General features: G+C 40.6%; 3 protein-coding genes and 1 long non-coding RNA gene across 5 annotated transcripts; 3 read left to right on the top strand and 1 right to left on the bottom strand.

Annotated features, from left to right (window-relative positions):
- Positions 1 to 8,840: 8,840 nt before the first annotated feature.
- Positions 8,841 to 9,583, top strand: LOC131219905 (uncharacterized). Its single transcript, XR_009158512.1, has 3 exons — positions 8,841 to 8,973; positions 9,281 to 9,397; positions 9,483 to 9,583. It is a non-coding gene; the product is annotated as an uncharacterized LOC131219905 (long non-coding RNA).
- Positions 9,584 to 11,689: 2,106 nt separating this feature from the next.
- LOC131220837 (nuclear-pore anchor-like) lies at positions 11,690 to 114,417 on the top strand. 2 transcript variants are annotated; one of them, XM_058215687.1, is made up of 5 exons: positions 11,690 to 12,109; positions 12,220 to 12,308; positions 13,221 to 13,275; positions 16,220 to 16,432; positions 114,309 to 114,417. In XM_058215687.1, exons 1-4 carry the CDS (start codon positions 12,044 to 12,046, stop codon positions 16,406 to 16,408), a joined length of 399 nt encoding a protein of 132 aa, XP_058071670.1. In that variant the 5' UTR covers positions 11,690 to 12,043; the 3' UTR covers positions 16,409 to 16,432; positions 114,309 to 114,417. The 2 variants fall into 2 exon arrangements, with proteins under 2 accessions (XP_058071670.1, XP_058071669.1); XM_058215686.1 differs by lacking the exon at positions 114,309 to 114,417 and having other exon boundaries at positions 16,220 to 16,599.
- On the bottom strand, positions 90,388 to 91,299 carry LOC131220835 (thioredoxin-like protein AAED1, chloroplastic). Its single transcript, XM_058215684.1, has one exon. It carries the CDS (start codon positions 91,195 to 91,197, stop codon positions 90,448 to 90,450), a length of 750 nt encoding a protein of 249 aa, XP_058071667.1. The 5' UTR covers positions 91,198 to 91,299; the 3' UTR covers positions 90,388 to 90,447.
- On the top strand, positions 93,619 to 109,633 carry LOC131220836 (uncharacterized). The gene is made up of 5 exons (XM_058215685.1): positions 93,619 to 93,832; positions 93,971 to 94,084; positions 94,189 to 94,254; positions 109,165 to 109,338; positions 109,425 to 109,633. The coding sequence occupies exons 1-5, from the start codon at positions 93,740 to 93,742 to the stop codon at positions 109,587 to 109,589; spliced, it is 612 nt and encodes a 203-aa protein (XP_058071668.1). The 5' UTR covers positions 93,619 to 93,739; the 3' UTR covers positions 109,590 to 109,633.
- Positions 114,418 to 144,179: the final 29,762 nt, after the last annotated feature.

A 144,179-nucleotide genomic window follows, 5' to 3' on the forward strand; every position in this document is an offset into this window, starting at 1 on the left:
AATCAGTGGGATATTGTGATCGTGAAGATATTATTCGCAATCCATGGATTCGAGTTGCGTATCATGTCTCAAGGGCACGAATCCTTGGGCGAGATCTTCGGTCACATCCACGTTCGGATAGTTCCCTAATTGGGCACTCGGAGTAACCACATTTGGCCTTGGCCTCAGCCACATCTAAGCCGAGGCCGAGTGTTAGTCGTCGGAGCTGGTCGCATAGCCTTTACTTTGGCTCATGGCCTCGGCGACATGCCTTGGAATGTAGATTGACCGTTGATCTAAAACGATGGTTACTCACTACTTGGAGTCGGGATGGATCGAGGGAGGACTCGGCCCTACTTCTCATTCATACATTCCTAAGGTCGCCCCTCCCGAGCTCCGAGGTCTGTAACTGGTTTGGCTTGTTGAGTTGGATTTCCTCATAATAGAAGGCCCCTACTCTCTTGGTCCGAGCTCGGACCTAGAGAGTAAATGCTTGGGGAAATGAAACGACGTCCCCATGCTTCTGCTCATGATGGCGATTGGGAGATGGCATGTTAGCATGTATTGATTGTTGTGATAGTTCTTTAATGTTAGTATTTAAGGATCGACCACTTTAGAGGCCAACACCCCCCCCCCCCCCCGAATGGTGCCCTCCTTAATCGTTTTTGTAGATTTATCATTGTATGACGAGCCGACCCCTTTTTTAGGGAATCGGGTTGTTTCTAGGCTTTTTCCCTACATATGAGGGGATCCCTTTGTAGATTTTTATGGGTTTAACGTTCTGATCCCTTCTTTAAGGGATCAGTCCATTAAGTTAGCCTCTGTTTGAGAGGTAACATTTTCTGTTTGTAAATTGCGTGATCCTAGTAGCGTTACCAGTTAGTGGTCCGACCTCTTTTTTACGGGTCAGACGACTGGTAGGACTGTTTTTCCCTTACATTAAGAGAAGTCTTCAATAGTTCGTGTAGCTCGGATTGTAGAAAAAGAGATTTTCTTCCCGATCTGAGGAAGCTCTTCCATAGTAGAATTCATGCTAGAGTACTTTTTTCCCTTTTAGAAAGGGAAGTCACCCTTGTCGAGTAGGTCGGTCAATCGACGCGCTCCTGTCGACAGACCTCTTGAGTCCCCGCGAGTAGTAGACCTTCATGCGTTTAGCATCTCATGGGGGGTTAAGAGCCCCGTATGTCTTCTAGTTAATACGTCCCTCAGTATTTGATGTCGAGGTCGGAGTGACATGTCAAGGCCGAGCTAACCTGTCAAGGCTGAGTAGGCCTGTTGAGGCCAAGCTGAGTTGACCTGTTGAGGCCGAGCTATCATGTCAAGGTGAACTGACATGTCAGGCTGAGGGCTACTCTGCTGAGGTCAAGCTGGCCTGCTGAGGCTGAGCTAAGCTGACATGTTAAGGTCGAGCTAACCTGTCAAGGCTGAGCGAGCCTATTGAGGCCGAGTTAAGCTGACCGAGCGTTGCTACCCGGCCAGTCAAACATTAGATCTCCTTCATTGTCCGAGGCGAGCTCATGTTAAGCAATGCCTTGATCTTCTCGGGATTCACCTTGATGCCTCTCTAGTTGACTTGAAACCCAAGGAACTTTCCTGAACCGACTCCGAAGACACACTTGGCCGAGTTCAGCTTCATATGGTACTCCTGGAGGATCGAAAATGTCGCCCCGAGGTTCGCAAGATGATCGGATGTTCTGACACTCTTGACAAGCATATCGTCGACGTAAACTTCCATTGTTTGACCGATCTACTTAGCGAACATCTGCTTTAACAATTTTTGGTATGTTGCCCCAGCATTCTTCAGGCCAACAGGCATGACCTTGTAACAGTAAAGTCCCTTATTGGTGACGAAGATAGTCTTCTGCCTATCTGGGGATCCATCAGGATCTAATTATACCTGAAATAGGCATCCATGAAGGAGAGTCGCTCATGTCTAGCTGTGCTGTCCACCAGCTGGTCGATCCAAGGCAAGGGGAACTATCCTTAGGACAGGTCTTGTTCAGCTTCGAGTAGTCTATATAAACCCACCACTTCCCGCTTGATTTCTTCACCAGGACCACATTAGCGATCCAGTCTGGATAATGAACTTCTTCGATGAAGTCGATGCTGAGGAGTTTGGAAACTTCATCGGTTATGGCTGTGTATCTTTTGGTATCGAATGCTCTTCTCTTGTATTTCTGTAACGCCCCGAATTTTGAGGGTCGAGCGAAGCTCAACTCTCGAGATCCAACACATCACTTATGAAACAGAGATAATGATGATTAAATGTTATCCATATTAGTGCATTAAACATGAGAAAGATTATACTAAATCAACATATCATACTCTAGAGTTAATATAATTAAGCAAGCGGAAGACTGAGAGATAAATAAAGTATATACGTGTTTCACAACTTCTAGAGTATGAGTATATTATCGAGCTGAATATATATATATATATATATATATATATATATATATATATGTGTGTGTGTGTGTGTGTGTGTGTGTGTGTGTGTGTGTATTGTTTCAAAATAGACAAAATATTAAAATGTAAATGTCCAACTAATCTATGTATCCCTGTAATCCCATCGAAGCAGCACGAGGTCTACATAGACCTGCCAGAGAGTTGAACATAGGAGAACTCTTTCCTCCTCATTTACGAAGTCCAACTCCACTGCATATACACCCTCATCACCTGCATCTATAACAGAGTCTGGTTGGTGTTTTAAAACACCTTCTCAGAGTGGGAGTGAGTGATCAACTCAGTGGTACTATAAGGCAAAGGTTAACATGTTATCAAATCAATCAAGCAGTAATGATAAAGCAATACAATAATCACTTCCTAACTACTCTTGTTAATGAAAGAATGGAGTACAGTAATAATGCATGCCCTCGCACAAAGCTCCCTCAAGCGACTTCATTAACCATTTGCGCATGGCAAACTCCATACACATGCACTTCCTCGCCAAAGCACATGCAATATGGTACATGGTCGGGTTAGCCAAGTACTTAATTAGACTTATTCATACAGCATGTTTGAGAAGCTAAGGTACCTCCTTTTATATCATTTACCTAAACCGAAGGATCCATCTAGAGTCGTCAATCCTAGTTAATTACATACGATAGACAAGTTGTAGGGCATCACCCCTAATGGAAAGCAGTGGAAAGGCAAATTCAAGAGTTATACTCGCAGTCACTATGGGGAGGCTCGTCACCTCAGCGCAGGCCCACAGCTCGAATATAGTGTCTCATACCACCATATTCGGCTCACGAGTTTGGGTTACTCACTGGTCACTATGGGGAGGCTCGTCACCCCAGCGTAGGCCGACAGCTCGACCATGGTGTCCCATACCACTATGCCCGACTCATGAATCTTAGTGGATCGTGGTACCATGGTTGAAGCGAGTTTTTACACTGGTGGGGGTATCTTAAATTCAAACAATAGCGTCCATACATGGTGAATATACAATAGGCCAATCGGTTTGTTAGACAAGTTCGATTGGTACGGACGCATGACGAATTAATCGACATGGAGAGTATAAACACTTCCCGTGGCCTAACCACTGTCGACAATCATCGTACGATCCAAATTCACCGAACGTATCAAATGTGGTGAGACTAATTCCGCCACTCAAACGGGAATCGTTACCGATTGCTTGGACTACGTTGCAGTCCCAATCTTACTCAGATGTAGCATATAGATACATGTGGTAATCATATAAGCATTTAAGGAACAATCCAAATACAACACTCATTTAAGCATTTTATCAAACACATTGAACATGTCGCCAAGCACTTGCATTTTATCCATAAATTTCATAACGGCAAATATGATTATATGAAGGAAACAATACATACGAGCAAGGTAAATAAGAATATTATCTTAATACTCTTAATAGATACAAATCATCAATATTTTCTCATTCAGACAATTTATCAAACACTTAGGCTACACATAAGCAAATACATAGATTAGGCTAGTTACAACAAGTATTCTAGCAATTCCTTCTATAAGGATGTCATCATGCAAATAACAATCATGAATCCTAGCTTAGTAGTCATAACAAGCACAAATCATGTTTGCATATTCATTCATACATTTCCATAAACACATAGGATGCATAATTACAATCATAGTTCATACACGTGTAATATATCGAAATCGACGTGTCTAAGACGATATGACAGCAATCAAGTCAGATATAAATCATTAACTGACATTGAAACCATTGAAAACCATAACCTAAACATTTATAGTCCGCACCTTTCATCGGAATACCCGATTCGAACTCGGTTCCAACACAACGTTCCCGTAAATGGAACAATGACACCTAAACAATGAAATAGGTTAACTATTTCGACGATTACTCTATTTGGATTTCTAAATCAAGATTAGGGTTAGGATTTCTTACCCAAATCGAAGCCGATAACGATCGTGTAACGAGGTGGAAAGGTGATCAGTACGTGGAGTAGTGGGAGAGAATCCCAGCAATGATCTCCCGAAATCGCTCTTCTTTCCTCACTCTTTTCTCTTTCTTTCTCTCTTCGCTCTCCTAGGGTTTGGAGCAAATTCGTATGGAATGGGATTGGGGTGGTTTAAGGGCTTTATATAGGTCTAGAACTGGTGTCAACGGCCCTAGGGCCATGATATACTTAGGTTATATCCAAAGGGAGTCTGTTTTTGACAAACAGGGCCCTTAGGAAGGTCCATTACTCGCGTACGTCATAGGGCAAGCTCTCAGACCATGGATCTAAGCCAGGTTATGATTTTGGTGTGATCGGGTTAGCGGATCGACCGTGGAGGACCAGTATCAGATTAACGGTCGTTGTTACTCGATCGGGGTCACAAGTATACGAATAAGTGCAGAAAAATTTCCCTGATCTATGGGTGAAGTTCGGTTAGAATTTGACGGTTCGAAGTCTTCAATTTCGCCCGTAAGCGAACGACCCAATTTACTTAAGTTTCATTACATTTTCTAAAGATATTCACGTTTCTCACACACTTCACTCAGGGCTCAAGTTGTGCATTTCTTAACACTATTTGAGCTCGATTCCCACGATGGTTGTCAAGCCCAATAAGGTGGACATAAGTCTATAGCTTCGCGGTCATTGGACTTTCGACGTGCGGTCCAGGTCCGATACGGAGTTTCAATGTGCTCCCAAGAGCAACTGGCTTTTGAAATTTCTCTTAGGTTCTCAAGTAGTGCTGAGTTAGCGATATTGATGGCTTCGAGTCTTGCTATTTGTATAAATAGTGGTTGAAGCTAAATTCAGCCATTTATTTAGTTTAATACTTAATTAATTTTCATCTAATTCCTACAGAATACGGTCCTTAGGGATTTCTGCCGAAGGTGTTACTCGAGTCTTCGTATGAATTTTTCTGAGACGTTACAGTTTCACTGGCTCATGATTCGGATTTACGTTCAGTCTGTGAACGATGACATCGGGAGAAATGCCTAGCATATCCTCGTGCGACCGCACGAAGATGTCCCTGTGCTCTTGTAAGAAAGTCAGCATTTGAGATCTCTGCTTGGAATTTAGTGAAGACCCGAGCTGAACAGTTTTGCTAGGGTTAACTTCCTCAAGCGGGACGGTCTCTAAGTCCTCGGGGGGATCTTCCATGGGGTCAAGGTGTTGATGGTGAGGGCTTACTTCACCGATCCTTTTCTCACATCTATCGCATAACATCTCTGAGCTTCACGCTAATCCCCTCAGAGATATTCCACCCCACCTTCGGTGGGGAACTTCATCAACAGATGATATGTGGACACGACCGCCCTCATTGCGTTAAGGGAAGGTCGGCCCAGAATGACATTGTGCACTGACGGCACATTGGCAACAAGAAAGTCCACAAGAAATGTGACTTGATGCTATCCTTCACCAGCTGTCACAGGAAGAGTAATGGCTCCCTCGGAGATCACCCTATCTCGGGCAAAGCCGTTCAGAGGGGTTTTACGGGTCGGAGGTGCAACCTTTCGATCCCCATTTTCTCAAATGCTTTGGAGTAGATGACGTCGCCTGAGCTCCCTGTGTCGACCAGAATGCATTAGACTTTGTGGTTGGCTATGGTCATATTCACCACGAGGGTATCGTCGTATGGATGCTGGATTACACGCTCGTCATCTTTCGTAAAAGTTAGGCTATAGGGGCTGACTCAGAGTTCTTTCCTCGACCTTTCGGCCAAGTGGACGTAATGCTCGTGTTCTAAACTCAGGGAGTGGGCCTTGCGAGCCCTATTCAAGTCGCTTCCACCGGATGAGCCGTCGTAGATCGTGCGGATCTCGGCCGGTTCTTTTGCTAGCTTGCTTGGTTGCTTTTCTTTCCGAGCTGACTTCTCTTCCTTAGTATATCATCACAGATGACCCATACGGATGGAGATCTCAATCTCATCCTTGAGATCCACACAGTCGCTCGTATTGTGACCATGGTCATGATGAAAGAGATAGTACTTGTGCTTATCTCTGTTCTCTGAGTCGGTCTTCATGCAAATTGGCCAGTTCAGGAGTTTTTGGCTTCTGATGTCCAGCAGGATCTGCTCAGGCGATGTATTGAGGGGAGTGTAAGAACAGAACTTACTCTCAGGCTTCTTGCTGGGTCGGCGATCGCGAGTGGCGCGATTGTCAAGCCTCTTGCTAGATGACTGAGGCTCTTCATTCCTTGGTAACTTCTCCTTGGATGACTGCTCAACAACTTGTATATTCCTACGGGAGTTGGAGAATTCTTTTGCATTGGTATATTTCTGAGCCTTGCTGATGAGTTCGGCCAAGGTGGTCAGTGGATTCTTCCCGATCGAGAAAGTGAACTTCTCACTACCAAAAAAAGGGGCAAAGGATTCAAACCACGTTAGCTTTTTGCGACGAATATAAACCTTAGCTAAGTTTGCTACGGTTTTAATCTGTAGATAAAAAGTCAATACACCATTAATATTTAATAGTGTTGTAAGGTGCTCTATGAGGCCTAAAAGAAACTATATTTTCTATCTAAGCCATCTATATATTTTTAAATATTACTTTAGTGGATGAGAAAAAAAATCAGCTAGATCGAAGGCTCAAGTGGACCACACGGTAGGAAACATTGATATTAAATTACAATTGCTTCTTATGGTGTGGTCCACTTGGATCTTCAATATACCTGAAAGTTAGTGTGATAAGCTAAAATAATTTATTAAAATTATGGATCGGAATGGATTAAGGAAATACATCATGATGGGCCCCATGGAGCCCCTGATCGGACCGTCTACGTCCGTCCATCAGAAAATCCCAAATTTGGGCGCGCGCTCAAAACAAAGCCACGCTCAAACACGGGTATTTTGCTCTCTCTCTCTCTCTCTCTCTCTCTCTCTCTCTCTCTCTCTCTCTCTCCGTTCCCTTATCAGAGCATTCCCTAAGCTCATCTTTCCCTGATTCTCTCTCTCCCTTCCGATCTCTGCTCCATCTCTCTCATTCTCCTCCCTCTCTCTCCAATGCATCAGCCGTGAACGCCCTCTTCTCTCTCTCTCTCTCTCTCTCTCTCTCTCTCTCTCTCTCCCTATTGTAGCAGCAGTGAATCTCCTGCTCGAAGAAACACACACCGTGAAGCTCCTCTCCATAGGTTTGATATCTTTTTCTATTTGTATCTCTTTTCCTGTCTTTCAGATTTGAAATGGCATGCTATCTGTTTGTTGAAATGACATTCATGCCAGGAGATATTGAACAAGTTTTTTTTAATATATATATATATATATATATATATTTAATGCACCGTCCCCATCCCATTTACTTTGTGAGCCTTAATTGAGACTTTGAACTGAAGACGCTGGCACTTACAGCAGCAAAGCTAGTTTGTCAGTTCATCAGAGACAAATCGTGTTTGAGTTACTAAACCCAAGGTACCATACAAATTTTCTATGTAATCTTTCTACCGTTGCCTTTTCTAACTCAAAATGTATTTCAAGAACACTGTATTGAACACGTTCTTACAATAATAACAGCCAAATTAGAACTCTTTGAAACAAATCACAGAGCCATGCTCACCAAATGATTAGGAGATTTTGAGATATTCAGCTCCTCTATGCCATATTTCTTGGCTCAAATATATGCGACTAAAAGATGTGGGCAATAAAAGTAAGAATAATATAGGACTTACTCTCAAAGTGGTGAAGGATAGCAACACTGTTCTCAGCCACATCCTGCTCTGCAGCAGCCCGCGCAGAAACAATCTCTAGATCATGTTTTTCATTACTCTCAGTGGCAACCCTGCACCAGAAAGACTATCAGCATCAAATCTAATCCAGTGGTGTGGAGCTCATTGTCTCAACCAATAAATAGCACATAGATCAACATCTAGAAAGATGGTGGTTGTGGTGATGACAACAATGATGCAGATGATGTACATAAAGAAGCACAACCAGAATTAGTTCAACATATTGATGGTCTACATGTTTTTTTTTAGTTATTGTATATGTTGTTTGGTTTGGTTTTTGTAATTTTGAATGAATTTTATACTCTATATTTAAACATATTAGACTCCATTTGGTCGTCACAAACCAAATGGAGCCTAAGCCCCTTTTTAACTCTGCCAATGCAACTCTTTGCATTGCCGGTCCCAAGCCCGGGTAAAGGAGGAGGGAGAATGGGCATCAAGGTGAGTTGTGTACTTTTCATTCATTTTCTGAGAGGGATTTTTAAAATGCTTGATGGTTAATTTTAATAGTTTTCTGGCTTCTTCTACTATCATTTAAGGACTTGAAAGGCCCAACTAACTTGAGATTTTTATATGCAGGCTGATGTATTTTTAGCCCCACAGATCAATGTTCCCACTGCAAGGTTCAATATTGAAATAGTAAAGTTTTTAACTATTTATTTTATCTATGTTTTTTCCTATTATTCAAAAATAATTTGATTATTAATATTTTCTTTTATTTCTTGATCATGTCTTTAATGGATTGTTTGTTTATTCTTAGGTTCTAATTGCAAGTTCTTTCTCAAAGAGTGACTACAAAAAGGTGAAAGAAATTACTTATTCTGTTCTGAAGGTGATTATTCTCCTGTGCTTGTCATTTTATTTTTGAATAGCCTGCAACTTGAGTAAACGATAATCTTGAGTTGTCTTTCATGCGATTTCTGTTAGAGGATTGGATGCGTTTATATACAGCTGTACATACAACTTACATACTAATATAGGTAGAGGTTAAGATATGCTAAGGTTGTTGGAGGATATGAGATATATGTATCCAGTTATGCATACATATCCTATCCTCTAATACTTTCAAGGGTCTGAATTCATTTTATTAAGGTTGTTTGGAAACTGATCTGAACTTCCATGTTTCTCCTTTTCCTCAGACAGGAGCATTTACTGGTGTTTTCTTAGCTATCATACTGGGTACATGGTACAGTTCTATTGCTGAATTATTCACTAAGGATGTTGAAGTGCTAGGAATTGTTAGGTCGGGGTTTCTGGTACGTATGCATGTTTACCTGCAACTTGATTATTTCAGCCCTTGGTTGCAACTTGATTGATGGATTCCCTTGTTATATTTTGCAGTTTGTCAGTGCCACTCAACCCATCAATGCTCTATCTTTTGTTTTTGATGGTCTCCATTGTGGTGTTTCAGACTTCTCGTATTCAGCTTTTTCTTCGCTAAGCTTCAGCCTTAAGATATATTAAATTCACATAATTTTTAGTCTTCATTCATGATATTTGCCCGTGTCTAGAAGATCCTTTAATATTGCCATTTTGACTGAGCAGATGGTGGTTGGGACTATGTCATGTGCATTTTTGGTATATGCTCCTTCTGGTTTTGGTCTTCTAAGAGTATGGTTTGGTTTTACTCTTTTCATGCTCTTGCGTATGGTAGCAGGGTTTGTGAGGTAAGATTATGCAAATTTCTTACATAGACTGGCAGTAGGTTCCATTGTTCAATATTATTTGGGTTCACCATTCTCATGCTGCATTATACCATACATTGAAATTCTATTCCATAAGTCAAGGTAACTGAAAATATGGCTAGTCAAATTTTGTTGGCATTCCTGCTTTAAACATTACATATGTGCATATTGCACTTCCTTCGATTAATTTAATTCATAGTTTCAAATGATGGACAAGAAAATTGGATCGAAATTGCATAAATAGTGTGGAGACATTTATAGTCATGCTTTAAGTTGTACCATATGTTCGTATTTTCGCTTTGTGTTTCTATAGTCATGTGGAATGCCATACTAGTCTCCTTTCATTAATAGAGAAGGAAAAGGCCCAAAAGGTTTAGATTATAGAGAAGGAAAAGGCCTAAAAGGATATAGTTAGAGGTAATAAGAAAAGATAGGGTGATTTATGGTCTAATTGAAGTTATGACTCTAAATATGGGTTTGAATTAATTATGATAAGGCTTTGATGATGATATGCATGTAAGTGGGAATTCGAGTGGAAAGGGCCACTAGGTGCAATGTTCTAATGTTGTGGGGCCCATGATCCCCTCATCCACGTCAGCCACATTTTCCTGCACTCATCTTGACTGCCTTACGGGATCACGATTGGGTGCATGATTTAAGCTGTCCAAATATGCCAATGAAATGGCATCCTGGTAGTTTTTTTTTTTCAACAAGAACCATTTCTAATAAACTGCGGGGTCATCTATTCCAGTAGCATGAAGCCTAGATCTTTTATTCAAACGTGCATGCGCTCGTAATTTTGCAGTCTCATGTAGCCTTTTTTATTTCGTGCAGCTCTGTAACTCTCAGTTCATATGCCATTTTATTTGCATTGTAACTCATGTTGGGCCTAGGAATCTTGTCCAGCAGACTAGGCCCCACCCATTAACACAGTTTCTTCTTTTCCCGTTGGACATCCATCAGTGTTCATATACTCAGTTATAACTGAAACTTGTTAAGACTTCTTGTAGGAGTAGCATATTGAATCCTACTCTCCTTGCATGCGAAATCCAAGCCTTTCATCAGGTATGTCTAGTTCTCAGTTGGGCCATACATGGGCATCAAATCTGGATTGTCAGTTGACTCAGTTTCCATTCTTACCATACATACGTGGCTCATCTCAAAAACAGAACAACCTGATTTTTCTAGCCGTAGCACATACACAGTGGCAACCACCAGATAAATTGGATCTTGCATACATGTAGGGATGGTAGTAATCAGAATCCTACTCACACACTTCTTATTGTAATTGGTGCATTCTTACACATGTTTATTTTTAAATTTCGATGCATTCAATTGTGAAAGGATTTATGACTTTGAAAATGAAAGAGAGAGGCTCATTATGGAGAAGGAAGCAGTCATTCAAGAGCATGCTTCCCTGGAAAATCAATTGGTTTCTTTATAGACACAGATAAACAGCCTCACTGCAGAAGTAGATAACCTTACAAGCAAGGTGCTTAAACTTACAATCTAACCCTTTTTGCTGAACACAAAATGCACGTGTCTTTATTGCCTTTCCTAGTGCAGGTTAGTTCCATAAAGAAGGAATATGATCAAGACCAATCTGAGCTCAATTTGAGCCGTTCAAAGATGAAAGAATGTGACGCTAAGATCAGTGCCATTGTCAAGGAGCAACAGAAGCTTCAACATAAAATTAGTGATGCAAATGCTGAGAGGAAAAAATTGGAATATGAGGTACTTGCAGTGGTTATTTTGTTCCTATTTTATTTAACTTGCTTGATCTATGAAATTGTGGATGTGTTCTTGATAGAAACCCACTCTTTCCCATTCACACAGATTAAGCGAATGGAGATCGAACAGAAAGATTGCTCCTTGAAGGGAGATAAACTACTAGAAAGGCATAGTTAGATTGCAGCTGAGAAACAATTATTTGGAAAAAGTGTGACAGATTATGACTTCTTATCTCATGATCCTCGTAAATCAAGGGAGGAGCTTGAGAAACTTCAAGTTGAACAATCTGGGTGTGTGATTAGATCACCTGTTGTGTTGTTTCATGTGCTTCTTTGTTTTCTTTTCCATGACAATGAAATAGTATGATTCAACACCTAATTGATGTTTGGTTTTGCATTTTTTTTAAAGAAGAAGGTTAATGGACATGCATCTCAGTTAACCTGATTGATTGCTTTCATCCTTGAGAAGAGGGTCAACAAAAAAGTTATGGCAATGTTCGAGAAAGCTGAAGATGAATACAATGACTTATTATCCAAGAAAAACATCATTGAGGTATATTGCTGTATTTCTCAGCCTATAAAGGATCTCATCTTTAAAAAAAATAAAAAATGAATTTGTTTATGTCTGAAGTTGTTTGTTTGCTGTATTCTTCTCTTGCTTAGAATGATAAGTCAAAAATGAAGAAGGTGAATGAAGAGCTTGATGAAAAGAAGAAGAAAATACTAAAAGTTACTTGGGTTAAAGTGAACAAGTGAGTCAACACTTCTTTGCTCTCATGTTCCAGTTCATATTTTGTGCTTTTTAGTTGAAAATCAAGAATGCCATTTACTTTTGTTGGTATATTTCACTGAGCTTGAAGCTTTGAAATGAATTCTTACACAGGTTTATTTTTAAATTTCGATGCATTCAATTGATTGAATGGTCAAGAATATTGTAGCCATTCTACGCAACCTTTTCTTTATAAAACCACATTACAAAATTCTCAAATTCTTTAGGAGATGTTTATACTATTCTAAGTGCTTTTACCCTTATTTGCGGGTGTGACTATTTGCTGTCGACGTGCATGGAATACATCATGTACATGAGATCCACCACTAGGACCTAAAAATTTAGGCCTATTTAAAATGTAGGTTGTCTACAATATGAGGGGATAGTTGAGATGGAAGTCCTGCTATTGCAAGAATGTAAGTTGCATGTGGAGTCCACTGTATTAGTGTTTTTATGGCGTCTTATACAATCATCTAATGCACCAGACCAAGATGAACTGAATTTAGAGTTTTTTAGCATGATTTTACATTGTTTCATATGGTGTGGCCCGCCCAAGTCTTAGATTGGACTGATTTTTAAGATTTAGAATTTAGAGTTTTTATGGTGTGGCCCACCCAAGTTTTGGATTAGACTGATTTTTAAGATCCAGGTGAACATATGGTGACACATCTAATGGATGAGTGGACTAGATGAAATTTCTCCACCATGTGGTGCACGATTAATTGCAAACATGCTCTATTGGTATGACTATGGGCAATTAGAGCAATTGATTCCCTGTAGTTCTATACTGGCTCTCTTATTTGTATCTTTTCTATAATACTTGTGTCTGTATGTTTGTATCTTTAATATCAAACACATTAATACACATTAATATTTGATATTCAATGTGTTTTAGGAACCAGTATCCAAGCAACATCGAGGAATTGGCTTTGTCACATATGAAAACTCAGGTACCATACTTTTGAATTTAGAAGGGTGTTTTAGGACCTAATTTCTGGGGCTATATAATTCAGAAGGGTGTTACAGGGAGCATAGATCCATTGCCAAAATATCAGATCTGAGGTAGCATGATTGTCTTTTTGAGGATTTTGAGAGTCAGACCAAGTAATTCTCACAGTAGAAAACAATCAAGTCCAACCGTTTGATCTGGATCACGACCCCACATCATATAAACTTCTCGTATCAGTTTCTCCTCCATCCTTTATAGGTGGAAACCGCTGTTATAACCATGATGAAGCTGTCTATTTTCTAAACCTATAACCTAAACCTAAACCTAAACTTGAAAACTCAAACGTAAACCCAAACCCAAACCTGATTTCCTAAACCTAAACCTTAACCTATTCTCAATTCCCTAAAGTTATAACCTATAACCTATAACTTAAACCTAAACCTAACCTAAACCCATAACCTTAACCTAATCCTAAAACCTAAACCTAAACTTAAAACTTAAATGTATTCTCAAATCCTTAAACCTAAACCTACAGCTAATCCTAATCTCAACTGCTTAACCTAAACCTAAACTTGAAAACCCAAACCTAAACCCGATCCTGAACCCGAACCCGATTTCCTAAACCTAAACCTTAACCTATTCTCAATTCTCTAAAGCTATAACTTATAACCTATAACCTATAAGCTAAACCTAAACCTTAACCTATAACCTATAACCTATAACCTAAACTTATAACCTGTAACCTAACCTTAACCTAAACCTAAAACCTAAACCTAAACCTATAACCTAAACCTATGAACTAAAACCTAAACCTAAACCTAAAACCTAAATGTATTCTCAAATCCCTAAACCTAAACCTATAACCTTAATCTAAACCTAAACCTATAACCGATAACCTAAACCTAAACCTAAACCTATTCTCAAATCCCTAAACCTAAACCTAAACCTAATCCTATAACCTATAACCTATTACCTATTCTCAAATCCCTAAATCTAAACCTATAACCTTAACCTTAACCTAAACCTAAACCTAAACCCGAACCCGAACTCGAACCCAAATTCCTAAACCTATAACCTATAACCTCAATCTAAACCTATAACCTATAACCTAAACCTAAACCTAAACCTAAACCTATAACCTATAACCTATAACCTACCTATAACCTACACCTAAACCTAAACCTATAACCTTAACCTAAACCGAAACCTATAACCTATAACCTAAACCTAAACCTATTCTTAAATCCCTAAACCTAAACCTAAACCTAAACGTAAACCTATAACCTAAACCTATAACCTAAACCTAAACCTAATCCTATAGCCTACAACCTATAACCTATTCTCAAATCCCTAAACTTAAACCTATAACCTTAACCTTAACCTAAACCTAAACCCGAACTCGAACCTGAACCCGAATTCCTAAACCTATAACCTATAACCTCAATCTAAACTTATAACCTAAACCTATAACCTATAACCTAAACCCAAACCTATAACCTATAACCTATAACCTACACCTAAACCTGTAACCTAAACCTAAACTTATAACCTATAAACTAAACCTATAACCTATAACTTGAACCTAAACCTAAACCTATTCTCAAATCCCTAAACCTAACCCTATAACCTAAACCTGTAACCTATAACCTAAACCTAAACCTAAACCTATAACCTATAACCTATTTTCAAATCCCTAAACCTAAACCTATAACCTTAACCTTAACCTAAACCTAAACCTGAACCCGAATTCCTAAACCTATAACCTATAACCTAAACCTAAACCTATAACTTGATCTATGTATGTATGTATGTATGGATGGATGTATGTATGTATGCATGCATGCATGCATGTATGCATTTTTTTCTCTCCTCTTTTTCTTACTTATGTCTTTCTATCTTACTATGTAATGTTTCTACAAGTATGTTCCAATTTTGATGACGCGCAAGTAAAAAAAAAAATGTTCCAATTTTGTTAGTTATAGTGTAGTGCTGGCATTCCCCACTCTGTTTTACTGATAGAAACCATATATTAGCGTTAGGAACATATGTGACATCTGCACTTATGTGAAAATAGAAAATCAGAAAACCAAAATGCTCTATTAGACATTAATTCCCTGTGTAACTGCACAGTTGTCATCCAAACAACTTTACCATGTTGATGGGCTGTTACTACTTTTGGCAGAAAACCATGAAGTCTAGTAGGAATGGATATCGTCTGTAAATAGTAAGTTTACTTTTTATAGTAAGTCACATATTTTAGTGTGTTTGAGTTGGAGTTTTGAGTTTAAAAGTCCATCCTAAGTTTGAACACAATTTTTAAAAGGATTGTAATTTCATTTTTTTTTTTTACTAATTTTGATTTTGATTTTGATTTTGATTTTGATTCTGAAATTCTGATTCAGCAAACCCCTCAAAATCATTAAAAAGCCTTTTAGAGACCCATTTATGAGTACAAAGAAAAAAAACATATCCTATAAACTTGCATTCACTTCCTCCACTTCACTCCTAAACCAAACCTCATTAACATGCAGTTTTGCCATATCCACCTGAGTATCATCTAGATACACACGCGGGTGATTGTACCTAATGTGTCACATATGTGATATCTGACCTCTCCATATTTTGATATACAATACTCAGGATTTCATATGTAAAACTCAGTCCATTTGAATCCTCAGGTTGGTGACAATAAAAACCATCATTTTACCTTGTCAGCTGTGGATTAATTGAAAAGTAAAATTATCTGATATTCAAAATCAAATGGAAAGTTCAGATCTGATAAACCTAATGTGTCACATATGTGATATCTTCCTATATAAGTGTTTTTTTTTTTAATTTTTTTTTTAATTTTTTGTTTTTGTTTTTTGTTTTTTGTCTTTCTTCCTTTTGAGATGTGTACAAAGGCATGCTTATTTGATTGTGTCTACAAATGTTGTTTTATACAGGCTGACAAGCTAAATAAGTCATTGGAGAATGAAATTCATTTTCTCAAGGGAAGGGTTTTAGAACTTGAAAGTGATCTTGTGTCAAAGTCCACAGAAGTTACATCTGCAGTTTCAGGGAAAGAAGAAGCTCTATCTTCTGCATTTACTGAAATTGACCGTCTGAAGGAAGAAAATTTTGTAAAAACGTGAGCATTATTACATTATATGGAGGGTGTTTACTGTGTTGGAGTGTATTTGTTTCTTGCACATGAGGGCACGCCTTAATTGTAATTCTTATGATAGGTTGAGCAAAGTGAAGTATTGCTTATTTAGAAATGTGAATGTAGGATGCATTGTATAATTTGATTGCTATTTGTAATAAATGCATCATGTTTTTTCCTGATTACATTTTATGTATTATTTCTATCAGCATTAAGCTTTGATGAGTTATCAATCACAGCAGATTCTTGCAATGAAAACAGGCACCATATTACAATTTTTAAAAAAATAGCTACGAATTTTGGCCGTAGCTATTGTTCTGAAAATCGTAGCTATTGCTAACTACAGATTATTGCAACGGATATAATCCGTAGCGATACCTTTAGCATCCCCACCAATTGTGGCGGACGTGCTACGGACCATATCCGTACCAAAAAGCCTTTAGCTACGGTTTTTAGCCGTAGCCTTTGCCCGTTTTTTTTTTAGTGTCTCCTCTTTAAGTCCGTTGAACATGGCTGAGGGTCCCATTTTATCATCATAATCTTCCACTAACAACACCTCCTCGTTGAAGTGGGGAATGTAGTCCTTCAGTGGCTCCTTGTTTCCCTGCTTGAGGGTAAACAGATGGGTAGTCAATTTTCGACTCTTCTTATCAGAGTTGAACTGAGTAAGGAACAATCTGCTGAGCTCTGTGAAGTAGCTGATCGATTTTGGTTTAAGTTGTCGATACCAACTCCGAGTAGATCCGAAGAGGGTTATCAAGAAGGCTCGGCACATCATGACATCTATGGGCGACTGAATCTGCATCTACGAACGATATAACTCCACATGTTCTGAGGGGTCTCCGGATTCAGAGATTGGATCACTGGAGGTGTCCTGAACCTCGACGGCATCACCTCATTCATGATTTCTGAGGTGAAGGGAGGTTCGGTCTCTTCCATCATCGTCTAGACTGCAGTTGGGACAGATGTAGATTGCTGGTTTCTCTGAAACGCCTTAAACTGGTCTCGGAGTTCCTTAAACTGTGCTTCAAGAGGATTTTGATTCTCAGATACTGTCTCTTGGGAGGCACCCGCCACCTCGGATGCTCTACCCTGTCTACTCCTCTCTAGCCGATGGCGGAGGTCGGTGGGGGCCAGAGCTGAAGTGGTAGACACCTAAGATTGTTCGGTGTCCTGAGGGGGTTCTGAGATTCGAGCGGACCGCTCCAAGGGCACTGTATTGTGCACAGAGTCGGGAGCTTGTGCGGACTGCGCTTGGGAGACTCTGGCCTAGGAACTGACTTGTTGTAGTCGTCCCTCGGGTACTGGGGTGGCTTCCACCAAGTTTAGTGGTGGCTGTTGATTCTGTTATGCCTTTATTCGGTTGATTTCGTCCTTTAGTATCTAGACTTCGTTTTGTAGTGCCTTGTATTTCCCTCCCCGACTCCGAATCCGTTGGGACGGCCCTATCGGAGCTGATTCGGTGCGCAGCAGTGAAGAAAATTGGTGCTGCCCGCTAGGTTCGGGTTCCACTACTATCGCTTTTTTCTTTCCTCTCGCCATTTCTGGTAAAACCTTCTAGCTTTTCATTTACGTTTCCCACAGACGGCGCGAAAAAATGTTAATGTCAAAATCTGGATCACCATCTGCTCAATGCGATGAACCTTCGACGAATCTTGGCCTTGCACAAAGGGTGAGTAAAAAAGACCCTGGCTAAGCGGGGGGACCCTCCGATACCTAAGTCAGACTAAGGAATCTGGGTTTAAGTTGAATGTAGAGAGAGGATGTGAGATCTTACGTACCTGTAGCAATGGGGTCTCCTGGTATTTATACTTGTAGGTTGAATGATACACGTCCGTTAATCTTGGCATGATCCGCTCAATCAGTGGGATATTATGATCGTGAAGATATTATCCGTAATCCATGGATTCGAGTTGCGTATCGTGTCTCAAGAGCGCGAATCCTTGGGCGAGATCTTCGGCCACGTCTGCGTTCGGATAGTTCCCTGATTGGGCACTTGAAGTAACCACATTTGGCCTCGGCCTCGGCCACATCTAAGCCGAGGCCGAGGGTTAATCGTCGGAGCTGGTCGCATAGCCTTTACTTCAGCTCATGGCCTCGGTGACATGCCTTGGAATGTAGATTGACTGTTGATCTAAAATGATGGTTACTCACCACTCGGAGTTGGGATGGATCGAGGGAGGACTCGGCCCTACTTCTCATTCATACATTCCCGAGGTCGCCCCTCCCGAGCTCCGAGGTCTGTAACTGGCTTGACTTGTTGAGTTGGATTTCCCTATAACATATATAATGTTGAGTTTTATTCCACAATTCAAGCCTTGCGATTTTAATGTCACCACTTGATATATAAAGAGTTCGTGCTATACTTCGATCATGAGACTTTCTACTTTCTCAATGTTTAAAAAAAGCTTTCTTTTACACCCACACCTACACCATATGGGAACTCGATCCCAAGATCTCAACGTTGAAACATTATCTGTTTACCACTAAACCACGAAGGAAGATTCATGTTCAAAAGAAACTTAATGCAAGGCATGCTAAGTGTAGGATCTTTCAATCCACTTCTCTCCTCCCGAGGTTAGCTGGGGGATTGCTTGTTCTCGATAAAACCGGTTTAGGATCTCTCAGAAATCCCTGTTCTCGATAGTTTTGCGTTTTTCTGTTTTCGGTATTTTCTCTGTCCATTTTGAGTTTTTTTATTTTTATTTTTTTATTCTGTATGTAGCTCTGTCAGGAGGTATATGATAGGTGAGGTCCGTCTCTTTTTGTTGGGACCCACCCAAAGATCTGTATATTTCTGTGGTTAATGAATTGGTGGCAGGAGCCCACTTTCCAAAAAAAAAAAAAAAAAAAGGCATGCTAAGTGTATATCTTACCTATAAAAATACAGCTCCATGATCCATAAAAAATCTAGTGCTATGAATAAAGTTACGGATGTACTTAGTTGAAAATCTTGTTTCTTAGAGACTTTGTCTTTTAATGTGATTGTATTTGATATACTACTACAAAATTCTAAATTTGACTTGACATTTTAGAAAACTAAAGAAAATCGTAAAAATAAACGAATGACAACTTTAACATCATGGAAGGTAGCCTTTTCAAAGGAAACCAACTTTGCCTTTTCAAAGGATTTCTACGACTCCATGTCATCATCAAGCTACACGATGGTGCTTAGGAGGCCATATTGGTTGAGATAAGAGCGTTGTTCTAATTCATGACTGTTACTATTGACCTCAATTGAATTTCGATGTTGAGTTAGTTGTTTAGAAATTACGATGTTGAGCTAAGGGTAGACCATAAAATTATGGAATATACCAACCATTGCCCATATCAACTCATCTAAGGAAAAACATTAGTATTAATTTTGTTCTTAGATTGTCAAAAACCCAATAGTGGTATGATTCTATGTCAATCAATCTTTTAGTGATTTACTCCAATGTTTAGCAAGTGACCATCTATATGATAATGGGATCATGCCTTGACTCAAGCCAAATTCACATATAACAACTAATTTAAGTGCTTATTTACTCAAAAGACTTAATATGAAGTGGTTTCTAAAAGAAATTCAAACCATGTCTTAAACCGGGTACACATCCCTAATCCAGGAAAAGGTAATATGGAAGTCAAAAAGCTTATTGCAATATTCAAGAGGTCTAAGAAAAAGTTTAAGTCAAATTAAGTAATTCAGAAGAAAAAGCTTATTGCTGGTATATTTTATGAAGCTTTGTAAAGAAGAAGAGACAAAATATAGGCGGAAACGGATTGGCTGCTGTACCACACACCAGCTATATAACTGGTGTAGGTACGTGTCGTGCGAAGACGAGCACTGACGCTCCTCGAGCTCCGAGTTGTACGAACGGTTCAAAGGAGATCAAACTTACATGGCCCCACAGTGATGTATTTATTATATCCACACCGTTCATCCATTTTTAGAGATCATTTTAGACCATTATACAAAAAATGAATCATATCCAACGATCAAATGGACCACACCACAAATAACAGCAGCGATAATCTTTCAAAAATTCGCAGGGCCCACCATAACGTTTATTTTCCATCCAATATGTTCATAAGGTCGTAGAGGCTTGGATGAAGAGTAAAAAAAAATAAAATTGTATTGATCCAAAACTTCTGTGACCCCTAAAAGGGTTTCAATGGTAGACGTTCAATCCCTCATTGTTTTTTACAGTGTGGTCCACATGATAGTTAGATCTGTCTTATTTTTCTTCTCAAGCCTTAAGATGAGCTCTCCAAATGGATGGACGGTTTGGATATAACACATACCTCATAATTAGACCCACAGAATTTGCTCCACAATTTCTATTACCCCGTAGATTATTTTTATTTTTATTTTTTGGACAAGTCCCAGCTGAGTTTGGTGTCTGCCTGATTTTTCACAATACATGATCCTAACATGGTCCGGTGCTATTAGTGGATTAAGTGGATGTAAAACGTACATTGGTGGGCTCCATAGAGGTTAGGATCACGGGGTTCATATAACTGGGAGTAACAAAAAGTACTAGTTTCCAGTTCGATCCATGGTCATAGTTGGATGATCGAAACCAATTTGGGTCCATGATTGGGTGTCCCAAACCACCATTTCGACGCTCTAAAAATAGACCAACCAAGCCAACGGTTGTCCCGCCACTTGAATTTGTAGGCCTTTTTTTTATTTATTTATTTTTAATTGCACGCATGGATCTCCTACAACTTTGTATGAGGTGTTACGTGGGAAAGGGGAACGGATTGGCCACTCCCCCTGCCACGAGCCAATGGCTGATGGTCGTCGGTGCTCTGTAGGCCTCACCATGATGTATGTGTTTCATCCATTCCGTCAATCTATTTTTATAGGTCATTTTAGGGAATGATAATAAAAATGAGGTATATCCCAATCTCAAGTGGACCACATTACAGGAAACAGTGTTGAATGATCGTCGACCATTAAAAACTTTTTGGGGCCATAAAAGTTTTGGATCAATCTTATCTTTTTTTTTTTTTCCCTTCATCTAGGTCTCTATGACCTAATCAACAGATTGGATCTCAAATAAGCAGTACAGTGGGCCTTATGAGTATTTTAATGGTGGATATCCAATCACTATTGTTTTCATGTGGTGTGGTCCACCTGAGATTTATATCCCTCTCATTTTTGGCATCGCACCATAAAATGATCTGTGAAAAAAGGATGAACGGCATGGATGAAACACATACATCATGGTGGGGCCCACATGGGAAAGGCCACAGAATCTCTTTTGGACGAGTCTGAAGATTCTCTTTAACGTTTTTCACTCTTTCTTGCTTTAAGAAGTAATTGGTTACTCCGCGTGGACGATGACCAGGACTTAGAAGAATTATTTAGAAACTGTGTGCGATGGAATATATATTATTCAAATTAGACTGTCTAAATAAGGTACGATGTATCATGCAAGAAAAATAAAGTTAGATGTATCATGCACTAAAATTTTGCTCATCAGATCATCTGGCTGTCTGATTGGTGGCCTCACCGTATGAACTTGAAGGTGTTAGGCGTTACGTCCCAGTATGGCCCACATGAGTTTGGGTCACGTGATGGACACAGTCAATTTCAGACAGGCATCGAAGTAGGTCCTGGAGAGCTCAGGTGCTCTAGACGCTTTGTAAATGCTGCCTAAACTAGTATGGTAGAGAATTCAAGTCCCTGAGACACTTTCCTTAGTCAAGGGTTGGGTCTTTAAATAATAAAAAATTAAAATTAAAATTAAAATTAAAAAATTCATCTGTCTCCGACTAGCAATGGCAGCAGAGAAACCACATGGAGTTGGCATGCGTGTACAGATGTACCCTTTTGGTATTAAACTAATGGTATTAAGGAAGAGATATTTGAGTGTATTGTTGGATGTCTTAAATGAATTCAACAACACTATCTGTCGATGCTATCGAGCATTGTTCGATGCCATCGAACGGCTGCTCGATTCCATTGAAGAAATTCGAAAATTTTCCAGTTGGTGGGTACCCATTCGATGACAGCGAGATTAGTCTTAATGCCATCAAAACTTAAGTTCGATGTTATCGAGACCTATCGAAGCGCAATCGAGAAAATCTGATTTTCTATGTTTTGTCTTTGTGCTGTTTTGGTGTTAGTTTAATGCCATCGAAGTGGGTTCAATGCCATCGGCGGTCTGTCGATGCCATCGAAGTCCGATCAAAGGTATCATCTAACGTATACGTAAAGTTACATAGATTTGTATATCTGTGGAATTTGTTTCCGATTTCGATTGTGATTCTTCGTAAGGCTATATATAAGGGTGTAATCGGGATTGGAGTATATCTTAGAGCTTTTCTAATTCATTCTTGGGGTTTCAAGGGTGTAACTTGGGATGATTTGAAGTTTGTTCGAATCGGGTATTCTCTAAACTCTTGTAATTTCTAATTTCATAGCGATTATTTATTGCTTTATATTGTAGTCTTTTTTTTTTTCTCTCTCTCTGAAATGGTTTTTCCACATTAAATTCAGAGTCCTTTTGGTTTTGCATGGTTGATGCGATTGGATCACTTCACTTGATTCATCTCTAAGTGCTTCTGTGGTCCTCCAACAAGTGGTATTAGAGAAAACATTAGGATACAGGTTTGAATCTGAAAGTGAGTATTAATGGCTGCTAATCTTAAGTATAATGTGGAGAAATACTCCGGAAAAAATAATTTTGAATTATGAAAAGTTAAGATGATTGGAATATTAGTCTAATAAGGATTGATATCTGTCACTTTGTGTCGTGGTTTTTTCTCGAAAGGATTTTTTCACGTTAAATTCAGAGTCTTTGTGATTGTGCTTGGTTGTGCGATTAGATTACTTCACTTGATTCATCTTTGAGTATTTCTGCGGTCTCCGAACAGAGTAAGACCTTACAAAATTCTCATTTTTGAGAGTACAAAGTTTTTATGGGCGGAATGTTTTCATTTCTTTCTTTCCTCTAAAAAAAATTCTAATATTAGTTTTTTTCTGTTTTCTAAAATGTGGTATCACATCACCTGTAATTTTGCTGATACAGTTAAAGGGATGTACACTCATTCAGGTGGGTCCTACAAAAAGTCTGGGCCCCACCTATCATATAACACCGCAAAACACCCCGGACAAGATTAATAAGAGAAAAGGAAAAGAAAAACTAAAACCTTGAAAAAATATAAACATCCTCCAATCAGCAAAACCCCAACAGCCTAATAACCTAGTAGAAAATCCATCTGTCAACCGGGCCACACCAATCGGACGGGCTGGAGTACCGATTGAAACAAACAAAGACACCTTGAGGCAAGACTGCCCTGGCTTCTTACGCCAGTATCGGTTTTGATAAAAATGAATTGAATGATAGAAACAGCCACCTGAGTGTTGAATTAGTTTGCTTCGATGAGCACACCTCCATCCGATTGTGTAGGTCTCTAGGGTCATTGTGGTATTTATATTCCATCCAATCCATTGTTCTGACGCGCCTCATTGGGATGAAAGCATTATGCAAAAAACACAATATTATAAAATTCAAGATGCCAAACCATGTGAATTTAGAAGTTTTAGGTATAAATTTATACTTTTTCCTGTGGGGTGGCGCACCTGAGTGTTGAATTTGTTTGATTTTTGGAATCCTCTCCAAGTAATGGGTGTTGCAGCTGATGGACGGGGTGGATCTTCATGCATGTAAATTCATTCCGAAAAATTACGATAAAAAAGAGCTATCTTGTTATGGTGTTGAAGGAATCAATTTATTAGCCAGGCAACATATATGAAGCACGTCTAGGCAATGCCCCATCCATACTTGGGCCAGCCTTTCTATGGTCCAGATGTCAAGCATATATGCCGTGTGTACATGAAAAGCCTGTGAACGTATTTTTCCTTGCTGTGCCCCATCCATAGTTTTGCCCTATCTTTTAATGGTGCAGATGGCCAGGATATCTACTATGTTCAAGGATGCCGCACGTCAATGTCTTTTCCTGGCTATCCCCTATACATCCTGGGGCCCACCAAAATTTTCTATCAGGTTGATGTTTGCTTTCTCCCTTTCATCTTAACTATAATTGCTTTATGAATAAGTTGGATATATATATATAAGGGATTTTGACCGTATTGACATCGTTGTATGGTCAAATTATTGAAAGAGATTCGACTTTCCAAATATTTCGAGGGTAACCTTCTGACAGGTCTTGAGAAGTTTTTTAGACCAAATTGTCACTGTCCTTGTTCAGTAGTTGTATGGTTCGTATTTAATGCTGAAAAAGTGACGTGGACGAAAGCCTTTTTGGATGAGGGCGAGGCCCAACTTGTGGGGCTCACATTGATCAATGTATGTGTATAATCCATATTGCCCATCCTTTTTGCCATGTCATTTTAGGGATAGGGCCCAAATATCAACCTGATATGGAGATCATGTGGGCCACATAATAGAAAATAATTGTGACAGTGGCAACGACTGTTGAAACTTTCAAGGCTCACTGTGATGTTTGTTAGAAGTGGACACTACCCAAGTCAGGACTTTTTGAGCCCACCACGAGCTGATCGACAAGGTGGACAAAATGGATTACCTCGTTGTGGGCCTCGACTTCTATTATTTAAAAATAATCAAGTTATTAATTACATAACCCTAACAACCATGACCCTTATTACATTACAATCATGACCCTTACCACATTACAACCACGACTGTTACCATGTTATATGGGTATGGGTTGTGTTTGTCATGTTATATGGGTCGTGGTTGTAATGTGGTAAGAGTTGAGGTTAACATGGGTCGTGGTGTCATGTTATATGGGTCGTGGTTGTAATGTGGTAAGGGTCGAGGTTGTTGTGTTATATGGGTCGTGGTTGTTATGTTATATAGATCAAGGTTGTCATGTGACATGTGCCACATAATAAGGGTTGAAGTTGTCATGTTATAAGGGTCCTAAGTCCTGTCATAATTCATGTGTCGAATCCAATCCGTCCATTGGATTTAGAATTTAATTTAACATTATGGGTAAAAAAAATGAGTTACATTCAAAAATTTTGTGGCTCCCAAAAGATTTTTAATTTCACTGCTTTCTATGGTGTGGTCCACATGAGCCTTTGATATGCCTCATTTTTGGGCTTATTCCCTAAAATGATCTTTCAAAATGAATGGAACACATGGATAAAATATATACATCACAGTGGGTCCAATAAGACTATCCATCTCTACATATGTCCGGTTACCTACCTCGTCAGACATTAACCCTTGGGAAAAGCTTTTTCCATGTGGTTTATACCACCATAAGCTATGTTGATATTTGTGGAAAGTCCATTCCATCCATTCATTTTGGAAGATAAATTTCAGACATTAAATAAAAAAAAATTAAACAGATTTGAAACTCAGGTGGACTACGCGACTAGAAATAGTTGAAAGGAATTGCCTATCATTTAAACTTTTGCAGGCTCCAATGTAATATTTATATGCAATCCAAACTATTCATAAAGTGGCCCAAATGCTCATAAACTCTTTATCATGAAAATGAACTGAAAGAATAAAAATATTTTCCTGATCCAAAGCTCATGCAGCCCTATGAACGTTTTAACCGTGGGCGTACAATCTCCATTGTTTTCTGTTGTATGGCCCACTTGAGCTTTGGATCTATCTCATTTTGGGGCCCATGTCATAAAATGATTTGACAAAACATGTGAGCGGTATGGATTTCTAACAAACACCATAGTGGGCCTACAATATTTAGCCATCTGAATTCCTCCAGTCACATGCTGGGTTCAATGTAAAAGGATGCTATGGGTAATTTCGTCCCAACTTAAAATTTTTTTTTTTTTAAAAAAAAAAATAGAAAAAAAGAAAAAAAGTTGTCAAGAGGCTACATATGACACTTGTTTAATCCTTCTAATTCTAGGCATTTGGGAACACCACGGTGCTTATTTGGTCAAAATCCCAATATATAAACATCGCGGTGGGCCCCAAAATGATTTCAATGGTGTGCCTTATCATTCCCACTTTTCCTTGCTGTGTGGTCTACCTGAGCCTTGTATTGATCTGAGTTTTAGTCTCACCCTCTAAAATAAGCTGAGCAACTTTCAAAAAAATGATTTTGGGAAATTAAGCAAGTTACACCCACGATATTGGAACCATAAGGATTTTAAAAGGTTTTTGAGAAAGAAATTATATTAACAAAGCTAAGCAAGCCAGAAACCAATTACAAGTAGACAAACACGTTGGGTATAGACCAACAGAGTGTAACAAATGCACCGAGAACCCCTTGACTAAAACAACAACAACAACAACAACAACAACAACACCACCTACAACAAAAGTGAGATATCCGATGCATATTGCTTATTGTAGTGAAACTGGGACGTGCCGACTTCACTGATAGAAGTCAAGATACGGCCCCAATACTGATTCTAAGGCCTAGCGCAAATTTAACAAGTGCAACAGCCACCCACTTTAGCTTGTCGGCCACAACGACTGAGATAGGAACTCGTGAAAGTACAAACGAGAGTAGAAGGAGACCTAACCCAAATAAGAAAGTGGTGAAAATGGCAATAGCATAGATGATCCAGAGAAATTTGTGATAGTGATTGCTACGAAGTCCGATTGAAAGATACTCGCCAATCCCAATGACTGAAACCAGCGTTGTGGCAAAGGCTACTTTGAACATAGCCTTTTGAGCTTTTTTCGTGTCTTCCAATTCTCCAGCTGATGGAGGGAGTATGAATTCGATTGGGAAGGACACATCTATAATGGCACCATCATCTGGGACGTTGATGATATCACTGTCCACCGTTATGGTAGTCATTGTTTTTGTTACAGAGGGTGTAAGAGGGATTGAGAGGAGAGAGTTTCTTATCAAAGAAAACGAGATACCGTCTTACGGGAATGCCAGCATGTTTTTTTTATAGGGGTGGCAACGTGTTGAAATGAAACTGAATAGCAAAGCCTCCCCTGCATGAAAGGAAGAAGTTATTTCCTATGGGGCCCACCGTGATTTACGTGACTTACATCCATACCATCCATCCGTTTTGAGAGATTATTTTATAAAATAATGAAAAAAAACGAGGCAAATCCAATCTCAGATTGACAACAACATAGGAAACAATAGTGATTGAATAACCATCATTAAAAATATGTTGTGGGCCACCGGAATGTTTATTTTCCATCCAACCTGTTGATAAGGTCAAAAAGACGTGGATGAAGGTGCCAAACAAATATCAGTTTGATCCAAAACTTTAGCCACCCACAAGAAGCTTTTAATGATCAATTGCCACCGTTTCCTGTGGTGTGATCCATCTAAGATTTGGATTTTTCTTCATTTTTGGGATCATTACGTACAATGATCTCTAAAAACGGATGGACAACGTGCATGTAAGGAAAATACATCAAGGTGGGCCCTACAGTCAGGGATCCACTGACTTTGGTGGAACCCGGCATCCACTGAAGCCGCGTCCGTTTGAGGTCGTCGGGCACGTGCTTACGTAGGATAGCCGTTGAGTATTCACACTGGCTTAGATTTTCTGAGGATGAGGATGCATGGTGGGGCCAATTGATGAGCGGCTTGGATCTCGAAATAAAACTGGTCCTGCTATGAGTTGGTGACTCGTGACTGCTGACGACGTTCCAAAAAGTAACATGTGATATGCAAGAAGAAAATTTTAAGTTTATAATATAAATATTTTACATAGGGCTTAGGCCCCTTCAAGGAGTATGTGAATTGGGTTATTCAGGGAGGTATGCCATCAGCTCGAATCTATGCCATGAACCACGCACGTGAGCGTGTGCAGAACCGTGGACGTGACATGGTGTGGTGTAATGTGGTGTGATGCGTGTGCGTGTGCGAGTATGTAAGCCTAAAAGTTTATGTTGCTTTTTGAAATTTCAATTTGCAACGGGTATTTATTTTGTATTTCCGAACAGACCCGAAAAATGACAATGTTTCTTCTTCCTAAAAAAACCAACAACCATGTTTGTTGGTAGGGGTGCGTACACACTCATTCGAGGCGATCTTTGAAGTTTATATAATGGATTTCTCTAGTTCTGAATTATATATTTGATTCAATCTTTCGGTTCTCTCTCTCTCTCTCTCTCTCTCTCTCTCTCTCTCTCTCTCTCGCTTCGAATTTTTGCAACGAATTTGGTTCAATTTTTGGGTTAGACATATAGTGACAGTTCGGGTCTTCGTACATCGAGTTCGCCGGTGTGACGACAGAACATTCAAGGGTCTCCTGGAGATTGATTGTCCAGTATTCCCATTACACTACGGACATCGTTCAAAGAAGGATAAATTAATTTCAAACCGAGTGACTTTTGTCATGCTTCGAATCAAATAAGTTTTCTAAATTCCTCATTCAAAATTCTAATTTTTTTTTAAAATTTTTAAATTCTTAATTTTCATAATTACGAATTTACAGATCCAAAAATTCCTACAATCTAGGAATTGATTTACTGATCTGTACATCTATAGCAATGATAAACATAACAGTAAACTGAACCACTGAATTATCTAAAATCAAACCATTTTTTGAGAACTATTTTAAAAGGTGGAAACAGAAACTTACCTTTGTTTTAGATGCATTAAAATTATCATATGTGTTATATGATACTTTCCAATATGAAGCTGATAAAGAATATCTTGTAAGGGATGACATAACTGCAAAAATTATATTCTGAATACCCTTTCTAATGAACTACATGATGTATACGCTATATATGAAAGAGCCAAATATATCTTGTCGGCATTGGCTAAGAAATATGTGTTAGAAGAAGCCAGTGCCAAAAAGCATGTTATTTCCTCATTTTGAACTTCTCTATGTTAAATAATAAACCTGTATCTAATCAGATACTTGAATATCAAAGTTTAGTACATGGGCTTATATCTGAATAATAAAAAATAGATGATCTTTTTCCTCGAAGGTGGTTTAATTAAAAAACTTTCTCCCTCCGGGAAAGAATACAAAAATAAGATGAAACACAAAAAAAAAAAAAGAAATTTTCATTGAAAATATTATTGTACATATCCAAATAGAGGAAGCTAGTCATGCAAGGGATTAAAAAGAAAATGCTAATAACACTGCTTCAAATGCTAATCTGATTGAAACAAAGCTGGAGAATAAGAGGATAAAATGATCCTATTCTCATTGTCGAAAGGCATGTCATCTTATTGATTAATGTCGATACTTAAAAGAGATATGTTTCCATTGTGAAAAAACAAGCTATATATCGTGTTAAACAATGTAGGCTAAAAAAATAAGAAAGGAAAACTGGTAAAAAAGAAAGGAAAATATTTTCATTGTGGCAAACACGGGTATCATATTGGAGAGTGTAGGCTAAGAAGAAGTCTTCTCAATCTCGGGCCAATCTAACTGAATAAAACGAACAAGATAAAATAGTTACGATAGTATCTAAAGTGAACCTTGTCAACACAATGCATTCAGTACTAGACACTGGGGCTACTTGTCACATTTGTAAGGATCGAAGCATGTTTGCATCCTACCAAGTTATAGAGGATGAACAAGTGTTTATGGGAAATGCTCGAACCTCCTAAGTAGTTGGAAAATGAAAAGTGATCTTAAGGCTTACTTTTGGAAAGATCCTTGCACTAAATAATGTTCTACATGTGCCTGACATCAGAAAAAATTTAGTTTTTGGTTCCTTCCTGAATAAAGTTGATGTCAAATTAGTTTTCGATTTAAAGAAGGTTATACTGTCTAAGAATAAGACATTTGTTGGAAAGGATTACTATTGTGATGAACTGTTTGTATTGAATGTAACCTCTATTGATATTAATAAGATGAATGATAGTTCTGCTTACTTGGTTGAGTCACTTGATTTATGGCACAATATATTAGGACATGTAAATGTAGATGTTCTGAAAAGAATGAAGAAACTAGGTCTTATACTTGATTTTCCAAATCAAGAATTAAATACATGTGAAGTGTGTGTAGAATTTAAGTTTCATAAGAAACCATTCAAATTAGTTTTTATAGAATTTGATGTTCTAGAACTGATTCATAGTGATGTTGGTGATTTTAAGAATCACATGTATAAAAATGGAAAAAGATACTACATAACCTTCATAGATAATTTCTTAAGGTATAATACGGTATATACTTACTATGAAATAAAGATGAAGCATTGGAATTCATTATCAAGTATAAGACAGAAGTTGAAAATCAGATAAATAAGAAAATCAAGAAAATTAGAACAGATAGTGGATGTGAATATGAATCATTATATTTTAAGTAATTCTGTGAAAAGAATGACATTATACACGAAACCACTGCGTGCCCCTTATACACTTGAACAAAATGGTATAAAAGAATGGAAAAATAGAATTTTGAAAGAAATTATGAATGCAATGTTGAAAAGTTCTGGTTTACCCTCAAACATATGGGGAGAAGCCATTTTTTTTTTTTGCTTATCACATCATTAATAAAATACATTATAAATTTACAAGCAAGACACCCTATGAACTATGGAAGAAACATTCTGCTAATTATAAATATCTTAAAGTGTAGGGGTGCTTAAGAAAAGTATGGTTACTAAAAACTAATAAAAGAAAATTGGGTCAAAAAACGTTTATATGTTACACAAAAAATAGTGCAGCCTACTGATTCTTAGTTTTGAAAGATAATATCTAAGACCCTAATACTATTATTGAGGCAAGAGATGCAGAATTCTTTGAGAATGTTTTTCTAGTGAAAGTTGCATCTAAATGAATTGAAAATAATAATATTTTAAGTATTGCCTCAAGTAATAAGAATTTAAAAAGAGAAAACGTAAAAGAAATAGAACCAATAGGTAGCGTAAGGGTTATAAAAAAACTAACCTAGGAGATGGATTCTATATTTTTCTCCTTAAGGATGATCCTTTAACCTATACAAAATCTATCAATTCATTTGATGCATCCTTCTAGAAGGAAGTTATATATGATGAATTAGAATCTATTCTGTTTACTAAAACATAAGAATTTGTAGTCTTGCTACTTGGAAATAAGACAATAAGATTTAAATAGATTTTTAGAAAATAGGTAAAACCTGATGGTATCATTGACAAGTTTAAAGCTATATATTAGTGGTTAAGGGTTTTAGACAGAAGGAAGAAATATACTACTTTGATACATATCGGGTGGTTAATTGTCGATCTTCAATGTGTGAAGGATGTCCAATTCATCCAATACGTTATGATTACTTGGATAATAAAAAATAAAAATCACCCATGTCTACAAAACAGCTCATGCACATGCCACTTACCTATCCCAGCATGGTATATAGCTGCAACATCCAAGCCATCCATCAGGTGGGTTTGACCATGTAGACGTTCTTTTTAGAAGATAAGTCCAGTTTATTCGGCAAGTGGGCCATGTATTGAGAAGAAATTTTGTTGTAATTTTAGCGTTTCAAAATAAATAAATAAATATTTTTAAATGATTTGAAAAATTCCCTCTAAAATTTTAAAAAGTAGCAGAGGATTTTTTGCTTGTAGTGCTGTGGGGCTATGCCATAACTCCAATATATGCCATGAACTACACGCATGCGAGCAAGCCAGGTTGGGCCATGGCCGTGGATGTGGCGTAGTGAGGTGAGGTGAGGTGTGGTATGGTGTGGTGTGGCATGTGCGAGTATACTTGTAAGCCTAAAAGTTTTTGTCACTTTTGAAATTTTGATTTTCTATGGTTATTTGTTTTGTATTTTCAAAGGGAGTTGAAAATCGAAAAGGTTTTTCTTCTTTAAAAACCCAGCAAACATGTCTGTTGGTAGGGGTGCATACATACCCATTTAAGGCAACCTTTTAAGTCTATATAATGGACTTCTCTAGTTCTGAATTTAAAAATTAAGTTCAATCTTTCAGCTTTCACTCTGTCACTTTGAATATATGCAACGAATTTAGTTCATTTTCAAGTTAGATATATAGTGACGGTTTAAGTCTTTGTACATCGAGTGTGCTGGTGTGACGAGATAACATTCGAGGGTATCTTAGAGATTGATTGTCTAGTATTTCTGTTGCACTACGGACATTGTCCAAAGGAGGACAAATCAATTTCAAGACGAGTGACTTTCATCACGCCTCAAATAAAATAAGTTTTATAAATTCCTCATTCAAATTTCTAATTTTCTTTTAATATATATATTTTTTAATTATGAATTTCTATAATTACAGATTTACAGATCTAAAAATTCTTACAAATTGAACAGGCAAAAAACTTAGTAAAATTTACTTTTAGTCCTATACAAATGAAGAGGGGACTGACTTTAATCTTAGGAAAGAGAAATTACATAACACTACCACTCTAATGAGTGGATCAGATTTGGTACATATGTGCTAAGTTGGCAGATCTATTGCTTCCTTTTTGGGTAAAGGCCAAAATAATTCGATCAACACAAATTGACTTTATTGTGCATGTGCACGTTGTTGAGATGTGGAGCCACATCTGGGGGCCGCTCGACCAGTCGAGTGCCCTGCTCGACTGTTCGAGTGGCCCACTCGACTAGTCATGGACTGGCTCGACTCAAAGTCTAGCGAGCATAAGGTTTTGGGTTCCGAGGTGCTCGACCGGTTGTGGCCCATGCTCGACCGGTCAAGGGTTTCGCTCAACTGGTCAAGCAGCCATCTCGACCAGTTGAGGTTACGCAGATTCATTTTCGGATCTTGCACGGACTACAGATTTTTAAGTCGATTTTCACAAGGGTGAGAAAGGAAAGTTGCCTAAACTATAAATAGGGTATAATGAGAGTTATTCAAAGGTGTGAGCAAAGGGTTTTCTCTATACTTCCAAGGGAGAGGTAGTATATTTCCTTTTAATCTTTGTTTTTCTTTATAGTGGATGTTTGCATCTGTAGTTTTTTTTACCCTTGTTGGGGTTTTTCCACGTATATCTTGTCTTATAGTTTGTTTGGATTGCTTTGATTTATTTCTAGTTTATATTTCTTCTTGTTTATCGTTTGTGGGTGAGACTAGAGATTGGATCTCGGTTCACTGCGTTGTTAGCGTGTTGCACAACAACTGGTATCAGAGCTATTGGTTTAGTTCTATTGGGAGCGATGACGGAAGAAGGAAATACTAAAATTGAGAAGTTTGATTGTTCAAACTTTACCTTCTAGAAGATGCAGATGGAGGATTATCTATATCAGAATAACCTCTATATTCCTCTAGGAGGAAAAGAGAAGAAACCAGAGAAGATGACAGATGATGAATGATTTTTATTGGATCGGAAAGCTTTAGGAACGATCCGACTCTCTTTGTCTAAGAGCGTCGCATTCAATATATCGAAGTTAAAAACTACAAAAGAATTAATGGAAGCCCTAACCACCATATATGAAAAACCCTCAGTGTCCAACAAGGTTCATCTTATAAAACAACTATTCAACATGAAGATGTCAGATGGTTGGAGCATGGCTGAATATCTAAACGAGTTAATACAGTCACTAGCCAGTTGAAATCCGTTGGCATTGTTTTTTAGGATGAGGTCAGGACGTTATTGATCTTGTCCAGTTTGCCAGACAGTTGGGATGGTTTGGTGATTGCTGTGAGAAATTCTTCAGGGTTGACAAAGCTGAAATTTGATGATGTGGCCAGTCTAATTCTTAGCGAAGAATCTAGAAGAAAGGCATCAGGAGTTTTAGGGGACTCAGGGAATACTCTAAACGTTGAAGGAAGAGGAAGATCGCTGAACAAAGGAGGCAATAAACACGGATGTTCTAAGTCGAGGAAGAAGTCCAAGGGACTGAAAGACAAAGATGGGTGTTGGCATTGCAGGAAGAATGGGCATTTGAAACGTGATTGCAGGGCGCTCAAGAAACAAGAAGGAAGCTCTCAAGGCGGGAAGGATTCAGTGAATCTATCTGAGGAGAGTGACACAGAGGCATTGATATTGTCTTTTGATGCGAGGAATGAGTCTTGTGTTATAGACTCAAGTGCGTCGTTTCATGTCACTTCATGTAAAGAAGTTCTACGTAATTATGTGTCAGGTGACTTCGGGAGAGTCTACCTGGGTGATGATGAGCCGTGCAGTATTATTGGAAAGAGAGACATTCATATAAATCAGAAAGACGGAACGGTTTTGAAATTATAGGATGTCAAACATGTACCGAGTTTAAGACAGAACTTGATCTCAGTGGGGCAGTTGGCCGATACCAATTATGTGACGACATTCACCAGTGATTCCTGCAAGATCACAAAAGGTACCTTGGTGATATCTTGAGACAAGAAGGAAGGTACTTTGTACGTGACTTCAGGATCGTATAGTTCACTCACAGTCGCATCAACTGGAGTGAATGGGCAGTTATGGCATTAGAGGTTGGGACATATGAGTGAGAAGGGGATGAAAGTGCTATTGTCAAAGGGGAAGCTACTAGGGCTGAAGTTTATTGACTTGAAATTCTGTAAGAACTGCGTGTCTGGCAAGTAGAAGAGGGTGAGCTTCAAGAAGACATGACGCGCTCCAAAGACACATCTATTAGAGCTTGTACACACTGATGTGTGGGGACCGACACTGGTATTATCTCTTGGTGGCTCACGTTATTTTGTTTCCTTTATTGATGATGCTAGTAGAAAACTGTGGGTTTATTTCTTAAAACATAAATATGTTGTAATTGATGTATTTAAGAAGTGGAAAGTAATGGTAGAAAATGAGACAGGTAAAACAGTAAAATGTCTCAGATCTGATAATGGGGAAGAGTACTATGATAAGAGATTTGAGGAGTATTGTCCAGCAAATAGAATCAAACATAAAAAAATGATTCCAAGGACACCACAGCAGAATGGTGTGGCTGAGCGCATTAACAGGACTATCCTTGAGCGCGTCAGGAGCATGAGGTTACATGCAGGGTTGCCCAAGACCTTTTAGGAAGATGCTATAAATACTGTCGTATATCTCATCAATAGAAATCCCTTAGCACCATTGGATGGTGGGCTATTAGAAGAAATGTGGACTGGAAAAGAAGTGAACCTTACACATCTTAGAGTGTTCAGTTGCACTTCATATGTTCATATTGACGCAGATCACAGAAATAAGCTGGATGCGAAGTCCAGGAGGTGCACGTTTATAGGCTATGGGCAGCATGATTTTGGCTACAGGTTTTGGGATGCGGAAAACAGAAAAATCATCAGAAGCAAGGACGTAATCTTAAATGAAAAAGTGATGCATAAGGATGGTGTGCAACAAAACAAGGTTGAGGAGAAAGAATTTGTAGAATTGACAGAGTTACCAGACATGGGTGTTACAGTGCTACAGGATGATCATGCACATGAGCATTATAAGACAGAGCCACAAATACCGGTTGTGAGGAGGTCTACTCGGGAGAGAAGACCCATGGTCCGATACTCACCCTCCATACATTACCTACTGCTGACAGATAATGATGAACTAGAGTGTTTTAAAGAGGCATTACAGTCGGATATACGGGTTAAGTGGGAGCAGGCCATAGATGATGAGACAGACTCTCTTGAGTCTAATCGTATATTGGAGCTAGTCACTTTATCCAAGGGTAAGAAACCTCTTCATAATAAGTGGGTTTACAGACTGAAGGAGGAGCACGATGGTTCAAAATGGTACAAGGCTAGATTGGTTGTGAAAGGGTTTCAACAAAAGATAGGTATCGATTTCACTGAAATATTTACACCTGTGGTGAAAATGTCTGCGATTCGCATGGTCTTAAGTACAGTGGCTACAGAGGACTTACATCTAGAGCAGCTAGATGTTAAGATAATATTTCTTCATGGAGACCTTGAAGAAGAGATATATATGCATCAGCCAACAGGATACGTGACACCAGGAAAGGAGAACAAGGTGTGTAGACTGAAGAAAAGTCTATATGGCTTAAAGCAGGCCCCGAGGCAGTAGTACAAGAAGTTCAACAGTTTCATGTCAGGAAACGATTTTAGGAGATGTCATGCAGACCACTGCTGTTATTTGAAGAAGCTTGATATGTCGTACATCATCCTTCTTATGTACGTTGATAATATGCTTGTAGCCGGTTCAAACATGAAGGACAGCTCAGATTTCAAAAGACAACTGTCTAGAGAATTTGCCATGAAGGATTTAGGAGCTGCAAAACAAATCCTAGACATGAGGATAAAGTGTGACAGGGAAAACAAGAAATTGGTTTTGTCACAGGCAGGGTATATAGCTAAGGTACTTGATCGATTCAATATGAGAGGTGTTAAGCCGGTTAGCACTCCATTAGCCAACCACTTCAAGCTTTCTAAGGAGTAAGGTGTAAAAATGCAGGAGGAATGAGATTACATGGCTAAAGTCCCATACGCGTCAGCTATTGGGAGTCTCATATATGCTATGGTGAGCACGATGCCAGACATTGCTCAAGCAGTAGGAGTTGTTAGCAGGTTCATCAACAACTCCGAGAAGGAACATTGGGAAGCTGTGAAGTGAATTCTTAAATACCTAGTAGGTACTAAGGATGTAGGGTTGTACTATGATGGATCGAAAATCAAGCTACAAGGCTATGTGGATTCAGATTTGGCAGTATACATTGACAGAAGAAGAAGCACTATAGGTTATGTCTTCACTCTGGGTAGTGCTGCAGTCACTTGGGTCTTTCAGTTATGGAAGATAGTATCTATCAGTACGATGGAAGCAGAATATGTTCCGGCTACAGAAGCGTATAAGGAGATGGTGTGGATGCAAGGTTTCATGGAAGAGTTAGGTAAGAAGCAAGCAGATAACAAGCTGTACAGTGACAGTCAGATTGTAAAACACTTGGCATAGAATTTAACCTTTCATTTAAGGACCAAGTATATTGCCATCAAATATCACTTCATATTTCATTACTGGAAGATTGATCGATTGCTCTGGAGAAGATTCATACAAGTGAGAATCTTGTGGATATGCTGACCAAGGCGGTCACATGGGAGAAGTTGAAGCTCTGTTAAGCTTTAATTGGTCTTTAGGCTTGAAGACGGGGAGGTGGTGCACTCCGGATGTAGAAGATGAAGGTTTATGGCAATGTCACTAAGTGGGAGATTGTTGAAATATGGAACCACATCTGGGGGCCGCTCGACTAATAGAGTGGCCCACTCAACCAGTCGTGGACTGGCTCGACTCAAAGTTCAGTAAGCAGCAGTTTTTGAGTTTCGAGGTACTCGACCGGTCGTGGCCCATGCTTAACTGATCGAGGGGTCCGCTCGACCGGTTGAGCAGCCTGCTCGACCAGTCGAGGTTACGCAGATTCGTTTCTGGATCTTGTACAGACTGCGGATTTTTTAGTCGGTTTTCGCAAGGGTGTGAAAGGGAAGTTGCCTAAACTATAAATAGAGGTCCCTTGGGCTTTTCTAGGTATAACGAGAGTTATTCTAAGGTGTGGGCAAAGGGTTTTCTCTGTACTTCCAAGGGAGAGGTTAGTATAATGCCTTGTAATCTTCGTTTTTCTTCATAGTGGAAGTTTGCATTCGTGGTTTTTTACCCTTAATGGGGTTTTTCTATGTATATCTTGTCTTGTGATTTGTTTGGATGCTTTAATTAGTTTCTAGTTCATATTTCTTTTTATTTATCGTTTGTGGGTGAGACCGGAGATTGGATCTCGGTTCACTGTGTTGTTGGTGTGTTACGCAACACACGTGTCTCGTGGGTGGTCCAGCCCTAAGTAGTGGGCCCTAACCCTTGGTGGGATAAACAGAAAGAAAGAGGGGCCTTTTGCCATAAACTCTTACAGCACCTTTTGAGAGGGAGAGAGAAAAAAGAAAAAAGAAAAAAGGAAAAAGGCAAAGGTGAGATAAAAGAAGAGAGATGTTTTGTCTTAAAGAAGAAGATAAAGGGCATTCTTCAACTGAAATGCTTATCTTTGAAATTGTGAGGATAAATTCATAATGTCATCAAGTCGTTTTTTCGTGATTTTTTTCCATCCCAAATTAGTATGAAAGTTCCTCTCTTATTTACTTGTATTTTTTTTTAATGAATTTGCCTATCAAAAAGAGGTTATTTATTTTTTAATTTTTTTTAAAATTTTTTATGTTGGAATTTTCTAGCCAATACTAGAAAATACTTGTTTCATTATTATCATAATATGGTGGATTTTGCCGGACTAAGTTCTGTGGATTTTTCCTTTATATTGAAGGATTTTTTCACATAAAAATTTATATCTTTTGGACTATACTTGTTTGATTGTTTGCGTACTTGTGTTAGAAGTGATCATTATCCATTATTTTTTATATTTTTAATTTTATTAATTTACACATAGAAGGGAAAAGTATGTGGTTTCCCAATACCTCTAACCCCATGTAACCCTAAATTTTGTGGGCCGAAATGTCTACGTTCTATCCACTCCATCCCTTTTTTTTTTTTTCCAGCTTGCTAATTTTAGGGCATAAACCTACACATGTGGTGGATTCAAAATTCAAGTGGGCCACACCACATGAATCAATTGGATTGAGATACCAACCATGAAAACCTTCCTAGGGTCCCCTTATATTTATATGCCAACTTGTTCATAAGATTTTTCTCAATTAGATGAAGAAGAAAGACAAATATAAGATCGATCTGTAGTTTATTGCTCGTACAAAAGTTTTCAATGGTGGGCATTCAATCCTCATTGTTTACTAAGTTGTAGTTTGAATTTGTCTTCCCTTTCAATGAAAAGAGAGTTTCGCATCTGTCTCATTTTTTTACAACACATTCTAAAAAGAGCCGTTGCAACTGATGGATGAAGTGGATATAATGTCGGTATCATAGTGAGCCCATGAAGCTTAGGGTCACGGGTACTTATATAACCCAAGGTTAAATGATAGTAGTGTCCAGATTGACATGCTCTCATGGTTAGATGATCCAAACCATTTTAGGTGTCCTAAATCACTATTTTAAGGGCCCCACAGTGGACAACATGTTGGGGAACCTTGGAAGTACACAAAGATGAATTAAGAAAAGTACTCCAATCATGCAATCAAGTTCAAACATAGACAATCCGAAATTTATGTGAAAAAACCCTTGCGAGAAAAATCACAGCACAAAGCGACAATAATGCACTATGAAAGCAAAAAATTACAAGAGATAGAGATTACCTGCTTCGAACAAGCCTCGAATCACCTTTACAAGCCCTTGAAACCATTTTGAACGAATTAGAAAGCTTTAAGACTCTCTGAAAAGGCCTAGCTATATGTCCTGGAAGAAGGGGGGGGGATAGGATTATGCCAAATTGAAACTTTAACAGCAGAATTAAAATGAATAAAGTAAAGATAGCACTTTAAACCAATCACAATATAGAAATGTAAAGTAACCTTCAAATACTAGAACAGAGAGTTTGATACCAATGTTGTTCTAAGGACAACCTTGCACCATAAAAACTAAAGGTTTATGACAGGACAACCTTACTAGAACAATTTGAATATCAAAAACTCAAACTGAAAGGAAATAAAGGAAATAGCAAGAAATGAAATTCTAAACTATTACAACATTCCCCACAATGCTTCAAATGTAAATATTAAAACATTCACATCCACACATACATCCCACAAACTTGAATGATAAAAGAAAGGAATAAATCACACATCCACAAAACACAAAGAGTTATAGTGGTTCACCTGTGTGTTCACCAACTGTTAAACAGCAGCCACACAGCTTGCTACTCCACTCCTAATATCCTCACACAGGGGATATCAGCGTTCACTATGAAAATAGGATTCTCAGGTTCACCTAAAACCTTCACAATTGTGTCTTTCAAATGGGCTTACATAATTCAAAAAACCCCACTTCTGAGTTTTCTGGATCTCTTCAGATAACCAACACAATGAGATTTTTCTGGCTCAATCTCAAAAGAAACAAATACAATAAAAGATTTACACAAATGAAAATACTTGGATTTCTCCTTTTGTAGCAGCCCGATAGAACCAATCGGAGTAGAAATTTGAATGTAGAAGTTCAATGTCCAATACTCACTTTGAAATGGTTCCAAGTTCTAATTGATTTTAAATTAAATCCAATTAGGATTAGATCTATTTGATTTTGATTCCAAGAAGAAAGAACACAACGATTCCTCTTTTTAATTCAGATTGGAATATAGAAACAAAATCAAATCATTAAAGCTAACAAAAGAGAATATTAAATATGCACAAATTAGCTTAGAATTGAATACAAACTTATCTCAGAGTGATGCCTTGAATTAAGTTATCAAACTCTAAAATTTGTGTTCTATTTATAGTTTCAGAAATTGCATTTACGACTGGTCCTGTGGACACTACAACTGGTCGTAGGACCAACATCATTTTAAAATTTTGAGCACAATCGGATCAGACCGTTCCACGACTGGTTGAAGGCAGTCTATGACCGGTCGTGATCCCACCATGACTGGTCATAACCACCCCACGACTGGTCGTGAGGCACCAAATTTAGTTGTTGTAGTTTGAGTCGTAAATCCAGGACTGATCGTAGGACGAGTCAACACTGTTCACACGACCAGTCAAATAGAGTCCAGGACTGGTTGTGGACGAACAAAAAATTTCAAAAAATTGCAACAACCTTAGGACTGGTCATGGAATTTCTTCGACTGATTGAGGCAGTGCTAGGACTAGTCGAATAGGGTTCAGGACTAGTCTTAGAACAGTCCAAATACATGTAAAGTAATTCAATTTGAATTATATATACAAAATGACCTACCCTAAGGTCAATCTAAGGTCAATTATACCTTAAAAGTGAGATATGAACATCGAGACTTCATTTTCCTCATATGATAGTTGACCTTTGAAGATTATGAAGCTTGAGATCTCTATACTTGATGTAGCATTGAACTTGAGATCTTTTAGAGTTTGAATTACACTTTATTTCGAGTTGTACACGAACTTGAGTCTTTGAACAAGATCACTTATTTCGTTGTAGCTTGTACTTGCATTTCTTGAAATGATTTGAAGTAAATCTTTGTTCTTGACTTGAAGTAGTGTGTTTAGAGAGGTGATGCAATGTCTTGAACCCAAATGCAATGTTTTGATCATATATACAAATGAGCTACACTAAATATAGATTACACAAGGCATATATTGATGTTTTGGTATCACAAAATTAGATAACCGAAGGAGCATAAAACCATAGCACTTACAATCTCCCCCTTTGTCAAATTTGTGACAAAACATACTCCACTCAAAATAAGAGAAGCATTACATGCTCAATAAGGAATCATGCACCAGTCATATATAAGAGAACTAGAACCAGTTATAGCCTGGTTAAAGAATTATGCACTACTTGTCATTAACTAGCACATAACATTATGAACTAGGCACAACATAGGCAAAACATCTTCTCACATACTCTGCCTGAGTAGCACACACATATATCCAAAAAAAATTATATGCTACCCACAATCCATATCCATGCCATAAGCAATCAATCCAAATAGCCATAAGCAATCAATCCAAATATTTCTCCCCCTTTTTGGCACAATATGACAAAGGAAGAAAAAATGTAAAAGGATAAGAAACAGGAGTAATAAAGGATTAAGTAGACAAGAGATAAGCAAATAAAAGACCATGTACCATTAACTAGTTTAATCAAAAGTCAGTAAATCAAATAAAGTGCACAAACCAACACAAGTAGACTTAAAGTTATTACAGACCAAAGAGTAAAGCACTTAATCAGATCCTAAAGAAGGTGCAGGAATGGTAGGATCAAGTTGATGAAGGCCCTTGTTTAAGCACCTAAGATACTTGCGCATATATTTAAACTGTAAATCATGAGCCACATTCATATTCTCTACCTTTTCCTCTAGAGCACAAAGACAAGCATCAAAATCAGATGACTCATAGTCAGGATCATTAGCAGAATCAGAATCAATTTAATCAAAAATATCATCCATATTTATATAATCAGGAGGAAGATCACCAGCTTCTTCTTCATTCCCTGCTTCAGCTCCACCACCACCCACATCCACTTGGCTAGGAGCCAATTCCAATTTCATTTTGTTAATATTCGAATTATTATAAATAAGATGATAGATAGGAGCCTCTCCAACAGGCATAGCAACTAGCATGTGAGTGGATAAAACAGTCATAAGATAGGCAAACGGAATATCACTATGACCTGGATGGAGACAAAACTGAATGATAGAATGACATATTAAGGAAGGAAGATAAACTTTAGTACCAGAAATGACAGAATGCAAAACTCAAACCATAAAGGCAGTCAGCTCTGTTTTATTACCAGAACCCGGATACAAATTTGAAATAAAGATTCTGTGGAGAACCCTATATCTGGGTAACTAGTACTTTGAGGGGAGCACATTCCCTTTATGAGTCCATTGCACATCCATATTACATAGATCTCTAGTGAGCATGTGTTTTTCTGATTCTGAGGGTTTCTCAGCTAGAGTATGAATAGGAATACCCTTGTCATTGATAGGTATATCCATAAAGTCAGATATCAGATGAAGATCTACATCAAATGGACCTTCTCTAGTAGCAATCTTAAACAATAAATTCTCAGTCGAAAAATCAGAAATACATGCAAACATAGACTGAGTAATAAATTGGTATGCAGGCCCACCCCAATGTATGATGTTAGCCCATCCTAGAGCTTGAAGAAGAGGTAGGATACCAAAAGGACCAATGTAGTCGAGATCAACAAGACGTTCAACAATGACATTGTGCATATGCAAATCCCACGCATATGAAGGATCATCTTCGGGTGACCGAAGATGGCGCCGAGTGATAGGAGTTGATCTAGAAGATGATGGACCACGGAAAGTTTTCTTTTTTCCTCTAGCATCCATTTGCAATATATGGAGTGGGGTTTTAATAGATCAAAATTTTCAAGATAGAACCCCAAAATTGCAATGAATGACAAAATAAATTACTCCAAGAGTGAAAATGAAGTAATATTGACTAGAATCTACAAGAAAAATGCAAAAGACGCGCTAACCTTGAAGATCTAGGAAGGTGGGTACGACCGGTCAGGCGTTGGCTCGTTGGAGAGGAAATAGAAAATAAGGAAGATGAAGTTTTCTCCAAATTTTAAAAGAGTCAGCGCGCTACACAACTAGTCGTGGGTCATCCTCGACCGGTCGTGCCACGACTGGTCAAGCACGTCTACGACTGGTCATGTACCATTAAAAACATGCATTTCTCATAAAAATTTAAAATTTAAATCAATAAATTATCAAATATATATACACTATGACACAAAAATGCATGGATAATCAATTTAGTATGCACATACTAAGATCAAATTTTAATTTATTAAACCTGCTTTGTCGAGCGGTTTAGTGAAAATATCAGCAAGTTAAGTCTCAGTAGAAATGTATTCCAAAGATATCAGCTTTTCTTCCACTAATTCACAAATGTAATGATACCTAATGTCAATGTGCTTGGTACGTGAATGCTGGATTGAATTTTTTAAAATTTTTATAGCACTGAAATTATCACAATATAATATCATTGATTCCTGTGCAATTCTATAATCGCTTAACATATGTTTCATCCAAACAAGCTGAGTATATGCATTTCCTGCTGCGGTGTATTCAGCCTCAGCAGTTGAGAGCGATATAGAACTTTGCTTCTTGCTAAACCAAGAAACTAAACAATTTCCAATATAAAAACAACCATCACTGGTTGATTTCCTGTCATCAATATTACCAGCCCAATCAACATCTGAGTACCCAGCTAGTTGAACACTAGTATCATATGGATACCAGAGACTCAATTTAGCAGTACTTGCGACATATCGCATAATCCTCTTAACAGCAGTTAGATGTGATTCTTTAGGGTCAGATTGATATATAGCGCAAATACCAACACTAAAAGCAATATCGAGTCTACTTGCAGTTAAATAAAGTAAATTGCCAATCATACTACGATATAATTTAGGATCTACATTTTTACCTGTAGAGTCCTTTAAGAGTCTTAAAGTTGTACTCATAGGAATATCAAAATTCTTACCATTCTCAAATTTGAACTTTTTGATTAAGTTCAGAGCATATTTGGTCTGAGAGATGAAAATACCATCAGGTTGTTGTTTTACTTGTAACCCTAGGAAATAATTTAATTCCCCAACCATGCTCATTTCAAACTTAGATTTCATTAAATCTGCAAACTCAACAGTCATATAGTACAAGTAGATCCTTAAATAATATCATCAACATAGATCTGTACTATTAAGATGTGATTATTAAGTTTCTTAATAAAAAGAGTCTTATCTACACTTCCCATTTGAAAATCATGACTTAGTAAAAACTTAGTCAATTTCTCGTACCATGATCTAGGAGCTTGTTTTAAGCCGTAGAGAGCCTTTTTAAGGCGATAGATATGATCAGTGTTCTTATGATTTTCAAAACCCATTGGTTGTTCAACATATACTTCTTCATGCAGATCACCATTTAAGAAGGCACTCTTCACATCCATTTGATAAATTTTAAATTTTTTAAAGCAAGCAATGGATATAAATAGTCTAATTGACTCAAGACGAGCTACTTGGGCAAATGTTTCATCATAAGCAATACCCTCAATTTGAGTGTACCCTTGTACAACCAGTCTAGCCTTGTTTTGAATTATATTACCAAGTTCATCAGACTTATTTTTGAAAATTCACTTTGTTTCAATAATATGTTTATCTTTAGGTCTAGGAACAAGATACCAAACATCATTTCTCACAAATTGGTTAAGCTCTTCTTGCATCGCAACAATTCAGTTTTCGTTAGTAAGAGCTTCTTTTACGTTTGTCGGTTCAATCTGAGATGTAAAACATACGTAATTACATATATCTTCTAGTTGTCTATGAGTGTGTACACCAATGAAAGGGTTTCTAAGAATCTGAGTGGTTGGATGATCTTTAACAGTCCTCAGTTCAGAGTTAATTTGATTTGATAAAGTATCTGGTTTGTCAATTAAAAGAACTTCATCATTATCTGAACTTGGGGCAGGTGTATTCAAGTGATCGTCTATGACCACATTAATAGATTCTTGAATAACACCGGTCCTTTTGTTCAGTACACGATATATGCGACTATTTAAAGAATATCCTAAAAAGATACCTCCATCACTTTTATTGTCAAACTTTTTCAGATTTTCGCAGTCACGTAAAATATAACACTTGCTGCCAAAAACTCAAAAGTATTTGATAGTAGGCTTCTTATTGAACCATAGTTTATAAGCAGTTTTATTATTTGACTTACTTGTATAAACTCAGTTGATAGTATAACATGCAGTATTTACGGCTTCAGCTCAAAGATTTTTAGGAAGCTTCATACTATTTAACATTACATTAGCCATTTCTTGAAGCACTTTATTTTTTCTTTTAATACCATTTTGTTGTGGTGTTTTGGGTGCAAAGAATTCATACGATATTCCCTGATCGCTACAGAATTTCTCAAAACTAATATTCTCAAATTCAAATCCATGATCACTGCGAATCTTACAGACTTGAAAACATTTTTCCGTTTGAATCCGTTTGAGAACTCTTTTTACTTCATCAAGGGTTTCTGATTTATCCCTTAAGAAAGCTATCTAAGTGAATCTGGTAAAATCATCCACAATTATCAAAATGTATTTTTTGCCACCTCGACTCTCCATCCTGGTAAGTCCCATAAGATCCATATGGAGAAGCTCGAGTGGTCTTGATGTGGCATTGGAGTTCACCTTCTTGTGAGAGCTCCTTAATTGCTTGCCAATCTGGCATTCACCACATATTTTGTTTAATTTTTGTAATTTAGGTAGACCTCTTATTAGTTCTCTTTTGCTCAGTCTATACAAATTACGGTAGTGTATATGTTCAAGACGTTTATGCCATAAATCAGTCTCATCAGTATGGACCATGTAACATGATTGACTAGATGAGCTGGATTCACTAACAATATAGCAGTTTTCAGAAGTTCTGTGACCAGTTAATATTATTGAACCCTTATTATTTAGAATTTCACAACCTGGATTAGAAAATTTTACACTATGATTGTTATCGCATATTTGAGATATGCTTAAAAGATTGTGCTTTAATCCTTCAACGTATAAGACATTTTTAAACAAAGGGAGGTTAGAAAGTTGAACCGTACCTTAGCCAATAATCCTGCAGTTGCTACCATCACCAAATGTGACAAAACTATCAGTCATATCTTTAAGATCGGTGAATAGACCTTTATCACCAGTCATGTGCCTTGAGCATCCACTATCTAAGTAGCACTTTAAATGGATTGAAGCTTTGAAAGCCGTGTAAGCAACCAAACAAGTAGCCTTAGGAACCCATTTCATAACTATTTTGGGTTTGGTCTTCTTATTTTTGTAGTTGTTGTAAGAATGACCCACTGAGTTAGATTTTAAGAGCTCCTTAAGCAAATCAACTATTTTTTCAACTAAAGGGTTTCCGTTCTGATTTTTATAGTTTATATGGTTACTTTTAAGTTTAAAAGATTGAAATGTTTTGGTATTTTTAGAAAACTTTTAATTAGAAATTTTCTCTTTTGAGTTTAAGGACTCTCCTTTTACAAACTCAGGAGAAGTATTCTTATGATTAGGAGGAACATTTTTATCGTAGCCCAAACCAGATCGGTAACCACATTTTCTTGATCCAGACAAAAGTTTTTCTAACCGCCTTGGGCATATCTCCATGTATCCTTTAAACTCAAAAGAGAAGAGACTTCAAGTTTTAGTTTTTCATTTTTCAGATTTTAGATTTTCAATCAGGGAAGTTTTGAAATTTAAATCGCATTTTGATTTTTCAAAACAATTTGAAATATGAGATTTTTCTAAAACAAGTGAATCAAAATTTTCTTTTAAGTTTTGAAAACCTTTCTTTTAGAAGTTTTAGTTTTACGGCAATTTTACAACTTTCCTTGTATAGGGCATTGTAAGCATCTTGAAGATCTTCTTCATTTTCATGATCACTATTCAGATTTTCTTCACTAGAACTTGGCTATAGTCATAAGGGCTTTGACTTCTTTGCCCGACTTGGTTTCAGAATCTTCTGATTCAAAAGAGGCTTCAGTGCCAGAAGATTCATCCCAAGTAGCCAACATTCATTTCTTTTTAGGTTTGTCCTTTTTAGGACACTTGTTTGTTAAATACCCATATTCTTGGCAATTGTAACATTAACTATCTTTTAAAGATTTTCAAGTTTTAGATTTAAATTTAAATCTTTTCTTATCATTTGATTTTTGAAAATCAACCTTCTTTTTACTTTTGAAAATCTTATAAAACTTTTTCTCTAAAAGAGCCATATCATCTTCAGAATTTTCACAATTAGAATTTTCTTGAGAAATACATTTAGAAGATTTAAGGGCAATAGATTTAGGAGCTTTAAAATTTAATTCATAGGTTTGTAAAGACCGAACTAGTTCTTTTACCCTCATATTGTCTGTATCATGAAGTTCCTGGATCGTGGTTACCTTAGAATTGAACTGTTCAGAAAGTGAGCGTAATATCTTTGCACACACTTTACTTTTTAGGATTTTATTGCCAAGACCCCACATAGAGTTCACAATGTCATTTAATCTTGTATAAAAGTCCATGAATATTTCATTTTCCTCCATATGTATTTCCTCAAATTTGCTTGTGAGGAGTTGGACTTTAGATTTCTTGACAATTGATGTTCCTTCGTGTGTCATTTCTAAAATATCTCAAGCGTACTTTGCAGTATCACAGGATATAATTCTTTTGAATTCATCCAGTGATAGTGCACAAGTGATTACATTTAGTGCTTTTGCATTGGCACTACTCTCATTTTTCTGAAGAGTGGTCCAAGAGAAATAAGGTGTTACTCTCATTGATTTTGAACCATCGATTCCAGTCACTTCAGTGGTAGGAGGGGTCCATTTTGTCACTGTGGCTTACCACACACTCTCATCCATGGATTTAAGGAAAATCCTCAACCTGGCTTTCCAATAGGCATAATTGGAGCCATCAAATGGTGGAGGCCTAGTGACTGAATGACTATTAAAATTTGACATTTTATAAATAGCTTATATCGATTAGCTCAAGAATTAAATCCAAACATATAACAATTAAAATGAGTTATTAGGCTCTGATACCACTTGAAAAGGCCTAGCTATACGTCCTAGAGAGGGGGGGGGGGGGGGGGGGGGGGGGTGAATAGGACTATGCCAAATTAAAACTTTAACAGCAGAATTAAAATGAATAAAGTAAAGATAGCACTTTAAACCAATCACAATATGAAAATGTAAAGCAACCTTCAAATACTAGAATAGAGAGGTTAATACCAATGTTGTTCTAAGGACAACCTTGCACCATAAAAACCAAGGGTTTATGGCAAGACAACCTTACTAGAACAATTTGAATATCAAAAACTCAAAATGAAAGAAAATAAAGGAAATAATAAGAAATGAAATTCTAAACTATTACAACATTTCCCACAATGCTTGAAATGTAAATATTATAACATTCACATCCACACATACATCCCACAAACTTGAATGATAAAAGATAGGAAAAATAAATCACACATCCATAAAACACAAAGAGTTATAGTGGTTCGCCTGTGTATTTATCAACTGTTAAACAACAGCCACACAGCTTGCTACTCCACTCCTAATATCCTCACACAGGGGATATCAGCGTTCACTATGAAAATAGGTTTCTCAGGTTCACCTAAAACCTTCACAATTGTGTCTTTCAGATGGGTTTACACAATTCTAAAAACCCCACTTCTGAATTTTCTGGCTCTCCTCAGATAACCAACACAATGAGATTTTTTTGACTCAATCTCAAAAGAAACCAATGCAATAAAAGATTTACACAAATGTAAAATACCTGGATTTCTCCTTTTATAGCAGCCTCGTAGAACCAATCGGAATAAAAATTTGAATGTAGAAGTTCAATGTCCAATACTCACTTTGAAATGGTTCTAAGTTCTAATTGATTTTAAATTAAATCCAATTAGGGCTAGCTCTATTTGATTTTAATTCCAAGAAGAAAGAACACAGCAATTTCTCTTTTCAATTTAGATTAGAATATAGAAACAAAATCAAATCAATAAAGCTAACAAAAGAGAATATTAAATATGCATAAATTAGCTTAAAAATGAACACAAGCTTATCTTAGAGTGATGCCTTGAATTTACTTGAATTGAGTTATCAAACTCTGAAATTCATGTTCTATTTATAGTTTCAGAAATCGCATCTACGACTGGTCCTGTGGACACTACGACTGGTCGTAGAACTAACAACATTTTGAAATTTTGAGCGCGATCGGATCAGACCATTCCACGACTGGTCAAAGGCAGTCTACGACCGGTCGTGATCCCTCCACGACTGGTCGTAACCACCCCACAACTGGTCGTGAGGCACTAGATTTAGTTGTTGTAGTTTGAGTCGTAGATCCAGGACTAATCGTAGGATGAGTTGGCACTGTTCACACGACCGGTCGAACAGAGTCCAGGACTAGTTGTGGATGAACAAAAAATTTTGAAAAATTGCAACAACCTTAGGACTGGTCATGGAATTTCTTGGACTAGTCGAGGCAGTGCTAGGACTAATCGAATAGGATTCAGGACTAGTCTTAGAACAGCCTAAATACGTGCAAAGTAATTCAATTTGAATTATGTATACAAAATGACCTACCCTAAGGTCAATCTAAGGTCAATCATACCTTGAAAGTGAGATATGAACATTGGGACTTCATTTTCTTCATATGATAGTTGACCTTTGAAGATTGTGAAGTTTGAGATCTCTATACTTGATGTAGCAATGAACTTGAGATCTTCTAGAGTTTGAATTACACTTTATTTCGAGTTGTACACGAACTTGAGTCTTTGAACAAGATCACTTATTTCGTTGTACCTTTTACGTGCATTTCTTGAAATGGTTCGAAGTAAATCTTCATTCTTGGCTTGAAGCAGCGTGTTTAGAGAGGTGATGCAATGTCTTGAACCCAAATGCAATGTCTTGATCATATATACCAATGAGCTACATAAGACATAGATTACATAAGACATATATTGATGTTTTAGCATCACAAAATTTGACAACCAAAGGAGCATAAAACCATAACACTTACACTCTCTATTCCCATTTAATCCCATATATATATATATATATATATATATATATATATATATATATATATATATAGAGCCATTATAAGAATCACAATCAAAATCGAGAACAAAATCAGCACTCACGTTATTTTGTGTGCATGCTTGATAGCACCTTCGACGGGACTTCGATGGCATTGACAGACTGTCGATGGCATCGAGAAAACATTGAAATGCTCCAGCAATTAAACATGTATTTTTCAAATTTTTTTAATGGCATCGAGCATCCTTCGATGGCATCGAACTCTGTTCGATGACATCAAATGGTCTGTTAATGGCATCGAATGGTTTGTCAATGGCATCAATAGACCCTGTTGTTTACAGATTTGAGACATCAATAACAATCTCCACCATGTCTTTAATCTTCATTCTTCATAGCTCCTTTTCATCATCTCAAATTATATCTTGTATCATAGCTCCATCATTGCTTCTCATGCACACTGTCTTCTTTTTACGCCTTGGCCAAGCTCAGAGAAGTTACACAGAACTTAAACTTCTCTATGGAAACAACCTTAGTGAGTATGTTAGTTATATTCACGCTCGTGTGAATTTTCTCTAAATTCATGCCTCCTTCCTCAAGTATCTGTCAGATAAAATGGTGACACAAGTTAATATATTTAGTACGTGTGTGATAAATAGAATTTTTAGCCAAATTAATTGTGCTTTCGCTGTGAGAATTAATTAACACGTCCTCCTACTGAAGCCCTGACTAATTTATCATCCTTCTCAATCAAACACCTTCCTTGAATGTTTCTATACTGTCATATACTCAACTTTGGTTGTGGAAAGAGGTACCACAAACTGAAGCTTCGATATTTATCTGATCGCTCCACCTACTAACGCAAACAAGTAATCGGAAGTCGACCTTCTATTGTCCACACTGTCCCTATAGTTAGAATTCACATAGCCTACTAACTTGGCCCCTGATTTCTCAAAAGATAAGAGGTAGTCCTGCGTACCTCGAATGTATCAAAGTAGCCATTTCACTGCTTCCCAATGTTGCTTGCTAGGGTTAAACATGTTTCAGTTAACAACACCCACTGCATGTGAAATATTCTGTCTAGTACAGACCATGGCATACATCAAGCTACAATCGCACTTAAAAAAGGCACATAAGACATAACATGCTTTTCTTCATCTGTTTTAGGACATTATTCAGAAGGAAAGTTGAAGTGAGCCGCGTGGGGTACATTGATCGGTTGTGCCTTTTTCATCACATACTTAATCAATACATTCTCAATGTATTCCGCCCGAGATAACTAAAGCCCGCGCCTCTTCCTGTCTCTATGTATGTCAATGCCGTTTGTCCCTGATAATCGAGTCTTCGGTAAGTCGATCTCAAACATGCTATGACTAACGATAAGCATGTCATCGACGTACAAAATTAAGATAATGAATTTCTCATTACTTAGTGTCTTGTAATATACTCAATGATCATATCCACTATTGGTAAACCTTTTACTCATCATGAAAGAATCAAACTTTTTATACCACTGCCTAGGTGATTATTTTAGGCTGTACAATGACATCTTTAACCTGCAAACCTTATTTTTTGCCCATTGTATTTCGTAACCTTCTGCTTACTTCATGTACATCTACTCTTCAAATCCCCATTTAAGAAGGCAATATTCACATCTATCTATTTCAGCTCGAGACCGCATTGGGCAACCAGTGCTAACACAAATTTGATAGATACTTACTTCACAACCAGCGTGAATATTTTAATGACGTCGATACCTTCTCTCTAAGTATATCCCTTCGCTACCAACCTTTTCTTATACCTATCATATTTTTTCTTGAAGATCCACTTGCACCCTATTGCTTTTTGGCTGACTAGAAGCTCAACCATCTCCCACGTTTCTTTTTGTATAAGGAGTCCATCCCATCATCCATTGTTACTTTTCATTTTTTAGCATTCAGTTCATCAAGAGTATCTTGAAGAGTATACAGATCCCCATCATCTGTAATGAGGGTAAATGCGACATTTGAGTCTTACATATATTTTTCCGGTAACCTGTGATCCCTTGGTGGGTTCCTTCTCATAGGTGGTTGCTCCATCTACTCCTGTACCTCTGTTTAAGTCTCTATATTTGCATGTATCTCATCTCTATCTAGCTGAATGTTTACAACCAACTTTTACGGTTCCTTGTACTCGTCCTTACGGAACAAGGATCCTTCGTTGAATTTGACATCACAACTAAGGATGACTTTTCGTGTGAGCCGGTCATATAACTTGTACCCCTACACACCACCATTATAACTGACGAAGATGTACTTTTTAGCCATTTGGTCTAGCTTATCTCTCTCAACTGATAGTACATGAGAGTAAGCATCGCCACCAAATACTCGCAATCTCGAATAGTCTACCTGCTAACCACTCCACACTTTATCTGAAAATTTACATTAAATGGTTGTAGAAGGGGATCGACTCGCCAAGTAACAAGCCGTTTTAACGACCTCAGTCTATAATTCGTAACCCAACCCAACATTACTAATCATACGTTGGGCCCTCTCTGAGAGAGTCTGATTCATCCGCTCAATCACACCATTTTGCTCTAGTGTGTGGTACACTGTGTTGTGCCTCACGATTCTTTCATCTTTGTAATACTTATTGAATTCTCCAGAAGTGATTTCTTCACTGTTATCTGTCCTGAATATCTTCATTTTTCATTGTCGATTTTTCTACCATCATCTTCCACTGCTTGAAGTTGGTAAAAACATTATGTTTATTTTTCATAAAATAAACCCACACATTTCTAAAATAATTGTCAATGAATGTGACAAATAATGACGACCCTCTACTAGATACCACGGCAATGGCCCCCATACATCAAAATGCACATAATCAATAACACCCTTACATACATGTTTACTAGATTTAAAAGATAACCTTGAATGTTTACCATATATATAATACTCGCATATATTAAAATTAATACTTTTAAAAACTGGAATTAAACAATGGTTAAAAAGTTCTTTCATGCCCCGCTCACTCATGTGGCCCAAGCGTGCATGCCACATATGTACCAATATAGAATCTACTACAGAAGTTGCAGCTCCACCTGATGAAGTGCTCCCCATCAACCTGTAAATTAATATTTCTGTTTCACTGTGCCTTCATGACTACAAGTGTCCCTTTTGAAACTGTAAGGATACGATCAAAGCCAGTGAATCTGCACCCAAGCGCCTCAAGTGGTCCCAGAGATATCACATTCTTCCTTAAATTAAGAACATGTCTTACCTCGGTTAAAATGCGCTACACGTCATCAAACATCTTGATGTACACTGATATAATACCAACTACTTTACAGACATTATCATTGCCCATAAAGACCTGGCCACCATCACGCTCACTGTAACTGAGAAACTAACTCCGATGAGAGGTCATGTGATACGAAGCTCCTGTATTCATGATTCATTCTTCATTGAAGTAGACGGATCTTAATGCGGTCAGCACGTCACTACCGTTCATATCATCACTAGATTCTACTATGTTGGCCTCCCTGGAAGAATTTTCTGAATTCTCTTTTCTTGCCTTAGGATTTGTGAAATCCTTCTTCATGTGCCCGGACATCCCACAATTACAGCACTTCAACTTGCCTTTGCTCTTTCCCTTGGATTCGGACATAGAACGTGAAGATCTACTATCCCCCTCATAATCAGTGCATCTGTAGAAGCACCTACATCATTGCTTTTCTTTCTCATCACCTTTAAGTGAAGGGATGAAATGATGTATTAATGCTAATGGTCGTTCTACCACTATACAATGAGTCCTTAAATGACTTATACAAAGCTAGGAGAGAATTCAAAAGGATACATGCCTGATCCTCATCTTTCATCGTTTTCTCCGTATACAACAATTTACAAATTAACTTGTAAAAGTTACTAATATGGGCCTTAATATTATCTCCCTCTGCCATCTTCAGATTGAACAACTGAAGCTTCAAGTACAAGCGATTTTTAAGAGTGGAGGTTACATTTGCAGGCGTGACAACGAGGAGTTTTGTTTTGCATTCTTGGTGGGTTATGACATCGGGTCAAATACCGGAGCAGAGCTCAGGGCAATGTACAACGGTCTAGCACACTGTTTGGAGTTAGGCTTTAGCAAGGTCGAGGTTGAATCCGATTTTAGGATTGTGGTGGCTCTCCTCAATGGCTCGTTGGAGTCCACTTGGCATTGGGAATACTGCCTCATGAGGATAGGTAGGCTGAGGGCAGCCAGGGTCCTTCTCATTCAACCATGCCCTCAGGGAGGGGAACAACCCTGTGGATGACATGGCCCGTTTGGGGTCTGAGCTCCAATATTCCCTCCTGACTTGTCACGTTTCTGACCTCCCCTCTAAGATACAAGGTTCGATTTTCCTTGATAAGGTGGGTCTTGGTGCCATCCGAGTCACCCCTCTATCAGGGCACTGTCCTAGTATATAGTCTTTTTTTGGTTTTCCCCTTACGATAAGCCGTCGCTAGAGCATTTTTTCATTTGGCTCGGGCCCAAATGAGTTATAAAGGTCTATTCTTGAAATATAATCTCTCCTTTTGAAAAAAGAATGATTTTCAAGAGATTTTTTCGTATATATGTCATCTAATCTCACCCATGTACTTGTTGCAGTTTTCTCTCTTATAACATTGCAGAGGACTTCATCCGTTAGACACAATTAGATAAATGTTTTAACTTTCTTATTCATTTTGTTTCAATCATCATTTGTTATCTATTTTAGTCGCTTTTCAAGGAGAGGATTATCCAATCTTTGTTGAACTAGGAGCTAGTCATCTTAACCTTCCAAAGTTTAAAAATATTTTTTCATGAACATTTTTTAACATTGACTTTTGGATTACAGGTTATTAATACTATGCTTTCAGATTCATTATGCTTCACAATATTAATCTTTGATAACATTTGTTGGAGAACTGCAGAAGCACACAGAGATGAATCAAGCAAAATTCTCCAATCGCACAATCAATTTCAAATACAAATAATCTGAATTTTATGTGGAAAAAACCCTTGCGGGAAAAAAATAAAGCAAAAAGTTATAATAATACACTATGAAAGCAGAAAATTACAAGAAATAGATATTACCCGATTCAAACAAGCTTCGAATCACCTTTACGAGCCCTTGAAATCATTTTGAACAAATTAAAAAGCTTTGAGACTCTCTATTCCTTATTACACCCACATGTATATCCTTTATGAGAATCATAATATAAATTCGGAACAAATCCTACACTTATGTTATTTGGTGCGCATGTTTAATGACACCTTTGATTGGACTTTGTGCTGTAGAGAGACCGTTAATAGCATTGGAAAAACACCAAAATATTTCCATAATAAAACATGAAATTTTCAATTTTTTTCGATGGCATCTGGCATCCTTCGAAGGCAACGGATTCTAATTGATGACATCGGACGGTGTATCAATAGCATCCACATATCCTGATGTTTACACATTCGATGCATCAACAATACAAATGACTACACCGAGATTCACAGGGACGCGGAATGATTCAAGAATATACCAAGTGTCATGTGTCCCCACCACTCGAACAAAGGGTATCAAATCTATCGTCGGAATGCGGAATGATTCAAGAATATACCAAGTGTCATTTTTCCCCACCACTCGAACAAAGGGTATCAAATCCATTGTCGGAATTAGGGCGGGGTTTCTAGGATATTGTATTGATGTGACTGTACAGAGGATCTATTCAGCTAACAACTTTCAAACCTAATAACAACTTTCCAACTTCTTTACGGAAGGGAAGTGCTGGCGTACCACACACCGGCTACCTAGCTGTGTGTTGACCTCACCAATTCTGTTGGTCCCATCATGAGGAAGGAGTTATATCCAAACCATCTGTCTACTTGGTGAGTCCGTCCTCAGCCTTGACCTGAAAAATAAGACAGATCCAAAAATCAAGTGGACAACACTGTAAAAAGCAGTAGAGGATTGAACGCCTGCCATTGAAACCCTTTTGGGAGTTGCAGAAATTTTGGATCAATATGATATATATATATATATATATATATTCATCCAGGTATGTGTGACCTTGCGAATAGATTGGATAGAAAGTAAACGTCACGGTCAGCCCTACAAATATTTTAACGGTGAGAATCGTTGTCCCACTGCTATTTGTGGTGTAGTATACTTGAACCTTGGAAGTTACTCATTTTTGGTATGAAGATCTAAAATGATCTGGCCAAATGCATGAACCGTACAGATATGTTAAATACATCATTTTAAGGCCCATGTAACTTTGATCTCCTTTGAACCGTTCGTACGACACGTGGTACATCAGCCAATCCGCTTCCTTCGGCAAGTGCCCCAATCAAATCCCCTCCTACGTTGCATCACCACAAATGAGCTGCACGTACTTTCAAGTTTGACTGTTGGTCAAGTCCTCTTAATACTACGTATATTTTGTATATGTACGGCCAAACTGATTGGCAGACTGGCCCGGCTTTTAAGAAGAGTAATCTAAGTAGTTGGGGCGATGTGATTAGCGGCTTGGATATTGCACAAGTGTGCGTAGTTGCTTCACGTGTGAAAGGCGAGTCATAACCCTAATCGCTTTATTCTGTTTCACCTAAAGCCTGGCGGCTTTTAAATTAGAATTGACCTGGCTTTTCACTCAAAAAGCTCCCGTGGTTGACGCGGGTAGCTTGACGGTGCATGGTTTTGGATAGTCGATTGGAATCCGTAATGCCTTCCAGCGCTGTTCTTGAAAAAGACGAAGTTTTATACTCGGGTGGAGTGTGATGGATGATACACCTTAGCATAGAAGCAATTCAAATATTCAAATTAAATAGTTCAACTTATAGCTCCCAGTTTTGATACATCAAGGTTTACAAGTAACACTTATTCAATTATCTGACTATCAGATTGTAGACATTTATTTAATGGTCAAAAATGAAATTTAATTATCTAATTATCTTATTTCAACAAATAAGTGTCCACTGTTCATAGGATTCTTCAAACAATCTGATTTTAGGACTGTGACTTAAAAAAGGTAGATTTCACATTTTATTTAGTTAATTGAATTAGTGAATTAGTACATGCTGCATGTACAGTTTTTAGGTGCCAAAGTACCCATTAATATACTCTCCAAAGTATGAAATAACTCACCTTCCTTGAAAAAACAAAAGGGGAGTGCGGTTGGGTGTAGACTATGGAAATATACTAAAAGTACTTTAAATTTATTTTAAAGAAGTGGAGTTGAGCACTGCAGTGCCCACAACGTGTGTTTGTGACTTCCGGGCAGCACGTAGTAAAGGCTTCGAGAAACCACACGGGTAAATGGAAGACGGCTCTCTTCTTATCTTTAATTAAATATATTAAAGGAAATTACCTTTCCAATGGTGTGCAGTTTTTCTGTGGTAGTAGAATTTTTCTTCCATATTAATAAATTTTGGTGGTGTGCTCACACCTTTCTCTAAAAGGAATATACACACGCACACCCACCCAGAGAGAGGGAGGAAAATGGTACTGAGATCAATCTCATGGGAGGTTGAGCTTTGTGGGCCCTACCGTGATATGTGATGGACATCTAGATCTGTCCATTTGATGGGTCCTCTCTAGGTTATGGGATATTTCAAAAATCAGCTGCATCCAGAGCTCAAGTGGGTTGTACCATTTGAAACGGTGTGAAATTACGCCTAAAACATGGAAAAGCACTTGGTGGGGCTAACCTGGGTTTTGGATGCAGCTGAAACTTGGTGTTACCCTCCATCCAAGTGGGACACACAATGGAAAGGCTGTATGTGTGAATCGCATCTCAGTTACCCTATAAACAATAATGAAGGTTTTAATGGGTGAGTATCCACTTTCAATTTTTGTTTGTAATGTGGCCCACCTAAGTCATGGATCGGCTTGAATTTTAGGCTTGTGGCCCACCACAGAAGGGTCCATTTGATCGATGGGGTGGATGTTCAACATAGACCACGGTGGGGTTCACATAGCTCAACCTGATGGGAAGCTTCCCATGATGTCGACTTTATAGTCCATTTTCCGTATGTGTGTTCGCACGCCAGGCGCTTTCAAGCCCAATAGGTTGTACCATACCTAATGTCAGACCAATCTTCACGCTGGAAAATAATTAATGTTAATAAATACATGAGAGAGGACACGTTATGCAAAGAGCCTTAACCAGCTTCCTCATCTGCCTCATTCCAGAAGGCAGATGTCCAACTAAATTTTCTGATTTTCGTCCAATCTGCTTGTGTAATGTTATATACAAAATTGTCTCCAAAATTATTGCTAACAGGCTGAACCTGCCACTGCCCAAGCTGATCTCCCCTGAACAGGGCGCATTCATCAAAGGCCGTTCCATATCCGAGAACATCGCCCTCCTCTAAGAGATTTTTTGAGACTTGGGTAGGAAGGTCAGAGGGGCATACATCATCTTAAAATTGGACCTGGAGAAAGCATATGATAGAGTTGAATGGAGCTTTTTAATGAGGTGTTAGGTCGGTTCAGCTTTAACTGTCTGTGGATCCAATTAGTTAAGAGATATTGGAACAACTGCTGGTTCTTGGTCTTGGTTAACGGGGACAGCTGTGATTCCTTCAAATCATCTAGGGGCCTTCGCCAGGGGTGACCCCCTATCCCCTAGTCTCTTCATCCTTCTTGCTGAAGCTTTTAGCAGGGGTCTCAGGCATCAGATGTAAAGTGGAATCTGCCAACCTTTCTGCCTGAAGAGAGGTTGTCCTCTTATTTCTCACCTGCTTTTTTCCAATGACATGATGGTATTCTTAAACGGGTCTAGTAGTTCCCTCAAGGCAGCAAACAACTTTATGAAGACGTTTAAGAGATGTTCGTGTCAAAAATTCAACAAGCCTAAGAGTACGCTCATTGTTCCTCCAAACCTCCCCAGCCACAAAATCAGGAGAATGGAAAGGCTCATTGGAATCCACTCTTTCTGCAGCCCATTGATTTATTTGGGGGTGCCCATCTTCTCTGGTCGTTCCAAGTCAGCTTTCTTCCAACCTCTCATGGCAAGGATTTAGCAACGCCTTCAAGGGTGGTCGGCCAAGGTCTTGTCCCAGGCAGGCAGACTTCCTCTTACCAATCATGTGCTTTCTAGTGTAAATCCTGTATCCTAGACCGTACCATTCCGTAGACTTCCGCGGTCTTCCCGGTCGAATTCCGGCAACCTTCGACTCTTAACCGGTATTTGCGCATGACTTTGATTCACATGCCGTCAACCCGAGTCGACTCAACTCAAGACTTGTATCCTAGCGACCGCGCTGTCGCCGCAGTTTCGATGCTGCGACTCGCGCGCCGATTCGATACTCTGGCCAGGAGTTGCGGGCCAGCGCTCGGTGCGAGGAAAACGCCGCGCGTGCGAATTTTGAGAAAATCTCTATGAGATGTCACCTCAATCAATCAATCCCATCATGTCAAGTACATATCAAGTACACATCACCTCTCACCCATCCCTAAGCAATCCCCAAAGTCAAAAAGTTTCTTACAAACCCATGCTTTTCTTACAACATTTATCCCTAAAGTCAAAAAGCTCTTACACACCCATCACCATCACATCCATCACCCATCCCTCTCTCTTTACAACCCTCTCTCCCATTTTTCTTCAACTCATTCCAAGCAACCAAGCATCACACGTCCAAGCCATTTCTACCTCCAAGAGAGCTTTGTTTGTGGCCCACTTCATACCCCCCTCATCCTCCATCTCAACCATCCAAACTCCATCTCCTCCATTGGAATCGAAGCTAAGGAGCTAAGGAAGCCTAGGGTGCAAGAAGAAGCTGGTGGGTGATCTTGGATCTCCACTTATTTATTTTATTTTGTGATTTAAGGGCCCACTTGTCGTGGGACCTACCTTGATGTATGCTTGGTATCAAAGAGGGGCCCATAGTGGCGGGCCCCTCCACCCTCTCTCTCTCTCTCCATTGTTTTTTTTTGTATGATGGCTTATGGCCCACTTGATGCATGATCCACACCATCCATTGATGTGGACCCCACTGTTTTCATGGTTGGTGCACGCCATGGGCAAAACGCAAATATCATGCTTATCCAAAATCAGGTGGGCGACGTCCATGTGGGACCCACCATGAGACGTGTGTTATATCCACACCGTCCAGCGTCCTGGACACTAGATGTGCGTAACAGTGGAGTGTGAACCGCAGTGGGTGTACTGACAGAGGGTCAGCTAACGATGGAGTCCATGGGAACTACCCCGTCCTCCACCCTTCCAAATGAGCCACACCATGATGCATGTGCTTTATCCAAACCGTCCACCGTTCTGGACGGTGGACCATGTCCGTGTGGGGCCCACTTACACACCCAAATCCATAGCTCACTGGCAGACCGAGTGAAAGATACCTCATTTCACGCTGAGGTCTTGGCATCTGTCCCTAATGCGGACTGACAGGGGGTGGCTAACAGTGATGTGAGTGACGATGGGGTCCATAGGACCCATCACCGTCCATCACCCATTTAGTGGGCCACACCTTGATGTGTGTTTCATCTAAACCATCCACTACCTCCAACGGTGGGGCCACGTCCAGGTGGGGCCCTCCCCCCAAATCTATAGCTCACTGACAGACTGAGTGGAGGTACCTCGTTTCAACGGTGGGCCCCATAGCTAACGCGGTAGACTGTGTGAAAGATACCTCTTTTCAACACCGGAGGTCTGGTATCGATCCCTGTGGTGGTGGCTAACATGGAGTGTGCACAGACATGTGTGGACTGACGTGGGGTGTGGACCGACGGTGGGGTCCATGGGACCCGCCCACGTCGTCCATCCATTCCGATGGGCCCCACTACAATGTGCGTATTTCATCCAGCCGTCCACCATCTTTGGACGGTGGGGCCCACCCCACATGTGGGCTACCATGATGTATGTGTAATATAATATATTATGTTATATCATATTATATTATATTATATTATAATATCTTATATATGTGATGAGGGTGGGCCCTACGTGGTACCCTCTTTTAAATGCCTTAAAAGCTGCACAACAGCAGTGTATCTGTAATACATATATTAATATTATATATATATATCCATTAGAGTGGGCCCTACGTGGGACCCACCTCTGTGGTTCTCTAAGCAGCATTGGCTGCATGTACAGCAGCAGTAGCTGCCTTGTGGCGTGTGAACCTGTTGCTGCACACAGCCGCAAGTTCCATGAGTCCCACCTATTCCATATCCATGCTGTCTATCTATGGGACCCACCATGATGCATGTGTTATATCCATACCGTTCAACAATTTGTGAGATTACTCTACGGCACGGGCAAAAGAATGGGTCAAATCTAAAGTTCAAGTGGACCCCACCATTTCAATAATGAACCATGACATCTACCGTTCAAAACTTCTATGGCCCATCGTAGTTTCCATATTGTTTCCGCTTCATTTATCTCTATGTTAACTTGTGAATAGGTCAGATCTCAAACACATAAGGGTGGGCCCGAATTGATATACCTTTGGCCCATTTGACTCGACCATTTAAATCGGCCCATTGATTCGACCCATTTGACTAGGCCCGATACGATGTACTTGGGGCCCAGTTGGTTAGACAAATGTGATATACGAGGCCCATTGTTGAGGCCCACCTTGATATGTATGAGGCCCATCTTGATGTAGTCATGACCCATCCATTGAGGCCCACCTGATATACATAAGGCCCATGTTATGCGGCCCATTTGTTGTATCTGAGGCTTATGGGTCGAGATCCAATTGGATGTACACAAGTCCATTACAATGTGTGACTCTACCATTGTTTGTGTAATGATGTTTATGACGGTCGTACCTTGGGAGCAATGTTGGTTTAACTCCACATTGTAAGAATAATGTTGGTTAAATGTCCGCATTATAATTCTCCTTAGGGCCCGTTATTAGGCCCATACTTGTAGGCCATCTAGGCCCATCTTCATTATGAACAGCGTCCATCACCATATAACATGTTTAGTATAGTTCCATGATTTATGATCATACGCATCGTATGTATGCTTGATATGAGAAGTGACTGATCATAGCATATGCCATCGGGCAGATTGTTTAGGGGCTCCCGGATAGGCGGTGTTGCCCTACATGAGCGCACAATATGCGCAGGATTGTTGTATAACTGGATGGTGTGATTTATGCATTCGCATTATGTGATATGGTTATTGTACGCCCTAGCGACATCAGGGTCGTAGCCTCCACAGACATATCGTGGTTGGCAGGATTGGATATTGAAAATCTTGTTCTACATGGGGTGCTATAGATATCCCTGGGTGAAAGTCCCTAAACCCTTATGGTACTAAGAGGTTGCTCAAGCGTTTAAACTGAGTGGGTGCATGAGCGCCCAGTGCCGATTACCAGACGGTCGCGCTTTCCACTGTGTCGTGGTCAGTTGGAAGGGGGTGCGGCCTTACCCGGCCGAGTGGAGGGGACAAAGCTAGGCTGAGTTTGACCAGCTCGAGGAATGGGTCCGCTATTGACGAGCTGAGCCCGATATTGGTAGGCGGATAAGTGAGGCTTTTTCCATTCGCCTTCTTGCGCGCGATGGGGCGACAACCTGACTTAGAGTGTACTGACCCCGGTGATATTCCAGAGTTGAGTTGTATTGATATGTGGACTTAGATGAGGATTCGTATGCTTGAACTTGCATCTCGCATCTCATGGCCTTGGTATGGCCGATATCATTCATACCTTGCATCGCATAGCCTTGGTACGGCTAATGATATTCTTGGATTTATCAGCATGTTCCGCATTACTCTAATATTGCATAACTACTACCTTGCGCACACACTTTCACCGCCGTCTAAGCTTTCCATAAGCTTATGCACGACCGTTGCCTGCAGGTGACGTTGGAGCACAGTAGCGCTGAGGCATGAGCGCTTTGCAGATCATCTTGGAGCTTTTTTGTTTATTATCATTGTATTTCCCTTTATGCTCATTGTAATTTTAAAGTTTTTGATCATAGTAGAAATGTGATGGAGTTTTTGGTTGTTGTTTGTGGGTTATGCCTTTGGTTATGCTTATTACGAATCAAACTGATGTTGAAAATCCTCCTCGTAGTATCCCAGGAACGGAACTTAGTGAATGGGCGCTGGGAGTCGAGAATGAGGTTCTACGGAGGCTGTCAGCACCGGATTCGGCGATCGGGAATTTTGTGAGCCTGGTTTCCGAGTTTGGGGCGTGACATCTAGCATCCCGATCCACACCCTGACATCCACCTATGTCCCTACAACTATTCTTGTGACTCTAGAGAAACTCTTCTCAGACTTCTTCTAAGGCTAGGTTGACGGCCTTAAGAAGCTCCATTAGTGCAGCTGAAAATGTCTTTCCCTACCGAAATCAAAGGGCGGTATTAGCTGCAAGAAGCTCAAAGAGATCATGCATAGTTTCATCATAAAATTCACCTGGTCAGTCCGCTCCACTTCCTCTGCGAGTTTATGGGTTTCCCTCTTCCCCTCCAAGTATCCAGCCCACCTTTTGTCGCAGTCGTCTGCAACTTCCTCCCCTAACCTCCCCTCATCCTCGTTCTGGAAGATAGTTAGGGCCGTTTTGCCGCTTGTCGATAGCCATTTGAGGTGGATGATTGGTCAGGGTGACCTGAACTTCTGGACATCCTACTGGACTATTCTGGGGCCTCTTCAGGAGCTGGCCACCCACATCATCCCATAGGTACTTCATTAACTCCTTGTTAGAACCATCCTGGGTCCAGAGGGCCTCCTGGCCCAAAATCCTTTTGTCTCCTTTCTGCCTCGGCATGTGTGGGATCACATCTCTAGCGGCAGATTCTGCACAACGTCGGGGCCTAACGTCTGCGCTTGGACAGACTCTCCTTCTAGTAGATTCGCTGTTAGGATGGCATGGAAATTAAGCAGGATTGTTGCCAGCCGCAAACAGTGGGCCGTTTGGGTGTGGCACTCAAAACTTCCACCGAAGATCTCTCTTTTTGCTTGGCGGGTCTTGCATGGCGCAGTCTCGGTGGACGACTATATCAAGCAGAAGGGCATATCCATGGCGTCCAAATGCGAGTGCTACCCACCTGCTTCGAACCTTCAGCCTGCCACTAAATCCCTGGATCACCTTTTTGCTCTCGGCCCCCCCGCTACACACGTTTGGTCCTTCTTTGGCATCCAGTTCAACAAGCCCATCTTGTCCTTCCAGACCTTGCTATCTCGAGCCCTCCATTGTTGAAGCTCCTCCAGCATTTCCAAATCCACGCTGATGCTGCAAGGCCTCCTCCCATGTCTTTTATTATGGGAAACCTGGATGGATAAGAACAAGTCTAGGTTTGAAGGCACTCCGATGAACGGCCAACGGGTCATCTCCAAAATTATTTTCTGGTTACAGCAGACGGCAGTTCCCTTTGAGGTCCCATCTGGCGGGATCCATTCTGTGAGTCTCCCCTCCTAGCTCTGAACATCAGTTTTCCCTCCTCCACTGCTAGGAGCCTTTCAATTGTGAAGTGGTCCAGGCCCGACCCTCGGTGGGTCAAAGTTAACATTGACGGCTCTGCCAGGGGAAACCCGGGGCCATCAAGTGGTGGAGGAATTTACAGTGGTAGCAACGAGGATTTCCTTTTTGCCTTCTCCTCGGGCTATGGGATGAGATCTAACTTCAGGGATGAAGCTATGGCCCTTGCTGAGGGGCTTGACCTGACGATGACCAAAGGCCACCCTTTCATCATCATGGAGAGTGACTCCAAGAGCCTAGTGGATCTTCTTGTTCGAGATGACGACCCGGGCTGGGTCCTTTGGTACACATGGGCTACTATTTCACGCCTTAAGCAGAGGACCACTCTGAGTTTCTCCTTCAAGCCCAGAGAGGCCAACAGTGTGGTTGACGTTTTGCCAAAGGCTGGGAGCAAGGCCCAAGGTAAGACTGTCTACCATTCATCCGCGAATCTCCCTCCTCTTGCTCGTGGTTCGTATTTCCTTGACAGGGTGGGCCTTGGTTCCATCAGATTGGGCGGATAGTCTATATGTTTTGTGGATATTTAGCCTCACTTCAGGGTAGGTGTGGTCTTGGGTTTTTTGTAAGGCCCACCTAGTATACATGTATATTTTCCCATATGAATGAAATCTCTTGATTACAAAAAAAAATTAAAAAATTAAAAAAAAAAAAAAAAAAAACTCACATGAGAGAGGAGAATTATTTTACCATGTGAAAAAGGAGTCGTGGCTAGGATGGCCCCTCCATGGTGTTTGTGTGAAATCCACCATGACTATAAGGTGTGTCACCCCATGTTAGGCCCAAGAGCCAGAAATCAACTCTATCAGTGATTCAGGTGGATTACAGGATTGGAAACATTGTAAGGGGGCAATGCTCAAGCCCTAAATTGTTTCCTTTCTTGTGATCCACTTAAATCATAGATGAGCTTGATTTTTGGGCTCGAGGCCCAAGTTATGGTACGTCATCTATTGGTTGGAGTAGATTTCATATAATTATTGTTGATGCAGAAATCCAGTTAGCCTTTCCTAAGCCTGCGAAGCTGCACAAAGAACAAGCAAGGAAGACCCTGGCTAGTGCAAGGGAACCTCCGATGCCTAAGTCAAGTATATATTGAGTCTAGTCGGACAAGGAGTTTTATGCTAAAGATTGTACATACCTTTCACCATCGGAGGGATTCCCATATATATGTGGGGAGAGGCGGTGGCGTAGAAGAGATGTCCTTATTTAGTAGGATATCTTTGTAGTAGGATTTCAATCCTATTGGAAGTTGTAATGACCGCCCTAGATTCTCGGCTGAGATCCCAGGTGAACCCGTATTGTAAAAGGCTTCCTAGATCTTTGGCTAGGATCTCGCGGGGGATGCGGTTGGATCTCAGTAGGAGGCAGGTCCAATCTGACTTGAAGTATATCGACTTGGGACGTGCTGAGCTGGGTGTGCCAAGCTGGATTATGTCAAACTATGATCTCCTTAGTTGAGTGGTTGGATCCCTTTCATCTATGGTCCCTCTTACTGGTGGGACATCAAGCTCGGCCTTGTCTCCTTTTCGGCTTCGGAGTCGGAGGTCGGGTCTAGAGTTACTATTATTTACACGGCTCAGTTGAGTGCATAAGATTCCGACATGACCTTTTCCGATTGGTCAGCCCTTTTTCCCCATGACAATCATTATAGTGGGCCATGTAAAATAAGGGTGGACACCCACCCCAACTTCTTCTTCTTCTTCTTTTTTGGTGTGGCCCACCTGAATCACAAGTCACTTGATATTTTAGCTCTGGGCCCAACATGTGATTGCACATTTGATAGCCAAAGTATCTCATATACGCATCATGACATACCGATAAAATCAAGGTAGAATTGAGAAATTTGGGACTGTGGACCCCACCTTTTATCCAATTGTTTTTATGAAACAATATAAACTTAGTTTGGGAACTTAGATCTGCTCGTACAGACAACAAATTTGAGGACGAAAATACCCCTCCATTCCTTTCGAAGACAAGCACTGACGCTCCCCTAACCAAGAGTTGTACGAACGGCTTAAAAGAGATCAAAGTTACATGGCCCCACAGCTATGCATTTATTATACCCACAATGGTCATCCATATTTCGAGATCATTATCCAAAAAAAAAAAAAATCATATCCAACGATCAACTGGACCACACCACAAAGAGCAGCGGGAAAACTGATTTTCACCGTTAAAAATTTTATAGGGCCCACCATAACATTTATTTTCCATCCAATCTATTCATAAGGTCATAAAGGCCTGGATGAAGAGGAAAAAAAATTCATAATGATCCAAAACTTCTGTAACCCCTAAAAGGGTTTCAATGGTAGACGTTCAATTCCCCACTACCTTTTACAGTGTGGTCCACTTGATAGTTAGATCTGTCTTAATTTACATCTCAAGTTTAATATGAGCTTGCCAAATAGATGGACGGTTTGGATATAACACAGACCTCATGATGGGACCCACAAAAGGCGGTGGGGATTACAACAGCAAAAAAAAAAAAAAACGAAGAACCTATAACTACGGTTTATAACTGTAGCTATAGGCGTAGCTCCGCGATCAATCGCGGCTCCCGCGATTCCACCGCAAGTCGCTGTCCCAATTGGCGATCAATCGCGGATGTTCAAAATTGTCCAACGAGTTTGCCTCAAAAATCCTGCAATTTTTCCTATGGCTATGGATTATAACCGTAGACATAACTGTAGTCTGTTGCAGTCTATGCATTTTTTTGAAAAAAATTTTAAAATTTTTTTAATTTTTTTTTTACATGGAGAACTTTATTCTACTTACATTTTTCTCTAATACATATTTATCTAAATATGTATATATAAGCATATAATTTTTTTTCTCTTTTAATTCATTTCTTTATCTATTTATTCAACAAGCATATCTCCTAAACCAGAATGATTTACTTAACGTACCACATATGATTTTGGGGTAGGAGAAGCTAATTTAGCCAACAAACCTAGTTATTTTCCAAGATTCCATTAGGTCAATGGTCGAAAATTCATTTCATTCACTTCGTGGTCAATTTCAATCACTTTGCGATCAAACGACAAATTCAGCGGGGTAAACTAGAAATTGAGCGGGGCAAACATGAAATTCAATGGGGCAAACATTAAATTGAGTGGGGCAAACTAGAAATTCAGCGAGGCAAATTAAAAATTCAGCGGGGCAAACATGAAATTGAGCAGGGCAAACATGAAATTGAGCGAGGCTAACGAGAAAAACAGCGAGGTAAACATGAAATTGAGTGGGGCAAACATGAAATTGAGCGGGGTCAACGAGAAATTCAGCGGGGCAAACATGAAATTAACCAGGGCAAACATGAAATTGAGCGGGGCAAACTAGAAATTCAACAGGGTAAACATGAATTTCAGTGGGGCAAACATGAAATTAAGCAGGGCAAACATGAAATTCAGCAGGGCAAACATGAAATTCAGTGGGGCAAACTAGAAATTGAGCGGGGAAACATGAAATTGAGCAGGGCAAACTAGAAATTTAGTGGGGCAAGCATGAATTTCAGTGGGGCAAACATGAAATTAAGCGGGGCAAACATGTAATTCAGTGGGCAAGCATGAAATTGAGTGGGGCAAATGGTGAAAAATAAAATATATTTGATTTTTCCCTTCATTAATGTTTAAAAGACCTTATGAGCTAGTTAGATAACAAATAAGCATATTAGGCCTAGGAACACTAGTCTGTCTGGAGCTCAGAACTGGCAGGGCAGTACCTAATCCACCGTTAGGCTTTATTAACATGTCAGTGCCTCATATGATTGCGCGTTGTGCCGGAGAGGGAAGCTGATTGGCTGGTGTACAGCTGCTGTAGGTACGTGTCGTTGGAAGATGAACACTGACGCTCCTCAATCTCTAAGTTGTACAAACGGTTCAAAGGAGATCAAAGTTACATAGCCACACAGTGATGTATTTATTATATCTAGATTATTTTAGAACATTATTCAAAAACTGAATCATATCCAAAGATCATCTGGACGACACCATAAATAGTAGCAGCAATAATGATTTTCACCGTTAAACAATTTGTAGGGCCCACTGTAATATTTATTCTACATCCAATCTTTTCATAAGGTCATAAACACCTGAATGAAGAGTAAAAACAAATTTCATATTGATCCAAAACTTATGTGACCCCAAAAAGGGTTTCAATGATAGATGTTCAATCCTCTACTAGTTTTTGCAGTGTGGTCCACTTAATAGTTAGATCTGTCTTATTTTTCATCTCAAGCCTTAAGACAAGCTCCCAAAATGGATGTGCGATCTAGATATAACGCATACCTCGTGATAAGACCCACAGAACTCTCTCCTATAGCCACTCCCCTATATAAAATGCATTCGGTCCCTAACACAGACCTCATGTTTGCCCCACTCAATTTCATGTTTGCCCCGCTGAATTTCTAGTTTGCCCTACTCAATTTCTAGTTTGCCCTACTCAATTTCATGTTTGCCCTGCTCAATTTCTAGTTTGCTCCGCTGAATTTCGTGTTTGCCCTGCTGAATTTCATGTTTGCCTCGCTCAATTTCTCATTGGCCCCACTCAATTTCATGTTTGCCCCACTGAAATTCATGTTTGCCCCGCTGAATTTCTAGTTTGCCCCACTCAATTTCACGTTTGCCCTACTAAATTTCTTGTTGGCTCCGCTCAATTTCATGTTTGCCCCGCTCAATTTCTAGTTTACCCCGCTCAATTTCTAGTTTGCCTCTCTGATTTTCGACCATCGACCTAATGGAATCTTGAAAAATAACTAGGTTAGTTGGCAAAAGTAGCTTTTCCTACCCCAAAATCATATAAGGTTCGTCAAGTAACTAATTTTGCTTTAAAAGATATTCTTGTTAAATGAATAAAGAAAGAAATGAAAAAAAAAAAAAAAGAGAATTTTTTTTTTTTATATGCTCATATATACATATTTATAAATATGTATTAGAGAAAATTGTACGTAGAATAAAGTTCTCCATGTAAAAATAAAATAAAATTTGCATAGACAAGTTATGGCTACAGTTATAATCCGTAGCTATAGGTAAAATACCTTTGATACATATCGAATACTCTTCGATATGTATCGAAAATTGTAGAATTTTTTAGGCAAACTCGCTATACAATTCTAGACCTTTTTCGATAATATTGAAAGACCTTTGATATGTTGAAGTACATATCGAAATACCTTCAATATATATCGAAGGACATATCAAACAAGTAGGGGCTACGGTTATGGCTACGGTTATAATTAATCCGTAGCGATAGGGAAACCCAACTTTTCGAAATCACTTTTCTTTTGTGGGTCCCATCAAGAGGTCTGTGTTATATCCAAACCGTCCATCTATTTGGCGAGCTCATATTAAGGCTTGAGATGAAAAATAAGATAGATCTAACTATCAGACCACACTGTAAAAGGTAATAGGGAATTGAACGTCTACCATTGAAACCCTTTTAGGGGTTATAGAAGTTTTGGATCATTATGAAATTTGTTTTTCCTCTTCATCCAGGTCTCTATGACCCTATGAATGAACTTAGATGGGGAGGATTTCTCACAAACATCACAGTGGGCCCCAAAAAGTTTTATGGCCCCCAAAAAGTTTTTAATGGTCGACGCTCATTCAACACTGTTTCCTGTAATGTGGTACAATTGAGATTTGGATATACCTCATTTTTGGTCTCATACCATAAAATGATGTGGAAAATTATATGGACGGCGTGGATGAAAAGCATACATCATGGTGGGGCCTACAGACCACCGACCATCTGTCACTGGCTGGTGGCGGGGGAGTACCCAATCCGTTTTCGTGAAAGGAGGGGTATTTTCATCCTCAAATTCGCTGTCCGTACAAGCAGGTCTAAGTTCCCAGACAAAGTTTGTATTGCTTCATAAAACCTTCTGGATAAAAGGTGGGGTCCACAGTCCCAACTGTGTCGGTAGAATTTCTAAAATTTGGTTTCTTTATGGAGGAAGTCTCACACTCCAATGTGCTTAATAAGGAAGTGTACTAACTTTGTGTCCAACCAACCTATAACTTCCAACCTACAGTTTATGTCCAACAACTATAACTTCCAACCTTTCGTGTATATACTACATCTAAACCGTCAAACTGGTCTGCCTATTATGCAAATTAGATGTTGGAAAAATTCATAGCATCCACTCATTTAGTAAACGTATTTATGTTTTGCTATCCATCAATGTTTTATATGGTGTGACCCACTTAATTTTTAGATAGGACTAGCCATTCTACTAGCAAAACCTCATGGTGGGGCTAGGGCTAACCTCCTGGAAGATCCGGATGTCACATGTACTTAATACTTTTGAGGTTATGATACAGGTGGTCTTTAGCTTGTGGTATGATTCATTGGACTTAAGAACTCCTGTTTTGTGAAGATATCACCTTAAACATTTAAATAAATAAATAAATAAATTAGGGGGAAAGAAACGCACACCATCTTTTATATTTTAAGGGCCCAGTGTATGTAAGATCCACTCAAACACCAGTGTGCTTCTACATTAGGCCCGTCGACAAAATAACAAGCTAACTTGTCATTTAGGTAATCCGCATCAAAGGAAACAGTTGGGAGAGAGACATCCCCTTGACTTTTATAGGGCTCACCTGATGTCCATACTTTGGTTGTACCTACCAGCCAGTGTATGGGCAAGGCTAGATAAAGTCCTCATAAATGCGAACTAGTTGAATGTTCTCTCCCTCTAATGTCACACACCTTCCCCGTTGTAGCTCGGACCATGCCCCTCTTCTTTTGACATTTACTCCTTAACCAGCTATCGGGCTGAAGCGTTTCAAGTTTCAGCGGATGTAGACCAAGCATGAATCATTTCTTCAAGAGGTTAGCATAGCTTGGAGCAAAGCCGAATCCTCCCACCTGATCTTTAATGTGCTCTCTAAGCTCAAAAGTGTTAAGCAGATCCTTAAATCTTGGAATAAGGATATTTTCGGCAACATTTTTGAGCAAGTCAGTAAGGCAGAGTAGGTTTTGGGCCAGGACAACAATATCTTCAGAACAGGTTCATCTGTGCGTCAGATAACCTCAACCGGCTGGAAATTATGCAAGAAATTTTTTGGAAACAGAAGTCCAGAATGAATTGGTTAGAGGAAGGCGACAGGAATACCAAGTTTTTCCATGCTTCAGCTATAGAAAGACAAAGGAGAGCAATCATAACCAGCATTGAGTTGGATTTAGGGTAGATTGTGCAGGACCCAGAAGAGATCAAAAGGGCAGCAGTGGCCCACTTCAAAAAGCAATTCTCAGCAGAGTCATGTACGGTTGGGCAGGACATTCTCTCTGTGGTGCTTCCTTCGCTGGTCACGCAGGAGGATAATATCATGTTGCTGGCTCCCCCATCCCTATTAGAAGTCCAACTTGCCGTCCAATCTATGCCCATTGACGGAGCCCCCGGGCCAGATGGTTTCTCATGTGCATTTTTTCTAGTTGCTCGAACATTGTGGGTATAAACCTCCATGAGGAAATTTCCTTTTTCTTCAGTTACAACATCATTGATCGCTCTGATTCCCAAATTAACAACTCCTAAGGAAATTTTAGATTATTGCCCGATCAATCTCTGTAATTGTTTCTATAAGATATTCTCGAAAATCATTGCTTCCAGGCTGAGTTAGCTCCTTCCCTCCCTTATCTCACCAAAACAAGGGGCCTTCACTCAAGGTAGATCAATTTTGGAAAACATAGACCTCGCTCACAAGTTGTTTAGAGAGATCAATAGAAAGACTCGAGGCGGCAACATTGTGCTTAAGTTGGATATGGAAAAGGCATATGATAGGGTGGATTGGAACTTCCTAAAGTAGGTTTTGAATCGGTTTGGGTTCAGTCACCTTTGGATTAATATGGTTGAAAATTGTTGGGTGAACAATTGATTTTCTGTCCTTGTTAATGGGCAATCAGCTGGATTCTTCAAATCGTCTAGAGGGCTGCGTCAGGGAGACCCGTTATCTCATAGTCTGTTTATCCTTTACACTGAAGTGCTAAGAAGAGGTCTTAAACACTTGGTGTCTTAAGGTCTTTGTCATCATTTCAACCTTAGGAGAGGGTGTCCTAAGTTCTCTTACCTTTTTTATGCAGATGATACTCTCCACTTTCTCAACAGGGGAAAAGCATCGCTCTAAGCCAATAAGGGCCTGATGGACTCATACCAAGCTACTTCGAGCCAATGCATAAATCTCAGAAAGAGTGCTCTTTTCTGTTCTGATAAGATCCCCGTCTCCAGAGTTAGGGTTATAGAGACAATACTTGGGATTTCAAAGTCCTCCGTATCTCTCTCTTATCTCGGGGTCCCGGTGGCCGTAGGGAGGCTGAAACCTAACGCCTTCCAATCTTTAATTGACAAAGTTGATCATCGCATTAGAGGTTAGCAGGAGAGGTGCCTGTCTCAGGCAAGCAGAGCGGTCCTGGTTAATCACATTCTAGGTAGCATCCTAGTACATGCGATGGCAGCGACCCACCTTCCTGCATTGGTTCTATCGTCTTTGGAGTGTCTTCTCACAAACTTTTTTTGGGGTTGGGCAAATGGTAAGAGGAAACTCCACTAAAAAAGCTAGAATTCGATCGCTCAACCAAAATCAGAAGGCGAGCTCGGTATCAGAAAGTTTGTAGAAGTCATGAAGGCCTTCAGGGTAAAGATGGCCTGAGCACTTATATACCGGGCCAAAGCTAGCCTTTAGAGCTCTTTTCTGACGGCGAAATATGAGAAGGATCTATCTCAATCTGGCTTGGGGCATCCGGTCATCTTTGCCTCGCCCCTATGAAAGAAAATTCCTCACCTTCTGCCACAGCTAGAGTCCCATGTGCAGTGGAAGCTGGGAGCAGGAGACAGCAATCTGTGGAATGTCAACTGGACAGGTTTGGGCCCCCTATTGTAGCTAGCTTCTAGCCTAATTCCTACGGTTTTACGATCTCTAAAGGCGTGTCACTGCCTAGATCAGAACGGTCCAAGTCCTCCATCAGCAGTTTTTGATTTCCTCCCCCAGGAAGTGGTAGATTTCAATTTTCAGGGCGTTTTCTATTTATCAGAGGGCCCAGACAGCCCATTTTGGCCATTCACCCCCTCGGGCTACTTCTTTGTTAAATCTGCCTGGGCCATTAGCAGAATGTCTTTGCCCCATAAAGGATGGGTGAGGTGGGTGTGGCATGCGAAGCTTCCCCCAAGAATCTCCCTGTTTATTTGGAAAATTCTTCATAAAACAGTTCCTGTGGATGAAGCAGCTTAAGCTTGGGGCATCCAACTTGTATCTAAATGTGTATGCTGCGTTGCTCGCCCAAATCAAGGTCCCTCACGCGAGTCTATTCTTCATCTTTTTTCTAGAAAGTGATCTGGCTGTTTCCTCCTAGACCATTTCGAGGTGGAATTCGACATCACCATCATGACAGCAACTTCAGTTGAAGCTAGGCTCATGCAATGGTGGAGCTCTCCCACTGACGACAAGAGCTTCCCTCTCATCCAGAAACTGGTCCCATGTTTGCTAATATGGGAACTCTAGAAAACAAGAAACTTAGCAGTTTATGAGGGTAAGTCCCCTAATCCAGATGCTCTTATTGCTTGCATATCCTGGTGGATGTCCACAATCAGTGACACCAATAGCGAGATCCACTCAGGACATGATGGTTATGAGGTGGGCTCAAATTTGTATGCTGAGCTTTGAACGGTTCATAACGGTCTATCTCATTGCTTCTCCATGAGATATTTCAATTTGGTGGTAGAATCTGACTCTCAACTAGTGGTGAAGGTCATGAATGAGTGCACCCTCCTCGGGTGTTCCAGCAGACAGGTCGTATTCTGGCATATCTTTAGAGAAGGCAACGCTCTAGCTGACTTTTTAGCGCGCCTGGGGAGCGAAGGCTAATCCCCTTTTTTCTTCTTCAGGTTGATTGGATGGAATATTGATTCCTGTGAGAGCTGTGAGAAATCCATGGATTAGGGTTTCTGGTGGAGATTGCTGCGAATGAGGGGTCAGCCCTCCGTTCGGGCCTCTTCCTTGAGGAGGTCCAGAACCCGCCTAGGATCTCGTAAGAGAGCCCTTCCAGATCCAAAATGCCTATTTATTGGAAATCTTCCCTTCTGCTGTTCTATGGAAAATCTCTGTAACATCTTCCAACGGTACGGTAGAATCTCTGAGGTTCATCTCCCTCTATTCCTGGTACGAGTAAACATAAAGGTTATAGGTTTGTTGCTTTCTCTTATGAGGATGATGCTAGGGCTGTGAGAGGCGTGCTGGATGGGAGACGAATTGACTGGCGAATCATCTCTGTCAAAGGGGCTAACCCCAGACCCCATTTCAGGAAAGGTGCCACTACAGTGCCTCCCCCAAAAGATTCGGGCCGAGCTAAAGGGTCAGTCAACACAATGCCTATAGATGCTCCAGAGATGCAGCCGAACTGTAGGTGGGAAAGGCCGACCATTTAACCTCATTCCGCTCCAAAGATCCCTAGTGTGCCTAAGTCATGGCGGATCCGAAGGAGGTCGCTCGCAGACTCGCAGATCTGAAACTGAGCCTCGTAGGATTCACAGGGGGTAAGAACATTCCCATTCTCTACATCATAGATGGGTTTAGAGATTCTAGATTTCAACATCAGCAATCGATGTGGCTAGACTCTCCCCATCTTCTTTCCTTTTAACCTTCAAATTGAGATGCGAACTCTTAGATTTCTGGGGAGATAATTCTTTCTAGCGGTTGTTGGGTCTGGAGAAACTGTCGTTGTGGTCCCCTGAAGCTCACATGGCTATGGATGAAGCTTGGATTCGTCTATTTGGAATCCCTTCCTACACATGGTTCGAATCAGTCATTTGAGACTTGGGCAGCTATTTTGGTGAGGTTTCTCAGATAGATATCATGTCTAGATTCGGGATTTTCCAGATGTTCAGTCAAGTTAAGGTGATTATCAAACAGGGGATATATTTGCCCTCTCTGATTTAGCTACTCGTGGCAGATAATTCGTATACTGTTTGGGCTCATCCAGAAGTGTATCCATCGGACTTGAAGCATGCATTGACTGCCCGTGATGGGGTCTCTCCTCCCCCATCTGACATATGCCATAGAGGAACTAGTGCTAATCGAGATCCAGGGCTCAGTTCTTCAATAAAGATGGTGATCTATGATAATAGCCGTCCAGCCCAGAGACGTCACCCTCTAGCTGTTTGTCAAAATTCCAACAAGAATGATGCTGAATTCCCTATCCGCCCCTCTATGTCACAGCCCTCATCCAGTAGTTGTCTAGTCAAAGGGACACATGTCAGCAACCAATTCCATATGCAGATGTGTTCTCAGGTGTCGCAGTCCATTCCTGAAGCTAACCCTTTGAAGCCTTTGCAACAACTTCGTTCTCCAATGTAGCTCACTTCAGCCCCTGCTCAACAGAGCCATCATTGTCAGCACCTCCCAGTCGAACCGTCCTCCCTGCCTAAGTCCCCTCATATCCAAGGTGATGGTCTCCCCATTTAAGTGCACCATTCTCTTCCATATCTTCATGATGATGCAATTATATGTTCTATCACTCATGGCAATGATTCCCAAGAGCTGGCAGAGAACTTGCGGCCGCTGCCCCCTCTACTCCTCGAAGTGGAGAATGGCATCCCCAATCTCACCCATTCGATAGGGCAACCTCCCAGTCCTTGCCCCGCTAGCTACAAAGATCAGGACCCACCTTTGCATCCCTCTCCAGACCCCACCCCACACCCTATTCAAAATGGGAACAAGGCCATTCTTCCCATGAAGGGATTAACTGATGGTTGTATATTAGTATACAAGTAACTGGATCTCTCAATTGACCTCTTGCCTTACAAGATTTCTCATGACATTGGTGACCCCAAGTATAACCTCCTCATTCATTCAAAAGGTAGAGATAGACAATGGAATCAAATGAGCCACATGGCGAACTACTCAGGCAATGTTTCCAATGGATAGTTTCCTTATTTGGAATGCCCGAGGGGTAGCCAATGCGGCCACGATTCAATCTACGAAAAGGTTCATCTGTGCCCATAAGCTTACCATTGTCATTATTTTAGAACCCATGGCTAGAGATAGCTGCAGGGTGGGCATTGACCTTAAGCTTAGTTTTCATTCTTCCCTCTCAAACATCAGTGAGAGGGGGGGGGGGAGATCTGGATCTTCCACCGTGATGATCTGCGAGTTTCAGTTATTAGTGCATCTAATCAATTAATTTCTATGGATATTTCTGTCCCGAATTAGGTCTTATACCCTAGGATTTCTATCGTCTATGCCAAATGTTCTCATTTCAACAGAAGGCCCCTTTGGGATTCCCTGGCCTCCCTGGCTGTGACCACTTCTGGTCCTTGGGTGGTGGGCGACGATTTCAATGCAGTTCTCTACTCTTCGAAAAGAATTGGCTACTGTAATCCTAACTCGGACAGTTCCCGGGAATTCAAAGATGTAGTTGACACGGCAGGGCTGCTAGACGCTGGGTTTGTCGGCAATTCTTTCACTTAGTGCAACAATCATGCTAGTAGCTCTCCGGCCTGGGCTAGGCTTGACAGAATTCTCTGCAACATCAATTGGATGCATGTTTTCCCCGAATTTTTGGTCAAGCATCTCCCAAGGGTTAATTCGGATCATGCCCCCTTGTTGCTTTCTTTCCCAAGTGCGGACCCCTCGGTCCCCAGACTGTTCCGTTTCTAAAGAATGTGGCTGCTCTGTGACACTTTCACCAACATTGTTGCCGAGGCGTGGGCTTCGGACCTCTCTCCATTGCCAATGGTCAACCTTTTGCTGAAATTGAAGAAGGTTAAAATGCAACTTAAAATTTGGAATGGAAATGTTTATAGTAATGTCTTTCAGAATGTCGCTAAAGCGGAACATGAGCTTGCTCTTCTGGAATCTTTCGCTTAAAGGGATGCTTCGGTGTCAGCAGCAGATATTGCTAGGGCCAAGCTCAAGCTATCCAACATAGAGCTAGCAGAAGAAATTTTCTGGAAGCAGAAATCAAGGATATCCTGGCTCAAGGAAGGTTATAGAAACACAAAACTTTTACATCTTTCCGCGACCGAGAAGAAGTGCAAATTGGGGATTTATGAAATTCAGTTGGAAGATGGTAGTCATATCTATGACTAGCCCTTCATTCGGCGGGAGGCCGTAAAAATTCTTGAGTCTCTGCGTACCGCTGATGTGGCCCCCCTCTCTACTCCCTCGACTGATGATTTATTCTCCCACATCCTATCCCTGATCTCTGTGAAAGACAATGAGATACTTCTTTGCAGCCCCTCCATTGAAGAGTTTAGAGACACGGTCCTTAAGATGCCCAAAGATGGGGCTCCCAACCCAGACGGTCTGTCTGCGGCCTTCTTCGCTTGGTGTTAGTCCATTATTGGGGGAGACGTTCATGTGGCAGCTGCTGATTTTTTCAGTGGGGGCACCCTGCCTAGGACTTTCACTTCTACCCTGATCTGTTTAGTTCCAAAAAAATCAGGGGCCAAATCCTTCTCTGACTACAGACCTATCAGCATGTGTAACGTCGTTTATAAAATCTTTGTGAACATAATAGTTGGTAGACTGGTGGTCCTACTTCCTAAGATGATTTCGTTAGAGCAAGGGGCCTTTGTTAGAGGCCGCTTTATCGCCGAAAGCATTGCCCTTTGCCAAGAGGTGTTTAGAGTTGTTGACAGAAGAGATCGTGGGGGCAACATTGTTGTGAAACTCGACATGGAAAAAGCCTATGACCGGGTAGATTGGAATTTTTTTGAAGCAGGTTCTCCTCAGGTTCGGTTTTGCCTCGAATTGGGTCCAGCTTATTGAAGCCTGCTGGTGTAACAATTGGTTCTCGGTTCTAGTAAATGGGACCAGTTACAGCTTCTTCAAATCGTCTCGCGGTCTTCACCAAGGAGATCCCCTCTCCCCCAGTCTCTTCATCATTTCTGCGGAAGTCCTCAGTAGGGGTCTCTCTTATCACTCTGCCAGTGGTCTTTGTACCCCGTTCAAAGTTAAAAGAGGCTGTAAGAAAATAAATCATTTGCTCTATGCAGATGTTATAATTCTTTTCCTCAATAGGGTTAAAAATTCACTTCTCCAGGTCAAGGCTTTTTTCTCCCTCTACCAATCCATCTCTGGCCAAAAGATCAACCTTAACAAGAGTGCCTTTTTCTGTTTAGCTAAACTTGCGCCTTCCAGAATAAGAAATATCTCTCAAATCCTGGGGATTGGAAGATCGTCTGACAACCTCTCCTACCTGGGTGTCCCGATGCTCAATAGTAGGATTAGATGCAACGCTTTCTCCCCTCTTTTCGAGAAGCTAGCCACGAGAATAGGTGGTTGGAAAGCCGGATCCTCTCTCAAGCCGGTCGGCTAGCATTGATTACTTATGTGCTAAGTGGGATTCCTATCCACACTCTAGCTGCTACGTCGGTCCCAAAGAGAGTCTTGAATGATATTGAGAAGATGTTCACTAATTTCTTCTAGGGTTGTAAAGACGGAAAATGCATGCTTCATTGGAAGAAGTGGGCCTTTCTCGCCAGGCCGAAGTCTAAGGGTGGTCTCGGCATCAAAAGGCTGAAAGAGGTCATGCGTGGCTCCATATGAAGCTGGCCTGGGGCATTAAAATCAACTGGCAAGGGAGCCTTTGGGGTAGTTTCATGCATTCAAAATACTGGCAGGTCTCGCCAATAGTTCTCTCTCCCAGCGAGACAGGTCAGTCCTCCCCCTTCTGGAAAGCTCTGCTTCACCTTTTCCCTATTCTAGATGAGCATGCACAACTGCTCATTGGCCGTGGATCCAGCACTATGTGGTGCAATAACTGGTCCAGTTTAGGCGATGTCGTCTTCCTCCTTGGACATTCCTAAGTCATTGGCTGACAGATGTATTGCAGATTTCTTTGACTCCAATGGGTTGAAACAAGTCACCCCTGTCCCTCTCCCTGACTAGTTATGTGAGATTATAGTCCAAGGTGGTTTCTGCACTTCTGACGGCGATGATAAACTCATTTGGCCTCCTGACCCGGTGGAGAAGTTTTCTATTTCTTCCACTTGGAACGTCATCCGAGAGTGTGGAGAAGTGCTCCCTTGGCTGAATTTTGTCTGGAACTTGTTGATTCCCCCAAAGATTTCCCTCCTGGCATGGAAGATTCTAAATCGGTCCCTCCCCATCAATGTTCTCATCCAGCAGAAGGGGGTCCACTTGGCTTTCAAATGTTCCTGTTGTCCAGAAGAGCATACCTCTGGCCCTTGTGCAAAATCCCCATGCCACCTCTTTTTGGAAGGTGCGCTTGCCTTGTGCATTTGGCGTCAAGCTGCAACTATGTTCGGTTTGTAGGTTTTCAGCCACTCCTCCATCCAGGATCACCTTCATTGGTGGTGGATTAGGCCCCTGCCTCGTTCCATCAACCGTAATTATTTTTGCCTAGCCCTGATTTTCATCTTGTGGGAGTTTTGGAAAGCAAGAAATGAGGCGAGATTCGACAATAAGTGGATTGCTGCGTTTGTGCTGTTCTCTAAGGTGAAATGGTGGCTTTTCACCCTCTTCTCATCCTTCTCTTCTGCTATGCCTTCTCTGCCTAAGCCCAGGTCTGCGGTAACTAATCCTCTTCATTTCCCCAGGACTGCTCGTATTGTTTCGGTTGTCAAATGAATGAGACCTAGAGAGGGGTTTCTTAAGTTAAACGTTAATGGTTCAGCCTTGTCTAATCCTGGCCCTGCAGATGGTGGTGGTATTGTTTGGGACCACCTTGGCAATGTGGTTCTCGCCTTCGCCAACAAATACGGCAACGCCTCTAACAATTTGGCTGAATTGAGAGTTGTCCATGATGGCATTCTTCTTTACTTGAGCAGGGGCTTTCAAAATATTATTGTTCAGCCGGACTCCTCCTGGGTAGTGCGTTGCCTCCAAATGAATTGTACCCCCTCCTGGAAGTGGGTATATTAGCTTTCCAAAATTGGTTCCCTCTTGGGTAGAGGTTCTTTTCGTCTAGCGCACGTTCTCCAGGAAGCAAATGGTCATGCTTACAGTTTGGCAAAGCTCAGCAGCAAGACGCAGACCAACAATATCTTTTCTACCATTTCCTCCTTGCCGCTATCACTAGAGGCCTATCTCTTCTTGAAAAGGCGGGCCTTGGATGCATCAGAGAACATGCTCCTAAGCCTCATCACTAGTCCCTCCTTCCCTTTTGATTTCGGGTCTCTGTTGGTTTTTTCTTATTTTGCTGGGTCGTTGGGCATTTTTATATAACATATGATAGGTGGGGTAGGTCCTTTTCCTTGTTTCCCGCCCGAGATTCCTAGGCTGTAATTTCGCCATGTTCCAGTCAATATCATCTCAGTTTTATTTATTTATTTTTAAATCCCCTTTCTTCTGTCTTCGTTACGCTGATCTCCCCTCCCACCTCAGAGGGCTTCTATTTTTAGAAAAGGTGGGGTTGGGGGTGATTAGGGAGCCATAGAGAGTCGTTTAGATATCTTCCTCGTCTCTCAGATTTCCGCTGTTCTGGTTTCTGTGGTTTATCCTTTTCTTGAGCTAGTTATAATAGACATTTCCCAAGTCCTTTTTCTCATGGGGAAGTTTGAATATAAATTTTGGTTCCATCACCTTAAATAGAAATGGTAGTTTTTGTTATTAAAATAAAATTAAATTAAAAAAAAAAACTATTATCTTTCGTACAAAAGTTTATGAAATGGAATTTGAGGTGAGCCTGATTTTTTTACCCTGGGATGAAGTATGGTTATGCATTGAATTGTCAGAGTAAATTTCAGACACAGTGTACTTAAAAATCAAGGGTGCACCAGCGTCACCCACCCCTTTTAGAAAACATATGTCAGTGCCATGTGATATGGGAAAAGCTTTGTCACAACATAATGTATATCTTTTGTCCACACTGTTCATCTGCTTTGCCAACTCATTTTAGAGCATGAGCTCAGAAATGGGGGGGATCCAAATCTTTGGTGGGGCCATAGTAAGGGTTATAGTTTGGAGAGTAGACTTAGGCATCTTTCAAATTAAGGTAGGCATTTCCCTTCCTAAATTTTTTCAATTACGAGGCCCACTTAAGTTTTAGATCTACCTCATTTTTTATGTCATAACATCATTTAGTAAATGGATGGATGGGTTGGATTTCTCACAAACATTAATTATGGTGGCCCTCACCATGAGTAATGGGATTCTCTTATTCCTTAAACATTACCTGGGATTTTGACCTTTCAAAATTAGCAAGCCATAATAAAGGAAACATGTTATTTTTCAAGTCATTAAATGAGTCCTCTCTCTTCCATTTATTTGCAAGTTAAATGCTATAAGTTCAAACCTAAATGAATGGCATGGGATGGACCTAAGGTATATAGTTTGAGCTCTACGGGCCCATCGTGATGTGTGATAGACACCCATCTCATTAATCAAATCTTCCATGGTGAGCCTTGGGATTAAAAATCAAGCCAATCCATAACTTAGGAAGACCACACCACAGACAACAGTTGAGAGTAGATACTCGCCCGTTAAAACCTCCCTTATTGTTTATATGGTCAAGAGAGATGTGGCTTAGACATCCAGCCCATCTATTGCCTGTATCCAACTTGGATGAGGGGTCACACCAAATTTTAAGTCATCCCAAAATTCAAATGGGCCCCGTGCTTTTAAATGTTTTAAGCACATGTACACACACACACACACACACATACATATACATATATATAGCCCATTAGGCCACATGCTCAGTGGCTAGATTATCAGAATTGTCTTTATTATTGAATTCATGCTATACCGGCCACTTTAAGAAAAATAAAATTTTGAACAATATAAAGGAGAAGTTTTAGTGACACTCGTTGAACTTTAAAAATCAAAGGTTAGGATCATCACTAAAGTGTGATTATAGATTTAATAGATTTTTGACATAGGAAAGGACATGATGAGGTCGATCACTGTCTTCCTTGATCGATAAATACCTTGAATCCATAAGGTGCTCTTGAATCCATAAGAGAGAATCTCGAATCCATGAGAAGAAATAGAATTTTTAAGGACGTTTTTAATTGGTAGCTGATAATAAAAATGAGTTTAACATCTTTAAATAACCCTAAACAAATCCTTAAAATGTAATCAGAGAGATCTAATCAAACTAGAAAACAAATTTAAAAAATCGCGTAATTTTTCTGCATCTGTCGGCCAGTCGAGTCAATAGGTCAAAACAACCAAAAAGTGTCCAGAGATTTAAACCGAAAATTCTATAATTTTTAACTTGTCGACTTATCGAACTATATTTCGACCTATCAACAAGATCCATCGACCTATTTAAATTGATAGAAATCAGCCAACAAGCAATTTGAAATTTCTTATGGAAATTTGACTTGATGACCATACTGTCGATCGGTCAAACTATGCTAAATTTTGTCAATTTCTCATTGGGCTTCTTCTAGTCCTTGTGTGTTAAGAACGTGCTTGATCCTCATCCTACATCAATTATTTATGGTAGTATATAGAATATGCTAATTCAAATATATAGGGCTCCAATGGTGGCAATAAACGGTAGATCCTCAGTGATGTTAAGGGCCAAACAAACTCCTGCAATGGCATTGGGGCTGCTTTTTTTGCATGTGCTACCTAGATAAGCTTATTGTACAACACTTGCGTGTTGGGCCACCTTTAGGTGCGTGTATGTCATCCAACCCATCTAACAAGTTCGCCCCATGATGAAACTAGGACGCCACAAAAATAAGGCATATCCAGCTATAATGAGGGCCACCAATGTATTTGGAGGTGTTGGGTGGTTGTCCTAGTTTTCTCTATTGTGTGGCCTACCTAATGATTGGATCAGACTAAGTTTTGGGTCATCTGATCATCATAGTAAGGCTCACTTAATGCATAGATTGGGTGGAACACACATAACATGGTTAATCGCACATGTGCAATAATGCATGAGCATGTAAATTAGCAGGTGATTGGGATCCCTAGACTGGGTGCATTAATATTCAAAATACTCTAAGCTCTCTGATGGATAATGTGAACGCTACTGCTGTAGGTGGTCACCTTTGCTTCTGCTTATCAATTGCGCATATGGGGTTGGAATTGACTTAGATGTAGAAAATATATTTGATTTTTTGAATTGCCACTAGCTAAATGAAGCTTAGAATATATGACTAGCTAGAAGGTATAAAATCACTTAAGGGTCAGGGAACAACAACATTTTCTTACTCGAGTAACTCCAACGATTGATTTACGAACATAGATTCTAAATAAGGGTCTCGAGATGACAGAAGATTAAGGGGTTAGACACCCTCTTTTACCCGCACAATGTGTGGTCTCTACTCTACGGGATTTTATAACTTTTAAGGGATTTAGCAAAATTTTTGCATTACATATCTAGTCATGCTTTGTATAACCCATGAGGGGCCGATTAGGCAAAAATAAAATATCTTGGCCTTGCTTCGTAGAGTCAGATGACTCCAGATAAGCTAATGTAATAAAGAAAAAGAGATACATAATGAAGACAAATAAAAATGTGAGTTAATTATGCAAATTTATTATGAATGTATGGAGTGGAATGCGATTCGAGTATGGTTTGAAATATGGGAAAGAAAATAGAATATCAAACACCTTTCTTGTTTAAAATGGATAGTTAGATGTCATGAATTTCAACCATAATCTTTGACTTTATTGGCTTCTTTAGTGCATTCTTTTTCCCAAAGGATGGCTTCTGGAGTTGGCGAGGCCTTACTGTTAGTCAAGAATCTCAAAAGTCTTTAGAGGAGATGACCCACCCCAACATCTCTCTCTCTCTCTCTCTCTCTCTCTCTCTCTCTCTCTCTCTCATACAATTGGGCTCTCTCTAGAATAATAATTGTTGCACCGGATTTATAGGCAGAGACAGCTGGCTCACCATAAGCTGATAGTATAACACTTGCCCATATTTTAAGATTTTGACATATGCAAGGTCCATATATAAATCTTGGTTAGGTAAAAAGCATGTTAGGTGGTAGTTGGCTTACAATAGGCCGAGATCCACAACAAAATAAGTTTCTTAACACCTGTATGAGCAAAAAATGAAAATAATAATGATGACATCATCATTGGCGTGCCACAAGCCTACAAATTTATTTCACCGATCATGTCTATTGGTTTGCTTCCGAGAGATGCTAGGAGCCTTAATGTGTGAACCCATTTAGATTTCTAACGTTTTATAGATTAGATAGAGACAACTTTCATCAAAATAAGCCGTAAAGAGAGTTTCTTAAAGAGTTTGGTTGATCCGCTAGGATCTAATTTGGTGGGTTCTAGATCTGTCGATCAGGTTCATTGATTGTTTTTGTCCTCAGAAGACAAAACCTCTCATCCTGCCTATTTGCCTTTTGCTCGAGATCCTTGGGATTAGCATCCCCGGTCGAGGCTGCTGCGGGGGTAGGTTAAAGTCAACGTTGATGGATCAACGATGGGGAACCCAGGCCCTTCTGGAGGGGGTGGAGTGGGAAGAGATACTAATGGGGAGTTCCTGTTTCTTTCGCTTTTAGGTATGGGAGAGACTCTAATACAAGGGCGAAATTTAGGGTGATTCTGGATGGCATTAAGTAGTGTGCCCACCTTGGGTTCTCGAGAGTGGAGATATCTAGCGACTCAAGTACGGCAGTTGCGACCCTCGCAAAGGAGGCAAACAGGTCCCGGGCCTTGTGGTACTGGAGGAGAAGGATTAATACTCTTCGACGTACCTTAGAGGTTCATATCTCTCATACGCCTAAGGAAGCCAATGTGGTGGCGGATGGGCTAGCCAGGCTGGGGAGTGAGTCCCAATTGGGGATGATCTTTAGATCCAAGGAGTCCCTACTGCTAACATCAAGGGTATTTTGTTCTTGGACAGAGTAGGTTTGGGCTACCTAAGGAAGGGTTAGTCCTCTCAAGATGCAATTTTCTGATTTCTTTTAGTTGAGAGGATAGGCGGGCCACCCCTTTTTGTCGTTGGCCCGACCCAAATTAGCTCTAGCTCTGTATAGCCTTCGGATCCCGTTGATATGAAATTAAATCTTGTTTGAAAAAAAAAAGGTCCATTGATTGTTCGCATGACGTGTTAAGACTCTTATCCATTCGAGCGATTAGATTTTCAATGGTCCTAAAATTATTCAGGCATATTTTATTGAAGTTCAGTCGAAGTCTGAACAATAGTTTAGTCTCATTTTGAGTGTGGTGTTTACAGATATTGAGATTACTTTTTACCTTAAAGTCATCAATTTCTACCGTCTTCCCAGGCTACCAAAGGATGCCATGTATCTAATAGGCAATAAGAACGTGCCACATGGCAGTCTCACCCATTAACTTCTTACTTTTTATAAGAATATTGTCACCAACCCATGTATAGATACCCCTCACCCATTCATTTCAAGGAGGACATCTACAAGTCTTGTTTTCTACATGAGAAAAGCATTCCCCAATCTAAGCCATCCACTTCATCTCAATCATGTCTAGCCTATACATTCATTCAAGATATCATAACGATTCAAGTTGATCAGAATAGGTTCTCGATTTGATATCTGCCATCATCTTCTTTAAGGACCATAGCATAACTCTCATTTTTAGTCTCAAATCTCCCACATGTATGAGCAGAATCACGTATCATTCATTTACCTAGCTTATATATATATATATATATATATATTGCGTATGTCCTTTCTCCTACACTTCTCCACTTCTCTTTGCGTGAATCTAAGCATATGTTTTTTTTTTTTTTCTAGAAAGGTGGGAGAATACCACATATAACTTCGTTACATTATAAGAATTAGCTTTACAAACATTTGGGCAGGAGCAACAAAAAGAACCAGGCCTTGCCTGTCATATAAACTAAACACAAACAAAGCTAAAGCGTATACAACTAAAGACAATGAGTAATAAAAAAATTCTTAGGCGTATGCTTTATACCCTATGAGTTCTCGGATCCTAAAATATTAAAAACTTGTGTCATCTAATATTGTCTTTTATTTTAATAATCAACTCATCAACTATAGTTGACGCAAGCAAGCTCTGTCCACGATCATAATTAAGTTGAGTTTTATTAGTGTGTTCTTTCTTTTCCTTAACAACCATTGTGTTCTCAATAAGGGTGCACATGGTTCGGTTCGGTCCAGTTCTAGGGTGAAACCAGAACCGAACTATTCCTTACCGTTCCAGGATTTTCGGAACCGGAATCGGACCATTAGCACCCTAGAACCAAACTGGAACTGGACCGTGAAAATCAGTTCGGTTTCGGATCGGTTCCACGGTTCTGGGCTTTTATAATCCGGCCCAATTGTATGTTCTATTTTATAATTTAGCCCATGTCCATTCGTATTGTGATCCACTTGATGAATGGTTTAGATATTGTATATGGTGTGAAAAAAATACATTTATGAAAACAAGCAGAGGGTGCATTGTAAATCATAAATCATAAGTCAAATATATAACTAAAATATATTGTAAACTCATGGTTCCAAGTTCGGCTCCACGGTTCGGTTCCAAGTTTGGCTCCACGGATCAGATCCACAGTTTCGATTCACGGTTCGGTTCGGTTCTACATACCCCCAAATCAGAACGGAACTAAACTAAACGGTTCTTTATTTTTTGGAACCGGAACTGGAACTGGTGCACTCTAAAACTGGACCAAACTAGACTGTTTGGTCAATTCCGGTCCGGTTCCACAGTTCTATCGGTTTAATGTGCACCCCTAGTTCTCAATTACCATCAAAGTTAAGTCATTGCAGTCTCTTAGTTAGTGGTTTGAGTTAAGTAGTAAGTTTTTCAATTGGCTTCCGATCTTGTCTACAGCCAATTAGATAATAAGATCATCTAGAACTCCTAAATTAAAATAATAATAATAATAATAATAATAATAATAATAATAATAATAAACCTAAAATTTCACAAAGTAGAGATTATACTAAGTTGGGGCAAAGAAGGATGCCCCACCCCTTTTCTGTCACCAAAGTCCTTACTTGGAATCTCTAATTGCAAACCAACCACAGGAGTTATTTTAGTTGGGGAGTCTTTGATTCCTCAGCTAATAATAATTCTATGGTGTATAGCCAACTATAAATTTTGAGCTTCAGCAGCTAATGATGACTTCAAGTCAAACATATTACTTTGAGTCAATACCACAACCCCTCATCTAAACACAAACACAAAAAGAAAGAGAGAAAACCATTGGAGGTAGGTAATCCTGTCAGCTATGAGCATTTATACAGACTCAAGAATCACTTTCTTGGTCCTGCCCTCAACAAACCATGCTAAAGAGGTTTGATTTGATCCAAGATATAGTTGATGTTGACCTCTCATAGGCTATAAGTATTTTTCTCAAAAAATGACGATTGGATTAACTCTTTAAAGGTTAACGGTTTATGTTAGTTATAAAGTATGGATAATGGCCCTATTTCGGGCTAGATCATAACTCAATTATCCTATATCATATATATGTAGAAATACCAAGTCGCATGTCAAGTAAAACGCATTAGTCATTGATTATTTATTTAGACGAGTTCACTTGTACGAACCTAATGGTCCAATTATAATTGGTTTTTAATTATTAAGCTTATCATAAATGTATTGGATCAATCAAAAATCCATGATTGGGCCATCATTTGGTTAGTCTGAGCCATTATTCGTGTTAAAAACATGCCAATTAGGCTAGGGGACAAATTTCAGCTCAATCTAACTTGAAATGGATTAGATCTGTCCAAAATACACTATGAATGATTATGATCAGTATAGCCAGATCTGAACAAATTATTAATAATCTGACTAGTCCATACTGAAAATCCTATTATTTTTTGTTACTCAGATTAATTTAATCCTAATCTGACCATTGGATCATGTGACAAGGCCTGCTTAATGAGAGATTAATATTGTCCATACAATATATATCTTTGTGATCCAGAACCTGATTGGGGCGAGTGGCTACTTGTTTCAAAGCTCTCTACGAGGAAAATTAAACCACTGCATCATATCTTCCAAAGGAAACTAAGAGTGGGCCGCAAACTGATAACGTCATTCGTATTACTCGAGGAACGACACACAAATGCGCTGCAAGCCCTATACACCCATCCATCCATTCATAGGTCATGGGGCTTGAACCTCATCAAAATAAGGGTGGACTCCAAAATCTAGAGCGATCAGATCTCCCGATCTTTTCACGAATCAGTCGATTTTGATATATGGGCGTAAAAATAGTTTCAGGCCCAAAATAAGGTCTGAAACCGAGACCTATTTTAATGAGGGACGGACCTAAAATCATGCCCATTCTTAATAAGAATAAAGGCCCAAAAGCAGACCTAACAGGAGTAGATAAACATGATGTACGACTTAAACAATTGGTGATTATCAACCATACGGACATGATGTAACGTGAACTCTATCTAGGGGATAGCCCCAGATTTAGCGATTTAATCATGTTTATGTGGGCAGTTCCAATCTCAAGTTCACATTAGAAACCCGGCCATAAGAGTAATTGAATATGCAAAGACAATTCTTCCAAAGTGGTCCTACAAACCCCGCCACCCCCACTCTCTCCTAGGTTGCCGCAAGAGGATCCATCTATATTCAATTTCAGCCAACCCAAGTTTGGCCTAATCCATTTCACCAGCTCCAATGATGGCCTACTCCCTCCTCACAAACCGTAAAGACCGAAAACCTCAAAACCAATTTCTTGACTGGGCTCCATCCGCCGGCATAGGATCCCTACTGACTTAATCCATCTCACCATTTTACCAATCACTGTATCAACCGCGCTGTAATAAGTGGGTTCAAATTAGATGAGTAATAAGCAAAATATATAATTGATCGGATGATCTTGCACTATCATGTTTCTTGAATTCAGATCGTCGACTATTATCTCCATGGGGGTGGTGAAGGGAGGGCCCTGATTGGTAGAAAAAAAACCCACAACCCCTTGGGTTATTCTGCGCTTGGAAGAAGAAGTAGAAAAATGAATAAATATAGCGATAGTTTGATTCTGTCGCCTTAAATAGGAATATTGAAAATCCAACAGGTTTCTTCATCTTTACAAAAGAAAAAAAGAGGAATCCGCTACGGAATGATAGGCGAACGACGGGAATTGAACCCGTGCATGGTGGATTCACAATCCACTGCCTTGAGCCACTTGGCTACATCCGCCCCTCCCCTCTAATTTCCACAGAAATATTGACACAACAGAGCCAACTGTACGGGTGGAAATGGGCTTAAAATCTAGGCGTAGTGTCCGGACCTCGGCGAATGATGAAATGGCCCCGCTCGTTGGCCCAGTCCACTCACCAACTGGGCCGCAATTATACTACGTCTATTGTTAAGAGAGAGATGTGATCCATCCCCATTCAATATACTTGTGTAGTTTAAAGGCACTCTTGGATTTGGGGGAAGCGGATTGCCTGTGCCAACCACCAGTGGCCCAAACTCTGTGGTGCCCACAGTGATGTATGTGTTTTATGTACACCATCCATCCGTTTTGCAGACCCAAAGATCAAGTAAACCACACCACAGGAAACAGTGGGCCATGGTTCTATGATTTGATCATGGTCATGAATCTCTTGAGCGCAGCCTTTAATGTCAGTTTGGGTGTCTTTCTAGTGTATAAATTCTAACAGTGGCATGATGTGTTGGGGTTATGAATGTTTGAAGGCCTTAAAATAAAATTTAAAAAAAAAGAAAAAAAGCTGTAACTCTTAGAACTCCATTACAGACACAAAATCATATGTTACAACTTCAATATAAAACTATAAGATGTACCTTCTGATGCATCTATGAACAACATACTTTCATAATATCTTCAATATCTGGATCATCTGCAGCTTCTTTGTCCTTGTGCATGTATGAGATGTTACTTTTACCAGGACCAGCAACAAGAATTCCTCCTTGTTGCCAACCACCTCTACTCATGGTATCTCTTTCAAAGGAAAGACCCCAGTCTTGTCTGTATCCTTCCATATATGACTGAATTATCTTCAAACCTGCAGATGGAGTAAATGTGGTTGAAATCCCAGAAACAAAATCCAGTGCAGTAAATGATGAATGGCTGGGATCTGCATAAACTTCTCCTTGGAATTTCATTTGCTTAGAAAATTCCTTTGCTTGATCAACACTGCCAGGTCCAATTAGAACAAGTGCAACACCAGCTGCATCCATTTTGTCCTTTTTAGAGGCAAGAAAATCAGCTCGTTTACGGCAAAGAACACATCCGAAATGGCGTGCAAATGCAACTACAGCTTTCCTATCTTTCCACAAATCGGATATTGGAATAGCTTTTCCACTCAAGTCAAAAACTTCAACCCTTTCCAACGGATTTGTAGTATCGTTAGAGACCTTCATAGATGATTGTCCGGAAGAGCCTGAGTTTGAAGAGGCACTGATCCTGATCTTGCTTTTGCTTTGCCTGCAGAGGAATGTGGACCGTTTGTCAGTAAGCTTGAAACCAAGGGAGAAATGGGTAATGGGAATTGGGTTGTATTGCGTGTTGTTGGACAGAAAAGCCAACGGAAGCGAAGCACTCATCGCCGGGGAACTCGCCGCGTCTTCACTACCTCCCTCACCCTCTTGGTATCTACCAAGAAGGATAAGAGGGGGGGTTTTGCGGTCCACGTACCGACACGTAGAAAGAGCGGGAACGGATTAGGTGCGACCCGGGACTCCTTGACGATGCGGCCCGTACCGTGGAACCCATCTTGATGTATGTATTCTATGTCCATGCCGTCCATCCGTTTTTTCAGATCATTTTATGGCTTGACCCAAAAAATGAAGCAGACCAAATTCTCACGTGGACCATAACTTGGGAAACATTGGTGATTGACTATTTATGGACTACAATATTCTTAGATCAGGATGATATTTGTTTTTCCCATAATCCAGGTTTATGTGACCTTATCAACCGGTTGGATGGCAAATAAACATTACAGAAATTCCTAGGAATTTTTTAATGGTGGTGCATTCAATCACCACTACTTCGATAGCATGGTCCACCTGAGATTTGGATCTAGTTCAATTTTTGAATCAAGCTCTATAATAATCTGGAAAAACGGATGGACTGCGCTGATATAGAATATATACATTAAGGTGGGCCCCACGGCAAGGTCCGCACCAACTTGGGTAAGTTCGGGGCGCACTAGTCCGCTACCGGCAATAGCTGGGGACACGGATTGCATACAAGACGTACACGTCATGTATGCCTTGTCCACCGTGAATCCGTCTTTAAAACTCATTTTAGGAGATCAGCCCAAATGTGAAGAATATCCATAGCTCAATTGGACCACACTAAAAGAGACAGTGAGGATAATGACTTACACGGTTGAAAACTTCCTAAGGGTACAATGATGTTTATTTGTCATTCAATGATTTCATAAGGTTGTACAGATATGGATGAAAGTAAAACAAAAATACCAGCTTCCTAAGGAAATTTAATACCAGCTTGATCCCAAACTTCTAATTGTTGAGAAGTGGAGCCACATCTGGGCCGCGCACGACCGGTCGTGGCCCCTTCTCGACCGGTCGTGACCAATCATGGACTTGCACGATTCGAACTCTAGCAAGCATCAATTTTTTGGGTTCAAGGTTCTCGACCGGTCGTGCGCTATGCACAACCGGTCATGGAGTCCACTCGACCGGTTGTGGTTACACAGATTTGTTTCTGAATCTGATGTGGACTGCGGATTCTGTGTCGCTTTTCGCAAGGGTGCGAAAGGGAAGTTGCCAAAACTATAAATTGGGGTCCTTATGGCTATTCTAAGGTTAAAAGGTAAATATTGGGATATATTTCTAAGGTGTTGGCAAAGGATTTTCTTTGTACTTCCAAAGGAGAAATTAGTATATTGTCTTGTAATCTTCATTCTTCATAGTGGAAGTTTATATCCATGGGTTTTTACCCTAGATTGGGGTTTTTCCACGTATATCTTGTCGTGTGGTTTATTTTGAATTGTTTTGATCGGTTTCTAGTTTATATTTTTTCTTGTTTATCGTTTGTGAGTGAGGCCTGAGATTCGGTATCAACTCACTGCGTTGTTGGCGTATTGCACAACAACTGGTATCAGAGTTATTAGTTTAGTTCTATTGGGAGCGATGACGGAAGAAGGAAAAACTAGAATTGAGAAGTTTGATGATTCAAACTTTGCCTTCTAGAAGATGCAGATGGAGGATTATCTGTATTAGAAGGACCTCTATATTCTTCTAGGAGGAAAAGAGAAGAAACCAGAAAAGATGACAGATGATGAATGGTTTTTACTGGATGGGAAGGCTTTAGGAACGATCTGACTCTCTTTGTTTAAGAGCGTCGCCTTCAATATATCCAAGATGAAAACTACAAAAGAATTAATGGAAGCCCTAGCCACCATGTATGAAAAGCTCTCAGCATCCAACAAGGTTTATCTTATGAAACAGCCATTCAACCACTACCAAAAAAATGGGCAAAGTATATAGACAATATAGATTTTTAGCTACGGATTGCTACAGATTATATCTGTAGCAAAAAGGTTGCTACACCATTGAAAATTGACGGTCCTGTAATGAACTTTTTGAGTCCCACCACAATATATGTGTTTTATCTAATCCTTCCATCTGTTTTTAAATATAATTTTAGGTATCATCCCAAAAAATGAGGTATTTTTATGGCTCAAATGGACCACACGATAGGAAATAGTAGAGATTAAATCACGCGTGATGTCTATGGTGTGGTCCAGTTGGGCGTTCAATATATCTCATTTTTGGGATTATTATCTAAATTTATTTATAAAAAATAAATGGACGGAACAGATAAACCCTATATACATTATGGTAGGCCCCACATAGGTACCCAACCTATGCCCAATATAATTGGGCGCGCACTCAAAACAGAGCCGCGCGCCCAAATGAATATGTGGCACCCTTCAATTCCTCTCTCTCTCTCACTCTCTCTCTCTCCACCCAAAACCGATTCCCCTCTTGCACCCTAAACCCTTTCTCCCTCCCTCTCTCCCTTTCTCTCAATCATCCCATTTTCGTTGGGGCCAAGCGGCGAGGATAATAGCTAGGACAAAATCCCCAAAGAAGGGAGAAGAGAGAGCGAAGAATGGTGAAGGGAAGGATGGGAAGCACAGCGGTGGAGAAAACCACAAAAGAGCTTCGTAAAGAGATCGAAGAGCTCCATAGACAGCAGTGGGAGGTCTCTCTCTCTCTCTCTCTCTCTCTCTCTCTCTCTCTCTCTCTCTCTCTTTCTCTCTCTCTCTCTCTGGAACTCTCTCTCTCTCTCTGTCTATTTCGGCGTAAAATTCCTCCTAATTTTGAAACTCCTTTGGAACAGATCACAGAACGCCTTCGAGATCCTAGAGGCATCCGAAGTGCTAGATTGACTGCCAACGGGCCACGCAACTTTGGCGGTCCTAATGGAGTTCGTCGACGGGGTCTCATCAGACCTGTAGGCTCTGCTCTTCCTTCCTTTTTCTATCTCGTGTTTCCTTTTCTTTTTCTTTTTTTTTCTTTTTAAATTTTAGTTTTTATTGGATTCTGCTTTGATTTCAGGTGGATAGGGTTGACTTCGAGGATCAGTCTGCACTAAAGCGGCGGCTTTCTTCAACAGTGGTCAAGGTAATCTTGATGAGGGAAATGTATATTGTTAGTATCTTGATGAGGAAAATATATACTGTTAACATCATGCTACTACTCATGGGGCCCGCCATTAAGTGGGACCCATGGTGGATGGGAGTTACCTGTTGTGTATCCACCATTAAATGATCCTAACTGTCAAATTTGAACGTTGGTGATTGTAAGCCCCATATCCTAGACCGTACCGTTCCATAGACTTCTATGGTCTTCTCGGTCGAATTCCGGCAACCTTCGACCCTTAACCGGTACTTACGCGTGACCCTGATTCACACGCCGTCAATCCGAGTCGACTCAACCCAAGACTTATACCCCTGCGACCGCGCCATCGCCGCGGTTCCGATGCCGTGTCTCGCGCGCCGATCCGATACTCTGGCTAGGAGATGTGGGCCAGCGTTCGGTACGAGGAAAACGCCGATCGTTGCAAAACCCGAGAGAATCTCTACAACATGTCACCTCAATCCATCAATCAATCCCATCAAGGGTCAAGTACATGTCAAGTACACATCACCTTTCACCCATTCCCAAGCAACCACAAAGTCAAAAAGTTCTTACAAAGCCTATACCTTTCTTACACCATTAGCCACAAAAGTCAAAAGTCTCTTACATCCATCACTCCATCACCCATCACTCTCTCTCTCTCTCCCTTTACAATGCCTTTTTAAGCATTCCCAAGCATCAAAGGTGGCCTACTTTCTTACCCCTTCATCTCCCATCTCAACTATCCAAACCTCATCTCCTCCGTTGGAATCAAAGCTAAGGAGCTAAGGAAGCCAAGGGAGTAAGAAGATCGAACGGTGGGTGTGTCATAGGCTAGATTTTCATGTGTTTATGATGGGCCAAGTGAGGCCAACCGATCAATGGTTTGGATCTCACTTTGGACCCTAAGATATGGCCGATGGCCCACTTGGATCATCATGATCATTCCATGATGGGGCCATTCTCCATGGACCCCATCATGATGTTTATTTTTCTTGCATACTTAGGGTCATCTAGACCGTCTATTTTAGTAAAGAAGGGATCTCCACCATTGGATTTTGATTTAATGAGCCCACATGTAATGGGACCCACTTGATTTATGTTGTAGATCAATGAAGGGAGGGCCCATAGTACCGGGTTCCTCCATCACGCGTGTCCCACTCTCTATCTCTCTCTCTCTCTATTTCATTTTCTTTTATGAGATCATGATATAGTTGTGGCCCACTTGAATGGACCCCACCATGAGGCATGTATTCTATCCAAACCATCTACAAGTGGGGCTCACTTTGTGTGTTGTATCTACACCATCCTCCATAAGGTGGCCCACCTAAGCAGGGCCCACCCCTAATGTATTTGTTAGGTGCAACGTCCAGCGTCCAGGGATGCTGGACGTGGTTTGGAAAACACAAATATCAGCTTGTTTCCAAGCTTATGGGTGGCCCACTCATGTAAACCCCACCTTGATGCATGTGTTCAATCCATGCCGTCCAACCTTTTCCTCAGACCATTTTAGGCGTTGAGCCAAAAAATGGAGTCAATGCGAGGTGCTAGTGGACCATAGCATAGCAAACAGTGTGTCTACCATTAAAATCTACCCTGAAGTAGGGAATGAAAAAAACCAAAAAAGAAGAAGAAGAAAATAAAGTGTCAATACAGAAGGAAAATAATGAACAAAAAGTACAGAAATTTACGTGATTATATATATATATATATATATATATATATATATATATATATATATATATATACATATAAAATTTGAGAATGTACTTATATTTAATGGCAGCAGGCAACGCCTGCGCACGCCCGGGCGAACGGGCGGACGAGCACTGTCCACGGCTCTTCATGTGGGCCCCACCTTGATGTTTATTTGTCATCCAACCCGTTCACAAGGTGGACCACTCCTAGCAGTGGGCCCCCTCCAAATTTCAGCTCCATCCACAACTCAGGTGGCCCACACTGCAGGAAACAGTGATATTAAATTTCTGCCGTTGAAACTGTTTTGTGGGCCACAGAAGTTTTGGATCAAGATGAAATTTGTGTTTTTCCTTTCACTCAAGTCTATGTGACCTTATCAACAGGTTGGATGGCAGGAAAACATTATGGTGGGCCACACACGTGGAACCCACCATTGTTGTATGTGTTACCACACCGTCCATTGCTGTGGATGGTGGAACCCACCAGATGTATACGTTTTATTCACACCATCCAGTGGACGGTGGAGCCCACAGTGATATAAGTGTTTTATTCACACTGTCCAATGACAGTGGGACCCACCATGGTACATGTGTTGCATCCTGTTCACACCCCAAGTGCAGGGTTGTGATGTAGTAATAAACTCGGTAAGATCGAGGTCGAATCCACAGGGACTGATACCTGTACGTTATCTGAAACCAAGTAGAACTAGAACTAAACCAAGATGTGATCTAAACCAAATAGAATTTAAGAAATAATTGTGGAATAACTATCTAAAACTTTAAGGAATTCAAAGGAAGGAGACTAGGGTTTCAGAGGATCCACTTGTAGAGATCAAGGAGATCTTATGCCTGCATCAAGGATTATGGAATTCAAACTGAACTTACTTGATCTGATTTTCAAGAGATGAAAAGTATATGAATTAGAATGGATTCCATCATCAAACCATGCCCAGGAGACAAAGTAAACAACAGAAGTAAACTAATTACCAACCAACCAACAATGTATGAAGATCAGGAAGGGTACTGTCATCTTACCATGCCCATGGAACAATAATGAACAACAGGGCTTCCTTACTTCATAAACATAAAAAGGGGAAAGAAATATTCAAAGCCATTGCAAACCCATTGTAATTTCAGTCACAACAGACCATTAAAGACTAAGAAAAATATTCCTTGAATAATCAAACCACAATCAAGTTTAATTCACAATTAAATAATTAAATAAAGTCTCCCATCTCGCTACAGGCTTCACCTCTTAGCCCTAACTAAGAGGTTTAGCCAACCATGATTAGGCTAAAATCCTTAGGGTTCATAAGGAAAGAAGAAAATAACAGCCTAGAAAAATAAGAGAAAGAAAATAAGAAAATAAGGGAAAACTTCCCTTTCCTCTTCCAGTCTTTCCGTTTACCCAAGCCAGCAACTCTCTCTCCAGCCAAGTCTTTCCAATTTCCAGCCCCAATCCTCACTCACGTGCCAGCCCTCCAAAACTCCCCAGCAGCCGAAAACCCACCTGCTGCTTCCCACGGCTCAGCAGCAGCCAACCTAAACCGAGCACATCTCTCTGTTTCTCTTTTTCTTCCGTTTCTCTTCCTTCAATCCTCAAAACCGAGACTCCCTTGAATGCCCCCTCCATACGTTTTCTCTCTCCTTTTATCCTTCCTGCAGACGGAGAGTGCGAAAGACCCGTTTACGCACGGCAGCGTGCACAGCAGTTCTTTCACGCACGGCAGCGTGCGCAACAACAGAAACTTCTTACGCAAATTTTCCGGTGGGGCCCGTTCTTAAGTTCGTACAGGAGATCCACCCCGTTCACTAGCTGCTCCTCGAAATTTTGACTGGAGGTGACTGGTTTTGGAATGCTTTTGACGCGGCCAAACGTAATAATCACGCTGCAATCGTCGCAGGGCTATCCGTTTATGACTGCTGAAACTAGCCCGTGTGTATGCATGAGTTCACAAAAATCAACATGGGTTTGACCAGATCATACCCCTCTGCATTATGGATGGCTCGGATTGATGATTTGGTCCGTGATGATGGCCCACTACGATCATCCGCAGCCTCTGTTTCGCAGACAGGAACAGAGCCGCGGACGTCGTTTAGTCGGTGGTGACTGTGGCCACACTAGAATTCCAATGTCGAATCCACTCCGTCCATTGTTTTCAGGACGAAAAACCGTCTGGGATTGCTCGGTTTTCGATCCAAAGTGTGGTGTCTCATGAGAGTGTAGCCCAGCCGTCCATCCTGCGTTTAAATAGAGATCTATGCATATGTCTATGCATGGGACCAGACGGACAGCTAGGAGTTGGTCTTGGCTGTGTCCTGAGTCCGGTGAACGGTTCGGATCATCGATCCATATAACGAGTGGGGCCCACTAGCGAAAAATGGACGGACAGCGTAAAGACGCTGTCCGTTCTTACGCAGAAGAGAGAAGGAGACGGTCAGCGGCGGGTTTGACCAGACCGGCTGGTCCGGTGCGGCTCATGTGCGAGTGCACTAATTGCACGTTTAACTTGTTTGGAGTCCATGATAATGGATCCCGAATATTCGCTCCGTTCATCTGTCTTATCTCCTCAGATAATGGGTTGAGACCAAATTTTAAGCATATCCAGATATAAGGTGGGCCCAAAATCAATGGTTTATGGGCTGATCTGAGCGTTGGGCCACTTTCAGAGGGATCCAATGGCTGAAATTTGACGTGTACGGTTCATTTATAGTCCTCGGGCCACATATAAAGTTTCGAACTGATCAGATGGTGGGAACCCTATGATCTTGCATTCTGGACACTTTTCAGGCCCCTTGAGCTTCAGTTTCTCGATTTTCACGGACCCCTGGTGTATAATTCCGTCGCTCTTGGTCTCCTAAAGTCCGTTCCTTGCCTTAGTGCTTCTGAAGCGTCAAATCCATGCATTTACCACCCTTTTTCAGTCCAGGCTCTTAAACACACCCTGCTTTACAAACACGATTAAATCAGCCATTAAACGGTATTATGTTTGTAGATCTAGGTAACAACTGGGTCTGATATGCAATATTTGACCCTCAACACATGCAAACCGTTCAGCTATTTTGAAAGCTCATTTCATGGTATGAGCTAAAGAATGAGCCAGATCCATAGTCCAAGTGGACCCCACCTTGGCATGTTGTGAGGCCATTAGATGTATTTGTGGCCCATGGTTGAGGCCCACTTTGATATATATGTAAGGCCCATGGGTTGAGGCCCATTTGAGGTATTAGGGGCCCATGGGTTAAGGCCCATTAAGATGTATTGGGGCCTATGGGTTGAGGCCCATTTGAGGTATTAGGGGCCCATGGGTTAAGGCCCATTAAGATGTATTGGGGCCTATGGGTTGAGGTCCATTTGATGTACATATGGGGCCCAATTGGTGTGGCCCATTTGATATACGTAAGACCCATGAGATTAGTGTTCACTCCCCAAGTATAGGGTTGTGATGTAGTAATAAACTCGGTAAGACCGAGGTCGAATCCACAGGGACTGATACCTGTACGTTATCTGAAACCAAGTAGAGCTAGAACTAGACTAAGATGTGATCTAATCCAAATAGAGTTTAAGGAATAATTATGGAATAATTATCTAAAACTTTAAGGAATTTAAAGGAAAGAAACTAGGGATTCAGAGGATCCACTTGTAGGGATCAGGGAGATCTTTTGCCTGCATCAAGAATCATGGAAATCAAACTGAACCTACTTGATCTAGTCTTCACAAGATGAAAGGTATATGAATTAGAATGGATTCCATCATCTAACCATGCCCAGGAGACAAAGCAAACAACAGGATTAAACTAATTACCAACCAATCAATAATGTATGAAGATTAGGAAGGGTATCGCCATCCGACCATGCCCATGAGACGATGGTGAACAACAGGGCTTCCTGACGTCATAAACATTAAAAGGGAAAAGAAATATTCAAAGCCATTACAGACCTATTGTAATTTCAGTCACAACAGACCATTAAAGACTAAGAAAAATATTCCTTTAATAATCAACTAAAATCAACATCAGTTCAGTCTAAACAAAAGGCACAAGCAAAAAGGTCCCCCATCACGCTGCAAGCTTCACCTCTTAGCCCTAGCTAAGAGGTTCAGCCCCACATGAATGGGCTGGATCCAAAACAAATACAATAGAAAGAAAAGAATAGAAAAAAGAAAAAAAACAAAAATTACTTTCCTAGCTCCCTGTCGAACATCCCACGTTAAAGCCTTCCAAAACGAGCCCTCCTGTTGCCTCTCTCTCTCTATCTGACGTCCCCTATTCAAGCATGACCTCTTCTCCACGTTTGAAACTCTTTTTATAGCTTTTGGAGTGGTGGAAATCGGAATTGGGAAGCTATCGCACGCGCAGCGAAAGCCTTTTCGCAGCCAAGTTCGGGGCTTCATAACTCTCGCGTTCCTTGCATTATTTCTGTAAAATCAGCGTCTCTTGGAAGTGTTTTAGCTGGCCTACACGATGGACGGTTCAGATCTACCATATGATCAAAGATGGTGGGCCACAACTGCCTGGAAAGTCCGATTTCGCGGACGTGCGTAGCCTTTCGCACGTCCGGCGCTGACGTGATCGGTGGGCCCCACAGAGGTATTTTCTGGAAAATCCACCCCGTCCATTGGATTCAGGACGAAATTTCGGTCAAGAATGGATAGTTTTGAACGTCCATTGACGCGGCCCAGAGAAGAAATCACCTCAAAAATCGTTTTGAACGTCGCAGGACCGCCAGTTTGTGGCCTCTGTATCGCGCACGTGTGCTTGCATGGGTCCAAAAGTTCAGCAAGGTTTTGTAGTAGTCGAGGCCCTCTACACGATGAACGGTTTGGATTGTCCACTTGGACAATGTGTGGGGCCCACTAGCGTCCGTAAAAACGGACAGTTCCGTCCGTTACACGGCGTGAAACGGCAATTGACGTATTTGGGAAGAAGACGCTGCTGACCTGTTTTGGTGCGGCTCGCGTGCGTTGTGTACCTTATGTACATGCTGTATAAACGGAGCCCATTGTGATGTTCTATCAAAATCTAAACCATCCATTTGTTTCCTCATATTATTTAAACCGCCGAGACCAAAGTTGAGACAGTTTCAGATATCAGGCGGGCCCAGAATCAATGGTTTATGGGCTGATCTGTCAGTTGGAGTACTTCCATAGTGATCCGAGGGCTGAAATTTGATATGTACGGTTAATTTATGGCCCTCAGGCCATGTATAAAGTTTTGAGCCAATCAGATGGCGGGAACTATGTGATCTTGCATTCTTCACCAATTTCGGGCCTCTTTAATGTGAATGGCCTGATTTTCTCGGATCCTTGATGCATAATTCCATCGATCTTCGTCCCCTGGAGTCCGTCCCTTGCCTTGGGTATCATCAGAGCGTTAAATCCATGGTTTAAGCACCCTTTTTCAGTTCATGCTTGTAAATACACTCTGCATCACAAATACAATTAAATCAGGCTATTAAACGGTATCATGCTTGTAAATCCATGCAATAAATGGGTCTGATATGCAATATTTGACCCTCAACACAACCCCCAACCAGCATTTTGCTAGTCCCGAGCAAAGTATGCGAAAAGTAAGTTGAGAATTACAGAACAATTTCTACAAACTCGAGAGATTTATGAAAAATAATTCAGATATTCGAATTCTAAGATTTATGAATGTTGGCATTACTTTCTCCTAGAATCAAACTCACGGTACTTCATAATCAAACTCAAATATTAATCCATTAATTAGAACAATGCTAAATATTGAATTTCATGGATGTATAGTCTAATCTCGACTTGTCAACATTAAGTTTTACCTCGATATTTAAGGATATCATTGGTAACAACTAAGAGAATTCACGATAACCCAACTTGGCTTACACATTATCTTTTTATTCTTTTATTTTTGATGATTTTTTTTTTTTTTTTTTTTCATTAGAAGTAACGCCAAGAAGAGGGATCAGATCCTCACCTATAGGGAGCAAACCTAAGGTAAAGACTGTACACCCAACTTTTTCACATATCATTCATGGGGAATCGAATCCTCACTTATAGGGAGCAAACCTATGGTAAAGACTGCTCGCCCAATCTATTCAATTTCTCAAGTTGGTTCCTTTCATGTTTAGTGATTACCAAGTTAATCCTTTAATATCAAACTGAAACCTTAATATGCAAGTGAGATGTGTCCTGCGAATTCATGACTCAATCAATGTTTACAAATTCTAATAATGGATTAACAATTCAAACTTAGCTGTGAAATTTAATAGATAACTGAATCTAAGAGTCATGAAGTACCAACATCACGCATCTTGAAATTCTAAATGCCCTAGATGGCCGTCAAAATCACTTCGAATTCATCAGAAAGCCTGAAAAATTAAAAATTTTCACAACTTTTGCTCAAGACCAAGAAATACTGATTAGGAAACCTAATCTCCCACCCCCAACCAAAAATCTACATTGTCCTCAATGTAAAAGAAATAAACATGCAATGCACATGGGACAAAATAAGTAAATGAGAAGTGATAGGAAGATAATACCTGAAAAAATCAAGAGGCTTTCCATAGCCATTTACGTAAAAGGGGGTCAGTACAAGAGAGAAACCAATAACAGTAAAGACAAAATCCTACCTATACCACTTTCGCAGGTGCTCTCGATTGCATTTAGCATATGCAACAAGCCTTTAAACCCCTAGGTTGCCTCTAGTGGACGAGTTGTAGTCTCGTGAGGGTTTGCAGTAATGTTACCCACAAACATTGAACTAACTAATGATAAAAACGAAATGAAATGAAGAGCTGGGTTGCCTCCCAGGAGCGCTAAGTTTACCGTCTTCAGCCAGACAAATAAAGCAACTATCCTAGTCCTAAGAAAGCAAGGAAAAACTACTGAGTCAAGCCGCAAGGTTCCTCTTTCGGCCAGTATCTTGATAAGTTTCTCAGTAAGTTCCTCAATAGGATCATCCAAAAGCCCTTTTTGCAATAGGCTTGGACGCCTTGGAGCATGACCTTCCATAGAAACTTATGTACCTCGTTAAAGTTTTGCTGTTGATTCGCTTGAGGTATCCAAAATATATATGATTCACCTGTGTCAGAAAAAGTTGCAAAGTTAGTATCCCATGGTGAATCAGAGACTACAGGTAGATCAAATTGAGAAAAATTTTCAGGAAGTGGTGTAGTCTCAACACATTCCAAAGTAGCAAACTTCAGTTCAATTTTCAGCTCCTCCTCCCCTAATGGTAAACATTCAGGGTCTGTGGAAGAAGGGGCTTCAAAGTAAGGGTTCTCTCGGTCAGTGATGACTACCGAGATGTTGTCTTGCAAGGCATTCACTATGTCTCTTATCATGGGATCATTTGAATCTGCAAAGTGTGCCAAACAATCATCAAAAGAGTTGGGACATTCAACTGAGGGTGATTCATTTTTCACATTAAAGCTTGTGATGATCTGCCCAATGAATCCATTGTCTTTAAAGGTAAACGGAGGTGTGCTCTCTTGCTCCAGCCCTGCACAGATAGATTGAAAATCAATAGGGGAAGCATCGATGTGATCACTTTGTTCATTGAAACTACTCAATCGAGGTGTTGAATTGTCAAACGTGTACAGCTCAAATGGTGGCCTCAACTTAGTTGTTTCAATTTCCAAGGTCGTAGCGAGCAACTCGTCCTTCTCCCGAATCACATCATCATTTAATTCAGAGGAGTGGTCCAAACATGTTTCACAAGAGTTAGAAGGGTCTATTGTAAGGGGCTCATCCTCCACCTTAAAATCAGACATGTCAGGTGAGGGGAGTGGCTCATTATGACCGACCACTTCATGTACGTCTTGATCATTGACCTGGACCAAACTTGAGATTGATTCTAGGGGACTTTGGGCTGTATATTCATGATCATCATCCCAATAAGCATCATTGTCTAATTCCGTGCAGTACACATTTGGGATAGGGTTGCTCTCCTCACATTCTACACCTAAGTTCGGTTGAGGTTTGAAAAAACTAACCTCTACGTCATCATTGAGATCCTGTGTGTCATGTGAGGAAAGTGTGTCATCATCACTGTATTTGAAAGATACCCATGTATTTCCACCATTCTTTTGAACAGTCATTGAGATCGACTCATCGGGGAATTGAACCGTATGCTCATTAATGGAATCCAACTCCTCATTCCAAATTTCAGATTTCTTCAAAAGCAAGTGAGGATCATTTTCCTCGCATTGTATTTCTGGATTGGATTGTAGTTGGGATGAGCAAGCTTCCTCTATCCTATCGAGGCGCGAATTGAGTGCTTCCATTGCTTTTCTAATACACTCCATGTTATGCTGAAATGAATTCTCTTGGATCGTTTCTGGTTGGTTCTCAAAGGTAGGGTATTCAAGAGAATAATCATTACAACATGTTGTTGGTTCATCTTCCCAGTTTTGATGGTTCCACTGGTTATAGTCATACTGATCATACATGGGAGAACATGATGGTTGATAATAATCCTCATTCCCATAATTATGATCGTATACAGACCTATTAGCCGATGGAGCATAACGTTCTAGTCGGTTCTCAATGTCTGTTCTCGATGGAGAAAAATCTTGAGGTATACGTTGAATTCCACAACCCTCAGGCATTCCCCAATATCTCTTATCCATCTCGGCATATGCACGTACTCACGCTTCCATAGTAGAACCCTAACTCTGAGTCTAATTCTAAGAAAAATAGAAGAAAAATCCTACAAAAATATGGAAAGTAAGAGGAGGAGAAGTTAGAAAGAAGGTACCAAATGAGAAGTTCCTATGTTAAGATCCTGTAAAAGAAAATAATAGAAAGTTAGTTTCTAAAAAGAAGACCTAGAATTAGAAAGTCTCTAAAATAGAAAATCGAAGCCTAAAAATAAAATAAATGAAAGATGAGTTAGTTTCTAAAATTAGAAAGAATTTCTAAAAAGGGAAATAATTGTCCTAGTTTCTAAAAATAAAAGATGAAAGTTTAAAAATAAACTAGTTCCTAAAAATAGAAAAAATACTAGACAATAGAAAATTCTCAAAACTCAAATTCTAATTCTAAAAATAGAAAAAGTAGAGGAATTAGAAAGGGATTACCAGTTTAGAAGTTATTTCAGGATCCTACAAAACAGGAAAACAGGTTAGTTTCTAAAAATAAAATAATAGTTTCTAAAAATAAAATAAAATAAAAACATTTAACCTAAAGTTAGTAAAATCCTAATCTTATCCTAATTCTAAAACTAATTAATTTCAGAAAAACGTAACCATCAGTCCCCGGCAACGGCGCCAAAAACTTGTTCACTCCCCAAGTATAGGGTTGTGATGTAGTAATAAACTCGGTAAGACCGAGGTCGAATCCACAGGGACTGATACCTGTACGTTATCTGAAACCAAGTAGAGCTAGAACTAGACTAAGATGTGATCTAATCCAAATAGAGTTTAAGGAATAATTATGGAATAATTATCTAAAACTTTAAGGAATTTAAAGGAAAGAAACTAGGGATTCAGAGGATCCACTTGTAGGGATCAGGGAGATCTTTTGCCTGCATCAAGAATCATGGAAATCAAACTGAACCTACTTGATCTAGTCTTCACAAGATGAAAGGTATATGAATTAGAATGGATTCCATCATCTAACCATGCCCAGGAGACAAAGCAAACAACAGGATTAAACTAATTACCAACCAATCAATAATGTATGAAGATTAGGAAGGGTATCGCCATCCGACCATGCCCATGAGACGATGGTGAACAACAGGGCTTCCTGACGTCATAAACATTAAAAGGGAAAAGAAATATTCAAAGCCATTACAGACCTATTGTAATTTCAGTCACAACAGACCATTAAAGACTAAGAAAAATATTCCTTTAATAATCAACTAAAATCAACATCAGTTCAGTCTAAACAAAAGGCACAAGCAAAAAGGTCCCCCATCACGCTGCAAGCTTCACCTCTTAGCCCTAGCTAAGAGGTTCAGCCCAACATGAATGGGCTGGATCCAAAACAAATACAATAGAAAGAAAAGAATAGAAAAAAGAAAAAAAACAAAAATTACTTTCCTAGCTCCCTGTCGAACATCCCACGTTAAAGCCTTCCAAAACGAGCCCTCCTGTTGCCTCTCTCTCTCTATCTGACGTCCCCTATTCAAGCATGACCTCTTCTCCACGTTTGAAACTCTTTTTATAGCTTTTGGAGTGGTGGAAATCGGAATTGGGAAGCTATCGCACGCGCAGCGAAAGCCTTTTCGCAGCCAAGTTCGGGGCTTCATAACTCTCGCGTTCCTTGCATTATTTCTGTAAAATCAGCGTCTCTTGGAAGTGTTTTGGCTGGCCTACACGATGGACGGTTCAGATCTGCCATATGATCAAAGATGGTGGGCCACAACTGCCTGGAAAGTCCGATTTCGCGGACGTGCGTAGCCTTTCGCACGTCCGGCGCTGACGTGATCGGTGGGCCCCACAGAGGTATTTTCTGGAAAATCCACCCCGTCCATTGGCTTCAGGACGAAATTTCGGTCAAGAATGGATAGTTTTGAACGTCCATTGACGCGGCACAGAGAAGAAATCACCTCAAAAATCGTTTTGAACGTCGCAGGACCGCCAGTTTGTGGCCTCTGTATCGCGCACGTGTGCTTGTATGGGTCCAAAAGTTCAACAAGGTTTTGTAGTAGTCGAGGCCCTCTACACGATGAACGGTTTGGATTGTCCACTTGGACAATGTGTGGGGCCCACTAGGGTCCGTAAAAATGGACAGTTCCGTCCGTTACACGGCGTGAAACGGCAATTGACGTATTTGGGAAGAAGACGCTGCTGACCTGTTTTGGTGCGGCTCGCGTGCGTTGTGTACCTTATGTACACGCTGTATAAACGGAGCCCATTGTGATGTTCTATCAAAATCTAAACCATCCATTTGTTTCCTCATATTATTTAAACCGCCGAGACCAAAGTTGAGACAGTTCCAGATATCAGGCGGGCCCAGAATCAATGGTTTATGGGCTGATCTGTCAGTTGGAGTACTTCCATAGTGATCCGAGGGCTGAAATTTGATATGTACGGTTAATTTATGGCCCTCAGGCCATGTATAAAGTTTTGAACCAATCAGATGGCGGGAACTATGTGATCTTGCATTCTTCACCAATTTCGGGCCTCTTTAATGTGAATGGCCTGATTTTCTCGGATCCTTGATGCATAATTCCATCGATCTTCGTCCCCTGGAGTCCGTCCCATGCCTTGGGTATCATCAGAGCGTTAAATCCATGGTTTAAGCACCCTTTTTCAGTTCATGCTTGTAAATACACTCTGCATCACAAATACAATTAAATCAGGCTATTAAACGGTATCATGCTTGTAAATCTATGCAATAAATGGGTCTGATATGCAATATTTGACCCTCAACAATTAGGCCCATTTGATGCATTCTAAGGCCCATGGGTTATGGCCCATTGCAATGTACATAAGGCCCGTTGGTGAGGCCCATTGATACGACCCATTAGGTGAATGTAAGGCTCATGTGATACGACCCATTTGACGTATTGAAGGCCCAATGGGATGTACCTAAGGTCCATTGTAATGTGCGATCCCAACATGGTTTATGTAATGATATTTATGACGGGCTATGCCTTGGAAGCAATGGTGGTTTAACGTCCACATTGCAAGTATAGTGTTGGTTAAATGTCCGCATTATGACTTTCCTTAGGGCTCATTGTTAGGTTCGTACATGTAATGTGTAGGCCGTCTAGGCCCATCTTCGTTATGAACATCATCCATCCTATATAACATGTTTAGTTCCATGATTCATGATCATATGCATCATACGTATGCTTGATATGAGAAATGACTGATCATAGCATATGCCTTCGGGCAGATTGTTTAGGGGCTCCTGGATAGGGGGTGTTGCCCTACATGAGCGCACGATACGCGCAGGATTGCTGTATGACTGGATAGTGTGATTCATGTATTCGTATTGTGTGATATGGTTACTGTACACCCTAGCGATATCAGGGCCGTAGCCTCTACAGACGTATCGTGATTGGCAGGGTTGGATACCGAAAATATTGTTCTATATGGGGTACTATAGATATCCCTAGGTGAAAGTCCCTAAACCCTTATGGTACCAAGAGGTTGCTCCGACGTCTAGACCGAGTGGGTACATAAGCGCCAAGTGCCGATTACCAGACAGTTGTGCTTTTCACTGTGTCGTGGTCGGTTGGAAGGGGGTGCAGCCTTACCTGCCCGAGAGGAGGGGACAAAGCTAAGCTGAGTCTGACCAGCTCGAGGAATGGGTCCGCTATTGACGAGCCGAGCCCGATATTGACAAGTAGATAGTGAGGTCTTTTCCACTCACCTTATTACGCGCGATGGGACGGCAATCTGGCTTGGAGTGTACTAGACCCCGGTGATATTCCAGAGTTGAGCTGTATTGATATGTGGACTTAGATGAGAATTTGCATGCTTGAGTTACATTTCGCACCGCATGGCCTTGGTATGGCCAACATCATCCATGCCTCGCATCGCATAGCCTTGGTCGGCTAGTAGCATTCATGGATTCATCAGCATGCCGCATTACTCTGATACTACATAACTACTACCTTGTGCACACACTTACACCACCCTCTAAGCTTTTCATAAGCTTATGCACGACCGTTATGTGCAGGTGACGTTAGAGCACAGCAGCGCTGAGGCAGGAGCGCTTTGTTGATCATCTTGAAGCTTTTTGTTTATTATTATTGTATTTCCCTTTATACTCATTGTACTTTTAAAGTTTTTTATCATAGTGAAAATGTGATAAAGTTTTTGGTTGTTGTTTGTGGGTTATGCCTTTGGTTATGCTTATTATGAATCAAACTGATGTTGAAAATCCTCCTCGTAGCATCCCAGGATCGGAACCTGGCGAATGGGCACTGGGAGCCGAGAATGGGGTTCTACGGAGGCTGTCGGAGCCAGATTCGGCGATCGGGAATTTTGTGAGCCCGGTTTCCGAGTTTGGGGCGTGAAAGAAGTTATTGTCTATTTTCATCTGTTGCTGTGAATCACCTGATAAAGGATACATTTGGGCATGGCCCATCTGAAGTTGCGGCCCATGGAATCCATGGGTTACCAGAACTCGTAACACATGGGTACCGTTGCTGGGTCAAATGATAATAAGAAGAAAGAACATAATTTTCTATTGATTGAGTATCATATAATATGATACCGTTGGGATGCACACTTTCAAGTTCTTTTCAACTTTTTTAGTTAGTCATTTTATTATTTGATAAAGGTTGAGGAAGGAGAACTCACAGAGGATGCGGCTGGAGCAAAAGCTGCGAAGGAACCGGATTTAACCACAGAAGGAGGACCTGCTGCAATGGAAGCGACTGATAGAAGGGCGTTCGATCTGCAGCTGCATGACAGCTTTAGGAGGGATGGGAATCAGAGGGAGTTGAGGATGATGGTATGGAAGATCTACAAACTGTCTTTTCTCATTTGGTTGTGGGAATTGCTTGAGCTGGAAATGTTGCTCATCGGTTGCATTTTCAGGACGTCGAAGCTCAACCAACGGAGCACGTGCCAAGGGTCTTGCCGAAAGATAAAGACCCGAGTTTGGTTAAGAGGAACAGAAGAATGCTGGGACAGCTGTTGGGGATATTAGAGGTAATTCGTAGCAATTATGCTGCAATATTCGATGTTTTTTATATATCATAAATCATGATAAATAGAAAAAAATTATTTATAACACAGACAAGATGGCGTGTAATCTATGATGAGTAGATACCAATTAAGATTCAGAAGACACTGGTATGGAGATGTAGCAAACTGTTCAACATGATATCATTAAAATATTTATTATTAGTTCAGAAAATCATGTTAAATTATAATATAGGATACGGTTTTCTTCCTTACAATTAGAATATTGTTAGTTCAGGAAATCATGTTAAGCCATATCTTACAATTATTGGTCAAGTACCAGTGTATCACATATCAGCATTGGTTAGGTGTCTTGTTATGTTGATATAGGCATCTTGGTATCCTAGCCAGTGATGCACAAGTGTAAAACATGAAGACTGGTTGGGATGAAGGCTAATATCACACTGGATTTGATTGCTTATTCATGGTATAGGCCAAAATTATTAATTGGATGAATGCAACTGTTTGAATGGAGGACTTTACTCCACTATTGACAAGATGAGGGAGAGCGTAAACACAAATCTAGATTTATAGAGGGGTCCTTTAAAATTAGTTGGACTAAAACATAGTATATGGAGTGCAGTTTTAGCAGCAATGGGAGTGGGGTGAGGAATTAGTTAAGATTGTTGACCAAGAAGTTTAACAAAATGACCACTTCAATATCTTGGTTCGATAATTCACAAGAGTAGAGAGATTAAGTAGGATCTTGCTTATCGAACTCAAGTGGGGTGGAAGAAATGGAGATATGCCTCTAGAGTTTTATGTGATCATTGTGTACCACTCAAACTGAAAGGGAAATTTTAACAGGGTTTTCTGTCACTTGTAATGCAACACGTTCACCGTATATGATGGCATGGATAAACTTCATTCCTAACTGTCTAAATGCGGTCCCTATTGTGATAGGAACATAACCTGAAATTCATGCTGATTGGACAATCCTAAGTGTCTGCTTGGTGATGATTGTTAAAATGGTGGCTGATCCCTTATTCTAATAGTTATGGACATGTGAAACATCTTGCTTTAATATGCAGTTGTTTCAGTAAATCATCTATATAAGACCCGTGACATATTTTGGATGGACCCATAACCAATTCATGCTATCAAAGTCAATATATAATTGTGTTTGGAATGTGTGTGGGAAACAGAAGCATGAGCAGCCTTTAATCGCCCTACTGATTGATGACTAAAACACTCATTTGGCACGATGTTTTCACTTCATTTTTATTTATGTGAGTGTGAATGTAAGCATGTACCTTACTCCATGCCATTTACTCATCTGTTTCAAGTGAGATTGGTGTGGTAATTTTGATGGCACATTTCAGTAAATGCTAATGTTGCACAAAGATCGACTCATTTTTATCGCTTGTCCCAAAATTTCGGCACTTGCATGTAAGTTCATCTCCGGCTCAATTATATCTAATGGATGCAAACATTAAGATTTCAGTGCTTTTAAGCATGTTATATTTGAAGTTTGATAGGAAAAAAAATCTTCTATTGTTAAAATCCTAAGCAGGCTGACATTAGATTGTGAGAGTTGTTTATGCATTCTGGCATGCTTGGTCTCAGTTGTTCCCAACCCCCTTGATAAATGTTTGGGTTGCCGAGTTGAGGTAGGTCTGGAAATTGGGTCTCAGTACATGCCCAATTTTCAATCCTAACCTGTGAGCTATGGAATTGAGCTTTGGTAGTCTCACTAGCCAAATACTCACCCCTCCAAATTTAAAGGACTCTTATAATGAGCTTGGAGATCTCTAGTGTGCTGGAAAATTCTACTACAAATACATTGTGAGGTTACAAACCAATGATCTACTGTTCTGAGCATAATGAATTATGTTATAATAGATCATTTTGTTTTCTAACTTCTTGCCTGGACCACAATGAGTCATCCAAATAGGCCCTTTGTATTTTTTTTTTCTACTTTTGGCAATCGTTTGATGTAGAGATCTCACAATTTAATCAGCCAATTAGACAAATTTTCAAATGAAGTTCATTGCTCATTAGTTAGATGTGTCTTCAACACACATTTATGTACAACCTATAACCTTCAAAAGGTGGCCCCTATGGACGAATGCCCCTTTGATCCCCGAGAATCAAGCTGGTCCATTTATTAGGTGGCAATGGATGTCTAAAGAAATGGGTGGCTTGGAAAATGACAACCAATGAGTTCTAGATCTGAAGCTACAGTTCACTTCATCTTCATGCATTTCTTGTTGCCTCAATAAACTTCTGTATGTTTAGTTCTGGATTGCCATGGATCATTCTGCAATTATCTCCTTCAAGTCTTTCAAAAGTTTTTTATTTTTAAATACTCCTTTAAATCTCCACTATTGAACAGGTGAGCTGCCCCACATGTGTCAAAATGGCATGTATGTCCAACATATGAGCCTGGTGCCAGGTCTGGCACTATATATATATGAACATGCCTTGTACCTTTTTTTTTTAGAAATAGAAAACAAGTTAATATCCTTCACCGTCATGTCTTAAACCACACTTAAGATTTCTAAAATATAAAAACCAATAAAGAAAAGCTTATGCCATAGAGACTAAAATCCCAAATAACTTGAAAGTATCTCAACTTTCTAATAGTTTCAACGAATCTGATCGGGCAACACAAAGTCGCATACATTATTGATCAGAATTACATGAACAAATTAGGCCTCGATGCCTTGAATGTTGTCTTAAGCTTCCTAGTTGGTGGCCTAACCTTCTTGAACACCAACGGGAACTTGATTTTGGAATCATGAAATTGCTTAGTATTCTCTCTCTTGTAAAGCGAGTCAGGTATGGTAGCTGTCTTGATGATCTGAATGCAAGGAGACCTTACCCTGTGGCAAGAAGCCATCTCGTCATACATCTGCTCAACAACACCATTAAGATGTAAAGGATCTCATTTCTTTTTTTAAAAAAAATAAAATTGAATTTGTTTATGTCTGAAGTTGTTTGTTTACTGTATTCTTCTCTTGCTTAGAATGATATGTCAAAAATCAAGAAGGTAATTGAAGAACTTGATGAAAAGAAGAAAGAAACACTAAAAGTTACTCGGGTTAAAGTGAACAAGTGAGTCAACACTTCTCTGCTTTCATGTTCCAGTTCATATTTTGTTTTCTTTCTAGTTGAAAATCAAGAATGTCATTTATGTATTTGCTCAAAATTAATGGAGCAGACCCAGATGTGCGTCGGAGCTATTCGGATGAGCAGGGGTCCCTGGAAGGTGGGAACCGCTGTTATGACCATGATGAAGCTGTCCATTTCCTATGGACAGCATTAGAGGGGCCTGGCCATTTAGACAGGCCATGTTTATGTATTTACTCGAAATTGATAGAGCAGACTAGGATATGCGTCGGAGCTATCCGGATGTTGAGCGGGGGTCCCTGGAAGATGGGAACTGCTGTTATGACCATGATGAAGTTGTCCATTTTCTACGGACAACATTGGAAGGGCCTCGCCAATTGGAGCAGGCCGGGTTTATATCTGTATTTGCAGGGACCACACCCTTAACCTATAACCTAAACCTATTCTCAAATCCCAAAACCTATAACCTAAACCTTAACCTAAACCTATAACCTATAACCTATAACCTAAACTCAATTCCCTAAACCTTAACCTATAACCAAACCTAAACCTATACTTATAACCTAAACCTATTCTCAAGTCCTAAACCTCAACCTAAACCTATAACAAAACCTATAACCTACACTTATAACCTAAACCTAAACCTATAACCTAAAACCTAAACCTAAACCTAAAACCTATATGTATTCTCAAATTCGAACCCAAACCAGAACCCAATTTCCTAAACCTAAACCTTAACCTATTGTCAATTCCCTAAACCGTAACCTACAATCGAACCTAAACCTAAACCTTTAACCAACACTTATAACCTAAACCTAAACCTGTAAACTTAACCTAAACCTAAACCCGATCCCGAACCCAAATCCAAATCCCTAAATCCTTAACCTAAACCTAAAACCTAAACGTAAACCCGATCTTAAACCCGAACCTGATTTCCTATACCTAAACCTTAACGTATTATCAAATCCCTAAACTTAAACCTACACCTAGTCATAATCTTAACTCCCTAACCTAAACTTAAACCTAAACTTGAAAACCCAAACCTAAACCCGATCTCGAACCCAAACCTGATTTCCTAAACCTAAACCTTAACCTATTCTCAATTCTCTAAAGCTATAACTTATAACCTATAACCTAAACCTAACCTAAACCTATAACCTTAACCTAAACCTTTAACCTAAACCTAAACATATAACCTTAACCTAAACCTAACCCAAACCTATAACCTTAACCTAAACCTAAACCTAAACCTATAACCTTATCCTAAACCTAGGTTTTGAGTTTAAAAGTCCATCCTAGGTTTGAACACATTATTCATGTTGGATTTTGCCATTGTTTAAAAGATTTGTAGGTACATTTTTTATTTCTCCATATATAAGTGGTTTTTTTTTTTTTTTTTGTCTTTCTTCCTTTTGAGATGTGTACAAAGGCATGCTTGATTGATTGTGTTTACAAATATTATTTTATACAGGCTGACAAACTAAAGAAGTCAGTGGAGGATGAAAGTGATCTTGTGTCGAAGTCCACAGAAGTTACATCTGCAGTTTCAAGGAAAGAAGAAGCTCTATCTTCTACATTTGTTGAAATTGACCATTTGAAGGAAGAAAATTCTGTAAAAATGTGAGCATTATGGAATGCATATAGAGGGTGTTTACTGTGTTGGAGTGTATTTGTTTCTTGTACATGAGAGCACGCCTTAGTTGTAATTCTTATGATAGGTTGAGCAAAGTGAAGTATTGTTTATTTAGAAATGTGAATGTAGGATGCATTGTATGATTTGATTGCTATTTGTAATAAACGTATCATTTCATTTTTTTCTGATTGCATTTTATGTGCTATTTCTATCAGTATTAAGCTTAGATGAGTTATCAATGACAATAGGTTCTTGCAATGGAAACAGGTCGCAGTATGACAATTTATTAAAAAATAGCTAGAAATATAATTCGTAGCTATAGCTACGGCTTTTGTCCATAGCTATTGGTATCTATTGCTATGGATATTATTGGTGCTATTGGTATCTACTACTATGGATAAAATCTCTTTTGCTACGGATTATATCTGTAGCACGTCCGCCACAATTGATGGGGTAGTTAAAGCTATTGCTACGGATATTATCCATAGCAATAGATACCAATAGCTACGGATAATATCCGTAGCTATTGGTACCTATTGCTACAGACTATATCCGTAGCAATAGGTACCAATAGCTATGGATATAGTCCGTAGCTGGATCTTTAGCTACCCCACTAATAGCGGCGAACGTGCTACGGATATAATCCGTAGCAAAAGGGCTTTTGCTACGGTTTTTGCCCGTAGCCTTTGCCCGTTTTTCTTGTAGTGAACATGAAGATGTCAGATGGTGGGAGCGTGGCTGAACATCTAAACAAGTTCAATATAGTCACGAGCCAGCTGGAATCTGTTGGCATTGTTTTTGAGGATGAAGTCAGGGCGTTATTGATCTTATCCAGTTTGCCAAACAGATGGGATGGTTTGGTGATTGCTGTGAGCAATTCTTCAGGTTTGACAAAGCTGAAATTTGATAATGTGGCCGGTCTAATTCTCAGTCAAGAATCTAGAATAAAGGCATCAAGAGTTTCAAGGGATTCAGGGAATACTTTAAACGTTGAAAGAAGATGAAGATCGCTACACAAAGGAGGCAATAAACACAGGCGTTCTAAGTCGAGGAAGAAGTCCAAGGGACTGAAAGACAAAGACGGGTGTTGGCATTGTGGCAAAAAGGGGCACATGAAACGTGATTGCAGGTTACTCAAGAAATAAGAAGGAAGCTCTCAAAGCGAGAAGGATTCAGTGAATCTATCTGAGGAGAGTAACACAGAGGCGTTGCTCTTGTCTCTTGATGCGAGGAATGAGTCATGGGTTATAGACTCGGGTGTTTTATTTCATGCCACTTCGTGTAAGAAAATTCTGCGTGATTATGTGTCAAGTGACTTTGGGAGAGTCTACCTAGGTGATGATGAGTCGTGCAGTATTGTTGGAAATGGAGACGTTCATATAAATTAGAAAGGCGGAACGGCGTTGAAATTAAAGGATGTTAGACATATACCGAGTTTGAGAAGGAATCTGATCTCAGTGAGGCAATTGGCCGATATTAATTATGTGACGACATTCACCAGTGATTCCTAGAAGATTACAAAAGGTACCTTGGTGATATCTCGAGGTAAAAAGGAAGGTACTTTGTATGTGACTTCAGGATCGTATAGTTCACTCACAGTCACATCAATTGGAGTGAATGGGCAGTTATGGCATCAAAGGTTGGGACATATGAGTGAGAAAGGGATGAAAGTGTTATTGTCAAAAGAGAAGCTACAAGGGCTGAAGTTTATTGACTTGAATTTCTGCGAGGACTGCGTATATGGCAAGCAGAAGAGGGTAAGCTTCAAGAAGACGGGACACGCTCCAAAGACGCATCTTTTGGAGCTTATACACACTGATGTGTGGGGACTAACACAGGTATTATCTCTTGGTGGTTCACGTTATTTTATTTCCTTTATTGATGATGCTAGTAGGAAACTATGGGTCTATTTCTTAAAACATAAATCTGATGTATTTAAGAAGTGAAAAGTTATGGAAGAAAATGAGACAGGTAAAACAGTAAAATGTCTCAGATCTGATAATGGGGGAGAGTACTATGATAAGAGATTTGAGGAGTATTGTGTAGTAAATGGAATCAAATATTAAAAAATAATTTCAGGGACACCGCAGCAGAATAGTGTTGCTGAGCGCATTAACAGGACCATCCTTGAGCGCACCAGGAGTATAAGGTTACATGCAGGGTTGCCCAAGACCTTTTGGGCAGATGCTGTGAATACTACTGCATATCTCATCAATAGAAGTCCCTCAACACCATTGGATGGTGGGCTACCAGAAGAAACGTGAATTGAGAAAGAAGTGAACCTTGCACATCTCAGAGTGTTTAGTTGTACTTCATATGTTCACATTGATGCAGAGCACAGAAACAAGCTAGATGCGAAGTCTAGGAGGTGCACGTTTATAGGCTACGGGCAGTATGATTTTGGGTACAGGTTTTGGGATGCAGAAAATAGGAAAATCATCAGAAGCAAGGACATAGTCTACAATGAAAAAGTAATGCATAAAGACAGTGTGCAGAAAAATGAGGCCGAGGAGAAAGAATTCGTAAAGTTGGAAGAGTTATAGGACACGGGTGTTACGGCGCCACAGGATGATCATGCACAGGAGCTTTATGAGGCAGAGCTGCATACACCGGTTGTGAGGAGGTCTACTCGGGAGAGGAGACCCATGGTCCGATACTCACCCTCCTTACATTATCTACTACTGACAGATGATGGTAAACCAGAGTGTTTTGAAGAGGCATTACAGTCGGATATACAGGTTAAGTGGGAGCAGGCCATGGATGAGGAGATGGACTCTCTTGAGTCCAATCATACATGGGAGCTAGTCACTCTACCCAAGGGTAAGAAAGCTCTTCATAATAAGTAGGTTTACAGACTAAAGGAGGAGCACGATGGTTCGAAATGTTACAAGGCTAGATTGGTTGTGAAAGGGTTTTAACAAAAGCTAGGTATCGATTTCACTGAAATATTTTCACCGGTAGTAAAAATGTCTACGATTCGCATGGTCTTGAGCATAGTGGCTTTAGATGACTTACATCTAGAGCAGCTAAATGTTAAGACAACCTTTCTTCATGGGGATCTTGAAGGAGAGATATACATGCATCAGCCGATAGGATACGTGGCACCAGGAAATGAGAACAACGTGTGCAGACTGAAGAAGAGTCTATATAGCCTGAAGCAGGCCCTGAGGTAGTGGTACAAGAAGTTTGACAGTTTCATGTCGGAAAACAGTTACAGAAGATATCATGTAGACCACTGCTGTTACTTGAAGAAGTTTGATACGTCGTATATCATCCTTCTTCTGTACGTTGATGATATGCTTGTGGCCGGTTCAAGCATAAAGGACATCTCAGATCCCAAAAGACAACTGTCTAAAGAATTTGCCATGAAGGATTTAGGAGCTGCAAAACAAATCCTAGGCATGAGGATAAAGTGTGATAGGAAAAATAAGAAATTAGTTTTGGCACAGGCAGAGTATATAGTCAAGGTACTTGATCGATTCAATAGTGGAGGTGCTAAGCCAGTTAGCACTCCATTAGCCAACCACTTTAAGTTATCTAAGGAGAAAAGTGCAAAGATGCAAGAGGAACAAGATTACATGGCTAAAGTCCCATAAGCGTCAGCTATTATGAGTCTCATGTATGCTATGGTGAGCACGAGGCCAGACATTGCTCAAGCATTGGGAGTTGTTAGCAGGTTCATGAACAACCCTAGAAAGGACCATTGGGAAGCTGTGAAGTGGATCCTTAGATACCCGGTAGGTACTAAGGATGTAGGGATGTGCTATGGTTGATCGAAAATCAAGCTATAAAGCTACGTGGATTCAGATTTGGCAGGAGACATCGACAACGGAAGAAGCACTACAGGTTATGTCTTTACTCTGGGTAGTGCTGCAGTTAGTTGGGTCTCTCAGTTACAAAAGATAGTATCTATCAGTACAACAAAAGCAGAATATGTTGCGGCTACAGAAGCGTGCAAGGAGATGGTATGGATGCAAGGTTTCATGGAAGAGTTGGGTAAGAAGTAAGTAGATTGTAAGTTGTACAGTGACAGTCAAAGTGTAATATACTTGGCTAAGAATTCAGCCTTTTATTCAAAGACCAAGCATATTGTCATCCGATATCACTTCATACATTCATTACTGGAAGATGGATCGATTGCTCCAGAGAAGATTCATACAAATGAGAATCCTGCAGACATGTTGACTAAGGCGGTCACATGAGACAAGCTGAAGCTCTGTTCATCTTTGATTATTCTTCGGGCTTAAACATGGAGAAGTGGTGCACTCCGAATGAAGAAGACAAAGGTTTATGGCGATGTTTCTCCAAGTAGAAGATTGTTGAGAAGTGGAGCCACATCTGAGCCACGCACGACCGGTCATGGCCCCTTCTCGACTGGTCGTGGAGCCCGCTCGACCGGTCGTGTTCACTCGTGGACTGGCACGATTCGAACTCCAGCGAGCATTAGTTTTTTGGGTCTGAGGTGCTCGACTGGTCGTGGGCCATGCATGACCGGTTGTGAGGTCCGCTCGACCTGTCATGCAGACTGCTCGACTGGGATGCAGATTGCGGATTTCTGTGTCGCTTTTCGCAAGGGTGTGAAAGGGAAGTTACCAAAATTATAAATTGGGGTCCCTAGGGCTATTTTAGGGTTAAAAGGTGAATATTAGGATACATTTCTAAGGCGTGGGCAAGGGATTTTTTCTGTACTTCCAAGGGAGAGGTTAGTATATTGCCTTGTAATCTTCATTCTTCATAGTGGAAGTTTACATCCGTGATTTTTTACCATAGATTGGGATTTTTCCACGTATATCTTGTCTTGTGGTTTGTTTTGGATTACTTTGATCGGTTTCTAGTTTATATTTCTTCCTGTTTATCGTTTGTGGGTGAGGCCTAAGATTGGATCTCGACTCACTGTGTTGTTGGCATACTGCACAACACTAAGACCATCAGTAAGTTTCCAACTGTAGGCATTGAGTTCCCATTGTTTTCAGTGATGTTATGGTGTGGTTAACTTACTTTAGATATGCTTTAATTTTGGGCCATTGTTTAAAATGAATTAAAAAATAAATGGACGATATGGATCAGGCACATATAGGACAATCAGCCCCAAATTATCGGTTTCAAGAGTTGGATTATTATGTAGTTACTTTGGATTATTATGTTCAAGAGCTGGATAGTAATGATAAGAATTATGGTGTGTGATGATAGTAGATCTCGAATTATCTACATATGAGCAATCCTTTGGTTTCTCAAACCTAATATTATAAGAATCAATGAATGTCTCAAATTCAAACCATGTGCGAGGGAAACTCATTAAAACTAAAGAAAATAAAAAAGAATACAAAAAATTGTGAAATTGGATTGTGTAGTAGAACCCAACCGACTTCAATTGATCGATTGAACATATCAATTTTTGTCCAATAACTAAATAGTTATTATTATTATTTTTTTAACTGCTCGATTGATCGATGTCTAGTTTCGATCGGTCAAGGAGAGCTTCAAGCGATCTCAATCAATCGAAGGAATTGATTGAAAATGATGAAAATAGTCCAACAACCAAATTAAAGTAATTCTGATTTATTTGAATCGATTGATGATGAGTTTCGATCGATCGCAAAAGGTGTTTAGAGACTTTTTTTTTTTAAACAGAGCCTTCATTCCATGATAAAGAAAACTATACAAGAGACACTTCGGGCTGGCATCAGGCCAGAAAAGATGCCTGACGCCACCTATCATATGATTTACAAAGACGCCGCATCCCAAAATTTTTTTTTACATGCCAAAAGCTGGGGCCCAATCCGAAATCGCATCCTGACCCTCTGCCACTATCTTTTGAACCTCTTTCTAACAGTCCCCAAGCTGACCTTATCGAGGAACAAAATGCCTCTCACCATTTGAGGGAGAGTCGCAATGTTAGGGAAAATTGCAGATTCTTGTTTCCCACAACCTACATTTGCCATGCCGTCCGCCGGCCCATTGCCTTCCCTACAAATGTGTTGAAACTGAACATTTCTATAGGAACAAAGAATCCGGATTCTGTCAAGCCAACACTTCCATTTCCAGCCCAGGCAAGAGCTACCTGACAGAAAACTAACCACCATAGAGGAGTCGGATTCAATAATGATGTGTTTCAGTCCGCGATTGATGCAATGTGCGAGACCATCATGGACCGCACGAATTTCAGGCCTGATATTAGAAACGTGCCCATAACTAGCATAAAAACAAAAAAGAAGATGACCATCCTCAGCCCTGCACACTCCCCCTCCTCCTGTCAGTCCCGGGTTGCCCCAAGACGACCCATCGACATTGAGTTTGACCCACCCACTTAGCGGTTTCAACCAGTGCACCACGTGAGACACGTCTTGGTGGGGCTGAAGATTAATCCCTAAAGAAGACAGAACCCTGCTTTGGCTGATGGCACGAATAGCCGATGAGACTCGACTATTAGCAATTCTTCTCATCCATCCGGAGATGCGGGAAATCAGGATCTCGTCACACACTAAGATCCCATCAAATCTGGCGGTATTCCTACGCTTCCAAAGCTCCCATAATATAAAACATGGTACCTGGTTTTTGAAAGGAGCTGAAGGGCCAAAAGTTGAACGAGAGCTCCACCAATGGGAGAGCCATTCACCTACCGTAGGACTGTGCACCATGTGAACTCCATAAATCCTGGCAAAATGGGACCAGACCACCCTCGCCCTAACATTGTGGAAGAAGATATGATCAGCAGATTCGACGGAGGGCCTCTACCTATTAGTCTGTTCACAACAGTTGCATCTCGAGGCCATCTGCAACCCTCAAGATTGAACAGTAGTATCAACCGCAACTGCCCCTCGGAGGATCCTCCATACAAGCGTGGACAGTTTCGGTGGAATCAATGCATTCCAGATTTTTCTGCCCCAAACCGTCTAGGGATAGCGCACGCAGTAGGTCTACCATGCCAAAGAAACAGAAAATTCTCTAGAAGGATTATGCAGCTAGAAAGGGGTATCAGGACCATCTGACACACAAAAACTCCCATGGAAAATAGCATCTACTTGCTCTTGAGAAAGCACAGAGAAAACAGCAGAAGGGGGAAGAAGACCCATCTTCCCCAGAAAATCCTTGACTTTAAACAAAAAGAGATAGGGAGGAATGGTGGTCGTCAACCTATCTTGCAAGGGGCCCAATCCGGTCTAGTTGTCTTGCCAAAGGCATAAATTGCCTTTCCAATCTGCCATTGGGTAGTAGCCTTGATGTGAGGGAGAAGTGCTCTGATTCTCTTCCATAAGGGAGACACCCCGGTCGTAGGTTGTGGCTGACCATCAGTCTAAACATCCTGGCCTTACACAGCTCGCATGAATGCTGCCCACAGGCTAGTTTTAGCAGTGTTTACAACTGTCCAGGCCATCTTGATGCAAAATGCAGTCATGACATCCTGAAGTCTCTTAATCCCCAAACCCCCTTCGGTCTTGGGCAGAGCAATGTATCGCCAATTTTGCCAATGGAGTTTTTTCCTGCCATCCGCCCAACCCCAAAGAAAATTAGCAAAGCGACTCTCCAAAAATTTAAGAACACTCGCTAGGATGTGGGTTGTTGCAAGCTTATGGATTGGAATGCTTACTAAAATGTGACACACCAAAATGGCCCTACCCGCCATAGAGAGAAACCTTGCTTTCCACCCACTAATGCGACCATCCACTCTATCCACCAGTCTTTGGAATGCATCTTTCTTCTGTCTACCTGATGAAAGTGGGACCCCTAAATACACCATGCTCTCCACTGGATTGATTGAACCCAACTCTCTTTGGATACTCACAATCCTGGAGGGTGCCATGTTTGCAGGATGCATGAACACACTCTTGTGAAAGTTCACCTTTTACCCCGATAGCTGCTGATAAAGGTCTAGGAATTTCTTGGTTATTCGGACTGACGGGAGCCCTCCGTTGAGGAAGAGAAGCGTGTTGTCAGCAAAAAGGAGGTGGGACACCATGATGCTGTGTTTCCTACCTTTGAAAGGGAGGCAGTACCTTTGATTGACCAGGTGTTTGAATCCTCTCCCAAGGAGCTCAAAAGCAAGGATAAAAAGACTAGGGGACAACGGATCGCCTTGCCAGAGTCCCCGAGTGGATTTAAAGAAACCACCCACCTCCCCGTTGATGAGAACCAAGAACCAACAAGTGCTCCTACAATGTTCCATAAGCCTGATCCACGGGGCTGAGAATCCGAAGCGACTCAAAACTCTCTTCAAGAAGAACTAATCAACTCTGTCATAGGCCTTTTCCATGTCGAGCTTGATAACAAGGTTTCCTCCTCTCACTTTTCTGTTAATCTCTCTAAGCATTTCCTACGATATAGCGATGTTTTCTGAGATGGACCGCCCTTTAACAAAAGATCCTTGCTCAGGAGCAATTATAGAGGGGAGTAACTTGCTCAAACGGTTGGCAATGACTTCGGCGAAGATCTTGTATATCACATTGTAGAGGCTGATAGGTCTATAATCCACGAAGCACTTTGGAGCTTCCTTCTTTGGAACGAGGGCAAGGAGGGAGGACGTGAAGGCCCTCGGCAAGGAGGCACCTCCGAAGAAGGCAATTACCGCACAGAGGAGGTCCTGACCCACAATCTCCCAACAAGTTGAGAAAAAAACAGCGGAAAAGTCGTCCGGGCCAGCTGCGCTGTCCCCAGGGATAGACATTACTGTGTGCTTAACCTCATGGATAGATGGTTTGCTCATCAAGAGGGTGTTGTCCTCTTCCATAATTGAAGGCTGGATGACATTCCACACATCTCCCCCTTGATCAACCGCCCCTGCAGAAAACTGGGAATGAAAAAATCTGATTGCTTCCACTTTTATTTCAGCTTGCGTCACCACAGTCTGCATAGAGTCGAGACGGATGGATGAGATGACGGCTTTCCTGGTTCTCTCCGTTGCAGACGCATGGAAGAAACTAGTGTTCCTGTCACCCTCATCAAGCCAGTTATTCCTTGCTTTCTGTTTTCAGAAAATCTCTTCAAGAAGTTCCAACTTGGATAACGACGTCCTGGCTTCAAGGAGGTTAATCTGGAGAGTGCTATCAACTGGTTCTGAGATTTCTCCTTGCTAAATCGGATCCTCCATGTCAGCAAGTGTCTTCGCTGCCTGTTGAACTGTGCTAAAAATGTTTCCAAATTCTAACTTGTTCCAGCTTCTCAGCTTTTCCTTAATAGCCTTCATTTTAACCAAGATATTTCTCGGTTAAAAGAAACCAACAATAGGGGAGCATGATCAGAGTTTTGATGAGGGAGGTGATGAACCTGGAAGGAAGGGAACACATTGCTCCATGCAGAGTTCATCAACACCTGATCAAGCCTAGCCCACACTCTAGCTGGGCCAGTCTAATTGTTGGACCACATATATCTACTACCTAGAAAACTAGCATCCATCAGACCTGCCTTGTTGATGGCTTCCGAAAATTCTTCCGAGCTACCCCTGTCAAAACTTCCCCTGCTACGGCATTCAGCAGCCCCAATGAACACATTAAAATCCACGCAGAGCGCCGACGACCCTTGAATTGATGTGGATAAGACAGCAATTTCCTCCCACAACAGTCTCCGCAAGACTCTCGAATAGCTAGCATATACCACTGACAAGAAAACAGGTTCCGATTGGTGCTGGAGAACAATTGACAGGTTTATCATTTGGGCTGATTTGGTTATCTCTTGAACATAGGCCTGGTGTTTACAAAAGATCCAGATTTTGCCACCGGTTTCGAGGTTTAAGAAAGATGAATGGAAGCCTAACCGAAGACCGATCTGAACTCTCCCAGAGTACCTAACCATCGGCTCAATGATCGCAATAATCCACGTGTTACGTTCTTGAATGAGACGCTTCAGAGTCCTTATGGTGGGCTGATTACCCACTCCACGGGCATTCCACAGCAATAAGTTATCCGTCATGGGAAACATTGTTTTTCGTAGCCCTTCGCTGTAAATGCCTCAATCTGGATAGCCACTCATCCCTGGAAGCCACCCCTGCTGGGTTTTTTCTGGATCTCTTAGCCCCCTTCTTCATGGGCAGAATTTGTAAAATAGCCTCAGCTCTTTTCCTGGGTGTAAACTGTTCCTTCGAAATCTCCTTATTTCTGTCTGGGGCCTTCATCTCTCCCTCCTCACACTCGTGGAGGGGTGTATGATGATTGACAGTCTCCAAATGCTGGGCGGGGCTGGGATCCTCAAAGGCTGCTCCAACCTAAGAGAAGAATGGGGATAAATCCACCACCAATCCGTCTCTACAGCCTGGTGATTCTGCTGAACTGAACATCAATCCACAGAGAGGGACTGGGGAAGAGACTCCCTTAGAGGCATGGGAAGAGGTCCCCGAGGTATCCTTATTTGACGGACTTGATGTGGCTTCCGAAAAGGTGTTATCCTCCGCCGATCTAGATCAGAAACGACCTTCTAAAGGCCTGTTGCTGGAATCAACTCGCCTATTATTCTGTCTTACGTGTTCCCCCAGATCTACCGATTTTGAAATGAGATTATAAGGCATTGAAATATTCTTCCTCTTACGAGATCTGATATAATACTACTGAAAACCTTCCATAACCCCAACAATGTGGGCTGTGCACTCCTGAGAAGGGGGTGGTTGTTGTAGGTTAATCAACCTTGGTTGCATGTTTGATGTTGGGAGAGTAGGCTTGTCTTGTTCTTCTATATTTCTTCCATCTGTTGGTGTCTTTTCTCTGCCTTAAACCACTGCAAGATCCTTCACACTAGAGGCAACACCTGGATCATAAATTTGAATGGCCATGATGGGGTCACCAGATATTATGTTCACCTGTTCCTCTACTTGAACATTGGTGTTAACGATTGAAAGCAGAGCTAAAGGAATCTCCTCCATGTTTAATCCAGTTGAGTGTAGATACTTTTAAATGACTGGAGCTCTTCCCTGAACCTGAAGCATAGATGGGTTGGGGCAATCAAGAGGTGCTTTACCTAGACTTGAGTCCAACCCTGTGCTAATAGAAACAGGGAGTAGAAAAACTTGAGCACTGCAAGGATCAGAAACGACACCCCTGAATGCATTGCGAGTGCAGTCCCTCCCAGCGGTATCCTCTGGACTCCTGACAATCTCACGGTCCTCAGAGTCCTTGTTGCCTGCCCCATGGATGCTAGCGACTTCATATAGATTGTTTCCTGCCATTGGGGTTAAATCATTGGATGGATTAGCAATAGTCTCCTTCACAGTGAGACTCCTGATAGCTGTGTTCGTCCCAGTATCTGTGCTCATAACTTCGGCATTTCCACAAACGGTTGTCAAGCATTCCTTAAAGGTGGGCAGAGAGGTTCTGAAGTTTCTCAAAACCCACTCCTTCGTGCTTTCTTTAGTGACCTTCTCCTGCGGAGGGGTGTGGGACCTGAAATGGAACAATTCCACTTCCACGAATATAGTGAAGTATTTCCCCTAAACATGGAGATTGAGGGTTCTCTGCAGATTCAGCCCAGGGCTAATAGCAATTTTAACTCGAGCAAAGGATTGGAAGATTCCTTATGCACTGATGGGATCGATTTGCATCACGCTACCCAGTTGATTACCTAAATCCAAAAGAACCGACTCCATCCAGGCATGAGCCGATATCCCGAATAGTCTCACCCAAATACCTTCTTGTCGAAAAGCCTCCTCTAGACTCCATTTGACTGCTGCTGTAATATTGACAGATTTGTGAAGCTCAGAATCAAGAAGGAAGTCGTCTAAGGCCTGTTTCGATCTCCAGACGAGAAGAAACTTGATGGGGGTTAGTCTCGTGAGTTCCAAAATAGAGGGACCATAACATGACAGTTGAAGCTTGTTTCGGATCCTTAGAATGGAAATGTTCGGGTTGGATACAGAGATGACCGCGCCTAATTTTAGAGTTTGGAGTCTGGTTTCTACTGCTCTAGGATCTGCTACCGTTGCATTTTCTCCCTCCTGATTAGTCATCCTTGGTCGGCTTCCTGGCACCCTTTTGAGAGCTCCCAAATAGGAGTTGGAAGGGGGCCGTATATGTTGTTGCTTCCCCTATCGAGTGCTTCCTTGGGTTGGGGTAGGTCTGTCTAGAATCCCCTTCTGTTTGGCCCATCTCACCTCAACTATTCTGCCTTTCAGCACGTCCATGGCATTTTTCACATCTTGCTCATATCTGAATTTGACGAAACCATAGCCCCTTGGTTTGAAGGAATCCGGGAAGAATGGGATATACACATCAATTACCTTCCCGAATTTGCCGCAAATCCGAAATAGATCTTCACTGCTAGTGTCGAAGGTGATATTTCAGAAGAATAGGCTGAAATTTCTAGATTGGTACGTCTTTCCTTTCAATCCCAAGCTGAAATCCGTAGAGACATTTGCAGTAGGTTTTCGAAATGAAATAGAGCTCCTCGTCGCTGCGGCAAGTTTACCTTTTCTTCGAGGGATCTGCCATTCCAAAGGAGGTCCGGTGTTACCAGACCCTAAACAATCGGTCATCAGCGATTAGGGTTTCTTCATCGGCGATTTGGGGGTTTGTTTTCTTACTTTGCTGCGCCTTACTTGCACAATGTTTAGAGACTTAATTACTGAAATTTGAAATTCCATGATCTATGTTTGATCGATCGAAGGGATCAATCAAGGGTCTTCGATTTGGCTCGATCTATCAAAAGACTCACATGCTAATCTAACATATTATGAATTTTGATGATGTGATCGATAAATTATAATAATTGGTTTAAATTATGAATTAGGGACCCTAGATTCAAACATCTCTTCCATTCTTTCGATTGAAAACTTAAGCAAACTACAATCGAGGGGGACCTTATTCAAATTATTTAAGATTTCTATTGGATTAATCTTAACCGTCCGATCCCAAGAGACTCAACACCATCAATTGCCGCTGGTAATACGTTTATGGAAAATGCAAGTTTTTTCTCTCAGTGTTGTACAAACGATTGGTTTAGAAATTGAGAGCTTTGGTTTCTAAAAAAAACATTTGTTCACTAATTAGATAATACCCTCAAATTCAGGATCTAAGACACTGATACTCAGGCGCCGGATTTTGGGGTATTATAACGTGTGCATACGTCCGCACGAGCGAGAAACATAATTTCATTCAACGCGTAGAGTAGTATTCAAATAAAAGATTGCACGCCTTCTTCCTTTGGATCAACAAATTAACCATTCACGGTTAGGGAGAGAGCTCCTTCAGAAGATCTGAACCATCCAAGAGAGTGATCCCAACGGTCCAAACCTCCTTCATCAATGCACTGTTGAAAATCGGAACCCTTAAACTTCCCCTACCACAAAACGAGCATCCAAACCTCTCTTCCGTTCCTTCAATCAAAAACTTGAGAAAATTATAATCCAAGGGGACCTTATTCGAATTATTTAAGATATCTATTGGATTAATCTCAACCATCCAATCCCAAGAGACTCGACACCACCATTTGCCACTGGTAATATGTTTCTAGAAAATGTAGATTTTCTTCTCTCAGTGTGCACAAACGATTGGTTTAGAAATAGAGAGCTTTGGTTTTTTTAAAAAAAAGCATTTGTTCTTTAATTAGATAATACCCTCGAATTTGGGACTTGAGTCACTAATATTCTTGTGTTGGGTCTCGGGGTGTTACAATGTGTGCATATGTGTGCACGAGCAGGAAACATAATTTCACTCCGCGCGTGAAGTAATATTCAAACAAAAACTTGCCCGTCCTCTTCCTTTGAATCAACAAACCATTAATGGTCAGGGAGAGAGCCCCATTAGAAGATCTAAACCATCCAAGAGAGTGACCTCAACAGTCCAAACCTCCTTTATTAATGCACTCTGTTGAAAATCAGAACCCTTAAACTTCCCCTAGCGCAAAAAGAGCATCCAAACCTATCTTCCGTTCCTTTAATAAAAAACTTGAGCAAACAACAATCCTTGGCGATCTGATTCATAATTTGTTGGGGTTGTCGAACCTGTCTCCGGCAGAGGTGAAATTTGAGTTGGTGAGGTGGACTAAGCCGCCACCTGGTTGGGTAAAGCTCAACACTGATAGGTCGGCTCGTAGAAACCCAGGTCTTTCTGGCGGTGGAGGCATTTGTAGAGGATCCAAGGGTAACTTCTTATTTGCATTCTCGGTGGGGTACGGGTTGGGATACAACAATAGAGCTGAGCTGAGAGCTATTTGGGATGGCCTTGCTCTATGTCTAAGTCAAGGGCTGAACAAGGTAAAGGTGGAGACAGATTCGAAAATAGTGGTGGACTTGATCATTAGGGAAGCTCATCCGGCTTGGTGTTGGAGGCACTGGATAAACAGAATTGCTAAGCTAAAGCAGAGAGAGCAGTTCTCTGTTGGCCACGTCTTTAGGAAGGGAACTCTCCGTCGGATGGGTTGGCCCGGCAGGGTAGTGAGAGTCAATTGTTTGCCCTCTTCAAGAGCGTTTCTGACCTCCCGGCTAAGATCAAGGGCACGATATTCCTAGATAAAGTGGGGTTGGGCGCCCCCAGGGAAGTCAAGAAGGCTTCTAATTGTTCGAGTCGTGTATATACGCTTTATGATAGGTTTTAACAGGCAAGTAGTCTTGCCTGTTAATATATATATATATATATATAAAGAAAAAATAAAAACCTATGTGAAGCCGAAAACGTAAAGTGGCGGAAGCCAAAAACCACCTCCTATGTGAACTCACGGATGGTAATGGAGTTTCAATTTCTTGATTTTATAAACCTTCCAAGACCAATCAAAGATGTCCACAAGAAGAGGAATGAAGAAATACCCCTCGAGCATGAATCCACCATTAATAACCTTTATCTTCTCTATCGAATAAAACTGATTGCACGATCTTATTTGAGTCTCTAACCATATCCAATCCATCCATTGTGAGTCCCATCTGATGTGCTATGTGATTTTGGGTTTTTGAGTACGAACGAATTCCACATTAGAGACATCTAATCGAATTAAGTCATCATTGAAAACATGCGGACGAGAGTTCCCAGCGTAAAAAAATATTATCAAATTCCTTTTGAAACCATGACACAGAACTGTGGAGAGGGGTGGGAAACTTTATAAGAACCCCTTTTGACGGAGATAGAAGGTCTCACAGCAATAAAAAAGAGAAATCGAGTCAGAAATGAGAGAAAAAGAGAGAAATCAAGTTGATTTCTATGAGTTAACTCAGTTGAGTTATCTCAGTTGAGTCAACTCACTGAGTTTGAGTCCAAAGGTGTTGGACTCCTAGAGAAAGTATTGAAAGCCTAACAAAGGGCTGTACACTGACTTCAATGGAAAGTAGTACCAAGTTGCAAGAGAGTTGCAATTGAGCCACACCGAGTTCAACTGAGTCGAGTTGAGTTTAGGCGCCCAGTTTAAGTCTGATTCAGGTCAACCAACCACGTAGAATACTACGTTGTCTCATGCAAGTTTTCCACTGTAATTTCAAATCAATTTCATGTTAATAACGTTTGTTAAATTGTATGAAATTCTACTTCCCATTTTATCCTGTTAAAGTATGAATTTGAAATTCATAATTCATGACTTGAAGAATTCAAAGTGGTGTTTTCCAGATTTAATCATGATTTTTTATAGGCAATTTTACATGTTATGTTTAGATTTTGATTAAGTTCTCCGAAGGTGGTTTTCTGTGATGTTTTTAACAATTTACATGGAAATTGTTAAATAATGTTGCATATTTGGAAATCTTGTGACTAATTGTGATTTTAATTGTGTTTGATGCCTTGAAATTGAATGAAAAGTTGAGTACTTAGTTTTTGTAAAGTTTCAAAAATGTATTGCATGATTCATGCATTCCATGAATGAGACCTTCAGTTGATACCTTTGGGTGAGCACCCAAGTATATATGTGATAAAATATGTAAGGATATCTCACTTCTTTACTGTGGATAATCAGTTTCAATTGATGGGTTAGAAGAAAACTTTCAAGAAAAAGGATATAAGATAAATTGATTCTTAGTTTATCTTTTTTCTTCTGTTTTTCTTTTTTCTTTTTTTAATTGGAAGATTTGATGTAATAAGGTCTTGATGAGAAGCGCATGACTAACATTTTTTGGGGGTGGAATGATGGCAAGAAGAAGATGCACTGGACATCTTGGCAAAGGATTTCCTTGCCACTTCAAGGAGGCCTGGTGGGTTAAAAGGCTGAATGAAGTAATTAAAGGCTTTCAGTTAAAAATGGCGTGGGTTGTTAGACAAGGGAAGCCAGCTAGAGTTTGGGCGTCTTTTGTGCATACGAAATGTAGGGCTGATGTTTTTGCAGGAGCTCTAAGCGCCGCGTCTCATATTAGATCCTTATTATGGCTTACAGTATTTGTAAGCTTCTCCCTCTTGTTGATTCGCAGATTTGTTGCCTGGTGGGCCATGGGGATTGCAATGCCTAGGAGGTCGATTGGTCAGGCTTGGGTCTGCTTTCCGCTACTATTGTCAAACCTAGCCCTAATTCCCTTTGCTCGATGCTGGTTAAGGATGTATTGGGGCCTGAAGGTCTTCTCCCCTCCACGGCTTTTATAGACTTATTGCCAGCCTAGTTCTATAATTTATTCAGGAAGAGGGATGTTGTACTTTTGACAAAAAAGATAAATATGTTCGGCCGCTTTCTCCATCTAGAGATTTCAACATTAGATCAGCCTGGGGTCTTTGCAGATTCGAGGAGGATCACAAGCACTGGGAAAAGTAGGTGTGGCATGCTACGATGCCCTAAAAAATATTGTTTTTGTATGGAAGGTCCTGCATGGTGCAGCCCCTATATATACTTGAGTACAAAATAAAGGAGTCATCCTAGCCTCTAGATGCTCTTGCTATGGCTATGAGAGTTCCCTCGGCTTCCATATCGAATCTACAACCCACATATTCTCATACAGCTTGCTAGTGTCAAAGGTATGAATCCATTATAACTCCTTATTTGATGTAGCTTGCATTGACGGTCAACCTCCTTCGGGTAGAGCAAGTCAGTGGTGGCGGTAGGTTGTTTCTTCCTCTTGAAGGGCATTCTCCCCTGCTTTATTTTTTAGGAAATTTGGAGAGAAAGAAATGCAACTAGATTTCAAGGGGTTGTTGTTCATCATTCCAACATCATGAAGGGAGTTCTTTCTTGGATTCAAAAAATAGGGCCCCCTCTGCTTAGGCCCAGGGCCCCCTCCCTCTCTATGTGGATGACTCTTCAAGCTTTAGGTCTAATTGAAGGGAGCTTGAGGACCAGGAACCCGTCTGTGGTTAAATGAATAAAGCTGAGAGATGGATGAGTTAAGGTAAGCGTGGATGGTTCTTCGCGCGGTAACTCAAGCCAATCGGGAGGAGGAGGTGTTTGTATGGGCGGGCACGGTGAATTGCTGTTTGCCTTCTCTAAAGGTTATGGTTTAAGCTCCAACTTAGGGGTAGGAATTTAAGGCTCTAATTAATGGCCTCTCCTTTGTTGTGACCGTAGGTTTCGCCAACATAGAATTGGAGAGTTGATGAGGACATCGTGCGAACGCCGCCTACACGCGCACACACGCCACTCCCCTACGCACGTACGTACGCAGAAGGAGGGCCTCATCATCGATCTAATTCGATGACGACATCCAAGGAGGGCCTCCTAGTTAGAAGATGAAGCTTTAATTCAAAATGGTTGGCCTGATAGTTAAGAAAAGCCTATCATGGGACCTCATGATCATGGCCCACTCGTCGGATTGATGTCATATTTTAGATTTTGCTTATTGTTATTATTTAGAACATCGTGAACACTTTGAATTTCTTTATTTGACTTTTATTTTAGTTTACTTCACCACCAAGTAATAGACTGCGCACATGGTGCGAGTTTTGGGGTATAGAATTTTTCCTATAAATAGGTACATCTTGTAGTTCTTTTCATTCATTTAAGCTTAATAAAAAAATTTCTGATGTATTTTTCTACTCTCTTCGTGAGTTGTGGAAGAATTCAAAAGTGGGTGCGAAACCCTCCCTTTTTGAAGGGTTAAGTACATGGTGTGAAGCCACATTTATCCTTATCCGTCCCTACCATCTTCCATCCATATACCTCATCTTTTATCATCATTATTGTTTTAAAATTCTCAACTTTTGTATCGATTCATCCCCCTACAACCAGTTTCCATAATCTGGACTTGTATGAGGGCTGAAACTTCGGTGGAGCACTACGCCTCGATCTTATGTGGGATCATCGTCAAACTTGAAGGGATTGGAGGTCTCCCCCGTCCGACCAAGGCCTATATGTCACTTTGGGGAGGCGGGATTCTATCACACATGCGGCCAACACACCCGCGCACGTGCATCAGATCCGGGTCACCATCTGCATGCATAAGCTTTCTTCGGATCAGGTTTTCTTCTAGTTTTCCTCCTTTTATTATTATTTCCTAAACCCTAGCCTTAGTTTGTATTAGCCCTAATTTATTTATCCATTTTTTCATTCTAGGGTTCCTTAAATTGAAATTGAGGAATCCCTTGGATTAGGGACTGATTCTTATGCATGTATGGTTGATTTTTATTTCCTATTGACATCGTTTGGCTAATAATTTTTATTAGTCCAGCCCTAGCCTATGTCGGCCTGGACCCGCATAGATTCTCCTTTCATTGAATGTTTGAACTATTATGTGGGATGTGAAATTTGTGTAATTGTTTCTGAATTGGTATGATCTAAGCCTGAATTCTTTCACATCATACTTGAATTTCATGTCCTGTATTAAATTTGGTATCAAAGCCTAGGGTTCTTGTAGGAAAATTCACCACATATTTAGGGTTTAGTTTGTTTGAGTCCTTCATGCATCCAGTCCATCATATATAGCTACTAGAAAACTGTAGTCCCTGATATATATAGCTGAATTTTTATAACAGTGTGTAGTCTCCTTCATGTAGAGTCTCGTAGGGTCATTTAGTTTTTAAACGCATATAGTTATTATAGCAAGTCCTTAGGTTGAGCAAGTCAATATATGCCCACACGTATGGGTCGTGGTTTCAGTTTGCACCCCACACTAAACATGAAGTAACTGCAAGAAATAGTGACCAAGTTAGCCCAGTAGGTTGAGTCCTTGAATAAGTACTTAGAACAACGCATAAATAAACGCCATGAAGAAATAGAGGCCTCCTTCAGGGCAAACCCCACCACTGGGAGGATGCCCAATCTCAAGCAGTTGGTCAGGAGGTTAGACTAAAGAATGGAGGCAGCCAAGGAGCTGGTCATGGGCACGTACCTGTGCACCCACCCGTGAGGGATATCGTGATTAATATGACCCATATGCACAACTCCTCGAGGGAGTTAGGGTAGATACCCCTACATTTGATGGTCACTTAGACCCTAAAGCCTTTCTAGATTAGTTGGTGGATATGGACCACTATTTTGAGTGATATGATATTTCAAATGCTCGACGAGTCTGATTCGCCAAGATGAAACTTGTGAGTCAAGCAAAGAAGTTTTGGGTGACGGTTGAGCGAAAGAAAGAAAGAACGAAGGAACTCCCAATAATTCATTGGGTAGAGATGAAAGAAATGCTTAAAGAAAAGTACCTCCCTTTCTCTTATCGCTTACGACTGATTGAGGAGTGGCAGTCTCTTCGACAGGGTTCCATGAGTGTTGCGGACTATATCGAGAAGTTTGAAGAATACTCAACCCGCTGTGAGGTTGATGAGGACCCAGTACTTACCCTTACTCGTTTCAAAATGGGCCTTTGTCCTGACTTCAGGAGAAAGTTGCTCACCAACGAGATAGACACTATTGAACAATTGTACCAATAGTGTTAGATATCGAGCAATACCTTAAAGCATCTGTGGGAAGACGGTTTGACTTTCACAAATTCGGTGCTAAGGCCAACCCCTCTGGGGCTAAACCTAACACAGGATTCCAAAACAAACCTTCCCATAATGTTCAGCCCAGTCCCAAGGATGATAAGGGTAAAGAGATTATCAGGTCTAGTTCGCGTGGAAGTGGGGCCACTAGGTGTTTTAAGTATCAGGGATTTGGTCATTTTGCTCACCAGTATGGCACAAGAGAGGGCACCAAAGTACTCTTTATTGACAGGCAAGTAGAAGTAGTGCCCCTAGAGAGTGATGGTGAGGAGGAGGAATATGAGCTAGTCGAAACCCCTAATGATGAGGAAGAGCGAACGCAAGAGCTGCGACCCTCGCAATTATGCATTGTGCTTTGGCTCAAGCTAAGAGCACCGATGACTAGCGCCACTACACAATCTTCTACACTTATGCAAAATGTGAGGAAAAGAGCTATAAGATGATCGTGGATAGTGGTAGTTATGCCAACGTGGCATCGACTAGGACTGTGAGTCATTTGGGTTTGAAGCCAGAAGTCCATCCTCAACCCTACAGAGTCTTTTGGGTTGATGAAACATCCATTCCAATCTTGTACCGTTGTCGTGTCCCTATTCAGTTTGGATCATATAAAGACACAATTTGGTGTAATGTTGTTCCTATGGATGTGGATCATATCATTTTGGGTAGGTTGTGTCTCTATGACAGGGACATCACCATATTTGGTCATTCAAATGTGTGTACGTTCTGGTTTGAAGGCAAGAAAGACAAGCTAAATCCTTTGCCACCCAAGAATACAACTGGAAAAGAGTCCACCACACATAGTGATGCGAGCGGCCCAAAAGAAGTGGAATCGAAGTCCAAGTCTAAACCACTCTATATTTTGAATGCCAAAGACTTTGAGCAAGAAACAGAGGTGGACTCGACGATATATGCCCTTGTGGCTAGGGAGAGTGTACCAGAGACTAGCGTAGAGTTACCCACTGAGGCCATTCGAGTAGCACATGAGTTTCGTGATGTCTTTCCTGATGATCTACCGAATAAGTTTCCCCCTATGAGGGATATACAACATGTCATTGATTTAATCCCCAGGGCGACTCTACCAAACTTCCCGCATTACAGAATGAACCCAAAGGAGCACGCTTAGTTGAAGAGGCAGATTGATAAACTCCTAGAGAAGGGTTTCATTCGAGAGAGCATGAGTCCGTGTGTCGTGCCCGCCCTTCTTACACCTAAGAAGGATGATACATGGAGAATGTGTGTTGATAGTAGAGCCATTAACAAAATCATAGTCAAGTATCAATTTCCCATATCGCGTCTTGATGACATGCTAGATATGATGGCCAATACTACTATCTTCTCAAAAATTAACCTCAAAAGTGGGTATCAACAAATTCGTATACGCCCTGGTGATGAGTGGAAGACGACATTTAAGACGAAGGATGGGATATATGAGTGGCTAGTTATGCCTTTTGGGTTAACTAATGCCCCAAGAACTTTCATGCGTGTGACTTCATGGGGAAGTTCCTGGTCATATACTTTGATGATATCTTGATTTATAGTATGACCAAGGAGCAACACTTCAACCATTTGAGGTAGGTTTGTGGGATCCTTAGTGCCAAGAAGTTGTATGCCAACCTAAAGAAGTGCGCCTTCTTGTCTAGTAGTATGATCTTCTTAGGTTTTATTGTATTAGCTGAGGGCGTATCGGTGGATCTTTAGAAGGTCAAGGCCATCGTTAATTGGCCTAAACCCCACAATATTCATGAGGTGCACAGCTTTCATGGCTTAGCCACCTTTTATAGACGGTTCATTCGAGGCTTCAATTCCATTGTGGCTCCCATCACGGACTACATAAAAAAGGGAGAGTTTAAATGGACAAAGGCCACCTCAAAGGCCTTCAAGGAGATAAAGGTCAAGTTGATCGAAGCTCTAGTCACACGACTTCCAGATTTTTCAAAAGCTTTTGAAGTCGCATGTGACCATCAGGAGTCGACATAAGAGGAGTATTTAGTCAGGAAGGGCACCCTGTCGCTTTTTTAGTAAGAAACTGAATGAGGCGAAACAAAAATATTTCACCTATGACAAGAAATTCTACGCAGTAGTGCAATCACTACGCCATTAGCGTCATTACCTATTACTGCAAGAATTCGTCTTGTTCTCGGATCACAGAGCCTTGAGATACTTGAACTCTCAGAAGAAATTAAGCCTCAGGCATGCCAAGTGGGTTCAATTCCTTCAAAAGTACACTTTTGTGCCTAAGCACAAGGCCGGTGTCGAGAATAAACCTACCGATGCGTTGAGTCGTCGAGTCGCATTACTCAACTCCATGAGTGTTGAAGTTACGGGCCTTGAGCGCATCAAAGAAGAGTATTCTGCATGTCCAAATTTTGGAGTTGTGTACGAGTCATTGTTAGAGAGTCCGTCAAGAGCTAATAGTGAATATTTGATTTTGGACAGATATTTGTTTAGGAAGGACCGCTTGTGCATACCACGCACTTCCCTCTGCGATTTTCTTATCCGGGAGTTACATTTAGGAGGGGTTGCAGGTCATTTTGGTCGTGACAAGACCTTGCCCTAGTGGATGATAGGTTTTATTGGCCAAGTCTCAAGCGAGACATGGCCAAAATTATAGAACAATGTCGTACTTGTCAACTAGCAAAACAAAGAAAACAGAATACAGGATTATACACACCTTTACCAGTCCCATTCATCCCTTGGCAGGACATCAGTATGGACTTCGTGCTTGGACTTCCCAAGATTATTCGGAAACACGATTCCATATTTATTGTCGTGGACCGTTTCTCTAAAATGGCCCACTTCATTCCTTATTCTAATACCTCTGATGCATCTCATGTTGCCAAGCTGTTCTTTAGTGAGGTCGTCAAACTGCATGGGTTATCAAAAACCATAGTGTCTGACCGTGACGTGCGCTTTATGAGTTACTTTTAGAAGACACTATGACACATAATGAATACTAGGCTCCAATTTTCTTCTGCCTACCACCCTCAGACTAATGGCCAGACTGAGGTGGTTAATAGGAGCCTAGGGAGTTTACTTCGATATTTAGTGGGGGAGCATATCAGGACATGGGACACCGTACTACTCATAGCCAAGTTTGCATATAATAGTTCTATCAATAGGTCCATAAGTCTAAGTCCTTTTGAAGTCGTTACTGGTTACAAGCCTAGGAAGCCTATTGATCTTATCCCCATGTCATTGTCCCATAGGCCATCAGAGTTTGCAGAGTCTTTTGCGCATCACATGTATTTATTGTATCAAGAAATCAGGTGAAAGATCACTACTAGTAATGAGCATTATAAATTTTCTTCAGACCAACATAGACGTTTCAAAGAGTTCAATATTGAGAACTCTGTGATAGTCCACATCAGGCCCGAGTGGTACCCTCTATGAGTCGTTTGTAAGCTACACGTGCATAGCGCTAGGCCCTTCAAATTATAAAGTGAAACGGTCTCAATGCGTATGAGGTAAATCTTCCATCTTCCATGAAAATTAGTTCCACATTCAATGTGGAGGATCTAGTTACTTTTCAGGGACCCACTGATACTTTGTCCGGCCCTTCGCTCACGCATCATGATTCCTCAAATTTATCGCTTGATCCATGACCTCTTCCCGACCTTTCATCCCAGCTTCTACCTCCCATACCTAGCCTTCACATACCTAGAAAGGAAATAGAGAATGTCCTAGACCATGAGATAGTTTCCACGTCAGGTGGTGGGTTTTAGAAGTACCTTTTTAAATGGAAGTCACACCCAACTTCAGACAGCACATGGCTCATTGGGAATGAGCTTCAGAGACTTGATCCTAACATCCTTAAGCAGTTAAAGAGTTTTATTTCGCTAGTGGCAAAACCTTCACAACCAGGGAGAGTTGATTAGGACATCATGTTCACGCCGCCTACATGTGCACGCACACCGCCCCCCTTACGCACGTACGTACGCAGAAGGAGGGCCCTATCATCAATCTGGTTCAATGACGACGTCCAGGGAGGGCCTCCTACCTAAAAGATGAAGTTTTGGTTCAAAAGAGTGGGCCCGATAGTCAAGAAAAGCCCATCATAGGACCTCATGATCGTGGCCCACTCATCGAATTGATGTCATATTTTAGGTTTTGCTTATTGTTATTATTTAGAACATCATGAACGCTTTGGATTCCTTTATTTAGTTTTTTTATTTACTTTACCACCAAGTAATAGGTTGCGCACATGGTGTGAGTTTTGGATTATAAATTTTTTCCTATAAATAGGCACCCCATGTAGTTCTTTTCATTCATTCAAGCTTAATAAAAAAAATTCTACTTTATTTTTCTACTCTCTTTGTGAGTTGTAGAAGAATTCAAAAGTGGGTGCGAAGCCCTCCCTTTTCGAAGGGCTAACTATGTGGTGTGAAGCCACATCTATCCTTATCCATTCCTACCCTCTTCCATCCATATACCTCATCTTTTATCATCATTATTTCTTTGAAATTTATAGCCTTTACAGCTATTCATCCCCCTACAGCCAGTTTCCATAATCTAGACCTGTAAGATGGCTGAAACTTCGGTGGAGCACTACGCCTCAACCTTACGTCGGATCATCGTCAAACTTAGAGGGATTGAAGGTCTCCCCCAACCGACCAAGGCCTATATGTCATTTTGAGGAAGTGGGCTTCCATCACACGTGTGGCCAGCCCACCTGCGCTCGTGTGTCAGCTCCGGGTCACCATCTGCACGCAGGAGCTTTCTCCGGGTCAGGTTTTCCTCTGATTTTCTTCTTTTCATTCCTATTTCCTAAACCCTAGCCTTAGTTTGCATTAGCCCTAATTTATTTGCCCTTTTTTTCACCTTAGGGTTCCTTGAATTGAAATTGGGGAATCCCTTGAATTAGGGACTGATTCTTATGCATGTGTGGTTGATTTCTATTTCCCTTTGACATCGTTTAGCTTATAATTTTTATTGGTCCAGCCCTAGCCTGTGTCGGCCTGGACCCGCATAGATTCACCTTTCATTGAATGTTTGGACTATCATGTGGGATGTGGAATTTGTGTAATTATTTCTGAATTGGTATGATCTAAGCCTGAATTCTTTCACATCATACTTAAATTTCATGTCCTGCATTAAGAGTGACTTGAAAGTAGTGGCGAGGTGGCTAAACAACGAGTCATCTCATTTGTGGAGCCTACAGTACTAAAGGGCCAGGTTCAACTTCCTTAGAAGTAAAGTTCTTTTGAACGTGTCTTATACACACAAAATCTAATAGTCTAATAGATGGCTACCAGATTGGTGAGTGGACTCGACAGAAACCAGTCCACAGCTAGACTCCTGACGCCGGGTTTTCTGTTATGGGAAGTCTGGAAAGCTAGAAACTCATCGTGTTTCGAAGGTAAAGCCATCTCCCTCCCTGCTTTAGTGGTGAAAGTTAACTGGTGGCTGAAGTCAGTTTGCAGTCCTCCGTCCACTGTGTCCCAGCGAAGCAGTTGCCCTGTTGCAGCCATCCGCCAGCAGTGGATTGCGCCAGCTATTACATCAGAGATCTTCTCTGTTCCTGCTCGGGACTCTTCATACCGAGCAGGGGCCATTTCAAGTCGTTGTGCTGAGGTGGTGAGGTGATTGAAGCTAGCTGATATGTGGGTGAAAATTAATGTCGACAGCTCCTCTGTCATGAACCCAGGCTCGGTGAGTGGCAGAGGAATCTGCAGGGGAGACAAGGGGCAGTTTCTTTTTGCTTTTTCGGCTGGGTATGGGGTGGGATCAAACTCCTACGCTGAGCTTCGGGGGGTGCATGACGGGATGCTCCGTTGCCTCTTCAAGGGTTATAATCAGATCATAGTTGAGACGGATTCGCTCCAGGTGGTGAATATGTTGCATGGTTTCTCCCAACCAAGTTGGGGATGGCACTACTGGATAAGTAGGATCATTAGGATGAAGGGTAGGGGGCAATTTTAGTTTTCCCATATCTACAGGGAAGGTAATGCCCCAGCGGACGCCCTGGCGCGCCTGGGTAGTGAAAACCAAGGCTTGGTCCTCTTCGAGTTAATTGAGTCCCTCCCGTCCCGGATAAGAGGCCTTTTGTTCCTAGATCGAGTTGGGCTGGGGTCGATTAGAACCAGGTAGTGGAGTAGCATTGCTCCCTGGTCGTGTTTGGTTGCTCTTTTCTCCTCCTACTTTCGGGCTTTCTTTTTGTCTTCTTCTGTTGTGGGTCCCAGGTCATATGATAGGTGTGGTCCGGTTCTTTTTGTTCGGACCCACCCGAAGGTCTGTATATTGCTGTTATAAATGAAATTCGTAGCTTCTGCCACTTCTCTTTAAAAAAAAAAACAAAAACAAAAAAAAAAAAAAAAAAAAAAACAAAACAAAACAAAAAAAACAAAAACAAAAAAAACAAACAAATTAAAAAACAAAACAAATTAAAAAACAAAAAACTAAAAAAAAAAAAAAAAAAAAAGATTAGTGAGTGGAGCACAATTTCTTTTGTAGTAAGACTGATCTGCCCAGCACCATTAGGGGAAATGTGTTCCCCGATAAGCTAGGCTTGGGGAATGTTCGAGTGAACTGATGAGGAAGTTTTCTTTTCCTTTTTGTTCATAGGGGTGTACAATAGGTCTGCCTCAGTTCTTTTTTCTATTGTGGCCTCCTCGAATGGTTGTTTTGTAAATTTTATAGTCTATATTAAATAAAATTTCTCATTAAAAAAAAAAAAAAAAAAAAGCTCTCGAAGAATGACCATTGGATTTAATTACTAAAGAGTTGATTAGTTGATATTTTTTGAGTTGATTAGTTGCTTAATGAGTGTAGGAATGAACAACTTAAACATTAATTACCATTGATGATGAATTAATATAGATTGAATTTTTGGTATAAGGGATGAATGTGAATGCAAATGTGATTGTGAATGTGAATGCAAAGGTAGAATATTTGTTTGTGAAAGCAATGAATAATATTAAGCATTGGCCAATATTTTATCTTACACCATCAAACTGGACCACACCATAGAAAGCAACAATGATAATGATGACCATTTTTGAAACCTTCGTAGGGCCAACATGATGTATATTTGCCGTTCAACCTATTCATAAGGTCATATAGACATGGATGAAGGGAAAACACCCTTAAGAAATTTTTAATGTTGGCCATTTAGTCCCCACCATGTGGTCCAAGTAAGCCTTGAATTTGTCTCATTTTTGGACTTATACCTTAAAGCGACATGGATAAATGGATGGATGATAAAACCCATACATCACATTGGCCCCTCAAAACCCCTGCATATGCCGAGCTTGAGATAGAGCGAGGATAGTACCCAATACTTGTCCTCCACAAACACCTTGGAGGGTGACTCAATTTTTTGGATGGGGATTGCGTCCTGCACCTTCTGCAAGATGGACTTGGTCCAGCAAGGGCTCTCTAGGGCCCATCATGGTGTATAAATTTTATCAAAGCCGTTCATTCATTTTCTCATATCATTTTAGGGTAAATGACAGATCCAAGGCTCAAGCGGACCACAAAAAAAAAAAGGCTCAAGTGGACCACAATAAGGAAGCAGCGGTGATAATGACAGGCACTGTTGATACTTTGTAGGGCCACCAAGATGTTTATTTGCCATTTAACCTATTCATAAGGTCACATAGACCTAGATGAAGGGGAAAACACAAATATTAGTTTGATTAAAACTTCTACAGCTTCTACAAAGTTTTTAATAGTCGCATTCAACCCTAACTGTTTGGTTCACTTAAGGCTTGGATCTACTTCATTTTTAGGCTCATATTTTAAAATAATATGGAAAATGGATGGAAAGTATGGATAAAAGCCAATACATCATGGTGGGACCCAAGGAGGCCCTGGTGGGGTTAGGGTTGTCAATTCAGTAATGTTGAGACACGACAGAGTACAATTAGATCCTTTCCTTGGAGCCCACTTTGATGTTTGTATGTATATCCAAGCCCTCCATCCATTTTGTGAGTTCATTTCAAGGCATGGCCCAAAAATGCAGTGGTTCCCAGTCTCAGAAGGACCACACTATAGGAAAAAGTGATCATTGAATGGTTGCTATTAAAAATTTATTAGGGTCCACTATATTGTTTATTTACCATCCAACTTGTTGATAATACCACACAGACCTTGATGAACGGAAAACACAAATATCAGCTTAATTCAAAACTTTTATGGCGCACAATTCTTGTTGGGGAATCGTGGAAGCACACAGAGATAAATCAAGCAAAGTACTCTAATTGCACAATCAAGTTCAAACACAAAAAATTCAAATTTTACATGTGAAAACACTTGTAGAAAAAAAAAAACCATGGCATAAATGGGCAATAATACACTATGAAAGCAGAAAATTACAAGAGATAGAGATTACCGATTCAAACAAGTTTCGAATCTCCCTCACAAACCAAGTTATGCCCTTGAATATTGAATCATCCACCTTTCAAAATAACCCTTTAACCTAGATGGAGGAAACGGAGAGAGATCGAATCCGGGACTCTTCTTGGTCTAGGGTTTCTCCCCGTAAATCTCGGATCTCGAAATCGAGATTTTCTCTCTTCGTTGCAAACCTGACTTTTGACACAACCGTAGAAGATCTGCAGCGGATTTTCAATCGGTATGGTAAGCTTTCTGATGTATTCATCCCTTGGAATCGTAACCTCAATCGCTCTCGGGGTTTTGCCTTCATTCGATTCTGCTATGAACAGGAGGCTTTTAATGCCATCCAATGTCTGAATGAAAGGAGAATCGATGGTCGGGTTGTTCATATTGCGTGGGCGAAATGGCAGTCCGAGATGAAGATGGCTGTGCGGGCGCCTCCCGTTCCACCGTCATCTCGCAATCTTGGCCCAAGGTCTGGCCGGGTCCCCACATTTGTTGAGGTGGCAGCAGGAGCGCGGCCAAGCAAAGCTTCTTTGGTGGATGGATATGCTGAGGATACATCCACGGCGGACCCAAAATCTATGGAGAATCATTTGAAAATGTTGTCTCTCGCAGTGGTGGGGACGACAGTAAATGAAGATGTTCAGATTGATAGGTTAACAGGAACATTGAAGGTTTCGGGATTCAGATCTGAGGCCGTGGAGATTGCGAGGATCTCTGCCCTCAAATTCCATATATCTTTCAAATCAATAGGGGATCTGGAGGCCTTCAGAGGTAATCCGGATCTGCATAAGGAGATGGGGTTGCAAACAGTGGAAATGTGGACTTCAGATGAGGTCCTGGGGAGGGATGGAGTGTGGATTAGAATTTTCGGGATACCCGCTCAGGCCTGGATTGAGGCGGTCATTCTCGATCTAGCTAGCTACTTCGGGAAGATCGTTCAGATTGACTCAAATTCCAGATTTGGGTATTTTCAGGCTTTTGCTCGTGTAAAGGTAATTCCCAGGCCGGGTGTATGCTTCAGCAAAGTCTTAAGGTTGGTGGTTTTGGGGAAATCGTACCCCATTCTATCGGAACTGGAGCCTCTCTTCAGGTTCGAGGGCTATCTACCCGGAAAAGCCTTCACTAAAGAGACCACTAAGGACTGGGTCCTTCATAATTTTCATGACCTTGCTGGCTATCAGCCAGCTGTTTGTGGAAATGCTCCAGCCGAGGAGGGCGAAATTCAGAGAGGTCACATGGGATATCAGGTAGATGTCTGTGGAAATGTCACTGAGGGGGACAGGAGCAATACAGGGCTTATTGGCCAAACAGAGGTTTCTCGGAATGAAAAGACGATGGAGGAAGGCTATGACGATCTGCGCCACGCTTCTAACGGCTGTAAAATGGTGACTGATGGAGAGGAGTTGATGCTTATGCTGGGCCCGCCGGCACCAAACCATCAGCAACTTACAAACAATGACAGGCATTATTCAGCCATTACGAATAACAATCCTGGTTGCCATCAGGAGATCGATGCTGGTGATTTTCAGAAGGTGAAAGCTCTCTTAGATTCAAGGCAAACAAACAACCAGGGGGAAGCTCTCTTATTATGTGAAATGGTGCCTTTGCTACCAGCGTCTACCCATGGTAAGATGAATTTGGATCAGGGAAGTTTGAATCGTAAAATTTCGGGGCTGCGTCCAAGTCAGGTTTTATGCAACTTCGGAGGGGTGCAGCCTCCTCCACATATACAATCCCCACCCAAGGAGACGGTTCCCCAGGGTGAAGAGCTTATGGTTAGTACATTGCAACCATACACCCAATCTCTATTTCTGCAAACCTCTTTGATAGGCC

This window comes from Magnolia sinica, chromosome 12 (assembly GCF_029962835.1).
Source record: "Magnolia sinica isolate HGM2019 chromosome 12, MsV1, whole genome shotgun sequence".
Classification (NCBI taxonomy): Eukaryota; Viridiplantae; Streptophyta; class Magnoliopsida; order Magnoliales; family Magnoliaceae; genus Magnolia; species Magnolia sinica.

Coding starts and splice junctions, on each gene's coding strand:
- LOC131220837 (XM_058215687.1), top strand. CDS start 12,044: ATGGCAATGTTCGAGAAAGCTGAAGATGAATACAATGACTTATTATCC. Junction 12,110..12,219: donor CCAAGAAAAACATCATTGAG/GTATATTGCTGT, acceptor TCTCTTGCTTAG/AATGATAAGTCAAAAATGAA. Junction 12,309..13,220: donor ACTTGGGTTAAAGTGAACAA/GTGAGTCAACAC, acceptor AATGTGTTTTAG/GAACCAGTATCCAAGCAACA.
- LOC131220835 (XM_058215684.1), bottom strand. CDS start 91,197: ATGAGTGCTTCGCTTCCGTTGGCTTTTCTGTCCAACAACACGCAATAC.
- LOC131220836 (XM_058215685.1), top strand. CDS start 93,740: ATGGTGAAGGGAAGGATGGGAAGCACAGCGGTGGAGAAAACCACAAAA. Junction 94,085..94,188: donor GACGGGGTCTCATCAGACCT/GTAGGCTCTGCT, acceptor CTTTGATTTCAG/GTGGATAGGGTTGACTTCGA. Junction 109,339..109,424: donor AGAGGGAGTTGAGGATGATG/GTATGGAAGATC, acceptor TTGCATTTTCAG/GACGTCGAAGCTCAACCAAC.